The sequence below is a fragment of the Pristiophorus japonicus genome, chromosome 1, assembly GCF_044704955.1.
Source record: "Pristiophorus japonicus isolate sPriJap1 chromosome 1, sPriJap1.hap1, whole genome shotgun sequence".
Classification (NCBI taxonomy): Eukaryota; Metazoa; Chordata; class Chondrichthyes; family Pristiophoridae; genus Pristiophorus; species Pristiophorus japonicus.
In genome coordinates this window covers 449,610,110-449,754,288 of record NC_091977.1, presented here as the reverse complement: position 1 = coordinate 449,754,288, position 144,179 = coordinate 449,610,110, and positions in this window count along the sequence as shown.

The window sequence follows — 144,179 nt, the reverse complement described above, 5'->3', positions numbered from 1 at the left end:
TGGCAAGGGTTATCCAAGACAACTGGAGTGCACACGGACCTAGTGCGCACGCGTATCGCAGTGTGGGCTGGCCCGTGCTGCCCCTGGGCCCTCGCCTCTTCTGGCCACCGAACTCATGCCTCTTCTTGACCCGATCACGTCCCTCTACAATCTCTCGCCACTCCTTCGCCCAGACCGCTCCGCTCCTGCAGTACCTGCCCGCGCTCCAATCAGCGACTTGGATCTTGGTGACCCTTTTCGCTGCCATTGCTTTCCTGCTCCCTGGAGTGGTGTACTGCCACGCTGCTTCTTCTGCTCTCTGGCCTGCTCTGATGGTGCTCGCAGGCTGGAGGCCACGCAGACTGCTGGGCCAGGCCACCACGCTTCTACTTCCACTCCCCGGCAGCTATAGCTCTGGTCCGCAAATGTGAATGCGAATTTGTACTGGTCTTCTCTTTTAACATAGAAACATAGAAACATAGAAACTAGGTGCAGGAGTAGGCCATTCGGCCCTTCTAGCCTGCACCGCCATTCAATGAGTTCATGGCTGAACATGCAACTTCAGTACCCCATTCCTGCTTTCTCACCATACCCCTTGATTCCCCTAGTAATAGGGATACTCCAGAATCCATTGGTGATGTCGAGGGTCGCGAAGTACTTAGAACCAGCAGGAATTTGAGATAATATGGTGGGAGTTCTCTTACTACTGGTGAGCAGGCTGGTATTACAGAATTTAACTTTCTGTAATCAATAGTCAGTCGCCAGCTGCTATCAAGCATTTTAACCAGCCATGTGGGTGAATTGATCATGAAAGTGCCTGTCCTAACCACACCCTTCTCAACTAGGGATTTTATGGTGTCTCGGATGTAATGGTGACTCTCCCTTGGGATGGGGTACTGTTTAGTGAATGAGTCGGGGTAGGGTCCCTCAATGGACTCTTCGCTTGCCATTTTTCCACAGTCATGCTTGCATGTGGCAAACACCACTAGGTGTTCCTGAATTAGTTTTGCTACAGCTTCATTTTCACTCCCCGGCGGGTCATACTCAGATGGCTTTTTAATAGCAAAAACCAAGTGAGCATCTGAAATTTTTATCACTCTTGCATTATCTTTTAATCCCATCCAAACACAATCCCAATTGTAATCTATTACTGCGCCATACTGATCCAACACAGCAGTCCCTACAATTCCCCTTCCATCAGGGATGGTCATCAGCATCGGCGCAGGGATCTTACAAGTGAGGCCTCCCAACTGAGGTTTAGTGGCCTTCCCTGTATACGCGGTGGTTGTATCACCATTAAACCCTTTAAGGGCCATACAACTCTTGCCTGCCGCTGCATGGCATTCAGGGAATGGGGTGTGGATGATGGTAATGGCTGAGCCAGTATCGCTAAGCATAATCTGCTGCCGGCCCCCTTTTAAGACAACAAGGACTACTGGTCTCCTGCTAATATCACGTCGGAACCCCGCCTCCGACTAATCTTTGGGGCCAGACCCCGTCATAGGGTGCATCCTTGAAGGGGTCTCTCTAATAAGTGTACATCGGCGATTGCGTGCACCGGTAAATGATTTTGCATCCCCCGTGGAAATTTGGGTTTGTATGAAGGTTACCAACTGGTCCAATCATTGATCCATCCCAGAGGGCTTTGATTCATCCCACGGGAGCTGTCTATGCATTGCAATGTGGTCCGGTGCCTGTCTGGGTCTGCAGTCTTTTGCTAGGTGGCCTACCTTTTTACAATTAAAACACTGTCCCTAAAAGGGGTAACACCTAGATCCCACCACCTTTGACACTGGTTTATTTGTGACTTCACCTTTAACTGGTCTTTTACCATCTCCCAGGCTATTTGAGCGCTGGTCTCTGTATCTGTCCGCTGATTGATGGGCCTCATGGCTATGCCCAGAGTGGTTTTAACTAAAGAGTGGAGTTGGGTCAGGAGCATCGATTTAAATTGTTCCTGATTCTTTCCTACTGCAGCATTTGTGGGTGTCTGTTCTGCGTATGTTCATAGAAATTTTACAGCCGATTACTGAAGGCTGTAGGGGTCTCTTCTGGGTGCTGCTTGGTCTGATTAAACAGAGCCACTAAGTTTAAGTTTTGGATCCCTAAATGGTTTAGGATTTCGGTCATGACTGCATCGGCCGCTGTGCCATGCTGGAGGACTGTGGCTGGCAGATTATCTTTTCGTGTTAAGTCTCTCTCTTTTAACTCGGGGTGACTTCTCTTGAAATTTGCCTATCTCCTGTTAACTCCCAGTGAGTTGCCCCATCATTAATGGGCCCCAACTTGTGGCTGCCCACCTTGGCATCAGCACCAAGTACAGGCCGTGAGTCGGTATGGTTACTGGTGATGTGACCATGCACATTACGTTGTAAAAAAGTGGTTACTACTCTTTCAGGCAAACCATTCGGATATCAGTTCCTGACGTAAGAGTCTTGCAGCTATGTAGCCACCATGGGCCCTTTCCTGAGGTCTGGAGTGGGTCCTGGGCATGGTTGCATAGCCAGCCTGATTGTCTGGCCCTAGGTCAGCGTCCAGCCCCTCGTCATCCTCTTCCTCTCTCTCCTGAGGTGGAACATCAGTGCCTTCTGGCAATTCTTGGCCCCTCATGATAGCCAGGTTGTGCAGCATCGAGCACACAACCACAAATTGAGCTACTTGCTCAGGGTTGTATTGTAGCTCCCCTCCTGAGTGGTCAAGACATCTGAAGCGCTGCTTAAGCACAATTATTCTTTGGTGGCCCCATTGCATTGAAAGTATAATAGCAATTGATCAGAAGCAATGATTTCCTCACTAAAATACACCTAGAGTAAAGTCCCAATAGTCCAGAGTCTGAAAATATGTCTGCTGAGATGTTCACTTCACCAGATAAGAACTCCTGAGTCAATGCAAACTCCCCCGAAGTTGAGGCAGCCTTTTGAATGAAGCGACCTGCGATTTTAAAAATGGCAGACACACCGCTGGCGTTCGTTCAGAACAGTTCCACTTTTTATGGGCGTTTTTTTGAGTGAGTGATATTGTGGGTGAGATGTGTGCGAGGTGATGAAAATGACAGCGGGCGATCTCCTGGGCATTAGTTTCGCCAAATGTGCTCTTTACGACAAAAAAAAGTGGGCGGGCGGTAATATATTTTCCTGGCGTTAAGCACATGGGGAAAGTAACGCTCGGCAATAAGTTTCCTAAAAATGCCCGTCAGTTTCCATTTTGTGCCAAAATGGGCAATATATGGGCATTATACATCATTTCAGCAGCAAAATGGGCATTAAGTGGGTGTTAAGCATGCAAAAAAAGTGGAAGTTCTAGCCCATAAAATCTCAAGTGAAAAGATTGGGCACTTTCTCTTCCTTAGCACATAGCAAAGCAGGAACCTCCCTCCACAGCAGAAGCAAGGACAAATGCCATGTGCTTGTGCTTTGCTAGAGAGAAGTGAAGTATACCATTTTATACCTTTTTATAAACGGAGTAACTATTTGTACTAAATCTCCCTAAGGTGGGACAAATATTACCGATTCCGCCCAACACCCCCCAGCCCAGCGCAATTCCTGCTAACCCTTTTCTGCGCATGCGTCCAACACCACGTTGCCTAAAATGAGCAGCCGAATGCATCCGCCGAGCCTCCCACAGGACCGAGCCCCGAGCGGGCAGCGGGCCCTGAGCCTCCCACAGCGCCGAGTAGGTCATGGGCACCGAGCCTCCCACATTACCGGAGAGAGCAGGCGACAGGCAGGGAGAGCAAGAAGCAGGGAGAGAAAGCTTGGGGGGTGGGGTGGGGGGGAGAGAGCTTTGGGCGGGGAGAGAGAGAGCTTGGGGCGGGGGGGAGAGCTGGGGGGGGGGCAGGAGAGCTTGGGCGGGGAGAGAGCTTGGGGGGGGGGGAAGGGAGCTTGGGGGGTGGGCAGAGAGACAGCCTGGGGGTGGGGGGGCGGGGGGGAAGAGAGCTTGCGGGTGTGGAGAGAGAGCTTGGGGGAGGGGGGATGGAGAGAGAGCTTGGTGGGGGGGAGAAAGAGCTTGTGGGGGAGAGAGAGCTTGGGAGGAAGAGAGAAACAGGTGGGGAGGGGATCGGAGGGGAGAGAGGGAACTCAGAGAAGACGGATCACGTTTTTCCTACCTCCTGGTGCGTGCAAGCTCGGTGCGTGTGTTACAAGGGACATTGTTAGGGTGGATGAAATCCAGAAATCACGACACTCTCACTATTTACTTCATACCAATAAACATGTTAACAAATGGAAACTATGGGCTAGAACCTCCACCTTTGTGCTTATCATCCAAAAATGGGCGTTATTTCCGGCGTGGGCAGTAAAAAAGGGTTTTCTGATCGACGGCTTCTTGCCCATTCTCAAAACACCTAGTTTCCATTTTGGAAAATGTAAGGTTCGAAAATCCACAGCCTCATTTGAAACACCGTAAGGACAAGAAAACTAACATGGGATTGTTCCATACACTAAATGAACATTTTTGGCCAAGTAAAAGCAGGCTTGGAAACGTGTGGGCGGATACAGACAATGTGGAGTCTGGCTCACAAGCGAGACAGAGGCACTGGCCAATGGGGGAAAAGTGCATTCTGGCAGGCCAATCAGGGGTCAAGTCGGGCCTGAAGTAGGGAAATCTTCAACCAATAAGGACTCCTCGGCCCAGTTTGAAAATGACTTCCCTCCTCCAAATCAAACTACGAATGTGGGTCATTATCTACCTAATTAATATGGACAATAGCTCTGAATCAAAACTATGAATCACTGCAGGAATGGCCCACTGACTCCCAGACTATAATAAAGTACCCACAGACTTTCAGGCACCCGTAACAATACCCTGGTCCTCACATCTGCGTGTACCTGTGACATCTTCAGATTAAATATTCAAAGCTATCTCCCCGCCCAAACTTACACAATGGACCACCCACTGGGTTTGAGCGTGAAAAGACCAGAACTGAATTGAATACAAGTATAGGACACAGAACCACCAGAAAAAAACAGTTGTGGACCAAAAAGGAATTGTGGGCAGAGTTCACAGGGGAGGAAAGGTGTGGGGAGGAAAAGACTTGCAGGAGTTGTGGAGAAAAACAGTTTGGAGTCAGTTCTTGAAAGGGCTGCTGGCTGCTGGGGGGAAAGAAGCGGAGAGAGTTTTGCAAACTTTGATTTTGGTTGAGACTAAAAACCCACGAGCTAACTTCCTGGTTAGTAAGTGGCAGCAGGTGCTGCTGTTAGCCCTGAACACACTGGACAGGGTGAGAATAGCCGAAGCATCAGGCTGGGGCACGCAGAGCTGTGCAGACCTGGACACCTGGTTCAATAACGTGGATTCACAGCTGTAGTCTGACGATAACCGAGAGGCAGATAGAAGAATCCGACGCAACATCGAAGAGGAAAACCGAACAACAACATAAGACCCATCCCAGAGGGACCCCGAGCTGAAATAAGTGACTCCAGAACCCCGGAGTTGATAGGATTGTGAGTATAGCCCAAACCCCCTCACAGACTCAATTTAGGATAGGAATTGGTAGGAAGGGTGGGAGTGGGAGGTGTGGTTGTGTGTGAGTGGAATGTTTTAACCTCTTGTTTTCCCCTTCCCTGTTGCGAGATTTTTCGGGTTGTTGAATGAGATTTTGCCATTACTGCTATTTATGACCTCTTCCTATGCCCTCTATCCTTATGTTTGCTATTCTAAATAAACAACATTAGCCATTTTGTACTCTTACCCATTGTGTCTGGTGCCTCATTACTCACCCACCCTTATAAATCGCATGTACAGAACCCAAGGGGAGTGTGGATTCGAACCCACACCCCAAGTTCCCCTTACAAAAATGGGCGTTACCGCCAGCGATATGAAATGGGCGGTCATGTAAAATTTTTTTGACCTTCTGCCGTAAAGTGTGGCTGTCCTTAGCAACGGCATGGCAATGCTCGATTCCTGTGATTCAGGAATTCAGGACGTCAAGGGTCATCATGACATGCGCAGAAAAGGAGACAGAGAGAGAGGGAGCTCACAGGCACTGAAAGCATGTGTGGCTGTGGTGTGTGCTTGTCTGGCTGTTGTGGGAGGCACGATGGAGATTCACCAGCAGCAAAAAGCCTACTAAGCACCAAGAACAGAGTTGGCACAGTGTTTTTGTCCAACAAATAAGATATAACATGGAAGGGATGGAGGAAATCCTGGAGCTGGTAGCCAGGAACACTGGTGGCAGTGGGCTCCCAGTTGTCCCGGAGCGCTGCACTGCAGCCCAATGTGACACATCCCCATTGCCAACCACACATGTGAACCAGCAGCAATATCTTGCTTCTGGCTCAGAGCATGATCCCACCTCAGGACCATCCTCTCCCGTATCCGTCCAAGCAGCGCTTCGACCATCACTGACCCCCCCTCCCCATTGAAGAATCGCCTGAGGACCTCCTCAGCCAGGCGGCTTGGAGTCAGGAGGGGAAGGGGAAGGGGTAGAGGTGGGACAGAGAAGCGGGGGCGGAGAGGGGTGGGAGGGGGAAGAAAGGGTTGGTTTGTAGAGAAATACTGATGATTTCAGACCAATGTTCGGTTTAAATGTTTTTTATTTAACAAAACCTTGTAGCACATTGGTTCAGATAGCTGCACCATTACACGCTGGTGATTCCTTAACATCAAAGGGTATAATCACACTTAACTTCAATCAACTTAAAATTTAACTGTCACCAAGGTGATGCCCATCATTGATGTATGTCCTGCACACCCAGCAGTGTGTCAGCCTTGTAAATAACACCAATGTTCTTTCAGGCAAAGCAATCATTGATGAGCTCCTGACGTAATGCTCTTGCAGCTATCATGCCATCACGGACCCTTTCATGCAGTCTACAGGGGGGAAGGTTGAAGGGTTCCCAAAAATCCCCATGAGTCCCTCTCCCTGAAAATTAAAGAAAAGCTCCTCTTGGACTGTTAAAAATGAGCTTTGGCTTTTTCAAGTGGTGATTTAAGTTTTAAAAGGAAAAAGGTAAAAGGGGGCCAACCTCATGGAAACTCTCCCGTCAGTGTTTGGACTTTTTGAAAAGAGAATTCAAAATGGACCTAAATTACAGAAGCCTGAGATCCCCTAAACATCTATGGGAAGGAACATATCAATTTTAAGATTCTACAACATTTTGGCTGCGAAAAAGAGTTACCGAATACAGGAGGTGGGGCTAACCTCTGTGAAGCAAATTTGTGTATTAAGGATCCCAGACTGTCTGGGGGAACTATGTAGCACCAATTCACCCCCTAAGAGATAATCAAATTACCAGCCATTACCTAGACTGCAGAACTCATCCAAAATATGCAAGAAGCCAATTACCCAATCAACCACTATGAAAATCATGGGCCCAACTAGATGGCCAGGAAACTGGACAATCCTAAAACAATGCAAAACCAGTGATAGCACATCATCACACCCTAATCGAGTTACTGCTGACTAGCCCACCAAAAACACTGACAAAGGAGACATTTGAAAATCAATGGGCAGAACAGTTTAAACAAAGCCCAAGAACTGATTTGGCGTGAAGATAAGGAAGCCTGTTTTAGTATAATTAAAGGCCTCTTCTGGCAGTTGGGGGTGCTTCTACAGACACTATTGAGGTAGCAGTCTCGTTGCATAAGGTAAACACCAGCCTCGAAAAGTGGGACCCCGAAACATCGGCAAAAGGAATCTCTAAAACCCAGAAGGACAGCAGCACGACAGCAAACAGGCTTTCAAAACGACTATCGGAAAGTTTCGGACCATCGCCACCAATCAAACAATCAACTGGAACCAACCCGACAAAACCAAAGAAAAACTGAAGATTTTTCCACTCTACAAACTGGTCCTACACTACAAAGGGGTAAAACATTACCTAACGGAATTTTTAAGACTACCCTGACCAAGGAAAAGTGAATACTCACCCCACAAGTCCAATACGCACCTTACCGCATCAGCGATCTTAGCCCAACTGAAAATGTGACGCGAGTTAAAGTCCCCAACGAGGTCTGGGGAACAGACTACAGAACCCGGACAACTAAGGCGAACCCCAGAGTTTGGAACAGGACCAAGACAACTAAGGCGAACCCCGGAGTTGGAACTGTCAAAAGGGAATTGGTGAGCAAGGTCCCTGAAACCCCAGAATTCTAACCTAGCTCGATAGTTCGTCTGGGAGGTTGGGTTTTTCTTACTGTTCCTACCTGTTGATGTTCTTGTGTGTTTTCCCCTTCCAGGTTTAGTGCATAAGTATTTTGGGAGGTGGGAGGACTGTGTTCTTTTAATCTGTTATATGTGTTATGTGTTCTTCCCAAATATAGAGCATTTGAGTTGCCATTTCTCCCTATTTGTACCTGATTACTGTGATTATTAAAAACGTGCCCCTTTTACTCTGTTTGAACACAATAAAACCAGTTTTGCATCCTACCCAACTGACTCTGTCTCAGTTTCTCACAACCCCCAAATCAGTCCACAGTCTAGAATCCAGGTTGTGGGGCGCCTCGAAAACGCCAAGGAGTCAGAGAAACCTGACCAAAACACCACCCCCTACAGGGGGCATGGCTTCATCATCAACCTGATTGTCTGGGCTGATGTCAGCATCCGCCTCCTCGTCCTCCTCTTCCTCTCTCTTGTGAGGTAGACTGTCAGACTCATCAGGCAATTCTTGTCCCCTCCTGATAGCCAAGTTGTGTAGCATGGAGCACACCACCACAAATTGAGCTACTTGCTCAGGGTGGTATTGGAGATGGCCTCCTGAATGATCCAGGCATCTAAAGTGCTGCTTCAGCACTCCAATGGTTTTCTCAGCGATGTTGCGAGTTGCTCCGTGGCTCTCATTGTATCTCCTCTCGGCCTCGGTGTAGGTGTCACGCAGGGGGGTCATCAGCCAGGTGGCGAGGCCATATCCTTTATCACCAAGCATCCAGCATTGACCTTGTGGCTCATTGTTAAACAAGTGAGATAGAGTGCTCTCACGCAGGATGTGAGCATCATGGATGCTGCCTGGAAATTGAGCATTCACTGCCAGTATAATTTGCTGGTGGTCGACAACCAGTTGGACATTCAGGGAGTGGGATCCCTGAAAACCTCAGCATCCTGAAAAGGTGCCTGCATCGCGATGTGTGTACAGTCTATTGCTCCCTGCACCTTGGGGAAGTTTGCAATTCTGGTGAATCCTAGAGCCCTCTCACTCTGTGCCTCCCTGACCATAGGGAAGCTGATCATGTCCCTCCTGCGTGTGCACAGGGCTTCAGTGACCTGTCTAATACAGCGATGTGTGGCATGCTGAGAAAGTCCTCAAATGTCGCCAGCTGTGGCCTGAAAAGAACCCAAGATGTAGAATGACAGTGCCACGGTGATTTTGACCTCGTCGGACAGTGCAGTACTGATGGCTGCAGATCTGCTGGCATACCTGAGTGATAACCTCTTTGTGGAAGCGCAGCCTCTGAAGGCAGGTGACGTTGGGCAAGTCGAGGTAAGAATGCTTCTCCTTAGACTTGCGAGGGTGTAATGTCTGGTCCTCTTCATCTGTCTGTCATGTCTTATGTTGGGCACACAATGCAGTGGAGCATTCCTTCGGCGATGTCGAGTCTGCTGCATGTATTTGGTCACCAAGAGAGGGTGAGAAAGGACAGGCCCCATTGCAGTAGCTCTCTGTTTTCCACCAATTGGTCACAAACAAGGAATGTCCCGATGAACACACCTCTTCAATTCCAATCGGTCACAGTGTGGTCAAGATGTTCTTACAGATGTTCACATCAACTCCAACGACCGACCTGCAGAGTACATCTGAACTCTGCCGAGGTTGAAACACAGCAGCCTTTTAAAGGGCGCTACATCAGGCGTCCATAACGCTGTGATTCGTTCCGGTTAGTTCCACTTTTTGTGGGTGTTTTTTGGGGGCGAGCGATATTGTAGGCGATATGTGTGCGAAGTGGTGAAATTGACGATGGGCGATCTCATGGCCGCTAGTTTCGGTAAATATGCTCTTTACGACAAAAAAAAGTGGGCAGGCGTTAATATTGAATCTCGGCTTTAAATCTAAGTGGAAAGTAATGCTGGGCTATATTATGGGAGTTGAATTCGCCCATTCTGCTGATTTCGCCCCCAAAAAGTGGTCGGGCGGTAATATTTTTTCTCGGCATTAAACACTTGGGGAAAGTAACGCTTGCCGATAAGTTTCCGAAAAATGCCCGCCAGTTTCCATTTTGTGCCAAAATGGGCGATATCTGGGTGTTATACATTATTTCAGCGGTAAAATGGGTGTCAAGTGGGTGCTAAGCATGCAAAAAAAGTGGAGGTTCTAGCCCTAGGTGCTTTGAGAATGGGCGAGAAACCGGCGATCCGAAAACCCTTTTTCACCACCCATGCCGGAAATAACGGCCATTTTTGGGCAATACGCACAAAAGTGGTGGTTCAAGCCCCAGATCCCTTATCCATTGTTTCTCAGAAAGCCCCAGAATTGGGTATTGTTTGCAGGGCCATTCTTGATTGACTTCTCCTCATACATGTGTCTGTCTGGAGGACCGGTGCCATTCCTTGATTAGGTTAACGGCTTTCCAATTAACACATTTTCTAGTTTGGTGAGTTTCAAAGCCATGCTTCCCTTGTTCCTTGGGCTCTGCCTAGCCAGAGAATACATGGGCTTGGGGAAGGTATCCACTTTGTCTCTTTCGAAACTGCAGCCTTTCCGTATAATCTGCACTTATACATTTATATATATATATATATATATACAGCATCAATTTTATCATTACTAAACACTTTTATTCTTATATTTATAATCCAATGCCCCTGAAATATTTTCTTATGTTATACTGCCTTTAGAATACTACTAATCATTTTTAGGACTGTTATGTTTTGATGCATTAAAATCTTACATGGGCATGATTTTGCTTTCAAATCTTTCACTTACAAATTGAATGGCCCGTAATTTGTGGCCCCTATGGATGCGTATGAGATGCGCATGTACCCGTAAGATTCGCGCAAGTTCCAGGTTTTTGCGCACGAAGCGAATGCACGGACACTCGGAACTTGCAATTTGTCAAGAATCTTCTTGACAGATCATCTGCATCCCCAGGAAATGGACATTCGTGGCGGAGAGTTGGGCTATTTGACCAACTTTTGCTCAGCGAATGCCCGTGAAATTCCTATGCCTGGTTAAAGTAGGCGTAAGGCCTGCTTTTACCAGCGTAAAAGTTTAAATGAACAAAAAAATATTTTTTTCAATCATTTAAACATTGACAAACATGTGCAATAAGGTAAGGTTATTTTTAGCCCATTTAAAACATTTAAATTTCTTTTTCAATAAATTTCATTCTTGTTTTAAATATTTAATTAAATGGCATTTTAATTCATTTTAAGTATGAAATGTTTTAAAAATGTATTTGATGTGAACATGTAATTTTGTGTTATTCCCATTCATGTTTATGGGGATTCCGAATCCCCATAAGCATGAATCCCCTTCTTTCATTCATTGGGCCAGCCAGCCCATGTAATCCCATGGGTGTTTGCGAACCGCATACCTGGGATACATGAGTTTCCGTACCTCCTGGACCGCCAGCTACGCGGGCATTTTATTTGTGGATCGAAGCCTCTGACCGCAAATTCGGGGCCAATATTTCTAAGTTTGTTCCAGGTTTTTTAAAGTATTAAAAGCCTGTTCTGACGAAGGGTCATCGACCTGAAGCGTTAACTCTGTTTCTCTCCACAGATGCTACCTAACCTGCTGAGATTGCCAGCATTTTCTGTTTTTATTTCAGAATCCAGCATCCGCAGTATTTTTTAAAAGTATTGTTTTGTTTTAAAAGTATTGATTTAGTTTCACTTTGACTTTCTTTATGACCACTTGGTGTCAGTAAAGAACCATAGTAATATGCTACCCATTGGCTCTCTCTGCAATCAGTGGTGACCATTTTCTCTTGTAGTATTTGTACAGAAACCTTTAAGAACATATATATTGCCATTTTCAATCAGTTTTTAACTACTATTTTAGATTTTACTCTCTGATAACGGGTTTGGACAGACAATCTACAGTTAGGCTTCTGCCTGTAACAACATTGTAACAATAACTTTACATCTTTTAACGTAGTGGAATTTCTGAAGTGGAGAATTGGTCACTGAGAAGAAGTCTGGAGGAAGCTTAAGAGAGGTGACCAAAGGAATGGTTGAATAGATAGGCTTTGAGGAGGCTTTTGAAAATTAGGAGAAATGTGAAGGATGAATGACTTTAGGAAGAGAATTCCAGAATGTTAGGTGTGATGACTGAAGATTTTGTCACCAACGGTGAATTAATGGAGGAAGGAAAGGAATGTACAGACGGTCAGAGAGGAAGATGTAAGCTAGAACATAGGGGTTAGAGGACGTTGCAGAGATAGGGTAAGACAAGGTCATGGAGGCATTTATAATCCAGATTCAAAAGAATTTTGAAATCAATACACTGGGGTACAGAGACCCAGTTTGGGATAGTTGATAGGTGAGCAGCACTTAGTGCAGGATAGGCTGCAGGTGGTGGAGTTCTGAATTAGTTAGAGTTTGGATAGGATGGAGGTGGTAGCCAGTCAGAAGGAATGAGAGAAGTCACATTTGTATTTGGCAAAAGGTGGCATAAGGAGTTTGAGGAGTGGAGGGGGTGAAGTGGCGATATTGTGGAGCTGAAAGCAGGTGGTTTTAGTGATGTGTTCCTATTGTGTTCCTAACACAGATGAGACTGCACACAGGGAGGTTAAAATAACAGTGACTTCAGTCTTTAATAAGACACTCCAGAGTGAGGAACAGGCCTTAGAGGCCGGCTTATATACAGTGCTCCCAAGGGATGCTGGGATACTTTGGGACTTCAGGGGATGCGCTCCCTGGTGGTGGAACATGGGAGTGTATGCTTTACAGATACACAACATCATTCCACCCGCAATGTCAAAATGAAAACTATTTACAAGGTGAGGCGGTCGGGAGCCTTTGTTTCCCTGGTGGACCGCCTCGGTACAAATGTATGTTCTGGTGTGTTGGCTGTGCCCTCGCTGGGCTTGCGCGTTGTTGGCCCTGCAGGGCTGCTGGGTGAGCCTGGCCTTGCTGGGCTGTTGGGCGTGATGGGTTCAATTTCCTGGTCCGGGGTGGTGTCGTTGATCCTTTGGGTGTGTGTTGTGGGCTCGAAAAAGGTGGTGTCTGCTGTGGGTTGTTCAGGGCAGTCTGTGAACTGCAGCCTTGTTTGGTCCAGGTGCTTTCTGAAAATTTGTCCATTGTCAAGTTTGACAACAAACACCCTACTCCCTTCTTTAGTTATCACCGTGCCCGCGATCCACTTGGGACCATGTCCATAGTTTAGCACATACACAGGGTCATTCAGATCAATTTCCCGTGACACAGTGGCATGACCATCGTTTACATTTTGTTGCTGCCACCTGCTCTCTAGCTGATCACGCAGGTTGGGATGAACCAGCGAGTGTCTGGTTTTAAGTGTTCTTTTCATGAGTAGCTCAGCCGGGGGCACCACTGTGAGCGAGTGGGGTCTCGTGTGGTAGCTGAGCAGTACTCGGGACAGGCGGGTTTGGAGTGAGCCTCCTGTGACTTGTTTAAGGCTCTGTTTGATTGTTTGTACTGTCCGCTCTGCCTGCCCATTGGAGGCTGGTTTAAACGGGGCCGAGGTGACATGTTTGATCCCATTGCGGGTCATGAATTCTTTAAATTCGGCAATGGTGAAACATGGCCCGTTGTCAATGACCAGTGTGTCAGGCAGGCCGTGGGTGGCAAACATGGCCCTCAGGCTTTCAATGGTGGTGGTGGTGGATGCTTTTTCAAAATGGATTGAATGTGAAATAATTTCGGGAAGCACCGCCACCACCAGGAACATTTTACCGAAAAACGGGCCCGCATAGTCGACATGGATCCTCGACCATGGTCTGGAGGGCCAGGACCACAAAGTTAGTGGTGCCTCTCTGGGCGCGTTGCTCAACTGAGCACACACGCTGCATTGCCGTACACAGGACTCTAAGTCAGAGTCAATACCGGGCCACCACACGTGTGATCTGGCTATCGCTTTCATCATTACTATACCCGGGTGTGTGCTGTGGAGATCTGAGATGAATGTCTCCCTGCCCTTTTTGGGTAACACTACGCGGTTACCCCACAACAGGCAATCTACCTGAATGGACAGCTCGTCCTTTCGTCGCTGGAACGGCTTGATTAGCTCTTGCATTTCAACGGGGTTGCTGGCCCAGCTCCCATGCAGTACACAGTTTTTTACTAGGGACAGCAGAGGATCTTGGCTGGTCCAAGTCCTAATCTGGCGGGCCGTGACAGGTGATTTATTATTTTAAATGCTTCCATGACCATCAACAAGTCTGCGGGCTGCACCACCATCAACAAGTTTGCAGGCTGCGCCATTTCCACCCCCGTGGTGGGCAATTGTAGCCGACTGAGAGCATCCGCACAGTTCTCGGTGCCTGGCCTGTGGCGGATGGTATAGTTATATGCTGATAGCTCGAGTGCCCACCTTTGTATGCGGGCTGAGGCATTAGAATTTATCGCCTTGTTTTCAGCGAACAGGGATATGAGGGGCTTGTGATCGGTTTCTAGCTCAAATTTGAGGCCAAACAGGTACTGATGCATTTTCTTTACCCCGAACACACACGCTAATGCCTCTTTCTCAATCATGCTGTGGCTCTCTCGGCCTTAGACAAGCTCCTGGCGAAAGGTTGCAACTTCCCCGCAACGTTAGCTTGTTGTAATACACATCCGACTCCGTACGACGACGCATCACATGCAGCACAAGTCTTTTACACGGGTTGTACAATACAAACAGCTTGTTGGAGCATAAAATGTTTCTGGCTTTCTCAAAAGCAATTACTTGTTTTTTTCCCCATACCCAGTTCTCACTCTAACGCAATAACACATGTAAGGACTCTAAGAGGGTGCTTAACCCCAGTAGGAAGTTACCAAAATAGTTGAGGAGTCCCAGGAACAACCGCAGCTCCGTGACGTTCCGTGGCCTGGGCGCGTTTCTGATAGCCTCTATCTTGGCGTCTGTGGGCCGAATGCTGTCCGCCGCGATCTTTCTCCCCAAAAACTCCACTTCTGGTGCCATGAAGACGCATTTCGACCTCTTCAGCCGCAGCCCTATGCGATCCAGTCGCTGGAGGATCTCCAGGTTTTATAGGTGCTCGACGGTGTCCCGACCCATGACCAATATGTCGTCCTGAAAAACCATCGTGCGAGGTACCGATTTGAATAGGCTCTCCATGTTTCTCTGCAAGATTGCTGCAGCCGACTGAATTCCAAACGGGCATCTGCTGTAGATGAACAGGCCCTTGTGCGTGTTGATGCAGGTGAGGCCCTTCGAATACTCCTCCAGCTTCTGCGTCATATAGGCCGAAGTCAGGTCGAGCTTGGTGAACGTCTGGCCTCCTGCCAGCGTCGCAAATAGGTCGTCTGCCTTAGGTAGCGGGTATTGGTCCTGTAGTGAGAAACGATTAATAGTTACTTTATAATTGCCGCAAATCCTGACCGTGCCATCACTTTTGAGTACTGGAACAATCAGGCTGGCCCACTCGCTGAATTCCACTGGGGAGATGATGCCCTCACATTGCGGACTGTCCAGCTCAATTTCCACTCTCTCCCTCATCATGTGAGGTACTGCTCGCGCCTTGTGATGAATGGGTCGTGCCTCTGGGACCAAGTGGATCCGCAGCTTCGCCCTGGAAAAGTTTCCAATGCTTGGCTCAAAAAGGGAAGGAACCTGGGTACATGAGGCCTCATCGACATGTGATAGCGCTCAGATGTCATCCCAGTTTCAATGGATTTTGCCCAGCCAGCTCCTTCCAAGCAGTGTGGGGCCATCACCCGGGAAAATCCAAGGTGGCAGTTTGTGCACCGTGCCCTCGTAGGTGACCTTGACCATGGCGCTGCCCAGGACAGTGATGAGCTCTTTGGTGTACGTTCCCAGTTTCGTGTAGATGGGGTTCAGGGCTGGTCTGAGTGCCTTGTTGCACCACAGTCTCTCAAACATCTTTTTACTCATGATGGATTGGCTAGCGCCAGTGTCCAGTTCCATGGCTACGGGTAAGCCATTCAATTTTACGTTTAGCATTATAGCTGGACATTTCGTCGAAAATGTGTGCACCCTGTGTATTTCAGCATCTGCCTCCTCTCTCTGAGGCTCAAAATTGCTTTGATCCACCATGGACCGATCTTCCTCTGCCACCTGGTGGTTAACAGGTTTTGCAGAGCTTGCAGCTCGTCTGCAAGCTCGTTGGAGGTGCCCCATTGTTCCACAGCTCTTGCAAACATACCCTTTGAAGCGGCATGAATAGGCTGAATGGAAGCCTCCACAATGCCAACAAGTTGTGAACTGCCTTGCATTCATCCTTTGTTGTGGACTCTGAGTCATCTGGGTCACCTGAGGCCTGCTGGCAGTTGCAGACTAGTGGTTTCTGCCTTGTGCATTTCTGCTCGCAAACACAGTTCCAGTTAATTTATGAACATTGCTAGCACTTGTGTGCTGAGAGATTTGTTTGGTGTTATCACTGGTGGACATAAATGCCTATGCTATCGCAATGGCCTTACTGATGGTCGGTGTCTCTATGGTCAAAAGTTTTCATAGGATGGTCTCGTGGCCAATGCCCAGTACAAAAAAGTCTCTCAGCATTTGCTCCAGGTAGCCATCAAACTCACATTGTCCTGCAAGTCGCCTTAGCTCGGCGACGTAACTTACCACTTCCTGACCTTCAGATCGCTGGCACATGTAGAACCGATACCTCGCCATCAGCACACTCTCCCTCGGGTTAAGATGCTCCAGAACCAGTGTACACAGCTCCTCATACGACTTATTTGTGGGTTTCACCAGAGCCAGAAGATTCTTCATGAGGCTGTAGGTCGGTGCCCCGCAGACCGTGAGGAGGACCGCTCTCCTTTTTGCAGCGCTTCCTTCACTGTCCAGCTCGTTGGCTACAAAGTACTGGTCTAGCCGTTCGACATAGGCTTCCCAGTCCTCACCCTCCGAGAACTTCTCCAGGATGCCCACAGTTTGCTGCATCTTTGCGTTGGATTCGTATACTCGTCGCCAGTTATTGTGTTCCTAACACAGATGAGACTGCACACAGGGAGGTTAAAATAACAGTGACTTCAGTCTTTAATAAGACACCCCAGAGTGAGGAACAGGCCTTAGGGGCCGGCTTATATACAGTGCTCCCAAGGGATGCTGGGATCCCTTGGGACTTCAGGGGATGCGCTCCTTGGTGGCGGAACATGGGAGTGCATGCCCTACAGATGCTCAACAGACTAGATATGAAGTTCAAAGCTCAGCTCAGTTAAAATAGACACTGAGATTGCACAATATAAGGTTTAGATTGAGCAAACAGTCATGAATGGAGATGGAGTGGGAGTGGGTGAGCTGGGATGCTAAAGTGTGTAGTTTCTGCTGGGAGCTGAAAGAGATTTGTTCAGACTTGCAAATATTCCAGCTCATCCATGATTTGAGGGTGGCAGGGAGGTGAAGCTTCATGTCATTAGCATAGAAATGGAAGCTGAACTCATACTTGCAGTTAATGTTGCTGACAGATAGACTGTAAATGAGATATAGGAGACTATGAAGATGGAATCTTAGGACATGCTGCTGGTGAATGTACAGGTATGTGAGGAGTAACCATTGCAGAGTGTGTTGCCTATAATAGAATGAAAACGTGACTGGACAATGCTACAGAGGTAGACCATAGAGAGGAGCTGGCGAAGGACAATTAAATTATCCACCATATCCAAAGTTGCAGACAGATTGTGGAGGACAGGGATAGATAAGATGTCACAGTTATAGTTGCACTGAATGTCATTGGTTGTAGCTTTGACTAGAGCAGTGGTGGGTTGGAAAGTGGACAGAAGGGATAGGAGCTTATATCAGTAGCACCAAGTGACCTCTCAGCCAACTTTCCTCTCCCCTCCTCTCTCTCTCTTTGTAAAGGCAGATAGACAATTTGTTTGCGGAGCAGGCAGGGAAGTGGACTTGAATCTATGATTGGATCAGCCATGATTGAATTAAATGGCGGAGCAGGATCGAGGGATGAGAAAGCAGGAAAGGGGTACTGAGGGAATGATCAGCCATGATCTTATTGAATGGTGGTGCAGGCTCGAAGGGCCGAATGGCCTACTCCTGCACCTATTTTCTATGTTTCTATATTTCTATGTTTCTACTCCTGCTCCTATTTCTTATGTTCTCAAAAATACCACTTTTGAATTGGCTATAATCAGGTACAATGTTGGGCCCCATTGTGACTTGCCCTCCTTTTCAACCTCTCATTTCCCGTGGGAAAGTACCATGCTGTGTGTCTCCTTCATGTTACAGCCATAATTAAAAAGCTGTTGCATGGGGCTGCATAGGGTAAGTCTGTTTCTTGTAGCAGAGTATGCAACAAAGCAGATGCTGCAGACAATTAATAAGCTATTTTACACAGAAAATGGTGGCAGAAATGTTTTTCAGTGAATAAAGAATTTTGTTTTTACTCACAGAATATGAAATATTAATATAATTAATTTCTTTGCATCATGTTTAAGGTCACAGATTTGTGGTCTTCATGCTAAAATGAACAAAATTTCAGAATACATTCCCCAAAACATGAGTTAAAACCCTTGAATATCCCATAATCTCATGCAGAGTTCTTTCAGGGTTCCAGCCCCAGTGGGGCCTAATTTGATTTATTGGGACCCATAATTGGTTATCGTACAGCGATACCAACGCCACAGTGCATTGGGCACTGGAAATGCCGGTGCCAAGGTGAACTTCCCTTACAAAAGGGAAAGTCTTGCTTGACAAACCTCCTTAAATTCTTTGCGGAGGTAACAGAGAGAGTAGATAAGGGGAATGTAGTCGATGTAATATATCTAGATTTCCAAAAGGTCTTTGATAAGGTAATACCTAATAGATAAATGAATCAGGTCAGAGCATGTGGAGTCAGGGGACAAGTAGAAGAATGGATAGCTAGTTGGCTGCAAGACAGAAAGCAGAGAGTAGGGCTAAAGGGTAGCTATTTAGAGTGGCAGAAGGTGGGACATGAGATCCCACAAGGATTAGTGCTGTGACGACTGTTGTTCACAATTTAGATTAAAGATTTAGACTTGGACACAGAAACACAATTTATAAATTTAGAACGACAAAAATTGGAAGGAATAGTCAACACTGAAGAGGATTGCAACAAATTACAAGAAGACTTCAATAAACTTGCAGAATGGGTATACAATTGGCAAATTAATTTCAACATAGTGTGCTGACGTGGATTGAGAACTGGTTGGCAGACAGGAAGCAAAGAGTAGGAGTAAATGGATACTTTTCAGAATGGCAGGCAGTGACTACTGGGGTACCACAAGGTTCTGTGCTGGGGCCCCAGCTGTTTACATTGTACATTAATGATTTAGACAAGGGGATTAAATGTAGTATCTCCAAATTTGCGGATACACTAAGTTGGGTGGCACTGTGAGCTGCGAGGAGGATGCTATGAGGCTGCAGAGTGACTTGGATAGGTTAGGTGAGTGGGCAAATGCATGGCAGATGAAGTATAATGTGGATAAATGTGAGGTTATCCACTTTGGTGGTAAAAACAGAGAGACAGACTATTATCTGAATGGTGACAGATTAGGAAAAGGGGAGGTGCAACGAATCAGTCATTGAAGGTTGGCATGCAGGTACAGCAGGCGGTTAAGAAAGCAAATGGCATGTTGGCCTTCATAGCGAGGTGATTTGAGTACAGGGGCAGGGAGGTGTTACTACAGTTGAACAGGGCCTTGGTGAGGCCACAACTGGAGTATTGTGTACAGTTTTGGTCTCCTAACTTGAGGAAGGACATTCTTGCTATTGAGGGAGTGCAGCGAAGGTTCACCAGACTGATTCCCGGGATGGCGGGACTGACATATCAAGAAAGACTGGATCAACTGGGCTTGTATTCACTGGAGTTCAGAAGAATGAGAGGGGATTTCATAGAAACGTTTAAAATTCTGATGGGTTTAGACAGGTTCGATGCAGGAAGAATGTTCCCAATGTTGGGGAAGTTCAGATCCAGGGGTCACAGTCTAAGGATAAGGGGTAAGCCGTTTAGGACCGAGATGAGGAGAAACTTCTTCACCCAGACAGTGGTGAACCTGTGGAATTCTCTACCACAGAAAGTTGTTGAGGTCAATTCACTATATATATTCAAAAAGGAGTTAGATATAGTCTTTACTACTAGGGGGATCAAGGGGTATGGCGAGAAAGCAGGAATGGGGTACTGAAGTTGCATGTTCAGCCATGACCTCATTGAATGGCGGTGCAGGCTCGAAGGGCCGAATGGCCTACTCCTGCACCTAGTTTCTATGTTTCTATGTTTCTATAGATAAGTATGAGATATTACACTTTGATAAAAAAAAACAAGGAGGTCACATATCGCTTGGAAAATAAGAAATCTAAATGGGGTAGCAGAGCAAAAGGAACTCTGAGTACAAATACACAAATCACTAAAAGTTGCAATGCAGGTTAATAAGGCCATAAAAAAGCAAACCAAGCACTGGGGTTTATTTCTCAAAGGATAAAATTGAAAAGTAGAGAAGTTATGTTAAACTTGAATCGAACCTTGGTTAAACAACACTTGGAGGAAATAGAGACACTGGAGAGGGTGCAATAAATATTTACAAAGATGCCAAAAGAACTGTGAGGTTATAAAAAGAAACATAGAAATTTACAGTGCAGAAGGAGGCCATTTCGGTCCATCGTGTCTACATTGTACACACGACCGTCATTGACCCTCCTGGTTACCTCCTCGAAAAATTCAATCAGGTTTGTCAAACACGATCTTCCCTTAACAAATGTGTGCTGACAATCCCTGATTAATCCTTGCCTTTCTAAATGTAGATTTATCCTGTCCTTTAGGATTTTTTCCAATAATTTTCCCACCACTGAGGTTAGGCTGACAGCCTATAATTACTCGGCCTATCACTTTCTCCCTTCTTAAACTTGGGGCAATGGAAGTACTGGATTTTTTTGTTTCCATGTGCTAAAACCCATTGGATAATTAGCCATTCGATGCCTGATGTCTGTGGGGGGTGGGGCTGGCATTAAGAAAGGCATGTCGATACCAAGAAAGGGTCAGCCTGGAGCAAATTTTAAATATTTTATTCAGGCCTCTCCTTTAGCAGACAAATGTATTGCCATTCAGGCAGCTCATTATGGGAAGGACTCCCACTAACTTAAAATCCTTCGGGGGTTTAATGGAGGTGAAATTGCTTTGGACCTATTTTCGGGCCTGAAATGGGCACTGCAACGAGATAATGTATAGTGTCCTATAGCTAGGAGGTAATGATATAATGTATAACACCCTCTAGCTAAGAGGTATAGGGAGCTATATTGAGAGAGAGGTTCTGTGAAAGAACTCCATTTTAAGGTCCACATGGCTATCTGAGATCTCCCAAATAAATAGAGTTAAGTTGCACTAAGAGTGTTTAAGAGTGTTCAAGAGACTATAAAATGCATGGTGTCAGAAGCGGAGACTTCTGATCTTTTGTTGAACACATCTACAATTGACATATTGGAACTGTAAGAATTGTCAAGCTGATTGAAATCAACGTTAAGCAGTGCAGTACAGAGCATGCTTCCTACACGTCGTGTGTGGATCCATGAAGGGCAATAAATAGACATAAGCTTGTAAAATAATCTGGAGGCATTAGTAAAGTAAACTTAAAGGGGCATAAGCTACTGCAGAGCCTCGATTGAAAAAGTATTTCTACAAATACATGGCCACGATAGTTTACTATTAGACTTGTTCTAGTCCTCTGGGTATTTGAACTGTTTACGTGTCTGTGGCAAACTCAAAGTCCTAAACTGTAGCGAGCTATCACGACCACCACGGTGCCAATTCCCACGCACATTCCTCTTCCATCTCCATTGCAGGTGTCTGACGATTTGAAAACCAACTGGAAAAATTCAAACTGTTGTGGGACAGCTATGAAATTATCACGAATATTGTGGAAAAAGCAGATAGAATTAGGGTTGCAACATTTATCACTGCCATTGGCAGTGATGCCCTAGATATCGACAATAATCTTCCCTAAAAATCAGAGGAAGACAAGCAGGAAGTTGAGATAATTTTGAAGTTCTGGGAAGAGGACTGTAAAGGTAAAACCAACATCATCTATGAACGGTACCATTTTAACAACTGTACACAAGGGGACAAGCAGTTTGACAGATATCTCGTGAAAGTGAGAGAGCTAGCTAGCATCGTCATGTGATTTCGGCAATTTGAGGGATGATTTTATCAGAGACCGCATAGTGTGCGAAATATCTGATAACACTCTGTGTAAGAGGCTTTTGCAAGAATCAATAATAATAATAACTTTTATTTATAGAGCACCTTTAACATTGTAAAATGTCCCAAGGCACTTCACAACAGTGTTACAGACAAACTGATAAATTGGACGCCGAGCCACAGAAGAAATTAAGGCAGAAGATCAAAAGCTTGTTTAAAGAGGTAGGTTTTAACGAGCGACTTAAAGGAGGAAAGAGAAGTAGAGAGGCGCAGAGGTTTAAGGAGGGAGTTCCAGAGCTTAGGGCCCAGGCAGCTGAAGGCATGTCCACCGATGGTTGAGCAGTTATAATGAGGGATGTTCAAGAGGCCAGAATTTGAGGAGTGCAGGCATCTTGTGGGATTATAAGAGCATAAGAATTAGGAATGGAGTAGGCCATCGAGCCCCTCGAGCCTGCTCCACCATTCAATAAGATCATGGCTGATCTGGCCGTGGACTCAGCTCCACTTACCCGCCCTCTCCCCGTAACCCTTAATTCCCTTATTGGTTAAAAATCTATCTATCTTTGACTTGAAAACATTCAATGAGCTAGCCTCAACTGCTTCCTTGGGCAGAGAATTCCACAGATTCACAATCCTCTGGGAGAATAAATTCTTTCTCAACTCGGTTTTAAATTGGCTCCTCCCTATTTTGAGGCTGTGCCCCCTAGTTCTAGTCTCCCCTACCAGTGGAAACAACCTCTCTGCCTCTATCTTGTCTATCCCTTTCATGATTTTAAATGTTTCTATAAGATCACCACTCATCCTTCTGAACTCCAACGAGTAAAGACCCAGTCTACTCAATCTATCATCATAAGGTCACCCCCTCATTTCTGGAATCAGCCTAGTGAATCGTCTCTGTACCCCTTCCAAAGCCAGTATATCCTTCCTTAAGTAAGGTGACCAAAACTGCACGCAGTACTCCAGATGCGGCCTTACCAATGCCTTATACAGTTGCAGCAGGACCTCCCTGCTTTTGTACTCCATCCCTCCCGCTATGAAGGCCAACATTCCATTCGCTGAATTGTGAGGCTGAAAAAGATTACAGAGATAGGGAAGGGCAAGTCCATGGAGTGATTTGTAAAGAAGGATGGAAATTGTGAAATCGAGGCATTGTTAAACTGGGAACCAGTGTAGGTCAGAAAGCATAGGGGTGATGGGTGATTGTGACTCGATGCGGGTTAGTACTTGGGTTGCTGAGTTTTGGATGACTTCAAGTTTACATAGTGTGGAATGTGGGAGGCCGGCCAGGAGTGAGATGGAGTAGTCAAGTCTAGAGGTAACAAAGGCATGAATGAAGGTTTCAGCAGCAGAAGAGCTGAGGCAGGGGCGGAGGCGGGCAATGTTAGGGAGGTGGAAAAAGGTGGTTTTAGTTATGCCACAGATATGTAGCTGGAAACTCATTTCAGGGCCAAATATGACGCCTAGGTTGCTAACAGTCTTGTTCACCCTCAGATTGATGCTAGGGAGAATGATGGAGTCAGTGGCTAAGGAACGCAGTTTGTGATGGGGACCAAAGATAATGGCTTTGGTCTTTCCAATATTGGAGAAAATTTCTGCTCATCCAGTACTGGGTGGCGGGCAAACAATCTGACAATTTAGCTACCAAGCAGGGGTCGACAGAAGTGGTGGAGAGGTAGAGCTGGGTGTCGCCTGCGTACATGTGGAAACTGACTCCGTGTTTTCACATGATATCACCAAGGGGCAGCATATAGAGGGAAATAAGAGGGGACCAAGGACAGATCCTTGGGGGACACCAGAGGTAATGATACAAGGGTGGGAAGAGAAGATTGCTGGAGATTTTCTGGCTACAATTAGATAGATAAGAATGGAACAGTGCAATCCCACCTAGCTGGACATTGGTGGAGAGGCGTTAGAGGAGGATGGAGTGGTCGACTGTGTCAAAGGCTGAATCAAACCTAACACTCGATAAAAGTGTGATACTCTGTAAAGCTACAGAGGCCACAGTTGTGCAAATGAAATCCATGAATCTCACTAAAACAGACTCTGAAGATGTCAAAGCTGTCAGACAAAAACCCTGACCTACAAAGAAAGAATTCACAGACAAAGAGTTCATGAACAATTGCAGATGTTGTGGCAAAAGACATGAGCTGTCAAGAACTAAATGCCCAGCATATGGGAAGACCTGCGCAAGTTGCGGCAAACAAAATCACTTTTCTCAAAAGTGTAGGCAAAGTGGATCGAGGCCGAAGTCTACACATAACCCTAAATATAAAGGCAAGTCAAAAGTTCATGCACTATATGAAGAGAGTTTTGATTCTGATTTTGAAGTCTTGACTGTAAAGATGCTTGGTAAAGTTGATCGCACAATCAAGGACAAAGCTGACAGAAAGTATCCTATCAAGATTATGGCTACCTTCTCCATTAAAGATCAAATGGTAAAAATGCAAATAAATTGTGGGGTCACATGCAATGTGCTACCCCTTAGATACTTACCAAAAGATAAAAGAATCTAAGACAATACTATCACTTTATGACAACTGTTATGTCTCAAATAAAGCAATGTAACTGAGTCCTATAGACTTGAGTAAGTGTGACCTTAGTCTCTTTGGGGCCAAGTTTCGGCCTGAGTTGCTCCTGTTTTTTTGGAGCAACTGGTTTAGAATGGAGTATCTTAGAAATTGCAATTCTCAGCATTTAGTTTGCTCCAGTTCCAGTCAGTTAGAACAGTTTCACTTTGGAACAGAATTTTTTTTTCAAAAGGGGGCGTGTCAGGCCACTTACGCCTGTTTTGCAAGTTTAGGCAGTGAAAACTTACTCCAAACTAACTTAGAATGGAAAAAGTGAAGATTTTTGTACGCTCGAAAAAACCTTGCCGACACTTTACAAATCAGGCGTAGGTTACAAATTAGGCGTAGGGAATGGGGGCGGGGGGAGAGGGGGGGGGGAAGGGAAGTAATTAAATTCTACAATCATTCAGCAGTCATACTTATACAAATAAAGATCCAACCGGAAGAAAAATTTATAAACAAAGAAAAGATTAAATAATCCATGTTCCTACCTGTGTGAAACAGCAGCAGCCTTCGAGCTGCTGTGCTTCAGGCAGGCCTTCCATGTTGGAGACAGGGGTGGCATTAGTGTTTCGACGGCAGCCCAATAGCGGCAGCAAGCAGCCTTCGAGCTGCGGTGCTTCAGGCAGGCCTTCCTTCCATCAGTGGCTGGACGACAGCCGAAGAAACAACAAGCAACCTTCGAGCTGCGAAGGGGGCTGAGGCCATTCGGCCATGCGATAGGGTGGTGTCAGTGGCTCGACGGCAGCCGAAGATACAGCAGCAGCCTTCGAGCTGTGAGGGGGACTGAGGCCATTTGTCCACGGGATAGGGGCATCGTCAGTGACTGGACGGCAGGCAAAGACACAGCAATCAAGCAGCCTTCGAGCTGTGAGGGGGACTGAGGCCATTGGGACAGGGAAAGGCAGCCACATAGACACTTTTAAACTTAAATTTGCAGAATGGGTGCTGCATTGTCAACACCACGTATTATGCAATGGTTCGCCATCAATTCACTGCATAGGAGAGAATTGATTAGAGCTCACCGCACCAGGAACATCATAGCCCGTAGGTTGATGGGCAGGAGACCTTACCCACGTCGACAATATCGAGCCAGGCGCTCGTGCCTGGACATGAGCGAGGCTGATTGTGTCAAAAGGCTGTGTTTCCGCAGAGAAGTTGTCGCTGAGATCTGTGATATGCTGAGAGCAGATTTGCAGCCCAGAAGCAGAACGCCAACTGCCCTGTCTGTTGCAGTGAAAGTAACAGCTGCACTTTCTTTCTATGCCTCGGGATCATTTCAGGCTACAACTGGAGACATGTGTGCCATCTCTCAACGCGCTGGACCAGCTCCCATGGTGGACACAATTTTTTACAAGGGACAATAAAGGATCCTGGCTGGTCCAGGTCCTGATCTGGCGGGCCGTAACGGGTGACTTTTTGTTTTCAAATGCATCCGTCACCAAGAGCAAGTCTGCAAGCTGTGCCATTTCCACCCGGTGCTGGGCAATGGTAGCCAACTGAGAGCATCAGCGCTGTTCTCTGTGCCTGGCCTGTGGCGAATGACAAAGTTATATGCAGATAGCATAAGCGCCCAACTTTGGATGCAAGCGGAGGCATTGGTATTAATACCTTTGCTCTCTGAGAATAGCGATATGAGCGGCTATGGTCAGTTTCTAACTCGAACTTAAGTCCAAACAGATACTGGTGCATTTTTTTTCACCCGTAAATGCATGCCAGAGCTTCTTTTTCAATCATGCTCCAGGCCCTTTCAGCCTTGGATAAACTCCTGGACGTATAAGCGACCGGTTGCAATGTTCCCGATTTGTTTGCTTGTTGTAACACACACCCGACCCCGTCCGAAGATGCATCGCAAGCTAGCACTAAGCGTTTACATGGGTCATACAGAACAAGCAGTTTGTTGGAACATAACAGATTTCTGGCTTTCTCAAAAGCGGTCTCTTGTGATTTCCCCCATACCCAGGCATCTCCCTTGCGTAGCAACACATGTAGAGGTTCGAGCAAGGTGCTTAACCCGGGTAGGAAATTACCAAAATAATTGAGGAGTCCCAGGAATGACCGCAGCTCCGTCACCTTCTGTGGTCTCGGCACGTTCTTGATGGCCTCCGTCTTGGCGTTGGTGGGTCTGATGCCATCTGCCGCGATTCTTCTCCCTAAGAACACGACCTCTAGCGCCAGGAAAACACACTTTGAGCGTTTCACCCTGAGTCCCACACGATCTAGCCGACTCAGAACCTCTTCCAGGTTCTGCAAGTGTTCGATGGTGTCCCGACCTGTGATCAATATGTCATCCTGGAAAACCATGGTGCGCGGAACCGACTTTAGCAGACTCTCCATGTTCCTTTGAAAAATAGCTGTGGCCGATCAAATCCCAAACGGGCATCTATTGCAGGAGATCAGACCTTTGTGCGTGCTGATGCAGGTGAGGTCTTTCGAAGATTCCGCCAGCTCCTGCATCATGTAGGCCGAGGTCAGGCCCAACTTGATGAATGTCTTCCCTCCTGCCAGCGTGGCAAATAGATCGTCTGCCTTGGGTGGTGAGTACTGGTCCTGCAGCAAAAAACAGTTAATCGTTACTTTATAGTCCCCACAAATTCTGACTGTGCCATCGCCCTTGAGAACCGGAACAATCTGACTCTACCACTCGTTGAACTCAATCGGTGCGATGATGTCCTCTCATTGCAGCCTGTCCTGCTCGATCTCCACTTTCTCTTGCATTATGTATGGCACCGCACGTGCCTTGTGGTGGATGGGTCGTGTACCGGGAACCAAGTGGATCTGCACCTTCGCCGCAGAGAAATTTCCGATGCCTGGCTCAAACAATGACGGGAACTTGCTCAAAACCTGGGCACATGAGGCGTTGTCAACGGACGAGAGTGCTCGGATATCGTCACAGTTCTAGTGGATTTTTCCAAGCCAGCTTCTGCCAAACAGTGTGGGGCCATCTCCTGGTACAATCCATAGTGGTAACTCGTGCACTGCTCCATCATAGGAGACTTTTACTGCTGCGCTGTCAATTACAAGGATCAGCTCTTTAGTGTAAGTTCTCAGCTTGGTATGAATATGTCTCAGCTTGGGCCTTTGTGCCTTGTTGCACCACAGTCTCTCGAAGGCCTTTTTGCTCTTGATAGACTGACTCGCACCCGTGTCAAATTCCATGGATACTGGAATTCCATTCAGTTCAACTTTTAACATGATCGGTGGACATTTCGTAGTGAAGGTGTGTACCCTGTACACTTCTGCCTCCTCGGTTCGAGTCTCTAGTTCAGTTTGATCCGCCATGGATCGGTCTTCCATTGCAACATGGTGGTTTGCAGGGTTTGCAGCTCATCTGCACATTCGCTGGAGGTGTCCCATTGTTCCACAGTTTTTGCACACATGGTGTTTGAAGCGGCATTGATGGGCTTGATGATCACCTCCGCAGCACCAAAAAGGTGTTAATTGCCTCACATTCACACTTGATGCCGGACTCTGAGTCATCTGAGGTCGTGAACTGCAGGCGTGTGCATTCTGCCATATGCATTCCTGCCTGAAAACGATGTTACTTTGCGTACAGTACTTGCCGATGCATCTTTATGCTGCAAAATTAGTTTGGTGTTATCGCTGGTGGACATAAATGCCTGGGCTATCGTGCTTTGCTCAGGTTCGGTGTTTCAACAGTCAATAGTTTGTGAAGGATAACCTCATGGCCAATGCCAAGCACAAAAAAGTCTCTTGGCATTTTCTCCAGGAATCCACTTAATTTGCAATGTCCTGCAAGGCACCTTAGTTCGGCGACGTAGCTCGCTACTTCCTGACCTTCAGACCGTTGACATGTATAAAATCGATACCTTGCCATCAGAACGCTCTCCTTCAGAGATGGATGCTCCTGGACCAGCGTACACAGTTCTTCATACGATTTGGTTGTTGGTTTCACCAGAGCAAGAAGATTCTTCATGAGGCCATAGGTTGTTACCCTGCAGACGGAGAGGAGGATCATCATTCGTTTGGCACTGTTCTCATTCCCTTCCAGCTCGTTGACCATGAAGTATTGGTCGAGTCGCTCCACGAAGGTGTCCCAATTGTCACCTTCTGAGAATTTCTCCAGGATACCAACAGTTCTCTACATTTTGGCGTGATGGTTCATTATCTATTACTTGTCGCCAGTTGTTATGTCTCAAATAAAGCAATGTAGACTTGAGTAAGTGACCTTTGTCTCTTTACTCTGACTCCAGAGTGCTGGCACAGCATGGGAGGCCTGCTTATATGCAGTGCTCAAAAGAGATGCTGGGATTCCTTGGAACTCCAACAGATGCATCTTCTGGTGGCGGTAGAATACTGGTCACAAGGTGTTGCATACATAACAACAATCATGCAACCATTCCAGTGGTAGGGATTTGTAATGTGCCACTGGAAAATACAAAGAACAAGCAAAACTATGTTGTGCCCTTTGTGATCATTGAGGGCCAAAGTGCACCACTGATTGGCTCACACACTGCTCAGCAGCTACAACTGATAAAAACGCAGCATCAGAATATCGCAGTGATAAGTGTACCATGCAAATCGCAAACTACAAACAAAGCAAACGTTTCGCTAATGCCAAAAACTGATGTCAACAATGCGTATCCGGATGTGTTTAAGGGACTTGGACACACGCCAGGGACAATTCACCTTGAATTTAATGAATCAGCGACACCAGCGGTAATGCCACCCAGATAAGAACATAAGAACATAAGAACATAAGAAATAGGCCATACTGCCCCTCGAGCCTGCTCTGCCATTCAATAAGATCATGGCTGATCTGATCATGGACTCATCTCCACTTCCCTGCCCACTCCCCATAACCCCTTATCCCCTGATTGTTAAAGAAACTGTTTATTTCTGTCTTAAATTTATTCAATATCCCGGCTTCCACAGCTCTCTGAGGCAACGAATTTGTCATGTATCTGGATAGGTTACTTCCTGTTCTATTACATATGATGTGCCATCAGAGGGCACTACTATGGGAAACTTGTACATCAGCTGTACGGTCACTAAGGTGTGCCACTAGAGGGCGCTGCAGTGAGAGACTTGTAGGTTACCTGTACATATGGGCCAGGCCGAATATAAAAGGCAGGCCACCATGTGTGATCCTCACTCTGGAGTTGTATTAAATGGACTAAGGTCACTACAGTTCAAGTGCAATACATTGCCTCGTGCAATCATTATCAGAGTATCCACAGACATAACAATTGGCAACAAGACTACGGACTTTCACGCGAAAATGGCTAACCTTGGTATGTTGCAGCAGTTCGCCGATGATGATGATTGGGACGCCTTTGTGGAGAGGCTCGAGCATCTCTTCACAGCAAACGACCTGGCAGGCGACAGTCCGGCCACACTGGCTGATAAGTGCAGAGCTATCCTGATAACCAGTTCTGGGCCCACTGTCTATGGCCTCGTCATGGACTTGCTGGCACCAGCGAAGACAACGACCAAGATGTACGAGGAGCTATTAATGCTTGTAACAACTCAAGCCCAAAGAGAGCATCTTCACAGCGGTTTTATACCCACCTCACACCCTCACATCGGTTTTATACACACTGATGGCCCGAAGGCCAGGAAATCGCGAAATATGCTGCAGACCTCAGGAGGCTGGTGGCACCGTGTGATTTCAGCGAACACCTCACCGAAGCGTTGCGGGATATCTTTGTCATCAGAATCAGCCATGAGGGCCTTCTTCAGAGGTTACTATCTGCGGATACTGCAGTCACACTGTAGAAGGCCATCACTGTGAGCCAGGCATTCATGACCTCGACCTGCGGCTCTAGGCTGATGACTCATCCTCAGGACTCAAACCCGGCAAGTACTGTACACAGAATGGTGCCTTTTAGAGGCTGGACTGTAGAACGTGAATCTCCTCAGGGGAGAGAGAACAGGCCCCCGAATCCCTTAACTCACAGTCTGCCGAGGGGGGCTAATCGAGTAGCCCCCGTGTCCCTTCCCATGAAGACTGGAACGCTGTTTATCTCGACTTCCATCCTCGACGGTGAACATTCTGTGGTGCAGGTAAACATACTATACACTTCATCGTGGGGCTGAGCGGCCTCTCTGCCTATCGCTTCATAATCCACACTGGATTCATGGCCATCTGCATACTCTTCATCAACACAATGAGTCATATTTCTTTTACACATTCGCTGGAGGTGGCCCTTTGTGCTGCAGCTTTTACACACATAGTCTTTAAAATGGCACTGGTGAGCCCTGTGATTCTCTCCGCAGCACCAGCATGGTGGTACTCGATTAGCCCCCCTCGGCGGACTCTGAGTTAAGGGACTCGGGGGCCTGTTCTCTCTTCCCTGAGGAGATTCACGTTCTACAGTCCAGCCTCTAAAATGCACCATTCTGTGTACAGTACTTGCCAGGTTTGAGTCCTGAGGATGAGTCATCCACCTAGAGCCGCAGGTCGAGGCCATGAATGCCTGGCTCACGGTGATGGCCTTCTGCAGTGTGACTGTGGTACCCACAGATAGTAACCTGTGAAGAAGGCCCTTATGGCCGATTCTGATGACAAAGATATCCCGCAGCGCCTCGGTGAGGTGGTCGCCGAAATCACACGGTGCTACCAGCCTCCTGAGGTCTGCAGCATATTTCGCGATTTCCTGGTCTTCGGGCCGTCAGTGTGTATAAAACCGGTGTCTGGCTGTGAGGATGCTCTCTTTGGGCTTAAGTTGTTCTTGGATCAGCGTTAATAGTTCCTTGTACGTCTTGGTCGTTGTCTTCGCTGGTGCCAGCAAGTCCCTGACGAGGCCATAGACGGTGGGCCCACAACTGGTTAGTAGGATAGCTCTGCGCTTGTCAGCCAGTGTGGCCGGATTGTCGCCTGCCAGGTAGCTCTCCACAAAGGCATCCCAATCATCACCATCGGTGAACTGCTGCAACGTACCAAAGTTAGCCATTTTCGTGTGATCACAGCAGTTGACATCGTGGAGGGAAGAAAGATGGTGCCCAAACCACGAGGTGAAGCGCTGGAGAAAAAGATGGCGGCGGCCAGACCACGAGTTGCAGCGCTGATGGAGCAACACATGGCACCAAGCGAAGAAGAGGATTGGGGTAAAGATAGCAAGGCCCTCTTAAAGGAGGCCAGCAACCTGCCACACTTAAAGGGTCAGTTCCACATTCTCAATCAATGTAATAGCCACAGTGAGTTAAATGTAAAGCTTGTAATTGATGATCAGAGTTTTATACACGTAATAAGCAAAGAAAAGTCATTCAATTGCGATCGGAGCTACAGTTTATCTACAATGAGTAATGAAACATTGTGCGATATAGGATTTCAATTGTAGTCTGATTATGTAGCGGGCAAACACCCATCGGAAGCACGCAGGTCCAACGGGCTGCCCAACGCTGTAGCCGGCGTCCCTGGGACCAGAGTGATGCACCATGGAGTGTGGCCACAAGCAGCCAATATAGACGAGCTGCAGAGCAAGCGATCTCAGGAGGGCAACGGCACCGATATTGATACCCTGCCCCTGATCGGCTCCACCTCTCAGGCACCTGATGGCACCAACAGGCATGAGCCTGAAAGAGCAGCCCCCAGACCCTATCGCCACTAAGGCTACACCCGGGAACGAAGGGTCACCTGCAACGGACCTCCTAAATGGGACTGAGACCAGCCAGGATCCCAACCCAAATAACGTCCAGTCAAGTGAGTCAGCAGTTCCCTATGCACTGCTAGATGACTGAATGTCATGGAGCAGCAGCGACCCGGGGCGCAAAGAAAGGACAGGGAGGTCACAGGCATCTGTGAACTTGCCCGATGCTAGGAGCAACGGCAAAGGCCCCGAGAGCAGGTAATTTGAGCCAACTGGGTTCCCACTGCCAGCACTGGGCACCGCGCCGCGACCAGACTACCTGGACACCACCCAGCAGTTCTGGAACTAGTTTGTCCTCATGCACCGGTGCTGACACCAGCACTGACTCCAAGTATGTAACAAGAAGGTACCTCACCAGTCAAATGTACTTGCCTCACAACTGTACCACAAATGTAATGATGTAAATGCAACCTTTTTTTTTCTGAACTTGAATGTATATGAATGTAACTAGCCACTGGCATAATCTATATGTGGGCAGGGGATGGCAGGGGGGGATGGGGGCGGGAGGGGAGGGGAGAGAATGGAGTGGTCATGGACTCACAAACAGAATCCACCAGCACCTCTACTGCCAACGAAACACCACCTACTCACCCAAGATGGAAACGACCCTCCAAGGGTCAACCAGATAGAGCTAAGCCCAGAGCACAGTCAACGCATGAAGGCGATTTGCACTAAGGACTTGGGGGAAAGTGATGTATCCAGACATGTTGCTGCCTGTACTATTACATATGATGTGCCACCAGAGAGCACTACGATGGGAAACGTGTACACCAGCTGTATGGTCACTAAGGTGTGCCACTAGAGGGCACTGCAGTGGGAGACTTACAGGTTACCTGTATATGTGGGCCATGTCTAGTATAAAAGACAGGCCACCATGTGTGATCCTCACTCTGGAGTTATATTAAATGGACTAAGGTCACTATAGTTCAAGTGCAAAACATTGCCTCGTGGAGTCATTATCAGAGCATCCACAGACATAACAGAATTCCACAGATTTACAACCCTCTGAGAGAAGAAATTTCTCCTCATCTCAGTTTTAAATGGGTGGCCCCTTATTCTAAGATCATGCCCTCTAGTTCTAGTCTCCCCCATCTGTGGAAATATCCTCTCTGCATCCACCTTGTCAAGCCCCCTCATAATCTTATATGTTTCGATAAGATCACCTCTCATTCTTCTGAATTCCAATGAGCAGAAGCCCAATCTACTCAACCTTTCCTCATAAGTCAACCCCCTCACTTCCAGAATCAACCTAGTGAACTTTCTCTGAACTGCCTCCAAAGCAAGTATATCCTTTCATAAATATGGAAAACAAAACTGCACGCAGGATTCCAGGTGTGGCCTCACCAATACCCTGCATAGCTGTAGTAAGACTGCCCTGCTTTTATACACCATCCTTTTTTGCAATAAAGGCCAAGATTCTATTGGCCTTCCTGATCACTTGTTGTACCTGCATACTATCCTTTTGTGTTTCATGCACAAGTACCCCCAGGTCCTGCTGTCCTGCAGCACTTTGCAATCTTTCTCCTTTTAAATAATAATTTGCTCTTTGATTTTTTTCTGACATTATACTTCATCTGCCAAATTTTTGCCCACTCACTTAGCCTGTCTGTATCCTTTTGCAGATTTTTTGTGTCCTCCTCACACATTGCTTTTCCTCCCATCTTTGTATCGTCAAACTTGGCTACGTTATACACAGTCCCTTCTTCCAAGTCGTTAATAGACGGGTGCCAATAGCGATCAAACAAATGCTGAAAGAGGAACTCGATCGTTTGGAAGAACGACAAATCATCACAGAAGTTGTTGAACCGACGGACTGGGTATCCAGTCTAGTAACTGTACAAAAAAACAAATGGAAAGATGCGAGAAAGATAGACCCTCAACATCTGAAATATCCCCTGAAACGTGGCCCCTATCCACTTCCTGTGATCGATGACATCTTTCCACAGATGTCAAATGCAAAGGTCTTCACTAAAACAGTCTGCAAGGAAGGCTTCTTGCAATGTGAACTGGCCTTCCAGACACCATGGGGACGATATCGATATAATAGAATGCCATTTAGCATCAGTCCCGCCCCAGAAATCTTCCAGCAGAAGCGAGACCAGAACCTCGAGGGTTTAGATGAAGTCTACAAGATTGCAGATGATATCTTGATGTGAGACACTTAAAGAGACACTTAAAGAGATCAATCACGATCATGATGCAAACTTATACAAATTCATGCAGAGGTGCAGAAAGCGAAACATCAAACTAAACTTCAATAAGTTCGAATACAAGAGCTCCCAAGTGAAATATATGGGACACATTCTGTCTAGTGATGGATTCAAAGCCGACCCAAGCAAAGTGGTCACAATCAACGAAATGCATAATCAGCAGGATGTTGCAGGTGTACAACGATTTGTCAGCATGACAAAGTACCTCACAAAATTCTTGCCAGATCTATCAGACCTCAGCGAGCCTCTGCGATGGCTTACTCATAAAGACACGGTCTGGAAATGGATTGAAGAACAAGACAAAGCATTTGAAGCTATAAAACAACGTGTGACAGATTCTTTGGTGCTCAGGTACTTTGACCACAAACTTGCAACCGAAGGTCAAGGAGATGCTTCGAGCAAGGATCTTGGGTTTGTCCTTCCGCAACAGGGACAACCAATTGCATACGCGAGCCGAGCGCTCACTCCAGCAGAAACGCGATACTCTCAAATCGAAAAGGAGCTGCTCGCTCATGTCTTCGGAATGGAACAAAACCATCAATATGTATACGGTTGTAAGACCACGCTATGGATGGACCATAAGCCTTTGGTTGCTATATGACGCAAGCCATTATCTACAATACCCAAGTGACTACAATGTCTGCTCATTCGGCTCAACCAATATGACGTCGAAATAAAATATGAACCAGGAAAAGAAATGTACCTAGCAGACACGCTCTCACATGCATACCACGAAAATGTGGAGAGATCACCAACAGAAATTGCAGTGGACTTTCTCCCACTCTCCAAACAAAGACTGACTACCATACAATGCACAATTGCAAGCGACTCCGAACTACAGCTGGTCATCCAACAAATCACAATGGGATGGTCAGAAATGACACATGCATGCCCGCCTGAAATGCATGCATATTTCAAAGTTCGTGACAAACTCACAACACAGGATGGCATAGTCTTCAAAGGCTATCGCTGTGTCATACCAAAAACTCTGAGATCCGACATTCGTCAGTGACTTCATGCCGCTCACACTGGCGTCGAGAGCATTCTTCGACGTGTCAGAGAATCTGTTTACTGGCCAGGTCTGCACAGTGGCATAAAATACTATGGGTTAGATTTTACACTTTTGAGCAGATTGTCCAAAAATGGGTGTTATTTCCGGCGGTAAAAGTGGGTTTTCAGATCGCTGGCTTGTCGCCCATTCTCAAAGTCTCCATTTCTGAAATTGGGCATTACCGCGAGCGATATGAAATGGGCAGTTGTGTTAAATCTCTCTGACCTTCTGCTGTAAAGTGTCACTGTCCTTAGCAACGGCATGGCAACGCTCAATTCCTGCGATTCAGGAGGTCAAGGGTCATCATGACATGTGCAGAAGAGGAGACAGAGAGAGAGGGAGCTGAGAGGGAGTGAAGGCATGTGTGGGTGTGGTGTAGCTGCTTTGGGAAGAAGGAGGGAGAGTTTCGAGCTTTAAGCAAATTGGGAAAAAAAATGAGTTGTTACCAGCCAGATATTTGCCCAAATTTAGTGCCAAAAAGGGAGAGAAGGAGACGACACAGCACGCTGTGGAGACTGACGCTGGCGAGAGCAGTGAGTTGGGAGAGGAGCACACTTTAGGGCGCAAAAGAGCGAGGAGGTTCTCGGACGAGGCAAATACCTCCCTCCTGCAGGAGGTCGAGTTACGCCGGGTGACTTGACCCAGGGAGGATATGGGAAGCTCACCCCAAAGGCCAACCAGAAGATATGGACTGAGATAGCAGAGGTGGTCTCGTCGGCAACCAACAAGGTGCGTGAGGGCAACCAATGCCGCAAACGATGGAACAACCTTGTGGGATCTGCAAGAGTAAGAATTACATTTATTTACATGTACTTATGTATTTATATAATTTGATTTGTAAGAGTCATGAGTGACTATCATCAGATGTGAGGTCTTCGAATTTTACCGGGAATGTTGTACTCAGAGCCTGCGGTCACGGTGTACGTCTTTAGGTAAAGAATGATAATTATCATAATAATCATGATTACATCTGTCGGTTATGTGTTGTATCAGTCTCTGTGACAGTACTGAGCAATGATATCACGCAATGATCTCATGCCATGTCATCCTGTCATCTTTTACAGAAGAAGCTGTCGACGATAAGGTCCATGCAGAGGCGAACAGGTGGGGGGCTTCCAGTCCCCAGCGACATCACTGAGATGGAGGAGCGGGTGCTCACACTCGTGGGGAAGCACTCCCGGATGGCCATGCAAGCATCTGCAGACCCTGAAGTGATGCGACGTCAGTAAAGTTTACAGTATTGCGTAATGTAAAGTCAATAGAAACATAGAAACATAGAAAATAGGTGCAGGAGTAGGCCATTCGGCCCTTCTAGCCTGCACCGCCATTCAATGAGTTCATGGCTGAACATTCAACTTCAGTACCCCATTCCTGCTTTCTCGCCATACCCCTTGATCCCCCTAGCAGTAAGGACCTCATCTAACTCCTTTTTGAATATATTTAGTGAATTGGCCTCAACAACTTTCTGTGGTAGAGAATTCCACAGGTTCACCACTCTCTGGGTGAAGAAGTTCCTCCGCATCTCGGTCCTAAATGGCTTACCCCTTATCCTTAGACTGTGACCCCTGGTTCTGGACTTCCCCAACATTGGGAACATTCTTCCTGCATCTAACCTGTCTAACCCCGTCAGAATTTTATATGTTTCTATGAGGTCCCCTCTCATTCTTCTGAACTCCAGTGAATACAAGCCCAGTTGATCCAGTCTTTCTTGATAGGTCAGTCCCGCCATCCCGGGAATCAGTCTGGTGAACCTTCGCTGCACTCCCTCAATAGCAAGAATGTCCTTCCTCAGGTTAGGAGACCAAAACTGTACACAATACTCCAGGTGTGGCCTCACCAATGCCCTGTACAACTGTAGCAACACCTCCCTGCCCCTGTACTCAAATCCCCTTGCTATGAAGGCCAACATGCCATTTGCTTTCTTAACCGCCTGCTGCACTTGCATGCCAACCTTCAATGACTGATGTACCATGACACCCAGGTCTCTTTGCACCTCCCCTTTTCCTAATCTAAATTTCACGTAGCGAGCTAAGTTGACCGCGGCACACCCACTCATATCTGAACAATCATATATCATAGATGATTTTTAAATTGTCCTATAAATAATGCTGGCCTAATGAAAATCATTGCAATGCAGAATGTGTTGATGGTCATGAAATGTGATGTCTGTGATGATTTTGATAGCGGTGTTGCTTTTGTCGTGTATATGCTGTGTGTAGCACTGGAATCACCTTGTGACCTTAGCACCCCCTTCTCCTCTAATAACTTAATTTGTGTTTTGCAACTCAGTCAGCAGCGTGGCCCCAGACAAGACCACAGAGGCCAGAAGGTGGGGGCGCAGGGCCGGACTCACCGGGCGATCCAACATCTGGTGCTGAAGAGCTCCGATTCTCGCCCGTCAACCCACTGGGTCTGTTCTCTATGGATGAGAGCGCGGACTTCGACAAACCTGCATCGCCACGCTCCAGAAGCTATTCCACGCCAAGGCCATCTAGTGCTCCTCCGGTCATTCCCACCTCCACTCTGGAGGTATCGGGCCCAAGCATCTCGCCACAGGGCACCCCATTTGTCCCCAGGATGGTGCCGACCCTGCGGAGGTTTCGTGGACGCGGCAGGTCTGGTCCACGAGCGCCACACGAGAGCGGAGAGATGGTACAGTTGTCCAGGAGGACTGTAGACACTGGTGACCAGATCCTCGATGCACTGGGGGGCATATCCCGACAGCTGGCCATCATGACTGAGTATGTTCTGCGGATAGCGGAGGCCCTAGAGGCGATAGCCAGGAACATTGCTGGCATAGGCCTCGCAGTGATCCCGGAGCGTGGCACTCCACCCCAAGGTTCTGCACCACCACTACAAATGACAAATGAGAGGCAGGACCAAGATCCTGCTTCTGGATCCGAGAATGTTTCCTCTTGTCACCCCCCGCTCCCGTACCCATCCAACCACTGCCTCTGCCTTCATCCCCCCCAATGAGGCACCGCCTGAGGAGCTCTTCGGCCAGTCAGCATGGAGCAAGGAGGGGAAGGGGTAGAGGTGGGGAGAAATATAGACACATAGAAAATAGGTGCAGGTGTAGGCCATTCGGCCCTTCAAGCCTGCACCACCATTCACTAAGATCATGGCTGATCATTCACCTCAGTACCCCTTTCCTGCTTTCTCTCCATACCCCTTAATCCCTTTAGCCATAAGGGCCACATCTAACTCCCTCTTGAATATATCCAACGAACTGGCATCAACAACTCTCTGCGGTAGGGAATTCCACAGGTTAATAAGTCTCTGAGTGAAGAAGTTTCTCCTCATCTCAGTCCTAAATGGCTTACCCCTTATCCTTAGACTGTGTCCCCTGGTTCTGGACTTCCCCAACATCGGGAACATTCTTCAAGCATCTAACTTGTCCAGTTCCGTCAAAATTTTATATGTTTCTATGAAATCCCCTCTCATCCTTCCAAACTCCAGTGAATAAAGGCCCAGTTGATCCAGTTTCTCCTCATATGTCAGTCCTGCCATCCCGGGAATCAGTCTGGTGAACCTTTGCTGCAATCCCTCAATAGCAAGAACGTTCTTCCTCAGATTAGGAGACCAAAACTGAACACAATATTCCAGGTGAGGCCTCACCAAGGCCCTGTACAACTGCAGTAAGACTTCCCTGCTCCTATACTCAAAACCAATAGCTATGAAGGCCAACATACCATTTGCCTTCTTCACCGCCTGCTGTACCTGCATGCCAACTTTCAAGACTGATGTACCATGACACCCAGGTCTCGTTGCACCTCCCCTTTTCCTAATCTGCCGCCATTCAGATGATATTTTGCCTTCGTGTTTTTGCCCCCAAAATGGATAACCTCACATTTATCCACATTATACTGCATCTGCCATGCATTTGCCCACTCACCTAACCTGTCCAGGTCACACTGCAGCCTCTTAGCGTCTTCCTCACAGCTCACACCGCCACCCAGTTTAGTGTCATCTGCAAACTTGGAGATATTACACTCAATTCCTTCATCTAAATCATTAATGTTTATTGTAAATAGCTGGGGTCCCAGCACTGAGCCCTGCGGCACCCCACTAGTCACTGCTTGCCATTCTGAAAAGGACCTGTTTATCCCGACTCTCTGCTTCCTGTCTGCCAACCAGTTCTTTATCCATGTCAGTACATTACCCCCAATACCATGTGCTTTAATTTTGCACACCAATCTCTTGTGTGGGACCTTGTCAAAAGCCTTTTGAAAGTCCAAATACACTGCATCCACTGGTTCTCCCTTGTCCGCTCTACTAGTTACATCCTCAAAAAATTCCAGAAGATTTGTCAAGCATGATTTCCCGTTCATAAATCCATGTTGACTTGGAACGATCCTGTCACTGCTTTCCAAATGTGCTATTATTTCATCTTTAATAATTGATTCCAACATTTTCCCCACTACTGATGTCAGGCTAACTGGTCTATAATTATCCATTTTCTCTCTCCCTCCTTTTTTAAAAAGTGGTGTTACATTAGCTACCCTCCAGTCCATAGGAACTGATCCCGAGTCGATAGACTGTTGGAAAATGATCACCAATGCTTCCACTATTTCTAGGGCCACTTTCTTAAGTACTCTGGGATGCAGACTATCAGGTCCTGGGGATTTATTGGCCTTCAATCCCATCAATTTTCTTAATACAATTTCCTGACTAATAAGGATTTCCTTCAGTTCCTCCTTCTCACTAGACCCTTGGTCCCCTAGTACTTCCGGAAGGTTATTTGTATCTTCCTTCGTGAAGACAGAACCAAAGTATTTGTTCAACTGGTCTGCCATTTCTTTGTTCCCCATTATAAATTCACCTCAATCTGACTGCAAGGGACCTATATTTGTCTTCACTAATCTTTTTCTCTTCACATATCTATAGAAGCTTTTGCAGTCAGTTTTTATGTTCCCGGCAAGCTTGCTCTCATACTCTATTTTCCCCCTCCTAATTAAACTCTTTGTCCTCCTCTGCTGAATTCTAAATTTCTCCCAGTCCTCTGGTTTGCTGCTTTTTCTGGCCAATTTATATGTCTCTTCCTTGGATTTAACACTATCCTTAATTTCCCTTGTTAGCCACGGTTGAGCCACCTTCTCCATTTTATTTTTACTCCAGACAGGGATGTTCAATTGTTGAAGTTCATCCATGTGATCTTTAAATGTTTGCCATTGCCTATGCATCATCAACCCTCTAAGTATCATTTGCCAGTCTATTCTAGCCAATTCATGTCTCATACCATCGAAGTTACCTTTCCTTAAGTTCAGGACACTTGTCTCTGAATTAACTGTGTCACTCTCCATCTTATACGGAATTCTACCATATTATGGTCACTCTTCCTCAAGGGGCCTCACACAACAAGATTGTTAATTAGTCCCTTCTCATTACACATCACCCAGTCTAGGGTGGCCAACCCTCTAGTTGGTTTCTCGACATATTGGTCCAGTAAACCATCCCTAATACATAGAAACATAGAAAATAGGTGCAGGAGCAGGCCATTGAGCCCTTCTAGCCTGCACCGCCATTCAATGAGTTCATGGCTGAACATGAAACTTCAGTACCCACTTCCTGCTTTCACGCCATACCCCTTGATCCCCCGAGTAGTAAGGACTTCATCTAACTCCCTTTTGAATATATTTAGTGAATTGGCCTCAACTACTTTCTGTGGTAGAGAATTCCACAGGTTCACCACTCTCTGGGTGAAGAAGTTTCTCCTTATCTCGGTCCTAAATGGCTTACCCCTTATCCTTAGACTGTGACCCCTGGTTCTGGACTTCCCCAACATTGGGAACATTCTTGCTGCATCCAACCTGTCCAAACCCGTCAGAATTTTAAACGTTTCTATGAGGTCCCCTCTCACTCTTCTGAACTCCAGTGAATACAAGCCCAGTTGATCCAGTCTTTCTTGATATGTCAGTCCCGCCATCCCGGGAATCAGTCTGGTGAACCTTCGCTGCACTCCCTCAATAGCAAGAATGTCCTTCCTCAAGTTAGGAGACCAAAACTGTACACAATACTCCAGGTGTGGCCTCACCAAGGCCCTGTACAACTGTAGCAACACCTCCCTGCCCCTGTACTCAAATCCCCTCGCTATGAAGGCCAACATGCCATTTGCTTTCTTAACCGCCTGCTGTACCTGCATGCCAACCTTCAATGACTGATGTACCATGACACCCAGGTCTCGTTGCACCTTCCCTTTTCCTAATCTGTCACCATTCAGATAATAGTCTGTCTCTCTGTTTTTACCACCAAAGTGGATAACCTCACATTTATCCACATTATACTTCATCTGCCACGCATTTTCCCACTCACCTAACCTATCCAAGTCACTCTGTAGCCTCATAGCATCCTCCTCGCAGCTCACACTGCCACCCAACTTAGTGTCATCCGCAAATTTGGAGATACTACATTTAATCCCCTCGTCTAAATCATTAATGTACAATGTAAACAGCTGGGGCCCCAGCACAGAACCCTGCGGTACCCCACTAGTCACTGCCTGCCATTCTGAAAAGTACCCATTTACTCCTACTCTTTGCTTCCTGTCTGACAACCAGTTCTCAATCCACGTCAGCACACTACCCCCAATACCATGTGCTTTAACTTTGCACATTAATCTCCTGTGTGGGACCTTGTCGAAAGCCTTCTGAAAGTCCAAATATACCACATCAACTGGTACTCCTTTGTCCACTTTATTGGAAACATCCTCAAAAAATTCCAGAAGATTTGTCAAGCATGATCTCCCTTTCACAAATCCATGCTCACTTGGACCTATCATGTCACCATTTTCCAAATGCGCTGCTATGACATCCTTAATAATTGATTCCATCATTTTACCCACTACTGAGGTCAGGCTGACCGGTCTATAATTCCCTGCTTTCTCTCTCCCTCCTTTTTTAAAAAGTGGGGTTACATTGGCTACCCTCCACTCGATAGGAACTGATCCAGAGTCAATGGAATGTTGGAAAATGACTGTCAATGCATCCGCTATTTCCAAGGCCACCTCCTTAAGTACTCTGGGATGCAGTCCATCAGGCCCTGGGGATTTATCGGCCTTCAATCCCATCAATTTCCCCAACACAATTTCCCGACTAATAAAGATTTCCCTCAGTTCCTCCTCCTTAATAGACCCTCTGACCACTTTTATATCCGGAAGGTTGTTTGTGTCCTCCTTAGTGAATACTGAACCAAAGTACTTGTTCAATTGGTCTGCCATTTCTTTGTTCCCCATTATGACTTCCCCTGATTCTGACTGCAGGGGACCTACGTTTGTCTTTACTAACCTTTTTCTCTTTACATACCTATAGAAACTTTTGCAATCCGCCTTAATGTTCCCTGCAAGCTTCTTCTCGTACTCCATTTTCCCTGCCCTAATCAAACCCTTTGTACTCCTCTGCTGAGTTCTAAATTTCTCCCAGTCCCCAGGTTCGCTGCTATTTCTGGCCAATTTGTATGCCATTTCCTTGGCTTTAATACTATCCCTGATTTCCCTAGATAGCCATGGTTGAGCCACCTTCCCTTTTTTATTTTTACGCCAGACAGGAATGTACAATTGTTGTAATTCATCCATGCGGTCTCTAAATGTCTGCCATTGCCCATCCACAGTCAACCCCTTAAGTATCATTAGCCAATCTATCTTAGCCAATTCATGCCTCATACCTTCAAAGTTACCCTTCTTTAAGTTCTGGACCATGGTCTCTGAATTAACTGTTTCATTCTCCATCCTAATGCAGAATTCCACCATATTATGGTCACTCTTCCCCAAGGGGCCTCGCACAATGAGATTGCTAATTAATCCTCTCTCATTACACAACACCCAGTCTAAGATGGCCTCCCCCCTAGTTGGTTCCTCGACATATTGGTCTAGAAAACCATCCCTTATGCATTCCAGGAAATCCTCCTCCACCGTATTGCTTCCAGTTTGGCTAGCCCAATCTATGTGCATATTAAAGTCACCCATTATAACTGCTGCACCTTTATTGCATGCACTCCTAATTTCCTGTTTGATGCCCTCCCCAACATCACTACTACTGTTTGGAGGTCTGTACACAACTCCCACTAACGATTTTTGCCCTTTAGTGTTCTGCAGCTCTACCCATATAGATTCCACATCATCCAAGCTAATGTCTTTCCTAACTATTGCATTAATCTCCTCTTTAACCAGCAATGCTACCCCACCTCCTTTTCCTTTTATTCTATCCTTCCTGAATGTTGAATACCCCTGGATGTTGAGTTCCCAGCCCTGATCATCCTGGAGCCACGTCTCCGTAATCCCAATCACATCATATTTGTTAACATCTATTTGCACAGTTAATTCATCCACCTTATTGCGGATACTCCTTGCATTATGACACAAAGCCTTCAGGCTTGCTTTTTTAACACCCTTTGTCCTTCTAGAATTTTGCTGTACAGTGGCCCTTTTTGTTCTTTGCCTTGGGTTTCTCTGCCCTCCACTTTTCTTCATCTCCTTTCTGTCTTTTGCTTTTGCCTCATTTTTGTCTCCCTCTGTCTCCCTGTATAGGTTCCCATCCCCCTGCAATATTAGTTTAACTCCTCCCCAACAGCACTAGCAAACACTCCCCCTAGGACATTGGTTCCGGACCTGCCCAGGTGCAGACCGTCCGGTTTGTACTGGTCCCACCTCCCCCAGAACCGGTTCCAATGCCCCAAGAATTTGAATCCCTCCCTGCTGCACCACTGCTCAAGCCATGTATTCATCTGCGCTATCCTGCGATTCCTACTCTGACTAGCACGTGGCACTGGTAGCAATCCCGAGATTACTACTTTTGAGGTCCTACTTTTTAATTTAGCTCCTAGCTCCTTAAATTCTTTTCGTAGGACCTCATCCCTTTTTTTACCCATGTCGTTGGTACCAATGTGCACCACGACAACTGGCTGTTCTCCCTCCCATTTCAGAATGTCCTGCACCCGCTCCGAGACATCCTTGACCCTTGCACCAGGGAGGCAACATACCATCCTAGAGTCTCGGTTGCGTCCGCAGAAACGCCTATCTATTCCCCTCACCATCGAATCCCCTATCACTATCGCGCTCCCACTCTTTTTCCTGCCCTCCTTTGCAGCAGAGCCACCTACGGTGCCATGAACTTGGCTGCTGCTGCCCTCCCCTGATGAGTCATCCTCCCCAACAGTACTCAAAGCAGTGTATCTGTTTTGCAGGGGGATGACCACAGGGGACCCCTGCACTATCTTTCTTGCACTGCTCTTCCTGCTGGTCTTCCATTCCCTATCTGGCTGTGGACCCTTCTCCTGCGGTAAGACCAACTCACTACACGTGATACTCACGTCATTCTCAGCATCGTGGATGCTCCAGAGTGAATCCACCCTCAGCTCCAATTCCGCAACACTCCAGGAAATCCTCTTCCATCGTATTGCTACCAGTTTGGTTAGCCCAATCTATACGTAGATTAAAGTCGTGCATGATAACTGCTGTACCTTTATTGCACACATCCCTAAATTCTTGTTTGATGCTATCCCCAACCTCACTGCAAGAGGAGGGCGGAGGGAAAGAGAGATGCATGTCCGCAAGTGATGGTTGTGTTATTTCACCGTTTGGATGTATGCAATTTGTTGTAATGTATGGGGGCAGGGGCCCACCCTCCTGCTTTGCATTTGTATTCTGTTTTGCTGCACATGTTGACCATTTGATTGATGTCAATGGTCGAAAAAGTGGGGTGTGGACGGGGGTTGGGTGTTTTTGCCCGTGATACTTATGATTTCAGACCAATGGTTGTATAAATTTTTTTTTATTCAACTTAACTTTGTTGCGCATTGTCTCAGATAGCTGGACCGTTACACGCTGGTGATTCCTTAGCATGAAAGGTTTAAATCAAACTTAACTTCAATCAACTTAAACTTTAACTGGCATCATCCTCATCCATCATCATCATCATAGGCAGTCCCTCGGAATCGAGGAAGACTTGCTTCCACTCCCAAAGTGAGTTCTTTGATGGCTGAACCGTCCGATACGAGAGCCACAGAACCTGTTACAGGTGGGACAGACATTCAGCGAGGGAAGGGATCGGTAGGGCTGGTTTGCCATGTGCTCCTTCCGCTGCCTGCGCTTGGCCTCTTCATGCTCCTTGCGCTGAGACTCAAAGAGCTCAACGCCCTCCCGGATGGACTTTCTCCATCTCGGGCGGTCTGCGACCAGGGTCTCCCAGGTGTCAGTGGTGATGTCGCACATTACCAGGGAGGCTTTGAGGGTGTCCTTATAACGTTTCCGTTGTCCTCCTTTGGCTCGTTTACCATGAAGGAGCTCTGCATAAAGCATTTGCTTAGGGAGTCTCGTGTCTGGCATGCGTACTATGTGGCCTGCCTAGCGAAGCTGATCGAGTGTGGTCAGTGCTTCAATACTGGGGATGTTAGCCTGGTCGAGGACACTGATGTTGGTGCGTCTGTCCTCCCAGGAGATTTGCAGGATCTTGCGGAGACATCAAGTTGGCGACTTGAGGTGCCTTCTCTACATCGTCATGCCTCTGATCCATACAGGAGGGCGGGTATTACTACAGCCCTGTAGACCATGAGATTGGTGGTAGATTTGAGGGCCTGGTCTTCAAACACTCTTTTCCTCAGGTGGCTGAAGGCTGCACTGGCACATTGGAGGCGATGCTGAATCTCCGCATCAATGTCTGTCTTTGTTGATAAGAGGCTCCCGAGATATGGGAATGGTCCACGTTGTCCAGGGCCGCGCCATGGATCTTGATGATTGGAGGGCAGTGCTGTGCGGTGATGACAGGCTGGTGAAGGACCTTTGTCTTATGGATGTTAAGTGTAAGGCCTATGCTTTCATATGCCTCAGTGAATACATTGACTATATCCTGGAGTTCAGCCTCTGAATGTGCACAGACGCAGGCGTCGTCCGCATACTGCAGCTCAATGAAAGAGGTTGTGGTGATCTTGGACCTGGCCTGGAGGCGGCATAGGTTTAACAGCTTCCCAATGGTTCTGTACTTTAATTCCATTCCAGCGGGGAGCTTGTTGATTGTGAGGTGGAGCATGGCGGCGAGGAAGATTGAGAAGAGGGTTGGAGCGATAACGCAGCCCTGTTTGTCCCCGGTCCGGATGTGGAGTGGGTCTGTAATGGATCTGTTGGTAAGGATCACGGCCTGCATGTCATCGTGAAGCAGGCGAAGGATGTTGACAAACTTTTGGGGGCATCCGAAATGGAGGAGGACGCTCCATAGACCCTCACGGTTGACAATGTCAAAGGCCTTTGTAAGATCGAAAAAAGCCATGTATAAGGGCTGGCCTTACATTTTTCCTGCAATTGGCGCGCTGCAAAGATCATGTCTGTTGTGCCCCGTAGGGGACAAAATCCGCGTTGTGATTCCGGGAGGAGCTCCTTGGCCACAGGGAGAAGACAATTGGGGAGAACTCGAGCGACAACTTTCCCAGTGGCTGAAAGCAGGGAGATTCCCCTGAAGTTGCTGCAGTCGGACTTGTCCCCCTTTTTAAAAATGGTCACAATCACTACATCTCTGAGATCTCCCGGCATGCTCTCCTCCCTCCAGATGAGAGAGATGAGGTTATGTATCTGCGTTAACAGCGCCTCTCCGCCATATTTTAGCGCCTCAGCAGGGATTCCATCCGCACCCGTAGCCTTGTTATTCTTAAGCTCTTTTATGGCTTTGCCAAACTCGTGCTGCGGGATGGAATCAAGAACACTCGAGTCAAAGGCAGAGTCTTGATTGAGGAGATCTTCCAAGTGCTCCTTCCATCGGGCCCTGACAGCCTTGGTGTCCTTGATGAGTGTTTCCCCGTTGTTGGCCAGGAGTGGGGTGGGGCCTTGGGAGTTTGGACCATAGGTGGCCTTGACTGCAGTGAAGAATCCTCGTATATCGTGGCTGTCGGCCAGTTGGTATCTCCTGTGCTTTCTCCATCCATCACCTGTTCTTTAGGTTCCGAGTTTTTTGTTGGACCTGAGCCTTAAGCCGTCTGTAATGTTGTTTTGCAGCTCCCGAGTTGGGCTGTTGCTTGAGGCTCAGAAATTCTTTGTGTTGCGATCTATTAGTTCTTCGATCTCCTGATCATTTTCATCAAACCAGTCCTGATGTTTTCTGGTTGAGTGACCAAGTGTCTCTTCACAGGCACTGGTTATAAAGGCCTGGAGGGAAGACCAAGTGCTATGGCGATTCAAAATCTCAGCGTCATCAAGGCACGCCAGATTGACTGAGAGGCGCTGGCTGTATAGGGCTCTCTTAGCTGGGTCTTTAAGTGCCCCAGCATTAACTTTTTTGCGGAACTGCTTCTGCTGTCCTTTCTGCTTTGGGGCTATGATAATGTTGATGATGGATCGGATTCGGTGGTGATCCGTCCAGCAGTCGTCAGCTCCTGTCATGGCGCGGGTGATGCGCACATCCTTGCGATCCCTGGCTCGGACGATGACATAATTAAACAGGTGCCAGTGCTTGGAGCGAGGGTGTTGCCACGATGCCTTGTAGTTGTCCCTCTGGCGGAACAGGGTGTCGGTAATGAGGAGTTCATGTTCTCGACATTTTGTCAGGAGTAGGGTACCGCTGGAATTGGCTTTCCCTACCCCCTCTCTGTCAATCACGCCTCCCCAGAGGGCTGTGTCTTTGCCAACCCTGGCATTAAAATCACCCAGGAGGATCAATTTGTCGCCTGTGGGGACACGGGACAAGGATGTCTTGAGGTTGGAATAAAAACCCTCTTTAGCCTCATCCGTTGCATCGAGTGTGGGGACGTACGCACTGATGACTGTGGCACATTGGTTCTGAGATAGGGTGATATGGAGAGTCATGAGGCATTCGTTGACCCCACAGGGGGAGTCTTTGAGGCGGTCGACAGCTCATTCTTGATGGCAAAGTCGACTCCATGAAGGCGGCATTCTGCCTCTGGTTTCCCTTTCCAGAAGAAGGTGTAACCCCCACCATGTTCCTTCAACTGGCCTTCTCCTGCCCGCTGGGTCTCGCTTAGGGCGGCGATGTCAATGTCAAAACGTCTGAGTTCCCGGGCAACTATGGCGGTGTGGCATTCCGGCCTGTTGCTGTTGGGATTGTCCATGAGGGTCCTGACGTTCCAGGTCCCGAACTTCATACTGACGGAGTGGAAGATACCTGTGCGTGAGTTCTTTTAACGTGGGGTGGCCGCTGCACACCGGCAACCACACGGGCTTAGCTGAGCAAGGTCTTGGTCCAGTGGCAAGGGGTCCAAAACAACTGGAGACCAGGCACAGCTCGATAAGCCGAATTGCCTACGGTGAAGTGTTGGCCGCAAGCTCGGCGCCGGGTAGTGCCATTGATGGTAGATGGCCTGAGGCTAGGTTGGGGGGTAGGCATTAGGAAGGTGACTTCCAAAGTTATTTTAAAAGATTAAAAGTTGATAAAGGTTCCCAATTTATTTCAAATGTTTCTAAGAGTTGTTAAAACGTTTTAAGAAGTTTCTAAGAGTTGTTAAAAATCTAAGATGTAAATCAATAACAGATTATAAAAGATTCCCCAATTTAAAAAGTTTCTAAAGGGGACTCCAGGACGACCAACTGGCACCAAGGTGATGGGCGGGGTGTGTGTGGTCTGGACCTCCTCCTCATTCTGGCATATCTTAGATTGGGCACATAATGATGTGCATCAGACATTGAGCCATCTGCACTCTGCAGCATCTGCGTATTAATTGATGCAGGCTAAGAAATGGCTGGCTCCATTGCAATGAAAGTATAATAGCGATTGATCAGAAGCAATAATTTCTTCACTAAAATACACTTTGAGTAAACCCCCAATAGTCCAGATTCTAAAAACATGTCTGTTGAGATGGTCACTTCAACTGAGAAGAACTCCAGAGTCAATCCAAGCTCCCCTGAAGTTGAAGCAGCCTTTTGAATGAAGTGACCTGCGATTTAAAAAATGGCGCCCACACCGCTGTGATTCGTTCAGAACAGTTCCACTGCACACACACAGCAGGGTGTCAGCGTTGTCAATCACAGCAACATTCTTTCAGGCAAATCGTTCAGTTATCAACTCCTGATGTAAGAGTCTTGCAACTATGTAGCCACCACGGGCCCTTTCCTGCGGTCTGGAGGGGGCGTGGATATGGTTGCATAGCCAGCCTGATTATCTGGCCCTTGGTCAGCATCCAGACACTTGTCCTCCTCTTCCTCTCTCTTCTGAGGTGGACCATCAGTCCCTTTTGGCAATTCTTGTCCCCTCCTGATAGCCAGGTTGTGGAGCATGGAGCACACGACCACGAATTTACCTACTTGCTCAGGGTTGTATTGTAGCTCCCCTCCTGAGTGGTCCAGGCATCTAAAGCGCTGCTTAAGCACAGTTATTGTTTTCTGGACCACATTGCATGTGTCTCTGTGACTCTGGTTGTATCGCTTCTCGGCCTCGGTGTGGGTGTCACGCAGGGGGGTCATCAGCCAGTTGGCTAGGCCATATCGATTGTCACCAAGCATCCAACATTGTCCCTGTGGCTTACTCTTAAACATGTCAGAGACTGCGTTCTCATGCAGGATGTGAGCCTCATTGAAGCTGTCCGGACATTTGGCATTCACTACCATTAGGATCTGCTTGTGGTCGAAAACTCGTTGGACCTTCAGGGAGTGAAATCCTTTTCTGTTACGAAAAAGTTCTGGGTCCTCAGAAGGTGCCCGCAACGTGATGTGAGTGCACTGTATTGCTCCCTGCAGCCTGGGGAACTTAGCAATGCAGTAGAATGCACCAGCCCTGTCAATCTGAGCTTCCTTGGTCATGGAGAAGCTGATAAAGTCCATCCTATGTGCATACAGGGCCGCGGTAACCTATCGAATGCAGCGATGCGTGGCATGGTGAGACAGAGGGGAAATCTCGACTCCGGAGGCCTGAAAGGAACCGGACACGTAGAAAGACAGTGCCTCGGTGATCTTGACCTCGACTGACACTGATGACCTGATGGCAGGCTGCATATGTGACGTGATGAGCTCAAATATTTCATTGATCACCACCTTGTGGAAGCGCAGTCTCCGAAGGCAGGTATGCTTGGACTCGTCGAGATAAGACCTCTTTTCCCTGTAATTGCGGGGTGTGTATGGTCTGGACCTCCTCCTCATTCTGGCATATCTTAGGTTGGGCACATAATGATGTGCATCAGACATTGAGCCATTTGCACTCTGCAGCATCTGCGTATTAATTGATGCAGACTGAGAAATGGCTGGCTCCATTGCAATGAAAGTATAATAGCGATTGATCAGAAGCAATAATTTCTTCACTAAAACACACTTTGAGTAAACCCCCAATAGTCCAGATTCTAAAAACATGTCTGTTGAGATGGTCACTTCAACTGAGAAGAACTCCAGAGTCAATCCAAGCTCCCCTGAAGTTGAAGCAGCCTTTTGAATGAAGTGACCTGCGATTTAAAAAATGGCGCCCACACCGCTGTGATTCGTTCAGAACAGTTCCACTTTTTCTGAGTGGTGTTTTGGGCGAGCGATATTGTGGGCGAGATGTGTGCGAGGTGGTGAAAGTGACGCTGGGCGATCTCCTGGGTGTTAGTTTCGGCAAATGTGATCTTTACGACAAAATAAAGTGGGCGGTCGGTATTATTGAATCTTGGCATTAATTACGTGCAGAAAGTAACGCTGGCCGATATTATGGCCATTGGTTTCACCCATTCTGATGATTCCACCCCAAAAAAGTGGCGGGCGGTATTATTTTTTCCCAGCGTTACGCACAAGGGGAAAGTAACGCTCGGCAATAAGTATCCGAAAAATGGGCATCAGTTTCCATTTTGTGGCTAAATGGGCGATATCTTGGCGTTATACTCAATTTCAGCAGTAAAATGGACATTAAGTGGGTGTTATGCATGCAAAAAAAGTGTAAAATCTAGCCCTATATTTGAAAGTGTGAAACGTGTAACACCTATCAATCGAGCCAACCAAAAGAACCATTGATAAGTCACAACCTCTCTCAGACTGTGGGAAAAGATTAGTTGTGACATATTCATACTTGATGGTAAAGACTACTTATGCACAGTGGAATACTACTCGGACTATTTCGAGATAGACAATCTGCATGGAAAGAAAAATGCCACGGTCATCATCAAACACCTCAAAAAACACTTCTCTAACCACGATATTCCAGACAAGGTTCAATCCGACAATGGACCTCCCTTCAACTCACAGCAGTTCACAAATTTTGCCACAAAATATGGATTTGATCACGCAACAAGCTCACCAGAATATTGACAAAGCAACGGAAAGGTTGAGAATGCAGTTAAGCTCGCAAAGTGGTTAATCAAGAAGACAAAGAAAGACTGTGGTGACTTCTACATGAACCATTTCATCTGGTGAAACACACCAACTGAAGCCCTTGATATTTCACCAGCACAACGCTTACTCAGTTGCCGTAGAAAGACAAACATCCCAATCGCAAATGAACTACTCAAACCAAGAATTATACACAACATCATCGTCAACAAAGAAAGGAACCATGCCAAACAAGCACACTGCTACAACAGAGGTGCTAGAGCACTTCCTACACTGCAGGAAGGAGAAACAGTGAGACTCAAACAAATGTGCAAAAGCAAAGAGTGGCAAAAAGCTCAGGTTCAGAAACAAGTTGGCATTCGATCATATCAGATCATTCCAGAAGATGGCCGTGAGTATCTCAGAAACAGGAAACATCTGAGAAAGAGCGCTGAGACATTCATCGAAACTCCAAAGATCTCAGTGACGCCCACAGATGATCTGCTGCCAACACAACCAACTAACACGTGAAACAGCACTTCAACGACAACACGGAAAAACAGGGATATGTTGTCTGATATTTCCACTTGTAAGAATTCAGCGAAAACACTTTTTGAACCTTCTGGACTTTGCTTGGACATATTTTCTGTTACTGCAGAAGAGCAGACAGCTGAAGTGGGACAGGTCCAAACATGTCTCACAGGAATACACATCAGCTGGGCGGGAATGAGAATGGCTGAAAGCAGGAACATCATGGTTGATGGGCGCCTTTTGTCATGGAATGGGAAGCAATCAGTGAGACATTAAGTAAAGTGGCCAGGGTTTCAGGTCACAAAAAAGACAAAGGAAAGCTATTTCGACCACAGACTCATTGGAGCCACACATCGAGGTACAGCCCAGTTGACAAAGGAACAAGCCACAGACTTAAGTTTGCTTTTCAGTTGCACAGCCTCAGGCAAAGGGACAGTTGGACTTTTGGCACGGAAGACACAAGTATAAGAGAGGTAGTCTTGGCTGCCATCTCTCTCTCTCTCTCTCTCCTCTTCTATGCCTGCTTGCAACGCACAAGGACTGGGCACTCAATCTGGGATGGAGAGAAGAAACCACTATCGATGAGCCAAGAGAACCTTGCTACTTTGACTGGGAGGCTGACCTTGAGACTGGACTTGAATACCACAGTTTGGTACGGACCCAGAAGATACGCCTCATCGGGAGAAGCAGCAAGTAAGCCAGAGAGGTAATTGGTAAGCATTTATCCCAGCCCACGCACCTTTAAGATCATCGCATAGTGTGAAAGGGTGTTGTGTTTCCCAACCAAGCCTGAGGGGTTTTAGTGGGGAGGTTTTTGCAAGGATCATAAGCGTACGCACATTCTGTTGGACAGATTTCAGTGGTGCAATTTTGAATCCGAGCAGGGGTGGCTTAGACATGGGTACTTCGTGTTAGTGGCCTGTTTAGCCAGGCCAGACTGTGTGTTGTACTGTGCTTGTTTGTATTACACTACCAGGGTGTGGTTTTACTGGGTGCAAGTGTGTGATTTAACTTGAATAAAAGCATTGTGACAGTGGAGACCGAAAAGATCTGTCTATGACTATATTACTGTTTACGACTGTAATTCCGGTGTCTAGAACTATTGTAAGAGGGATGATTCGAAACTACCAGGGGCAAAACCACTTACACCCTTAGAGCACTGATAAAGGGACGAAAGCGATCAGTGCACAGAACACCACTGAAACCACCAGTTTGAGGCGAAGCAACAGAATCCGCACAACACTAAAATATCTGGAACACTATGTACAGAATTAAGAAATCATGGACACTGGACACTTGTTTAAAAAATAGTAAGACAAGAGTTTGTTGTTGTTTGATAAACTTGTAGTTGTTTAATACATGTATTCATAAGAAGTTAACTACCTGTTTATATTGAAGCTAACTTTAACTCATTTTTGTTTCTTATGAAAGGAAAGGTGTAACGAGATAATGTATAGCACCCTCTAGCTAGGAGGTAATGATACAATGTATAGCGTCCTCTAGCTAGTTGGTATAGGGAGCTGTATTGAGAGAGAGGATCTGTGAAGGAACACCGTCTTAAGCTTCACATGGCTGTCTGAGATCTCCCAAATAAATAGAGTTAAAATGAACTAGGAGTGTTCAAGAGACTATAAAATACAGGCACCATGGAAAGAGCAGGCACCCTAACCGTGAGGCCCAGAGCCATCCTACAATTGGGTCTCGGTCCTCATCAATATTATTTGATGAGCTGCTGTGGAGGAATAGATGCATTTGTGGCTACTTGCCTTGCCGGCAGCAGCCCAAAGAGAAGACCCAGGAGGTGGGGCTGGTGTGGTGGGTGGAGAGGTAACGGGAGGGGACGGGTCGATTGGGATACTGTGGGGGTGTAGACCTGCTCCTCCTGGCTCCACAGTCTTTCTTTAAAATTACCCTTTGATGGCAGCCACTGCTTAGGCCACAGCCACAACTGAAGAAGTCTCAGTGGAGCAGGCCCGGTGCCTGCTCTGCGAAGTGCTGTCCAATTTGGCAGAGCGGTCTTAAAACAGGCATTAGGCTCCAACTTTACATATGCAAGATACCTAATGCCTGTATTCGGGTTGGGTGTCCTTGGGTCGAAGGACATCGGTCCCCAAAAATGCCCTTGTTGCGCGGTTTATGCTGTAAAATGGGTGAAACAAAGTCCGACTTCTATCCCAATGAGCCTTGCACAAACAGTATGACAGATGTCAGGTTGCAAATACATCTGAGAATCCGGTTATATATAGAAAGGTCAGCGAAGTAAAAAAGAATGCAAGGAGACAAAGAGAGGGTATGAGAATAGAATAGCAGTCAATATAAAAGGTAACCCAAAAATCTGCAATAGGCATTTAAATAGTAAAAGGTTCGTAAGAGGAGGGGCAGGGCCGATTAGGCACCATAAAGGAGACCTATGCATAGAAGTAGTGGGTATGGCTGAGGTATTAAATGAGTACTTTGCATTTGTCTTCACCAGGGAAGAGGATGCTGCCATAGACATAGTGAAGGAGGAGGGAGTGTAGATATTTGATAGGATAAAAATTAATAAACTGGAGGTACTAGAAAGGCTGAGTGTATTTAAAGTAGATAAATCACTAGGAGCGGACCAGGACAACCTTCCGGATATAAAAGGGGTCAGAGGGTCTAGTAAGAAGGAGGAACTGAGGGAAATCCTTATTAGTCGGGAAATTGTGTTGGGGAAATTGATGGGATTGAAGGCTGATCAATCCCCAGGGCCTGATGGACTGCATCCCAGAGTACTTAAGGAGGTGGCCTTGGAAATAGCGGATGCATTGACAGTCATTTTCCAACATTCCATAGACTCTGGATCAGTTCCTATCGAGTGGAGGGTAGCCAATGTAACCCCACTTTTTAAAAAAAGGAGGGAGAGAGAAAACAGGGAATTATAGACCGGTCAGCCTGACATCAGTCGTGGATAAAATAATGGAATCAATTATTAAGGATGTCATAGCAGCGCATTTGGAAAGAGGTGACATGCTAGGTCCAAGTCAGCATGGATTTGTGAATGGGAAATCATGCTTGACAAATCTTCTGGAATTGTTTGAGGATGTTTCCAGTAGAGTGGACAAGGGAGAACCAGTTGATGTGGTATATTTGGACTTTCAGAAGGCTTTCGACAAGGTCCCACACAAGAGATTAATGTGCAAAGTTAAAGCACATGGGATTGGGGGTAGTGTGCTGACATGGATTGAGAACTGGTTGTCAGACAGGAAGCAAAGAGTAGGAGTAAATGGGTACTTTTCAGAATGGCAGGCAGTGACTAGTGGGGTACCGCAAGGTTCTGTGCTGGGGCCCCAGCTGTTTACATTGTACATTAATGATTTGGACGAGGGGATTAAATGTAGTATCTCCAAATTTGCGGATGACACTAAGTTGGGTGGCAGTGTGAGCTGCGAGGAGGATGCTATGAGGCTGCAGAGTGACTTGGATAGGTTAGGTGAGTGGGCAAATGCATGGCAGATGAAGTATAATGTGGATAAATGTGAGGTTATCCACTTTGGTGGTAAAAACAGAGAGACAGACTATTATCTGAATGGTGACAGATTAGGAAAAGGGGAGGTGCAACGAGACCTGGGTGTCATGGTACGTCAATCATTGAAGGTTGGCATGCAGGTACAGCAGGCGGTTAAGAAAGCAAATGGCACGTTGGCCTTCATAGCGAGGGGATTTGAGTACAGGGGCAGGGAGGTATTGCTACAGTTGTACAGGGCCTTGGTGAGGCCACACCTGGAGCATTGTGTACAGTTTTAGTCTCCTAACTTGAGGAAGGACATTCTTGCTATTGAGGGATGCAGCGAAGGTTCACCAGACTGATTCCCGGGATGGCGGGACTGACCTATCAAGAAAGACTGGATCAACTGGGCTTGTATTCACTGGAGTTCAGAAGAATGAGAGGGGATCTCATAGAAACGTTTAAAATTCTGACGGGTTTAGACAGGTTAGATGCAGGATGAATGTTCCTAATGTTGGGGAAGTCCAGAACCAGGGGTCACAGTCTAAGGATAAGGGGTAAGCCATTTAGGACCGAGATGAGGAGAAATTTCTTCACCCAGAGACTGGTGAACCTGTAGAATTCTCTACCACAGAAAGTTGTTGAGGCCAATTCACTAAATATATTCAAAAAGGAGTTAGATGTAGTCTTTACTACTAGGGGGATCAAGGGGTATGGAGAGAAAGCAGGAATGGGGTACTGAGGTTGCATGTTCAGCCATGAACTCATTGAATGGCGGTGCAGGCTCGAAGGGCAGAATGGCCTACTCCTGCACCTATTTTCTATGTTTCTATGTTTCTATGACACCAGGGGTATGTGTGCACAAATTGTTGAACGTGGCAGGGCAGGTTGAGAAAGCTGTTAAAAAGACTTACGTGATCGTGGGCATCATAAATAGAGGTATAGGCCCAAGTTTGAACTGTTGGGTAGAATGGCGCACCTTCGAGCCTTGTGCCGAGTTTGTAGAATTAAAAGTGCGCCTAAAAAGTACCTCGGTATTCTGAACGATCTGCAGGCCTCCATTCCAGTCAGCATGGCGCAGCAGGAGCAGCTGGGGGCGGAGCTACAGCCATGCGCCGAAAAGACTGCCGGCAGCTGCACGCGTGCGCAATGGAGTCTGCGCGTGTGCATAGTAGCTCCTGGCCCTCCCAGCGCGTCCTGTCTCCGGGCAATCCTACCCCTGGTCAATGAGATGATACAATGTTCGCTGCCCCTAGCCCGGGCCGAGTGGCCTGCCTGCCTCACCGTCCCTCGCCTCGTCGCCACTGCTCTTACCTCGAGGCTGCCTCGTCGGCCTGCCTGAACTCCTCTCCAGCGGCAGTGCCTCGCCTGAACTCCTCTCCGGCGACGGGGCCCACCCGAACACTTCACCGGCAGTGGGGCCTCGCCCAAACTCCTCTCCGGCGACGGGGCCCACCGAACTCCTCACTGGCGACGGGGCCCCTAATCAGGCAGGCAGGCAGGGCTGCTGTGCGCTGCTGGAGGGCTCCCAGTGATCCTGAATGGATAGGTGCTGCAGTAGGTGAGGTAGGAACTTTCAATTTTTTATTTATTGATTCATTGATTGATTTTTTTATTTTTCATTTTTTTTGTTTTATTTTTTATTTATTATTTTTTATTTATTGATTTATTGATTGATTGATTGATTTATCATGTATTATTGATGATGGTTCTCTATTTTTAAAAGTGAAAGTGTTCAGTGCTCTCTCTTCCCTTCTCCCACCCCCATCTCTGGCTAACTGCGCTGATTTCTTAACTCTACACAAGGTTTTTCTGAGCATACAAAAGTGGACACTTACTCCGTTCTATGTTAGTTTGGAGTAACTTTTCACAATTCAATCTTGCAAAACAGGCGTAAGTGGCTGGACACGCTACCTTTTGAAAAAAAGACTGAACTAAAATGAAACTAAACTAACTCACTGAAACTGGAGCAAATTAAATGTGAAAAATTGCAATTTCTAGGATATTCCAAAAAAAACTAGGTGCTCCAAAAAAATAGGAGCAAATCCAGTTGAAACTTGGGGCCATAGAGTACAAAAATGTGGAAATTATGATGAACCCGTATAAAACACTGGTTCGGCCCGAACTGGAGTGCTGTGTCCAATTTCTGGACACCACACTTTAGGAAGGATGTGAAGGCCTTTGAGAAGATGCAGAAAAGATTTACGAAAATGATTCTAGGGATGAGGAATTTCAGTTACATTGATAGACTAGAGAAGCTGAAGTTGTTCTCCTTAGAGCAGAGAAGATTGAGAGGAGATTTGATAGAGGTGTTCAAAATCATGAGGGGTCTAGACAGAGCAGATAGAGAGAAACTGTTCCCATTGGCAGAAGGGTCGAGAACCAAAGGACACAGACTTAAGATGATTGGCAAAAGAGCGAAAAGCGATGCAAGAAAAAACAATTTTACGCAGTAAGTGGTTGGGATCCGGAATGCACTGTCTGAAAGGGTGGTGGAGGCAAACTCAATCTTATCATTCAAAAGGGAGTTGGATAAGTATCTGAAGAAAATAAAAATTGCAGGGCTATGGGGAAAGGGCAAAGCAGTGGGACTAGCTGAAGTGCTCTTGCAGAGAGTCTGCATGGGCTCGAGAGGCCGAATGGCCTTCTTCCGTGTTGTAACCATTCTATAATTCTATGATTCTAGTGCACTAGGAGCTGTCTACCCATGCTGAGCTATCAGAGCTATCGATCGCAAGCCTGAAGACAAATAATATGGATCCCCAGTGCCCAACACACTACAGAGCTTCAGGTGTCACAGTAATCACATTTTATTCTCGACCAAAATATGCAACGGGCTTCAACATCTTGATTGATTTTCGGAAACTGAAGCCTACTGTAAAAAAAACTGTAATACTTTCTGTAGATATGCTCACATGAAATGTATTTTCACAAAATTGGTATTATGTTTATTTGGGAAACAACTGCAGTGGAGATCACGTCATGGTTGCTGTTATTTTGGTTCCCAGCCAGTCCTCTTTATGTTGGCACTTGAAATTGTTGATCAGGATATAGTTGCACCAATGATCAGGTGATTAATTTATGCTGGTGGCGTCTGATAAGTGGGTGAAAATAGAATCATCAGCAGATGGTGAATGGAAAACTGTAATGGGAAACTGGCGGGAGCACAGGGCTCTCCCTTTCTGTTAAAGGGGAGGGCATGCTGCAGAGTCTGCATCAGCGAGAAGGGGCCACCAGTACACCACTAGGGAGTGGGGTAGCGTGGCAACAGCTCGGCACAGAAGTGGAGTGCCGGCTGCAACATCGCGGCACGGACCCCGCCATTTCAAGAGGGCAAGGCCGCGACTGGTAAGTCGGCTATTTAAAAAAATGTCGGCTGCGCACCGCCCCTTTAATTTTCGCTCCATGGCATCACCCACAGCAGCCTCACAGGAAGCTACCAAATTTTCGCCCTGGGGTGAAAACAGGTCGCTGTGCATGATGATGACATCATCGTTGCCGACGCAGCGGCCAAGGATGCTACTGGCAGGAGCGGGACGCTACCGGTTTGCGCCTCCACGAACTCCCGCAGAATTTTGCGGGAGTCAGTAGCGGCCCCGCACCCCGGGTAAGAAGTTGTTTGCGGCCCATAACGGGATGCGCAAACGAGGCAAATTTCTCCCGTAATGCCTCTAAAAGACAATACGCGGTTTGGATCGGGAATCAAGTTCAGATCCACCCTTTGTTAGAGTCTGTCACTGAATCACCGAGGCACAGGTGATGCTGTTAAATCTAGCCCAGGGACTCCTTCATGAGTAGTGAGGAGGCTGTATAAATGGTGGGGGATGCTCTTGGTAATACAATACTTTTGTGTCAGACGAATGGGTTTCATCCCAACCCCACCTTCGATCCCGCCCCCAGTTAAAAATGGCCCCCTTCAGTGGAACTTGTGGTGATGGAATGGAGAAGTACTGAGGAAATTCACCTCCAGAGAGTGCAACTGTGATGAACCAGCTCCCTGTCCTTTCATTACAATAATGGGCAGCTTCGACCCGACGCAATTTGTGAATCTTTGATGTCATTGATTTTGGATGAGTTGGGTTACTTTCAGTAAGTAATGCAGCCAACTGAGATTCCCAACAATTGTATCCCTGACATGTAAAGTGCCTTTAACGAGCTAGTGGTAATGTAATATATGACCTTTACCCTATTCCTCCTGCTGAATCAGTTGGCATCTCTTCATCACACAGCAGCCAACACATTGCTTTGTGTCGATACCCAGAATGTATTTACACTGTGACCTACTTATCACCATGAAAGAAAAATTACTTCAGTCACATGAACTCTTACCAGCAAAGCACTCTCTAATCCGTTTTTAACTAAACGTGAAGATCATGAAATCTGTGGATATTAGATTTTGTTTTAAAGAACCTATGGAGTTGCAGAGCACTCATCGTGGATGGCTGTGTAAAACAGTACAATAATAGAGGTAACTACAGTGCAGTGAAGGCAGCACAAAGGAAACGGTAGATGTAAGGCAAATCTTTGAAACCGCAAATAGTAGAGATTCAGAGATCAGCAAATTGTAGATGGGGGAGGGCTGAGCTGTTTAAGATTTTGGCTGGATCCACTGCTTGAATAGCTCAAATCCCATTTTTATTAATTGGGATTAGAAGAATTTCTGGATTATTACTGGCGTTCTGGAGCTTACATTTCTATGAAAACTACTAATTAATAGTGTTGCTTTTAATGTCCAGTATTTAGTGACAAATTTTGAATAATGTTTTCAGTTTAATGTTCATGTAACCTTTGAAATACCACTAGAAATATTAATTAAAATCAAAGCTATGAATTTGACATCTCTTAAATCTCTCAGCTGCATCGTATTTTTATTCATTCATGGGATGTGGGTGTCGCTGGCAAGGCCAGCATTTATTGCCCATCCCTAATTGACCTTGAGATGGTGGTGGTGAGCCGCCTTCTTTAACTGTTGCAGACTTGGTGGTGAAGGCACTCCCACGATGCTGTTAGGGAGGGTGTTCCAGAATTTTGACCCAGCGACAATGAAGGAACTTGGAAGTGATGGTGTTCCCATGCGCCTGCTGCCCTTGTCCTTCTAGGTGGTAGAGGTCGCAGGTTTGGGAGGTGCTGCTGAAGAAGCCTTGGCGAGTTGCTGCAGTACATCTTGTAGATGGTAAATACTGCAGCTTCGGTGTGCTGGTGGTGGAGGGAGTGAATATTTAAGGTGGTGGATGTGGTGACAATTAAACGAGCTGCTTTGTCCTGGATGGTGCATGTTGTGTAGGCATGCCTGTTCACTGTGTGATGTCTGTAACACTGGCATGCAACAAACATTGAATGTATTGAATGTACCCTTGTACTGTACACACCTTACCGGTACACCAGAGGGTGCTGTTGCTGGAGACCCAGGGGTTGCCTGCACACGGCAGGTAACCCAGTATAAAAAGGAACACACAGCTTGTTGTCAGCACTTAGGAGCTGCTAGTAAAGGACTGCAGGTCTGCACATTTAAAGCACCATACCCTGCCTTGTGGAGTCTTACTAAAGGTGCCTACATACACCACAACTGGCGACGGGAATACGGGATCACGAACTACACGCTCAACATGTCTAACCTCAGCAACTTTCAGCAATTTATGGAGAGGGAGGATTGGGACGCTTTTGTGGAAAGATTAGAACACTTCTTTATAGCCAACGACCTGGACGGGGACACACCGGCCACACTACCGAACAAATGCAGGGCCATCCTGGTTAGCAGTTGTGGGCCCACCATCTACGGTCTCGTCAGGGACTTACTAGCCCCGGAGAAGACAACCACCAAGAGCTATGAGGAACTTGTAACGATCATACAGGAACAACTAAAACCGAAAGAAAGCATCCTCACAGTCGGGCACCGGTTCTACACTTACCGGCGACCTGAGGGCCAAGAAATTGGCAAGTATGCTGCACACTTAAGAAGACTAACTGCACCGTGTGAGTTTGGCGATCACCTTAATGAAGCATCAAGGGGCATATTTGTCATCGGAATCGGCCACGAAAGCCTCCTACACAAATTGCTCTCGGCTGACATCACGGTCACCCTGCAGAAAGCAATTCAAGTGAGCCAGACCTACATGGTTTCGGCCAGCGACTCCAGGCGAATACTGACCCAGGACTCTAAACCGGCGAGAGCAGTGCACCGCATGGATACTTCTAAAGGCAGAAATGCTGTCCCAAGTCCCGCAACCCTGAGTCCGCCACATGGGGCAAACCGGATGGCCCCGTGCTGGCGCTGTGGAGGAAACCACAGGGCCTACCAGTGCCGCTACAAAGACTATGCATGCAAAGGCTGCAAAGAAAACGGGCACCTTCAGAGAATGTGCAGATATGGCTGTACTCACTGTGTCTCTGATGAGTTGGTTAATCACTGGGGCTCCGAGACAGATGAAGCTGCTCTAACCCTGGGAGAAGAGTATGGAATCTTTATCTGCTCCAACTGAAGTTCTCCGTGGATGATGGAAGTGGACATCGACGGGGTCCCAGTCTCCATGGAGATCGACACAGGGGCGAGCCAATCTGTGATGAGCCAAAAGACCTTTGAAAAAATTTGGAGGAATCCTGCCACTCGACCAAAACTGTCTCCTGTCCAGGCAAAGCTACTCACCTATGCCAAAGGTAAAATCCAAATCGTTGGCAATGTAGAGGACCAGGTCTCCCAGGGCGGCGTGTTGCACAAATTCCCCCTGTGGATTGTAGCCGGCGACGGTCCCACGCTGCTGGGCAGGAATTGGATGAACCAGGTCCACATCAGGCGAAGTGGTGCTGTGGAAGAAAAGAGCACCTCTGCCTGCCTGCAGCAAGACCACAGAATGACTGTAGCACCACAAGCATGTGAAAGAAAAGAGCACCACAGCCTGCCTGCAACAAGACCACAAAATGGCTGCAGCACCACAAGCATGTGGAAGAAAAGAGCACCACAAAATGGCTGCAGCACACCAAGCAGCAGACCTGCATTCAAAATGCGAGTCAACATGGAGGAGCATCATGTGACATCGAGTGGCCAATCGGATTTGAAAGCTCCCTTAAAGGAGGCCAGTAACCAAAAATATTTAAAGGGAAAGTTCCAACTATTTGAGTACACGGACTTTAAAGCTAAAGATGCAATTAAAGGATGCAAGTATGAAGATGTATGCAATGTGACCATGGATTGTGATGCTGGTTTAACTAATGTGACTAATGAGATGAATGCAGGTGTCAGTAAGGTTAAGAACAAGTTTATTATGCTGAACAATAATGATAGAGGTTGTGAAATGCCTAATGTAACCATGTCTGTTGAAACCAGGACACCCAAAAGTGATGCAAGTGCTAGAATGTATAATGCAGGCTCGACTCTGTGTGATCAGAGCCAAGGTGTCATGTCGTAGGACACTGCCAAAGGACATTGGGTCCTACAGGGCCCATGCTAATGCCAATGGAATCCCCCTGTGGGAGACCCCCAGATCCAGCAGGCGACCTGACCATGTAATCTGGACCTTTGGAACGAATGTGATGCCCCTTGCAGAACACACACACATGCAGTGGGAGCAGACTCACTACAGGGACAGTGGTCAATGGGCAGCCCAGCCACCACCAATGGCAACTGGCACCAGACCAGCCCTACAACCCCTGGCCACCAGGGCCAACACCAGAAGCATGAGGCCAATACCCTCCAGCTTCCCTGGCAAACCCTGGGATGACCTGACCCTCATCCCCATTGGTGGACAAGGAGCCCACCCAGTCTTGTGGCCCTGCCCACCACCCCACAACTACCCACATCACAGTGCATACACACCACCCACTGCTGCTGTGGCTACCTCCCCGAGGGATCCCACAACAGTGACACCCACTTGGTTTGTGTGTGAGGGACGGGAAACGTACAAGGCTGGCCTCAAGCACAGGGGTCACACCTGGCAACCACACAACCCTCACCACAACCTCCCATAGCCCACCACTGATCACCTCCCTTGGTCATGACAACTAGGATATGAAAAATGCTCAAGGGGGAGTATTGTTGTGTAGGCATGCCTGTTCATTGTGTGATGTCTGTAACACTGTCATGCAACATTGAATGTATTGAATGTACCCTTGTACTGTACACACCTTACCGGTACACCAGAGGGTGCTGTTGCTGGAGACCCAGGGGTTGCCTGCACACGGCATGTAACCCAGTATAAAAAGGAACACACAGCTTGTTGTCAGCACTCAGGAGCTGCTAGTAAAGGACTGCAGGTCTGCACAGTTAAAGCACCATACCCTGCCTCGTGGAGTCATTACTAAAGGTGCCTACATACACCATAGTGTGGAGCTTCTTGAGCGTTGCTGGAGCTGCACTCATCCAGGCAAGTGGAGAGTATTCCATCACATTCCTGACTTATGCCTTGTAGTTGGTGGAATGGCTATGTGAAGTCAGGAGGTGAGTCACTTGCCGCAGGATACCCAGACTCTGACTTGCTCTTGTAGCCACAGTATTTTTGTGGCAGGTCCAGTTAAGTTTCTGGTCAATGGTGACCCCAGGATATTGATGCTGCAGGATTTGACGATGATAATGTCATTGAATGTCAAGGGGCAGTGTTTAGACTCTCTCTTATTGGAGGTAGTCATTGCCTGGCACTTGTGTGTACCAACTGTTACTTATCAGCCCAAGCCTGCATGTTGTCCAGGTCTTGCTGCATGCGGGCTCAGGATGCTTCATTATCTGAGGACTTATGAATGGACTGAACACTGTGTAATCATCAGCGAACATTCCCACTTCTGACCCTATGATGGAGGGAAGGTCAATGGTAAAGCAGTTGCAGATGGTTGGGCCTAGGATACTGAGGAACTCCTGTAGCGATGTCCTGGGGCTGAGATAATTGGCCTCCAACAACCAACACCATTTTTATTTGTGTTAGGTATGACTCCAACCAGTGGAGAGTTTTCCCTTGATTCCCATTGACTTCAATTTTACTCCTTGATGCCACACTCAGTCAAACGTTTGATGTCAAGGGTAGTTATTTTCACCTCACCTCTGGAATTCAGCTCTTTTGTCAGTCTTTGGACCAAAACTGTAATGAGGTCTGGAGTTGAGTATTCCTGGCGGATCCCAAACTGAGTATCGGTGAGAAGGTCATTGATGAGTAAGTGCTGCTTGATAGCACTGTCGATGACACCTTCCATCACTTTGCTGATGATTGAGAGTAGACTGATGGGACGTTAATTGGCTGGATTGTATTTGTCCTGCTTTTTGTGGACAGGACATACCTAGGCAATTTTCCACATTGTCGGTTTGATGCCAGTTTTGTAGCTGTACTGGAACAGTTTGGCTAGAGGCGCAGCTAGTTCTGGAGCACAAGGCTTCAGCACAACAGCTGGGATGTTGTCGGGGCTCATAGCCTTTGCTGTATCCAGTGAGCTCAGCCATTTATTGACACCACGTGGAGTGAATCGAATTGCCTGAAGACTGGCTTCTGTGATAGTGGGGAACTCAGGAGAAGGCCAAGATGGATCATCCATTCATCACTTCTGGCTGAAGATTGTTGCGAACGCTTCAGCCTTGTCTTTTGCACTCATGTGCTGGACTCCTCCATCATAGAGGATGGGGATGTTCGTGGAGCCTCCTCCTCCATTAATTGTTCAGTTGTCAACCACCATTCATGACTGGATGTGGCGGGACTGCAGAGCTTTGATTTGATCCATGGTTGTGGGATCCCTTAGCTCTCTCTATTGCATGCTGTTTTTGCTGCTTAGCATGCATGTAGCCCTGCCTTGTAGCTTCACCAGGTTGGCACTACATTTTTAGGTACACCTGGTCCTGCTCCTGGCATGCTCTTCTGCACTCCTCATTGAACCAGGGTTGGTCCCCTGGCTTGATGGTAGAGTGAGGGATATGCCGGTGTAATACAACTCTGCTGCTGCTGATGGCCCACAACGCCTTATGGATGCCCAGTTTTGAGCTGCCAGATCTGTTCTGAATCTATCCCATTTAGCACAGTGATAGTACCACACAACATGATGGAGACGTGACTTTGTCTCCACCAGGACTGTTCAATACTGTCATAGACAGATGCATCTGCGACAGGTAGATTGGTGAGGACGTGGTCAAGTAGGTTTTTCCCTTGTGTTGGTTCCCTCACCACCTGCCACAGGCCTAGTCTGGCAGCTATGTCCTTCAGGACTCGGCCAGCTTGGTCAGTATGTTGTCAGTATGGTCTTGAAGTCCCCCGCTCAGAGTACATTCTGTGCCCTTGTCAGGGAGGAGTGGCGAGGTCTATAAATGGCCCAGCGGCAGCGAGGAGCAGCGGTAGTTGGGGAGGAGCAGCTAGCTGCAGCAGGGTCAAAAGTAAGAAAGAAGTAAAAAGTAATCGAAGTGTGATGTCACAGCCAAGAGGGCAAGCGATTGACTGGTTGATTGGTGAGTAGTTTTCTTTTTCCTTATCTTTTTTCTTTTTCTTAGCAGTAAGAAACCTTGTCACTGTTGCCAAATTAAGTAATTTAAGGGTTAAGTCATGGCAGGAGAGCCCAGACCCGTGTCATGCTCCTCCTGTGCTATGTGGGAAATCAGGGATGCTTCCAGTGTCCCTGACTACTATGTGTGCCCAGCTGTAGCTCCTGACAGAGCACATTGTGGCACTGGAGCAGCGCATGGATTCACTCTGGAGCATCTGCGATGCTGAGGATGTCATGAACAGCACGTTTAGTGAGTTGATCACACCTCAGGTAAAGGTTACACAGGCAGATAGGGAATGTGTGACCATCAGGAAGAGCAGAAGAAGGAAGGTAATGCAGGGGTCCCCTGCGGCCACCTCCCTCCAAAACAGATATACCACCTTGGGTACTGTTGGGGGAGATAGCCAATCAGGGGAAGGCAGCAGCAGCCAAGTTCATGGCACCATGGGTGGCTCTGCTACACAGGAGGGCAGGAAAAAGAGTGGGAAAGCTATAGTGGTCGGGATTCTATTGTAAGGGGAATAGATAGGCATTTCTGCGGCTGCAGATGAGACTCCAGGATGGTATGTTGCCTCCCTGGTTCAAGGGTCAAGGATGTCTCGGAGTGGCTGCAGGGCATTCTAGAGGGAGAGGGTGAACAGACAGTTGTCGTGGTCCATATAGGTACCAACGATATAGGTAAAAAGCGGGATGAGGTTCTACAAGCTGAATTTAGGGAGCTAGGAGTTAAATTAAAAAGTAGGACCTCAAAGGTAGTAATCTCAAGATTGCGACCAGTGCCACATGCTAGTCAGAGTAGAAATAGCAGGATAGTTAAGATGAATTGTGCAAGAGGGAGGGATTCAAATTCCTGGGGCATAGGAATGGGTTCTGGGGGAGGTGGGACCATTACAAACCGGACGGTCTGCACCTGGGCAGGACTGGAACCAATGTCCTAGGGGGAGTGTTTGCTAGTGCTGTTGGGGAGGATTTAAACTAATAGGGCAGGGGGATGGGAACCTATGCAGGGAGACAGAGGGAAGTAAAATGGGGTCAGAAGCAAAACATATAAAGGAGAAAACTAAAAGAGGAGGGCAGAAAACTCAAAGGCAAAAATCAAAAAGGGCCACATTACAACATAATTCTAAAAGGACAAAGAGTTAAAAAAACAAGCCTGAAGGTTCTGTGTCCCAATGCAAGGAGCATTTGTAATAAGGTGGATGAATTGACTGCGCAGAAAGCTGTTAACGAATATGATAGAATTGGGATTACGGAGACATGGCACAAAGGTGACCAAAGCTGGGAACTCAACATCCAAGGGTATTCAATACTCAGGAAAGATAGACTGAAAGGAAAAGGAGGTAGGGTAGCATTGCTGGTTAAAGAGATGATTAACGCAATAGTAAGGAAGGACATTAGCTTGGATGAGGTGGAATCTGTATGGGTAGAGCTGCGGAACACCAAAGGGCAGAAAAGGCTAGTGGGAGTTGTGTACAGACCACCAAACAGTCATAGTGAGGTTGGGGATGGCATCAAACAGGAAATTAGGGATGCATGCAATAAAGGTACAGCAGTTATCATGGGTGACTTTAATCTACATATTGATTGGGCTAAACAATCTGGTAGCAATACGGTGGAGGAGGATTTCCTGGAGTGTATAAGGGATGGTTTTCTCGACAAGTATGTCGAGGAACCAACTAGAAAGCTAGCCATCCTAGACTGGGTGTTGTGTAATGAGAGAGAATTAATTTACAATCTTGTTTTGCGAGGCCCCTGGGGAAGAGTGACCATAATATGGTAGAATTCTTCATTAAGATGGAGAGTGACACACTTAATTCAGATTCTAGAGCCTGAAATTAAAGAAAGGTAACTTCGACGGTATGAGACGTGATTTGGCTAGGATAGACTGGCGAATGTTACTTAAAGGGTTGATGGTGGATAGGCAATGGTAGACATTTAAACATCACATGGATGAGCTTCAACAATTGTACATCCCTGTCTGGCGTAAGAATAAAACGGGGAAGATGGCTCAACCGTGGCTTACAAGGGAAATTAGGGATAGTGTTAAATCCAAAGAAGAGGCATCTAAGTTGGCCAAAAAAAGCAGCAAACCTGAGGACTGGGAGAAATTCAGCAGAGGCGGACAAAGGGTTTAATTAGGAGGAGGAAAATAGAATATGAGAGTAAGCTTGCAGAGAACATAAAAACTGACTGCAAAAGTTTCTACAGATATGTGAGGTGAAAAAGATTAGTGAAGATAAATATAGGTCCCTTACAGTCAGAATCAGGTGAATTTATAATGGGGAACAAAGAAATGGCAGACCAATTGAACAAATACTTTGGTTCTGTCTTCACTAAGGAAGACACAAATAACCTTCCGGAAATACTCGGGGACCGAGGGTCTAGCGAGAAGGAGGAACTAAAGGAAATTCTTATTAGTCAGCAAATTGTGTTAGGAAAATTGATGGGATTGCAGATTGATAAATCCCCAGGGCCTGATAGTCTGCTTCACAGAGTACTTAAGGAAGTGGTCCTAGAAATAGTAGATGCATTGGTGGTCATTTTCCAACATTCTATAGACTCTGGATCAGTTCCTATGGACTGGAGGGTAGCTAATGTAACCCCACTTTTTAAAAAAGGAGGGAGAGAGAAAACTGGGAATTATAGACCGGTCAGACTGATATCGGTGATGGGGAAAATGTTGGAATCAATTATTAAAGATGTAATAGCAGCGCATATGGAAAGCAGTGACAGGATCGGTCCAAGTCAGCATGGATTTATGAAAGGGAACTCATGCTTGACAAATCTTCCAGAATTTTTTGAGGACCCCAACTATTTACAATATACATTAATGATTTAGATAAAGGAATTGAATGTAATATCTCCAAGGTTGCAGATGACACTAAGCTGGGTGGCAGTGTGAGCAGTGAGGAGGATGCTAAGAGGCTGCAGGGTGACTTGGACAGGTTAGGTGAGTGGGCAAATACATGGCAGATGCGATATAATGTAGATAAATGTGAGGTTATCCATGCTTGACAAAGTAGATTGGACAAGGGAGAGCCAGTGGATGTGGTGTATTTAGACTTTCAAAAGGCTTTTCACAAGGTCCCACACAAGAGATTAGTGTGCAAAATTAAAGCACATGGTATTGGGGGTAATGTACTGACATGGATAGAGAATTGGTTGGCAGACAAGAAGCAAAGAGTAGGAATAAACGGGTCCTTTTCAGAACGGCAGGCAGTGACTAGTGGGGTGCCGTAGGCTTCAGTGCTGGGACCCCAGCTATTTACAATATACATTAATGATTTAGACGAAGGAATTGAATATAATATCTTCAAGTTTGCAGATGATACTAAGCTGGGTGGCAGTGTGAGCTGTGAGGAGGATGCTGAGAGGTTGCAGGGTGACTTGGACAGGTTAGGTGAGTGAGCAAATACATGGCAGATGCGATATAATGTAGATAAATGTGAGTTTATCCACTTTGGTGGTAAAAACAGGAGGGTAGATTATTATCTGAATGGTGACAGATTAGTAAAAGGGGAGGTGCAATGAGATCTGGGTGTCATGGTACATCAGTCATTGAAAGTTGGCATACAGGTACAGCAGGCGGTGAAGAAGGCAAATGGCATGTTGGTCTTCATAGCGAGAGGATTTGAGTACAGGAGCAGGGAGGTCTTCCTACAGTTGTACAGGGCCTTGGTGAGGCCACACCTTGAATATTGTGTACAGTTTTGGTCTCCTAATCTGAGGAAGGACATTCTTGCTATTGAGGGAGTGCAGCGAAGGTTCACCAGACTGATTCCCGCGATGACAGGACTGACATATGTAGAAAGATTGGATCGACTAGGCTTTTATTCGATGGAATTTAGAAGAATGAGAGGGGATCTCATAGAAACATATAAAATTCTGACGGGATTGGACAGGTTAGATGCAGGAAGAATGTTCCCGATGTTGGGGAAGTCCAGAACCAGGGATCACAGTCTAAAGATAAGGGTTAAGCCATTTAGGACCGAGATGAGGAGAAACTTTTTCACTCAGAGTTATGAACATGCAGAATTCTCTACCACAGAAAGTTGTTGAGGCCGGTTCATTAGATATATTTAAAAGGGAGTTAGATGTGGCCCTAACGGCTAAAGGGATCAAGGGGTATGGAGAGAAAGCAGGAATGGGGTACTGAAGTTGCATGATCAGCCATGATCATAGTGAATGGTGGTGCAGGCTTGAAGGGCCGAATGGCCTACTCCTGCACCTATTATCTATGTTTCTATGTTACCCTCAGTACTTCTTCGAAGTGGTGTTCAACAAAAAGGAGTACTGATTTATCAGCTGAGGAAGGGCGGTCGGTGGTAATCAGCGGGAGATTTCCCTGTCTATGTTTGACCTGAAGCCATGTGACTTCATGGGGTCCGGAATCAATGTTGAGGATCCCCAGGGTCACTCCCTCCCGACCTTAAACCACTGTGCTGCCACCTCTGGTGGGTCTGTCCTGCTGGTGGGAGAGGATTTACCCAGGGATGGTGAAGGCTGAGTCTGGGTCATTGGCTGAAAGGCATGATTCTGTGACTATGACTATGTCAGGCTATACCACATTAGAGCCTGATGCACAATTTCTCACACTATGGGCCCAAGTTTCCACATGATAAAAAAACGGGCGCCCCTCCGAGCTAGGCGCCCGTTCTTCGCACCTAAAACAGCGCCGGAAAAAAAACGAGCGATTCTGGAGTGCTTTGCAGCTCCTTGTCTCCTTGGCGCGGCGCCCAGGGGGGAGGAGCTTACACTCGCGCCGATTTTGTAAGTGGGAGGGGGCGGGTACTATTTAAATTAGTTTTTTTCCTGCCGGCAACGCTGCACGTGCGCGTTGGAGCGTTCGCGCATGTTCAGTGTGAAAAAAACATTGGCACTCGGCCATTTTTGTAGTTCTTTGTAGTTCTTTGTAGCTGTTTAGTTTTTGAACATTTTTTAATAAAAGTACATTGCCATCAGCACAGAGGCTTCTTGTAGCAGTGAGAAGGGTGCAGGAAGCCTCAGAAAGTTGAGGCAGCCATTTCCCGACGACCTCCCCCTTTTGCCGTCGGGAAATGGCTCCTCAATTTCTGAGGCTTCCTGCAGCCTTCTCTTTCCCGCCAGCCGTCTGGAACGGCTCCATTCCCTTCCCCCCCCCCCCCGCGTTCGGTTGGCTCCCTCCCTCCCCCCCCCCCCCCCCCCCCCACCGCGTTCGGTCGGCTCCCCCCCCCCCCCCGGCCCGCGTTCGGTCGGCTCTCTCCTCCCCCCCCCGCCCGCGTTCGGTCGGCTCCCTTGTTTTGTGAGGCTTGCTGCACCATTCTTCCTGGCTGAAGCACTTTCACACAGGTAGGAAGATGGTTTATTTAATATTTTCTTTGCTTATAAATGTTTATTCAGATTGGATTTATTTGTATAATATTTGTATAAGTATAAATAAGGATTGATTGTAGAATTTAATGAGTTCCCTTCCCCCCCACCTCGTTCTGGACGCCTGATTTGTAACCTGCGCCTGATTTTTTAATATGTTGAACAGGTTTTTTCAGTTCTACAAAAATCTTCACTTGCTCCATTCTACTTTAGTTTGGAGTACATTTTCACTGTGGAAACTTTCAAATCATACATCAGTGGCCGGACACGCCCCCTTTTGAAGAAAAAATTCTGTTCCAAAGTAGAACTGTCCTACCAGACTAGAACTGCAGAAAAAAAAATGTGGAGAATTGCGAATTCTAAGATAGTCCACCAGTTGCTCCTAAAAATCAGGTGCAATTCATGTGGAAACTTTGACTTCCTCATCTCAGTCACACTATAAAGTAGCCAGTGAGGAAAAGAGGAAGCGTGAGTCATACCAGGGCACTTTGCTATATACTGTCAGCTGTGGCTCAGTGTGTAGCACGTTCGCATCTGAGTCAGAAGGTTGTGGGTTCAAGTCCCACTGCAGGAACTTGAGCTCATAAATCTAGGCTGATACTCCAGTGCAGTGCTCAGGGAGTGCTGCACTGTCGAAGGTGCCATCTTTTGGATGAGATGTTAAAACTGAAGCCCCGTCTGCCCTCTCAGGTGGATGTAAAAGATCCCATGGCACTATTTCGAAGAAGAGCAGCTGAGTTATCCTTGCTGTCCGGGCCATTATTTATCCTTCAATCAACATAACAAAAACAGATTATCTGGTCATTATCACTATCATCATCATTATAGGCAGTCCCTCAAAATTGAGGAAGACTTGCTTCTACTCTAAAGGTGACTGAACAGTCCAATACGGAAATTCCGGTCTCTGTCACAGGTGGGACAGGCAGTTGTTGGAGGAAAGAGTGGGTGGAACCGGTTTGCTGCCTGCGCTTGCTTTCTGCATGCTCTCGGCGACGAGACTCGAGGTGCTCAGTGCCCTCCCGGATGCTCTTCCTCCACTTCGGGTGATCTTTGGTCAGTGATTCCAGGTGTCAGTGGGATGTTGCATTTTATCAAGGAGGCTTTGAGCGTATCCTTGAAATGTTTCCTCTGCCCACCTGGGGCTTGCATTGCTGTGTAAAAGTTCCAAGTAGAGCACATGCTTTGGGAGTCTTGTGTCAGGCATGCGAACAATGTGGCCCGCCCAACGGAGCTGGTTGAGTATGGTCAGTGCTTCGATGCTGCCGATGTTGGCCTGATCGAGGGCACTAACGTTGGTGCGTCTGTCCTCCAAGGGGATTTGCAGGATCTTGCAGAGATATCGTTGGTGGTATTTCTCCAGTGATTAGAGCTGTCTGCTGTGTATAAGAACATAAGTACATAAGAAATAGGAACAGGAGTAGGTCATACGGCCCCTCGAGCCTGCTCCGCCATTCAATAAGATCATGGCTGATCTAATCATGGACTCAGCTCCACTTCCCCGCCCGCTCGCCATAACCCCTTATCTCCTTATCGTTTAAGAAACTGTCTATTTCTGTCTTAAATTTATTCAATGTCCCAGCTTCCACAGCTCTCTGAGGCAGCGAATTCCACAGATTTACAACCCTCTGAGAGAAGAAATTTCTCTTCATCTTTGTTTTATTCTAAGATCTCCAAATTTGCGGATGACACTAAGTTGGGTGGCAGTGTGAGCTGCGAGGAGGATGCTATGAGGCTACAGAGTGACTTGGATAGGTTAGGTGAGTGGGCAAATGCGTGGCAGATGAAGTATAATGTGGATAAATGTGAGGTTATCCACTTTGGTGGTAAAAACAGAGAGACAGACTATTATCTGAATGGTGACAGATTAGGAAAAGGGAAGGTGCAACGAGACCTGGGTGTCATGGTACATCAGTCATTGAAGGTTGGCATGCAGGTACAGCAGGCGGTTAAGAAAGCAAATGGCATGTTGGCCTTCATAGCGAGGGGATTTGAGTACAGGGGCAGGGAGGTGTTGCTACAGTTGTACAGGGCCTTGGTGAGGCCACACCTGGAGTATTGTGTACAGTTTTGGTCTCCTAACTTGAGGAAGGACATACTTGCTGTTGAGGGAGTGCAGCGAAGATTCACCAGACTGATTCCCGGGATGGTGGGACTGACCTATCAAGAAAGACTGAATCAACTGGGCTTGTATTCACTGGAGTTCAGAAGAGTGAGAGGGGACCTCATAGAAACGTTTAAAATTCTGACGGGTTTGGACAGGTTGGATGCAGGAAGAATGTTCCCAATGTTGGGGAAGTCCAGAACCAGGGGTCACAGTCTAAGGATAAGGGGTAAGCCATTTAGGACCGAGATAAGGAGAAACTTCTTCACCCAGAGAGTGGTGAACCTGTGGAATTCTCTACCACGGGAAGTAGTTGAGGCCAATTCACTAAATATATTCAAAAGGGAGTTAGATGAAGTCCTTACTACTCGGGGGATCAAGGGGTATGGCGTGAAAGCAGGAAGTGGGTACTGAAGTTTCATGTTCAGCCATGAACTCGTTGAATGGCGGTGCAGGCTAGAAGGGCTGAATGGCCTGCTCCTGCACCTATTTTCTATGTTTCTATGTTTCTATCATGCCCTCTAGTTCTAGTCTCCCCTATCAGTGGAAACATCCTCTCTGCATCCACCTTGTCAAGCCCCCTCATAATCTTATACATTTCGATAAGATCACCTCTCATTCTGCTGAATTCCAATGAATAGAGGCCCAACCTATTCAACCTTTCCTCATAAGTCAACCCCCTCATCGCCAGAATCAATCTAGTGAACCTTCTCTGAACTGCCTCCAAAGCAAGTATATCCTTTCCTAAATATGGAAACCAAAACTACACGCAGTATTCCAGGTGTGGCCTCACCAATACCTGATATAGCTGTAGCAAGACTTCCCTGCTTTTATACTCCATCCCCTTTGCAACAAAGGCCAAGATTCCATTGGTCTTCCTGATCACTTGCTGTACCTGCATACTATCCTTTTGTGTTTCATGCACAAGTACCCCCAGGTCCCGCTATACTGCGGCACTTTGCAATCTTTCTCCATTTAAATAATAACTTGCTCTTTGATTTTTTTTCTGCCAAAGTGCATGACCTCACACTTTCCAACATTATACCCCATCTGTCAAATTTTTGCCCACTCACTTAGCCTGTCTATGTCCTTTTGCAGAATTTTTGTGTCCTCCTCACACATTGCTTTTCCTTTCATCTTTATATCATCAGCGAACTTGGCTACGTTACACTCAGTCCCTTCTTCCAAGTCGTTAATATACATTGTAAATAGTTGGGGTTCCAGCACTGCTCCCTGCGGCACTGATTACTGATTGCCAACCAGAGAATGACCCATTTATCCTGACTCTCTGTTCTCTGTTAATTAGCCAATCCTCTATCCATGCTAATATATTTCACCCAACCCCGTGAACTTTTATTTTGTGCAGTAACCTTTTATGTGGCGGTGTTGAACCTCGTTGTTGGTTTCCGCCCTTGCTGATAATAGACTCCCTAGGTGTGGAAAATGGTCCACGTTGACGAGGGCTGCACCGTGGATCTTGATGGCAGTGCTGTGTGGCAGGGACAGGCTAGTGAAGGACCTTTGTCTTACTTATGTTTAGTGTAAGGCCCATGCTTTCGTACACCTCAGTGAAGATGTTGACTATGACTTGGAGTTCAGTCTCTGAATGTGCGCAGATGTAAGCGTTGTCCGCTTACTGTAGTTTGACGACAGAGCATAGGACGGTCTTGGACCTGGCCTGGAGATGACGAAGGTTGAACAGGTTCCCACTGGTTCTGTAGTTTAATTCCACTCCAGCGGGGAGCTTGTTGAATGTGAGGTGGAGCATTGCAGCGAAGAAAATTGAGAAGAGGGTTAGCGCGATATCGCAGCTTTGCTTGACCCCGGTCCGAACATAGATTGGGTCTGTGGTGGATCCGTTGGTCAGGATCACGGTTTGCATGTCATCGTGGAACAGGTGGAGGATGGCAACAAACTTTTGGGGGCAGCCAAAATGGAGGATGGCGCTCCATAGTCCCTCATGGTTGACAGTTTCAAAGACCTTTGTAAGGTCAAAGAAGGCCATGTACAAGGGTCGGTGCTGTTCGCTGCATTTCTCTTGCAGTTGTTGCGCCATAAAGATCATGTCCGTTGCCCCTCGTAGTGGACTCCGCGGGGAGCTCCTCAGTCACAGGGAGAAGATGGTTGAGGAGGATTCTAGTGATGACCTTCCCAGTGGCTGATAACAGGGAGATTCCTCTGTGAGTGCGCAGTCGGACTTGTCCCCTTTTTTAAAGATGGTCACGATTACTGCATCTCTGAGATCTCCCGGCATGCTCTCCTCCTTCCAGATGAGAGAGATGAGGTCATGCATTCGTGCCACTAGTACCTCTCCGCCATACTTTAGTGCCTCAGTGGGGATTCCATCTGCTCCCATTTCCTTGTTGTTCTTGAGCTGTTGGATGGCTTTTTCTACCTCGTGCAGAGCTGGGGTTTTGCTGAGATGGTGGCGGGTAGCATGCTGTGGGATGGAGTTGAGGACACTCGAGTCAAATGCAGAGTCTCGGTTAAGGTCCTGACTGCCTCAGTAGCCTTGATGAGTATCTCCCCATTCTTGGCCAGCAGTGGGGTGGGGCCTTGGGGCTTGGGTCATAGATGGACTTGACTGCAGTGAAGAATTCTCGCATATCATGGCTGTTACCAGTTGCTGAACCTCCTTTGCTTTCTCCACCTATCATCTATTCTTTAGGTCCTGGGTTTTTTGTTAAACCTTTGCCTTAAGCCGTCTGTAAAGCTGCTTTGCTGCTCCCAAGTTGGGTTGTTGTTTTAGGTTCAGAAATGCCCTGTGCTTGCGATTTATTAGCTCTTGGATCTCCTGGTTATTCTCATCAAACCAGTCCTGCTGTTTCCTGGTTGAGTGACCGAGCATCTCTTTGCAGGCACTGATTATGGTGACCTGGAGGGCAGACCAAGCGCTATGGATATTCTGCGTCTCGGGGTTATCAAGGGTCGCCAGGTTAGCAGTGAGGTGCTGGCTGTATAGGGCTATCTTAGCTGGGTCTTTGAGTGCCCGGCATTGATTTTTTTGTGGCACTGCTCCTGCTGCCGTTGCCGCTTTGGGGCTATGTTGATGTTGATGATGGAACGGATTAGGCGGTGATCTGACCAGCAGTCGTCAGGTCCTGTCATGCGCACATCCTTGCGATCCCTGGCTCGAACGATGACATTGTCGAGCAGGTGCCAGTATTTAGAGCAAGGGTGTTGCCACGATGCCTTGTACTTGTCCCTCTGGCGGAACAAGGTGTTAGAGATGACAAGGTTGTGTTCTAGGCAGTTTTTTAGGAGCAGGGTAATGCTGGAGTTGGTTTATCCTACCCCCTCTCTACCGATCACGCCTCCCCAGAGGTCTGTGTCCTTATCGACTGGCGTTGAAGTCGCCGAGAAGGCTCAGTTTGTTGTCTGTAGGGATGCGGGACAGGAATTGTTTGAGGCTGGAGTAAAATCCCTCTTTGGTCTCACTGTTGAGTGCTGGGGCATACGCACTGATGACTGTGGCGCACTGGTTCTGGGATTGGGTGAGTCGGAGAGGCATGAGACATTCGCTAATCCCACAGGGGGAGTCTCTGAGGCGGATGACCAGCTCGTTCTTGATGATGAAATTGACTCCGTGGAGGTGGCGTTCTTCCTCTGGTTTGCCTTTCCAGAAGAAGGTGTAACCTCCACCTTGTTCTTTGAGCTGGCCTTCCTCTGTCCGCCGGGTCTCGCTTTGGGTGGCGATGTTGACATCGAAGTGTCTAAATTCCCGTGCAACGATGGCGGTGCGGCGTTCCGGTATGTCGCTGTTGGAGTTGTTCATGAGGGTCCTGATGTTCCAGGTCCCGAACTTCATTTTGAAGGGTGGAAGATGCCTATGTGTGAGTTCTTTTAACGTGGGGTGGAATTTGCACACCGGTTACCACACGGGTTTAGCAGAACAAGGTCTTGGTCCAGTGGCAAGGGAGTCCAAGGCGACTGGAGACCAGGTACTGCTGTATGAGCCGAGTTGCCTACGGCGGGATGCGAGCCGTAAGCTCGCCGCTGAGCAGCGCCCTTCAGGTGGTGAGAAAACCGAGGCTGGCTGAGGGCAGGCATTGCTGTTATTGCCATCATTATCACGTTGCTGTTGTTTGGGAGTTTGCTGTGCGCAAGTTGGCTGTTGCGTTTCCCACATTACAACAGTGACTACACTCCAAAAGTATTTCATTGGCAGTAAAGTGCTTTGAGATGTCCGGTGATCGTGAAAGGTGGTATGTAAATGCAAGTCTTTCTTTCTTTCTTGCTTTCCTAGTTGCCAATTACACAACAGCTTTGGCAGGGCTTTAGAAGCATATCAACCGCCATCTTCTGTGCTATACTATTGCATGTGACACAGAAACCCTGATTTTTCGATCAAGGCATGGCTGACATGGGCATGGATGATAGTGCTATTATTCAGAATAGAGAAACATCTGTGCCATCCCGCCTTCATGCCATAGGTGCCAGAAAGCAAGCAGGGTCAGGCCAACAATCCAATGCAGAACTGGTAGAGCTGGCAACTGACCTATCTCAGCGTCCAGCCACCGGAGGTGGAGGATTACTCCATTCTCAAGAGTCTCTGTGGATACACAGCAGCCTGCCCCTAAAGTTACATTAAGGTGAAACATTACATTAGGTTTAAGAGAAAGCATTGGAGAACAGTTGTTAGTGGCACACATCACATGTAAGGTATTAAAAACTTTGGTTGCACTACAATTAGACTCTTTGCAGGCTGTGTTTTTTTCCAATGGTTTTGATTGACATTTCAGCAGCTGACAGAATGGAAGTTTTAGGAATTCAGTGGGAGGGATAAGGTGAAGACCATTTTTTATTCATTGGATGTGGGCGTCACTGGCAAGGCCAGCAATTATTGCCCATCTTGATATGCCCTTCAGAAGATGGTGATGAGCCACCCTCTTGAACTGCAGAGAGCAGTTAAGAGTCAATCACATTGCTGTGGGGCTGGAGTCACATATAGGCCTGATTTCCATTCCTAAAGTGAACCAGATGTGTTTTTACAACAACCCAGTAGCTTCATGGTAACCAATACTGATACAAGCTTTTTAATTCCAGATTTATTTAATTAACTGAATTTAAATTCCCCAGCTGCCGTGGTGGGATTTGAACTAATTTATCCAGGCCTCTGGATTACTAGTCCAGTAACATAATCACTATGCTATCATATTATTTTCCGAAGGTTGATTTGTGAAGAACGTGGGCAAGATGTAGACAGGACTATTGATGCAGTGCACATTAGGAGAACATCTTCTGTATGAAATTGTAATAAATGACTCTTTAGGCCAGAAAAAGATTATCTTCTGTAGTCCTTTCAACAACAACAACAACAACTTGCATTTTACATAGAAACACTGAATCAGATAAAAATGGACACTGGGCCAAAAATGAAATATTAGGAAGGGCGACTAAAAGCTTGATTAGAGAGATGGGTTTTAAAATAGGTCTTAAAGTAGGAAAGAGAAGTGCTGCAATTATATAAGACCTTGGTGAGACTACATCTGGAGTACTGTGTGCAGTTTTGGTCTCCTTACCTAAGGAAGGATGTACTTGTCTTAGAGGGAGTGCAACAAATGTTCACTAGATTGTTTCCTGGGATGTGGGCTGTTCTATGAGAGATTGAGCAGAATGGGTCCATACTCTTTGGCGTTTAGAAGAATGAGAGATGACCTCATTGAAATGTAAAATTCTTAGATGGCTTGACAGGGTAGATGCTAAGAAGCTATTTTCCCCGACTGAAGAGTCTAGAGCTAGCGGTCATAGTCTTGGGATTATGGATCGACCATTTCGGACTGAGATGAGGAGAAATGTCTTCACTCAGAGGGTTGTGAATCTTTGGAATTCTCTAACCCAGAAGGCCGTGGATGCTTAGTCGATGAGTATATTCAAGACTGAGATCGATTGATTTTTGGACACTAAGGGAATCAAGGGAAATGGGATACGGTGAGAAAGTGGAATTGATATAGAAGTTCAGCCATGATCTTATTAAATGGCGGAGCAGGCAGTATGGCCTACTCCTGCTCCTATTTCTTGTGTTCTTATGAGAGCCATTGTGGTTTGAATGGGAATTCCAGACAGTGAGGCCTAGATGGCTGAAGATATGGTGGGGTAAAGCGACTGGAAAATACAAGAGGCCAAAGTCAAATGAATGCAGAATTCTCAGAGGATTGTACGGGTGGAGGAGGTTACAGAGATGGGAAGGGGTAATGCCATGAAGAGATTAAAACACAAGGATCAGAATTTAAATTTGAAGCATTGGAGTCCAGGAGCCAACATAGGTCAGCAAGCACAAGGGTGATGAGTCAATGGGACTTGAGGTGGCATGGGACATGACGTTTGGTTGAGCTGATGTTTATGGAGGGTGGAGGAGGAAGGCTGGCCAGGAGAGCATTGGAAAAGTCAATTCTGGATGCGACAAATGGTTGAGGGTTTCAACGGCAGATGAGGTGGAGGCAGGCAATGTTATGGAGGTGGAAATAGGTGATCTTTGTGATGGAGAGGACATGATTTTAAGACTGTGGTTCAGTTTAGGGTTACATTGGAGGCCGATGATGTGATGAGTCTGGTTCAACCTGATGTAGTGGCTAGGGAGAAGAATGGAATCAGTGGTGAGGATACAAAATTTATGGTGGGGGCTGAAGACAATTGCTTCGGTTTTTTCAATGTTTAACTTAAGGAAATTTGGGTCATTCAGGACTGAATGTCGGATAACACAAAGACAGTGGAAGGGTCGAGAGAAGTGGTGGAGAGGTAGAGCTAGATATCATCAGCATATATATGGACCTGGATGATATCACCAAGAGGTAGCATGTAGATGAGGAAGAGGAGGGGGACCAAGGATAGATTATTGATGGATACTAGTAGTAACATTGCAGGACCAGGAAGAGAAGCTATTGTTAGAGATGCTCTGGTTACAATTGGATACTTATAAGTGGAACCAAGTGAGGGCAGTCTTACTGAGCTGGATAATAGAGGAGAGGCATTGGAGGAGGATGGTATGGTTGACTGTGTCAAAAGCTGCAGATAGGTCGAGGAGGGATAATGAACCATGTCTCAAGTCACAGAGGATGTCGTTTGTGACTTTGATTAGGGCTGTTTCAATGTGGCAGGAGCAGAAACCTGATTGGAAAGTTTCAAACATGGAGGTGCGAGAAAGATGGGTATGGATTTGGGAGCGGACAACACATTCAAGGACATTCAAGGAAATAGATGGAAGGTTGGAGATGGGGCAGTAGTTTGCAAGGACAGAGGGATTGAGGGTAGGATTTTGGAGCAGGGGGTGATGACAGTGGTTTTGAAAAGGTGGGGAAGAGTACCTCAGGAGAGGGAACCATTTACAATGACAGCTCGCGTGCGGGCCAGGAAGGGACCTTGGTTTCAGGGTCCTTCTGCTTGTCATGCTACTTCGCTTCCTGCAGAGGAGTTTCTTCCTCCTCTAGGATCCCGCAGAATACAGTGATGCCAGGATTCCCCAGGTCTGTCCAGGCACATTAAACACTGTTCCAACATACAAATGATTTGCTCAATGATTACACAGGTGGATGCCAAGTGTTCAGCTGGTGTCCTGGGATAATGCAGAGATTTAATGATCACCTAGGAACTATCTTGCAATGTTCACTTGTGGGTTAAATATTGATTTGACCATGTTCTTAAGATGAAAGCATGGAGTCAGCTTACATCAAAATGCCTAGTCCAGTGCATGTGGTTGTAAATGAACCTAAAATTCAGAGACTGAAATCCTTTCTGATACATATAGGTAGTGTCAATGTGCAATGGAGCAGGTAGGGCCATATGGGCGCAAGCAATAACTCCATTCAAAAAGTAGATAAAGTTCTTTGCTCAAGTAAACAAAGTCCCATCACTTGCTTTATAGATCTCTGTACAGCAGATTGACTAATGTGGGTGGTGCTGTCAGTGGTACCTTAGAATGATCTGGAGACATAGAAATTAAGGATAGTTGTTATCTTCAGCCTGGTAGTTTCATGCCTGTGGAAGAATTTGGCTCCAGGTCACTTTGTAGCATGTGGCACAACTCAACCAGAGCCTCCTTTACGAATGATGGGTATGTACATGCTGGTCTGTAAATTTGGATGCAAGGGTACTAGCAGGTAGGTGCAAAATGCCTCGGGTGCAGTCTAACATACCTGCCATTCCTCCCTTGTTCTCCCACTTTTTCCTTGTACAAGCACAAATATATTAGGGAGATTCCCATGGGGAAGCACTTAGTTATACTATTGCAGCTGTTGGAAAAACAATAGCTGTATTACTATAGCCACAAAATCTTCTGAACATCTAATTGACAGGAGCAACAGCAAAAATGGTTGGAAATGGTGCAAAGGGCTCTTTAAAAGAACTTCCACACACATCTCAGTTACTGGTAACCATAGATGCCCATCTTATATGCCAGCTAGATGAATTAGTGTTAGACACGCATGAACATTGGAAAAGTGGGTGGTATTTTCCTGCGCCCATCAGTGCGCACCCCACTCCCCCACCAGAAATACACCTGACGGGCCATGTCCAAAAATCAAGATCTAAAAGGAAGACAATTTATATAAAGAAAACCATTGACATGTATAGAGGACACAATATGGGGCATTTATCAACAAATATAAACTTTTGTTACTGGTAATACCATAGGGCTAGATTTTTCACTTTTGTGCAGATCGCCCAAAATTGGGCATTATTTCTGGCGTAGGTGGTAAAAATGGGGTTTCAGATTGCTGGCTTGTTGCCCATTTTCAAAGCCCCTAGTCTCCATTTTAAAAATTGGGCGTTACCGCGAGAGATCTGAAATGGGCGTTAGCGTTAAATCTCTCTGACCTTCTGCCGTAGCGTGTCGCCGTCCCTAGCAACGGCATGGCAACGCTCGTTTCCCGTGAGTCAGGAAGTCAGGGGTCATCATTACATGCACAGAAGAGGAGACAGAGAGAGAGAGGGAGCAGAGAGGGACTGAAAGCATGTGTGGGTGTGGTGTGTGCTTGTTTGGCTGTTGTGGGAGGCACAAGGGAGATTCACCAGCAGCAAAAAGCCTACTAAGCACCAAGAACATAGTTGGCATCGAGTTTTTGTCCAACAAATAACAGATAACATGGAAGGGATGGAGGAGGCCCTGGAGCAGTTTGCCAGGAACACTGGGGGCAGAGGGCTCCCAGTGGCCCTGAGCGCGGCACTGCACTCCTAGGTGCCACACCCCCATTGTCAACAACACATGAGAGTCAGGAGGAACATCTTGCTTCTGGCTCGGAGCATGTTCTCACCTCGGGACTGTCCTCTCCTGTATCCGTCCAAGCAGCAGTTCGGCCGTCATCCCCCCCCCCCCCCAATGAAGCATCGCCTGAGGAGCTCCTCGGCCAGGTGGCTTGGAGTCAGGAGGGGAAGGGGAAGGGGTAGAGATGGGGAGGAGAAGCGGGGAGCGGGGTGGGGGGGGAGCGAAGAAAAGTGAGGTGCATGGCCGCAGGTGTTCCCTGGGGCATATTTTTAGGTTGCTGCTGCTATTTTGGTGGGAGGGTCGGGGCAAGGGGCGAGAGGGCTACCTTGTTGGTTTGCATTTGTCTTTTGTTTTGCGGGAAATGGGGACCATTGTAATAATGAAAATGTGATAAATTTGTTGTGGGGTGGGGCGGGGCTGGGGTGGGCTGTTTTTTTACATATATACTTATGATTTCCATCAAATGGTCGGATTAAATGTTCTTTATTTAACATAACCTTGTTGCGCATTGGCTCAGATAGCTGCACCGTTACACACTGGTGATTTGTTAACATGAAAGGGTATAATTACACTTAACTTGAATCAACTTAAACTTTAACCGTCACCAAGGTGATGCACACCATTGATGTATGACCTGCACACCCAGCAGTGTTGCAGCTTCGTAAATACCACCAACGTTCTTTCAAGCAAAACATAGAAACATAGAAACATAGAAAATAGGTGCAGGAGTAGGCCATTCGGCCCTTCTAGCCTGCACTGCCATTCAATGAGTTCATGGCTGAACATGCAAATTCTGTACCCCCTTCCTGCTTTCTCGCCATACCCCTTGATCCCCCGAGTAGCAAAGACTTCATCTAACTCCCTTTTGAATATATTTAGTGAATTGGCCTCAACTACTTTCTGTGGTAGAGAATTCCACAGGTTCACCACTCTCTGGGTGAAGAAGTTTCTCCTCATCTCGGTCCTAAATGGCTTACCCCTTATCCTTAGACTGTGACCCCTGGTTCTGGACTTCCCCAACATTGGGAACATTCTTCCTGCATCCAACCTGTCTAAACCCGTCAGAATTTTAAATGTTTCTATGAGGTCCCCTCTCATTCTTCTGAACTCCAGTGAATACAAGCCCAGTTGATCCAGTCTTTCTTGATAGGTCAGTCCCACCATCCCGGGAATCAGTCTGGTGAACCTTCGCTGCACCCCCTCAATAGCAAGAATGTCCTTCCTCAAGTTAGGAGACCAAAACTGTACACAATACTCCAGGTATTTATGAGCTGCTGAATTAAGAGTCTTGCAGCTATGATGCCACTACGGGCCCTCTCTTGCGGTATCGAGGTGGGGTGGGGGCATGGCTTCAGTGTCAGCCTGATTGTCTGGCCCGAGGTCAGCATCCACCTCCTCATCCTCCTTTTCCTCTCTCTCCTGAGGGGGACCGTCACACCCTCCTGGCAATTCTTGTCCCCTCCTAATAGCCAAGTTGTGCAGCATGCAGCACACCACCACGAATTGAGCTACCTGCTCAGGGTGGTATTGGAGCTCGCCTCGAGTGGTCCAGGCATCTATAGTGCTGCTTAAGCACTCCAATGGTTTTCTCGACGATATTGTGAGTGGATCTGTGGCTCACGTTGCATCGCTTCTTGGCTTCGGTGTGGGTGTCACGCAGGGGGTTCATCAGCCAGGTGGCGAGGCCATATCCTTTGTCACCAAGCATCCGGCATTGACCTTGTGGCTGCTTGGTAAACATGTCAGATACAGCGCTCTCACACAGGATGTGAGCATCATGGATGCTGCCTGGAAATTTAGCATTCACTGACATAATAATTTGCTGGTGGTTGACAACGAGTTGCACATTCAGGGAGTGGAATCCCTTGCGGTTCCTGAAAACCTCTGCATCCTGAAAAGGTGCCCGCATCGTGGTGTGCGTACAGTCTATTGCTCCCTGCACCTTGGGGAAGTTAGCAATTCGGTAGAATCCTAAAGCCCTCTCAGTCTGAGCCTCCCTGGTCATAGGGAAGCTGATAAAGTCCATCCTGCATGTGTCCTGTCTAATGCAGCAATGTGTGGCATGCTGAGATATACAGCAAATGTCGCCAGCTGAGGCCTGAAAGGAACCCAACGTGTACAACAAAAGTGCCGCAGTGACTTTGACCTCGACGGACAGTGCAGTCCTGATGGTGCTGGCAGGCTGCAGATCTCCCCTAATGAGCTGGCATATCTCACTGATAACCTCGTCGTGGAAGCGCAGTCTCCGAAGGCAGGTGGTGTCGCACAAGTTGAGATAAAACCGCTTCTCTCTGTAAGTGCCGGGCGTGTCCTCCTCATCAGACTGGCACTTCTTACATTGGGCACATGATGCTGCCGAATGTACCTTCTGCCATTTCTAGTCTACAGCATGTGCGTGGTCATCAAGAGAGGGTGAGAAAAACAGGCCCCATTCCAATAGCTATCGGTTTTACATCGATTGTTCCCAAAGAATGATTGTCCTCACTAAGACAGCTAGTAAATTCCAATCCTCCACAGTCTGATAAGATGTTTGTTCAGATGTTCACATCAACTCAAAACACCTGCAGAGTACATCCAAACTCCCCCGAGGTTGAAGCAGAGCAGCCTTTTAAATGATGCCTCCTATGATTTAAAACATGGCGTCCATACCGCTGTGAGCAGTTCCGGTCAGCTCAACTTTTTCACAGTGGTTTTTTTCGGCGAGCGTTATTGTCGGCGAGATGTGTGCGAGGTGCCGAAAGTAAAGATGGCCGATATTCTGGGCGTTAGTTTCGGCAAATGTGATCTTTACGACAAAAAAAGTGGGCGGTCAGTATTATTGAATCACTGCATTAATTACGTGCCAAAAGTAACGTTGGCTGATATTATGGGCTTTGGGTTCACCCATTCTGATGATTCTGCCCAAAAAAAGTGGGCGGGCGCTATTATTTTTTCTCGCTGTTACGTACATGTCGAAAGTAACGCTCGCCGATAAGTGACCAAGAAATGGGTGTCAGTTTCTATTTTGTGCCCAAGTGGGCGATATATGGGCTTTATACCTCATTTCAGCGTCAAAATGGACATTAAGTGGGCAGTATGCATGCAAAAATAATGGAAAATCTAGCCCATAGAAACTTCAAATGGTGATTACAAAGGTCATTTGCTTGTTCATATTCCTGAAGTAAAATGCATGTGCGTACACTTGTTCTGTTTTATATACATTGCAATACAGTATCTTAAATACATTTTTCAATCTCCAGAATGATTTTGGAAAGGTATTTAAAGATATATGTCTTGTGCACTTTCACTGAACTCCTATTAACAGCACAAATTGATTGATAAATAACCCTGAACTGTACTAGAGACAATGAGAACCACAGCAGAGCGATCAGCTGTATTTTACATTATACTAACACTGCTGTTTAGTAGTATTGCACGGCACTTTATACAAGTGCACAAAGACTACAATTTACTTTAGTTTAACCTTGTGTTTACACTTTTGCCACTGTTGTTATGTTGATGTGGTTTGGTTTGGTTTGATTACAGTTATACAGGGTCTTGGTGAGACCGCACCTGGAGTATTGTGTGCAGTTTTGGTCTCCTTACCTAAGAAAGGATATACTTGCCATAGAGGGAGTGCAGCGAAGGTTCACCAGATTAATTCCTGGAATGGCAGGACTGTCATATGAGGAGAGGTTGGGTCGACTAGGCCTGTATTCACTAGGGTTTAGAAGAATTAGAGGGGATCTTATTGAAACCTATAAAATTCTGACTGGGTTGGATAGACTAGTTGTGGGGAGGATGTTTCCCCTGGCTGGGAAGTCTAGAACAAGGATCACAGTCTCAGGATATGGGATAGGAAATTTAGGACCGAGATGAACCGAATTTTTTCACTCAGAATGTGGTGAACCTGTGGAATTCTCTACCACAGAAGGCTGTGGAGGCCAAGTCACTGAATATATTTAAGAGGGAGATATATAGATTTCTAGAAACAAAAGACATCAAGGGGTATGGGGAAAAAGCAGGAATATGGTGTTGAGATAGAGGATCAGCCAGATCATATTGAATGGTGGTGCAAATTCGAAGGGACGAATGGCCACTGCTGCTCCTATTTTCTATGTTTCTATGATTTGTTTATTCAGTGCATTTCTCTATATGCTGACGTTAATCAGTTTGTGAACAAATATGTATCTGGTGAAGTTCTAACACAGTGAGCCTGGTCACAGATTAATTGATTCAAATATAAATCACGAAGAATACAGTTAGCAGAGTTTATTATCTCTATAATCTAAATAGCGTTCATCCATCACCAATCAGCCCTTGTATTGAAAATGATTCTTTTTCATTGATAATGCATAGTTCTGAAGTTTGCTAAAGAATAGAGAGAGACAATAAAAGTTTAATGGATAAATGCTCCACTCAGTGTGGTACTGAGCCACACAGACCATGAATCTCAGTTGGAGTAGCGGTAATTGTCTACACTCCCCCTGCTGAGGGGGGAGAAACTGTTTGGGCTTCCATTGCAGCACTTTTTCATTCCATGGAAGCAGTTTGGCATTCCATGAAAGCTGCTATGACTGCAGTGGAAGCTGCAACCTTAGTCATGAATTGCATGCGCAAATTCAACTTAGGGGCAGCCATTACTGAGACATGGCTACAAGACAGTCAGGACTGGGAACTGAATACACCAGATTACAAAATCTACAGGAAGTATAAGGAATCTGGTAGAGGGGGAGGAGTAGTATTAGTGATTAAGGATTAAATTACTTCCTTGTTAAGAGATGAAATAACAAGAGGTAAGGAAGCAGTGGAGACTTTATGAATAGAATTAAGAAATAGAAAAAGATTTAAGACTAGTGAAAGTTGTGTATAGGCCTCTGGTAGCAGCTGTGAAGTGGCAGAATGTATTAATGCAGAGATTAGACAAGCATGTAGTAAAGGCAGAGTGGTTTTAATGGGGGACTTGTATATAGATTGGGATAAGCAGATGAGTTCATATCAGAAAGGTAGCAAATGTATTCATAATAGTTTTCTGCAACAATATGTCCTCGAACCAACAAGGGGGAAAGCCATATTAGATTCCATAATGCGCAATGAGCCAGATTTAATTAACAGCCTAACGTGTGTGAACATTTATTTAATAGTGAGCATAATATGATTGAATTCAATGTTGTATTTGAAAGGGAGAATGCAAAATAGCTACTAGATTTAGGAAAGGCCGACTTCAACGGGATGAGACAGAGACTGTCCACAGTAAACTGAGGAAATCTGTTAATGGGTAAAATGATGGAGGTGTTCAAAAAATAATTAAACGTGATACAGAACCAGTTTATATCCCTAAGGGGCAAGAGCTCCACTTGCCAAAAAAAAATCAGCCATGAATGACTAAAGAAGAAAGGGACAACATAAAATTAATAGTGAAAAGCATACAAGAATGCAAAAAAAAAGTGCAGATCCTGGCAAATGAGATACAAAGAATAGCAAAGTGTGACAAAACAGATAGTAAGCCTACGAAAAGGGAATATGAAAATAAACTTGCAATGGATATCAAAATCAACACAAAAAACTTTTACAATTTACAGGCTCGAGGGGCTAATGCCTATTCCTGTTCCTATGTTCATCAGGTGCTGCATGACGTTGGGGTCCATAGGTCGCTGGATGGAATTGGCCAGCCTCTCCATGCTGGAGAGGATGGATTTCAGACTCTGTGTCAAGCCACGGGCCAAGCTGAAGACGGACTCCTCCATCCCCCGAGCCATGAACTGTTAGCTTTCAGGCAGGCTGTCCATTGCACTAAACTTTTGGTTTGTCAAACCCATCAGCCTTCTTCTGAAGCTTAGTCCTGCAAGGTCCTCATCTGACTCCTCTACAGCAGAACTAGGATGCGACCTTGCCCCCCCCCCCATCCCCCCACTCCCCTGGCAAGGTGGCACCTATGGGGTCCCTTCCAACTGGCGTGGCTTCTGCCCACTAATGCCTGGTGTGTCCCACTCTGAGGATCCATCTTCTACTCTAGCCTCTAAGTTACACATGGTGCTGGTCTCTGAGCTGGTGACTGCAACAGTAGTAGCGATTGACGCGGTTCCTTCTTCCTTGCTCTCCTCCTCCTCTACCTCTTCCTCCTATTCCAGGTCTTCTGGGGGAAATGAGGTGGATCTTGCTGTTGGGAGCCTGCAATGATAAAGCTAGAAGGGCTAGGTGCAGCATGTGTGGCCACTATAGGAGGATGTGTGTGATGAGACCATATTACGTTTGAATGAAGATAGATTTGGGAGATTAGTGATCAGGAATAGTGTGAATCTGAAAGCAAGCCAGAGTGACCTCATATCCCTGGGTGATATGTCCCCTGCTCTGCCTGTGGCCACGGCGTCTGCCATTCACCTCGCAATTACCGCCAGTGCTGCCTCCTCAAGGGGCGTGATCTCATGGAGTTGTGCTTCCCCCTTCCGGTCCGGTCCTGCTGGTGCCTGTCATGTGTTATCTAGTCCTGGAAGAGAAATAGTAGTGATTGTGAATGAGTATATTGGCAGGTGTATTTGTGTGTTTGTGTGTGGGTGATGCCTCACATGGCTGAAGAACTGTGAGATGTGTCTGAGGTGTGAGTAATGCCTGTGAAGAATATAATAGTGTGGATTGTGTTAATGTCAGTGTATAGTTAGATGGTGGATACAGAGTGTTAAGATTGTGATGCTGGTGGTGGTACAGTTATTGAGTAATTTTTGTGAGATGGGATCTTACCTTCACCACTCGTGTCAAATCATTAATTTTTTTGCAGCACTGGAGTCATATCCTGGGGCAGTGCTCCTGGCTATGACCTCCATTGTGACCTCCTCCCACATCTGCCGCATTATTTGTCTCTGTGGCCTCCTTCCTCGTGGAGGACATTCCTCCTCCACTGTACCTCCTCCACCAGGACCTCCAGTGCTGCCTCTGAAAACCTGTAAGCCCGCTCCTTCAGCCCCTGAGCCATTCTGATATGTGCCGTTGTCTTTTAGCCAGCGCACTCCTTACCTTCATTGGAAGGAAGGCTATGTATACCGCTCCACAAAAATTGCTCCTAATCAGCGTTTGAGTGCTAAACGTGCAAGTGTCTGTATTAAGGCCTCCAGGCACATTTAAATCATGATAATCATGAATTAGCTACAAATTTGCACACTAAAACCAGATTTTTAAACGGCTACGTCTTATTCACACTGTACCCACTTAGTGCCTGCTTTCACCCTTTCCACAAAATAACTCTCTAATTTTTTTAACTCAAATTTGAAAAATAAATACAAAATGTGTATGCCTTGTAAATGAATACTGTGGAGATATACAATTCAAATAATAAACATAATGGGCTAGATTTTCCGCTTTTTGGATTTCGGGGCGTTAATCGCGGCGGGGAGTAAAAGTTTGCGCCTGAAAATAGTTTGCGCCTTCGACTTAAAGTTTCGACAAAAAAGTCATCTGGAGGAGCGTTGGAGTTAAGTCAGGTGTTACATGACTGACTTTGTGCACCCGAGCTGAAACCTTCGGCATTAAAGGAGACGATCATTTCGCACATGCGCTGTGAATTTTCTTTTCTTTTCCAGTAGCAAACGCTAATGCGGGGCGCGGCAGCTTCCTGCGCGCATCCGCATATAAACCGCCACACTTCAGCCACTTCTGCGAGATGGAGGAGCAGGAGGGAAGGCAGCATGCCAGGCGCTTCAGCCATGAGGCGAGTGAGGCCTTCGTCCACGCAGTGGAAAGGAGGTGGGCCTCACTCCATCTTGTTGGGGGAGCCAGACCATTTCCTCCTGTGTTTGAGCGAGTATGGAGGGAGATAGCGCAGGAAGTGTTGGCTGCAGACACTGTGCCCAGGACTGGCACACAGTGTCGAAAAAAGTTCAACGATCTTACGTGGCTCATCAGGGTGAGTATCATTTACTTTTATGTACGCCTCCATGACTTCTAACATTAATCTCACACACTATGTGAAGTTTGTCATGTATATAGTCCCTCTCAACACTGTGTGGGGTGGCTATCACAATGCATAATAAAGATGAAGGCTTACTTCAGCACACATTTGCTTTTAATGATCAATGTACATTAACTCGATCGTTCAAATCATCCCTCCCAATACACTCCAACTGCTGCTATGCCTTTCTGAAAGATCACTTACAGCCCTCATGTTGGATGCCTCAAACCTGCGAACAAATACTGATGAAGCACATGCAACATTCAAACAGGTTGAACGGAAGCAACAATAACATTCACACAGTATCACCTATTGTACTCTGGTAGGCATATGTGCCACAACTGCAGAGATGTAATCTCCGCCCCTCCCTCATTGTCTCCACGTCAGGCCATGGTGGAGACAAGGAGATTACTTCTGTGGAGCATCGCAGCCCATCAGTTGCCCCACTGGGGCTAAGTTCATCTGGGTAAGACTCTGACTTCTGGGGATTTGAGGAGTCGGAGGCTCCTGGTGCCAGTGGCGCACAGCAACACAGTGCCGGGGTGGAATCTCGCAGGCCAGCTCTCCGGAGGGTGAGTCGACAAAGCGGCTTTGCTCAAAGACAGGCAGATGTGGAACTGGACCTGGTGCAAATGTCCAAGGAAACTACAGTTATGCACCATGAGCTTATGCATGCATTGGGGCGGATCCCAGCGAGCATTGTTAAGCTCACTGTGACTGTTGCGGAGGCAGCGTCGCAGATTGTCGTTGTGAGTCGTGAGTCCAGCGAGGCCATCAATGCCCACACACAGAGGCTGGTGGTCTTGAGCAGCGACAGTGGAGTTCGAGTGTGTGGCGCGTGCCCTTGATCATGCCGCAGACTCGGGTGCATCACAGGCACAAGCTTTGCTTCAGCTTGGGCAGGTGGTGCAGTCCATGTCTGCTTCCATACTCTCTGTGTTCCCCACAGTCCAATGGGGAAGTGACGATGCCGCAGCAGGCCAGCAAGGTGTGAGGAGACATCGTGCTCCGGTTGTTAAGGCCCAGCCCCATCGGGGAATCAGTGGCTCCATGTAAATGGAATGTGCTGTCATTCCTCAGGATGACAACATTCCGGATCCCACCACTCACTCGCCAACCATGCTCCATACACAGTTGACACCCCAGTCACCTGTGACCGGTGACGCCAATGATGAGGCGCCCCAGTTCAAAGCCGGGCCTTCCAGGCCAAGGGCTGGTCCAGGGCGGCCGCAGAAGCTGTCTGCATTGTCTGGCCCCCCAACATAGCAGCCCTCTAGCAGCCTTGCTGTATGCACTGAGGGCTCATTGAGCAGGAGCAGCAGGCATGGGAGAGGGTTGAAGGGAAGGGGTGGAGGGGAAATGTCTTGCAAAGACCCATTAAGGGCTGGCAACACTTCATTGCCAGGAATGTCTGCACCATTGTTGACATTATATATAGTTGTGTGATAACAATGCACTCCTCTTCAATGGTGCTGCTGCATGAAGTCGTTTTGTGTTAATTTACATTTTGTTCACTGCAGGGAGCAGTTTTGTGTAGGGCTAGATTTTACATGTTTTTTTGCATGCATAATGCCCACTTAACATACATTTTACCGCTGAAATGACGTATAACGTCCAGATATCACCCATTTAGCCACAAAATCTTCAACTTCAACTTCAACAATTGTACATCCCTGTCTGGCGTAAAAATAAAATGGGGAAGGTGGCTCAATCATGGCTAAAAAGGGAAATTAGGGATAGTGTTAAATCCAAGGAAGAAGCATATAAATTGGCCAGAAAAAGCAGCAAACCTGAGGACTGTGAGAAATTTAGAATTCAGCAGAGGAGGACAAAGGATTTAATTAGGAGGGGAAAATATAATATGAGAGTAAGCTTGCAGGGAACATAAAAACTGACTGCAAAAGCTTCTATAGATATGTGAAGAGAAAAAGATTACTGAAGACAAACGTAGGTCCCTTGCAGTCGGAATCAGGTGAATTTATAATGGGGAACAAAGAAATCGTAGACCAGTTGAACAAATACTTTGGTTCTGTCTTCACTAAGGAATACACAAATAACCTTCCGGAAATACTAGGGGACCGAGAGTCTAGCGAGAAGGAGGAATTCAAGGAAATCCTTATTAGTCAGGAAATTGTGTTAGGGAAATTGATGGGATTAAAGGCTGATAAATCCCCAGGGTCTGATAGTCTGCATCCCAGAGTACTTAAGGAAGTGGCCCTAGAAATAGTGGATGCATTGGTAGTCATTTTCCAACATTCTATGGATCAGTTCCTATGGATTGGAGTGTAGCTAATGTAACAGCATTTTTTAAAAAAGGAGGGAGAGAGAAAACAGGGAATTATAGACCGGTTAGCCTGACATCGGTGGTGGGGAAAATGCTGGAATCAATTATTAAAGATGTAATAGCAGCGCATTTGGAAAGCAGTGACAGGATCGGTGCAAGTCAGCATGGATTTATGAAAGGGAAATCATGCTTGAGAAATCTTCTAGAATTTTTTGAGGATGTAATTAGTAGAGTGGACAAGGGAGAACCAGTGGATGTGGTGTATTTGGACTTTAAAAAGGCTTTTGACAAGAGCCCACACAAGAGATTAGTGTGCAAAATTAAAGCACATGGTATTGGAGGTAATGTATTGACGTGGATAGAGAACTGGTTGGCAGACAGGAAGCAAAGAGTAGGAATAAATGGGTCCTTTTCAGAATGGCAGGCAGTGACTAGTGGGGTACCGCAAGGTTCAGTGTTGGGACCCCAGCTATTTACAATATACATTAATGATTTAGACGAAGGAATTGAATGTTATATCTCCAAGTTTGCAGATGACACTAAGCTGTGAGTTGTGAGGAGGATGCTAAGAGGCTGCAGGGTGACTTGGACAGGTTAAGTGAGTGGGCAAATGCATGGCAGATGCAGTATAATGTAGATAAATGTGAGGTTATCCACTTTGATGGCAAAAACACAAAGGCAGAATATTATCTCAATGGTGACAGATTAGGAAAAAGGGAGGTGCAACGAGACCTCGGTATCATGGTACATCAGTCATTGAAAGTTGGCATGCAGGTACAGCAGGCGGTGAAGAAGGCAAATGGCATGTTGGACTTCATAGTGAGAGGAATTGAGTATAGGAGCAGGGAGGTCTTAATGCAGTTGTACAGGGCCTTGGTGAGGCCACACCTGGAATATTGTGTACAGTTTTGGTCTCCTAATCTGAGGAAGGCCAGTCTTGCTATTGAGGGAGTGCAGCGAAGGTTCACCAGACTGATTCCCGGGATGGCAGGACTGACATATGAAGTAAGATTGGATCGACTTGGCTTATATTCACTGGAATTTAGAAGAATGAGAGGGGATTTCATAGAAACAGATAAAATTCTGATGGGATTGGACAGGTTAGATGCAGGAAGAATGTTCCCGATGTTGGGGAAGTCTAGAATCAGGGGTCACCGTCTAAGGATAAAGGGTGCACCATTTAGGACCAAGATGAGGAGAATCTTCTTCACTCAGAGAATTGTGAACCTGTGGAACAGTTAGTTGTTGAGGCCAGTTTGTTATATATATTCAAAAGGGAGTTAGATGTGGCCCTTCCAGCTAAAGGGATCAAGGGGTATGGAGAGAAAGCAGGAATGAGGTACTGAAGTTGCATGATCAGCAATGATCATATTGAATGGTGGTGCAGGCTCGAAGGGCCAAATAGCCTACTCCTGCATCTATTTTCTATGTTTCTATGTTTCTATGCAAAGAAGTCAATGCCAGGGCACTTAAAGACCCAGGTAAGAGAGCCCTATACAGCCAGTGCCTCACAGCTAACCTGGCGTGCCTTGATGACCTTGAGATGCAGAATACCCACAGCGCTTGATCTGCCCTCCAGGCCTCCATAACCAGTGCCTGTGAAGAGACACTTTGTTACTCAACCAGAAAACACCAGGACTGGTTTGATGAGAATGATCAGGAGATCCAAGAACTAATAGATCGCAAGCGCAGAGCATTTCTGAGCCTTAAGCAACCACCCAACTCGGGAGCAGCAAAGCAACATTACAGGCAGCTCAAGGCTGAGGTCCAACAAAAAACCCAGGACCTAAAGAACAGGTGGTGGATGGAGAAAGCTCAGGAGATACAGCAACTGGCCGACAGCCATGATGTGCGAGGATTCTTCATCACAGTCAAGGCCACCTATGGCCCAAACTCCCAAGGCCCCACCCCATTGCTGGCCAAGAACAAGGAAACACGAATCAGTCAGGTCCCGCTGGAAGGAGCACTTTGAAGATTTCCTCAATTGAGACTCTGCCTTTGACTCGAGTGTTCTCGACTCCATCCCGCAACATGTGACCCGCTGCCACCTCAGTGAAACCCCAATGTTGCACGAGGTAGGAAAAGCCATAAGACAGCTCAAGTACAATAAGGCTGCGGGAGCAGATGAAACCCCTGCTGAGGTGCTAAAGTATGGAGGAGAGGCGCTGTTGGCACGGATGCATGACCTCGTCTCTCTCATCTGGAGGGAGGAGAGTATGCCAGGAGATCTCAGAGATGCAGTGATTGTGACCATCTTTAAAAAAGGGGACGAGTCCGACTGCGTCATCTACAGAGGAATCTCCCTGCTATCAGCCACTGGGAATGTTGTCGCTAGAGTCCTCCCCAACCGTCTTCTCCCTGTGGCCGAGGAGCTCCTCTCAGAGTCAAAGTGCGGATTTTGTCCCCTACAGGGCATAATGGACATGATCTTTGCAGCGCGACAGCTGCAGGAAAAATGCAGGGAGCAGCACCAGCCCATATACATGGCCTTCCTCGACCTGAAAAGGCCTTTGACACTGTCAACTGCGAGGTTTGATGGAGCGTCCTCCTCCGTTTCGGATGCCCCCAAAAGTTTGTCAACATCCTTCGCCTGCTCCATGACAACATGCAGGCCGTGATCCTTAGCAACAGATCTATTACAGACCCAATCCACATCTGGGGTCAAACAGGACTGAGTCATCGCTCCAACCCTCTTCTTAATCTTCCTCGCTGACATGCTCCACCTCACAGTCGACAAGCTCCCCTCTGGAGTGGAACTAAACTACAGAACTAGTTGAAAGCTGTTTAACCTTCGCCGCCTCCAGGCCAGGTCCAAGACCACCCCAACCTCTGTTGTCGAGCTACAGTACGCAGACATGCCTGTGTCTGCGCACATTCAGAGGCTGAACTCCAGGATATAGTCAACGTATTTACTGAGGTATACGAAAGCATGGGCTTTACGCTAAACAGCCGTAAGACAAAGGTCCTCCACCAGCCTGTCCTCACCACACAGCACTGCCCCCCAGTCATCAAGATCCATGGCGTGGTACTGGACAACGTGGATCATTTCCCATAACTCGGGAGCCTTTTATCAACAAAAGCAGACATTGATGAGGAGATTCAACACCGCCTCCAGTGCACCAGCGCTACCTTCGGCCGCCTGAGGAAAATGGTGCTCGAAGACCAGGCCCTCAAATCTATCACCAAGCTCATGGTTTACAGGGCTGTAGTAATAACCCCCCTCCTATATGGCTCAGAGGCATGGACCATGTACAGTAGACACCTCAAGTCGCTGGAGAAATACCACCAACAATGTCTCCGCAAGATCCTACAAATCCCCTGGGAGGACAGACAGACCAACATTAGCATCCTCGAACAGGCCAACATCCCCAGCATTGAAGCACTGACCACATTTGATCAGCTCCGCTGGGCAGGCCACATTGTCCGAATATCAGACACAAGACTACCAAAGCAAGCCCTCTACTCGGAACTCCTTCATTGCAAATTAGCTAAGGGTGGACAGAGGAAACGTTACAAGGTGACCCTCAAAGTCTCTCTGATAAAGTGCGGCATCCCCACCGACACCTGGGAGTTCCTGGTCAAAGACTGCCCTAAGTGGAGGAACTGCATCTGGGAGGGTGCTGAGCCCCTCGAGTCTCATCGCTGCGTGCATGCCAAAAACAAGCGCAGGCAGCGGAATTAACCCGCGGCAAACCTGTCCCACCCTCCCTTACCCTCAATGACTGTCTGTCCCACCTGCGGCAGGGACTGTGGCTCTCATATTGGACTGTTCAGCCACCTAAGGACTCATTCTAAAATCGGAAGCAAGTCTTCCTCAATCCCGAGGGACTGCCTATGAGCATGAGAATGCTGTGAGGACTTCTGTTCAATTGTCACTGAGGCTGTTGACTTGAGGGAGAAGCCACGCCAATCAATTTAAATAAAATGATACTGTAGAATTTGATCAATATGTGCATAACTTTCCACTCCAATTTAACTGATAGTTACGCAAATCTATAAGCCACTGTAACTATTTGGGGAGTATTTACAGTATGGAACATATTTTTAGACATCAGGTCAGGTCAGTTAGTACCTCCAGTTGATAGGAATGTAAGAGGAAAATAATAACTCTGTATGTAAAGTTAATTCTAAAATATATATTTTAGTACAGAGATGTTGAACAATTCATTATATTTCATGCTCAAGGAGATTTCCATAATCTAACATCTACTATACATATATACATTTTATTACTCTTATTTATTCATCTGTTCTTCCATTGTTTACTAAATTTGTTAGGCAGTTAAAACCGAAAACAAGGGCCGGAATTTTCCCGTTGCTGCGTGTGCGGTTTGGGGACGGGTCGGCAGTAAAAATGCTGGAAATAGCGAGCGTGCCAGGAACCTGCCATCATCCCGCTGCCTCGCTCATTAAACTAGAGCGGCTTTGAAGTCGCGACACGGACCCGGTCTGCAGCGGCAGGCAATCTCATTGAAATGATTAAATGCTTGTTTACGACGCTTAAGAGTGATTTTAATGCCAGCTTCTGAATTTTACTGTAAGAGCATGAGATTCACTGAGGTCGGGTACCTCGCCTGTGAAGGGGAGGCGGAAACTCAGTGGCCATTGGCGAGTCCATTCATTGATTGCTGGGAAAAGCACAAATACTGCTACATCACACCTCATAACTCGCCTCATGGAAAGGCTCTTGCTCACTCCATTTTGTCCACAGGTTTAGGGGTCAGCAGTTTGCTGGTGATTTTTGAAACCTCGGAAGCTACTCTCACCACACTGCTGCTCACTATATTGAGGGATTGGCCCTCTGATCTCCACTTTACCTGCCATCTACTACATCAGCAAGGGTGCCGCTTATACTGGCTTACCTTGGTCCTCAGAATCGGACCAAAATGAGGTCCACCAGCAACAACACCGGCCACATGAGCAGCAGCAGCAATTGCAGCAACAGCCTTCTCCTCAACACAGGGGTGCACCACACCGGAAGTGATATCCCCAACATAGGGTATACAGGCAGAGCAATAGCTTCTTGCACATGACTGAGCATCCGTGCTTCAGGAGGCTCAGGCTATCTCTCCAGGTCGTTGCAAACATTTGTAACTTCTTTGCCTCAGGCTCCTTCCAGGGACCTGCAGCAGACATTTGTGGGATCTCGCATTCGGCTGCCCAAAGATGAATCATCCAGGTGACCAATGCCATGTTTCACAAATCAGCCAGTTATATCAACTTTGCCACTGATGAAGCCAGTGTTACTGAGTGTACGGTCGGTTTTGCAGCTCTGGCTTACTTCCCAGATGTGCAGGGCATCATCGATTGCACACTGTCACACCCAGGAGTGGTTGTGAACCACATGTACTTCCACTTCCTCAATGTGCAACTCATCTGCAACCATAAAAAGATGATTATGCATTTGTGCACCAGATTCCCTGGCAGCTGTCATGATTCTTTTGTGCTGCAGTAGTCTACCCTCACTCAGCCCTTCGCATCTCCAAACAGACTTACCGGTTGGCTGCTTGGAGACAAGGGCTATCCACTGAAGACCATGGCTCAAGGCACCCCTGAGGAGACAAAGTAATGAGGCCGAGGAGCGCTACAATGAGAGCTACTTCTCCACCAGACGTGTCATAGAACAAGAAATAGGCATGCTGAAGATGTGCTTTAGACGTCTTGACAGATCTGGAGCAGTCCTTCAGTATGCACCAGCCAGGGTCTCCAGATCGTCATTGCCTGCTGCGCACTGCACAAGATAGAGCAGCAGTGAGGATTGGAGCTGCAGGCGCACAACACACAGCAACGTCAGAGGAGGAGGATGAAGATGATGATGAGGAGGAATCTGAGGTGTAGATGGCACCAGCAGCAGTGCAGATTACTGCCCAGGGTGGCTTCATCATGGTCAGAGTTACTTAACTTGCTCCAATACAACTACATTGGTGCCACATGCTGTACTAAGTTCCCCTCCCTCCCCCCACCCCTCCCCCCGCAACAACACCATAAAGCACCCCGACAATGACCAAGCCATTCTTCTCAACCAAAGCCCCAGTGGTCGAGGTTAAGTAATGTCTCACCATTCACTCCAACTGACCTCTTTCAAGGTTTCAAGCAAAAATGGTCAAAACCCAGAAGTGGTGCAAAGAAAAACATTTATGTGTGTCATTAAAAAAAGCTAAAACTTAGCACTAACGTTTTTGATACGCCCATGTACAAACCCTTGTGCATCTACCTTTGTGTGATTTTGATTTGGTGAGTGCTTCTACGAGGTGTAACGCCAGTGGCTTCAGCAGAGGTAGTTGTAGGCTGCTCACTTCCCTGCTGCGACTCATCAGACACTTTTGGCGGATGTCCTCTGGGTTTTGGAGCCTGTGATGGCCTCGCCAAAGTCTGCTCCTCCTGTGACTGTGCAGGGGCTGACTCGGCCATCGGGATCCAAGGAAACATGTGGGGCTCTGACTGAGGGTGAGGCAACGGGGGAGAATTGGGAGCACTTTGAGAAGAGTCTTCACCTCCATATCCCCTCTCAGCATTATCCCTCTCATGGGCCACCTGTACTTCCTTGCTAGCAAGGAACTGGCGAACACCTTGCTACATATCATTGGGGCGATGAAAGCCCAAGTCTACATTTATATTCCTCCTTGAGAGGAGGTCTATGAGCGCCTGCCATCTGTTGTCCACAGCTAGCACATGATCATGTGAATGGCGCATTTGCTGCTCTATGCAGGTGGCCATCCTTTCCATGGAAGAGCACATCGTCGCCATCATCTGCAACTTGGTGGTGTAGCCGGGTGTAGCCCTCTGCCTTTGGGTATTCATAGTTCTCACTTTCCACAATTACTCCAACCTTTCCAATGCTCCTTTCGCACTCCTTTACCAACCTTCAAATGAGTTGTGTGCAAGGCTGCTTTAAATATGGGCACTGGAAATGAGTCATCGATTATGTCATCAGACCCGCACCCTTTAATAGTACTGAGAGAAGCACATGCCTGCTTTAATAGGGGCCATTACGCGAAAGTCGCTGTGAAGAGCGGGCTGATCAAGACTTTGCGGTACCGACCTGCTACGCATCTCGCACGCACCCGACCTGACTCAGAAGGGAAAATTCTAGCCAAGGTGTTTCTGATGGTTTGCCATTTCTCGAATATGTGAGGAAGATTCTGAAATTAGTTTTTTCTTCTCTCTCAATCCATGCTTCTACTCTCCACTCAGTTCACACTAACATTTTCTCCCCTCCTTCTCACAGTTCACCCACACCACGCTCAATTTACACTGTCACTCTTCTACTCCTCCCTCGACTTAAAGTGCACACTTTCCCCTCCACCCTCATTTCCTGCAGACAGTCTTCTCTCTCTTGCCCTTAATTCAAGATGGCACCCTTCACTCCCTCCCCCGTTTGAAGCTGCCACAATCTCCCATCTCCCACATTCCTGCTGGCATTCTCCTTCCCTTAGTTTATGCTAGCACACACCCCCACCTCCCCCACCCATTTCCTCCTTAACACTACCGTCAGTTCAAATAGGCAATCTCTTTCCCCTCAGTTTATGCTGGCACTCTCTTCCCCCCCTCCCCACCCCTAGTTCATACTGGAACCCTCCTCCATCCTCTCCTTCCCATTGTTTATGGCCCCTATCTCCTGATGCTATTGTCCACAGGATTGAACATGGCTGCACATTGTGAACAGGATCTCTCAAGATCAGGAATTCCCATCCACATTCAGGATTAATTAGGCAGAAGGGACAGAGACCAGCCCTGAAGGATGGAACGATAGTGATGCTGAAGGGGTGGAGTTAGCAATGGCACTGAGGGGAGGAGCTAGGAATGGTGAATGTGGACAAGCACTACCCAAATGTTTGCAATTTTTGTTCGACTGAAAATATTTGTTCAACTAACAACTTGTCTTGATAACATGTAACTTTTGAGAACATTTTTAGTTATGTTTAACAGCTGTGAGCTGTGAGTAGTGACAGCAAGTGATAAGAGTGTGGGAGTTCTGACCGTTATTTGTGGGAAATCTATTCAAAAAGACAACTGCAATAATTCAGATTGCAGAATGGAGCAACAACCTTGAGGAAGGAAGCTGTGACATGGCGATTGGGCAAGATATGATTGAGATACTGGGAAGATACAGTTACTATATATCACTGACATTTCCCTCCTCAGCTCTGAACTGCATTTTCCACAGTTACTGCTCTACTATAATGAACGCAACCATTATCAAAACTTAAACACTTGCTGCAGAGGTATCCACATATACAGTAGCTAGACTACATGAAACTACTTCAGTCCTACTTGAACACCTGAAAACTTATCACTTGAAAATTCTGAACCTTTTCGATAATCAAATCTCCTTCACCTGCACATCTGGGAGATTCTAAAGAATTGCTGGTGTCATTTAAAAATATATCTATTCCCTGACACGGGGAGTCACTTCATAACATGGTGTAATATTTAGCAGCAGCAAACCGGAAGATTCCAGGTTCAGTCTTTAGTCAGTGCTGAGTTACATAGGATAGGCTGGCTGAGGTTTGGGCGGGAAAGCCTGCGGCACAATGCCGAAGCTGAGCTGAGAGCAGATAGGTCTAGTGGGATCTGATCGTGGAGGTGCTGTGGTCAGATAGTGGTCGGGGGTGTCCGATCGTGGTGGTCGGGGGGACCAGATGATGAGGATCTGATCGCGGGGGTGGGGGAGCAGATAGATCGTGGGGTGGGTACAGATTTAAGTATGTTGGATTTTGAGGAAACACTCCTGCTCCTCCTGGCACACAAGCAGTGCTGTAAAGGCACTTGCCTCATGCATTCAACCCTTCTTTCCTCCTTTCACCTGCCAGTTTCCCCGCGGTCAGGGATACCTGGCCGACAGTGGTTAAAATTAGACGCAGACTTGTTGAAGGTCATGGAAGCATTTGAAAATGATAAATCACCTGTCACGGCCCGCCAGATTAGGACTTGGATCAGCCAAAATCCTCTGCTGTCCCTAGTAAAAAACTGTGTACTACGTGGGAGCTGGGCCAGCATATCCGTTGAAATGCAAGAATCAATCAAGCCGTTCCAGCAGCGAAAGTTCGAGCTGTCCATTCAGGCAGATTGCCCGTTGTGGAGTAACCACGTAGTGCTACCAAAAAAGGGCAGGGAGATGTTCATCTCGGATCTCCACAGCACACACCTGGGTATAGTAATGATGAAAGCGATAGCCAGATCCCACGTGTGGTGGCCCGGTATCGACTCTGACTTAGCGTCCTGTGTACGGCAATGCAGCATATGTGCTCAGTTGAGCAACACGCCCAGAGAGGCACGACTAAGTGTGTGGTTCTGACCCTCCAGACCATGGTCGAGGATCCATGTCGACTATGCGGGCCCGTTTCTCGGTAAAATATTCCTGGTGGTGGTGGATGCTTTTTCAAAATGGATTGAATGTGAAATAATGTCGGGAAGCACCGCCACCGCCATCATTGAAAGCCTGAGGGCCATGTTTGCCACCCACGGCCTGCCTGACATACTGGTCAGTGACAATGGGCCTTGTTTCACCAGTGCCAAATTTAAAGAATTCATGACCAGCAATGGGATCAAACATGTCACCTCGGCCCCGTTTAAACCAGCCTCCAATGGGCAGGCAGAGTGGGCAGTACAAACCATCAAACAGAGCCTTAAATGAGCCACAGAAGGCTCATTCCAAACCTGCCTGTCCGAGTAGAAACATAGAAACATAGAAAATAGGTGCAGGAGCAGGCCATTCAGCCCTTCTAGCCTGCACCGCCATTCAATGAGTTCATGGCTGAACATGAAACTTCAGTACCCCCTTCCTGCTTTCTCGCCATAACCCTTGATCCCCCGAGTAGTAAGGACTTCATCTAACTCCCTTTTGAATATATTTAGTGAATTGGCCTCAACTACTTTCTGTGGTAGAGAATTCCACAGGTTCACCACTCTCTGGGTGAAGAAGTTTCTCCTCATCTCGGTCCTAAATGGCTTACCCCTTATCCTCAGACTGTGACCCCTGGTTCTGGACTTCCCCAACATTGGGAACATTCTTTCTGCATCTAACCTGTCTAAACCCGTCAGAATTTTAAACGTTTCTATGAGGTCCCCTCTCATTCTTCTGAACTCCAGTGAATACAAGCCCAATTGATCCAATCTTTCTTGATAGGTCAGTCCCGCCATCCCGGGAATCAGTCTGGTGAACCTTCGCTGCACTCCCTCAATAGCAAGAATGTCCTTCCTCAAGTTAGGAGACCAAAACTGTACACAATACTCCAGGTGTGGCCTCACCAAGGCCCTGTACAACTGTAGCAACACCTCCCTGCCCCTGTATTCAAATCCCCTCGCTATGAAGGCCAACATGCCATTTGCTTTCTTAACCGCCTGCTGTACCTGCATGCCAACCTTCAATGACTGATGTACCATGACACCCAGGTCTCGTTGCACCTTCCCTTTTCCTAATCTGTCACCATTCAGATAATAGTCTGTCTCTCTGTTTTTACCACCAAAGTGGATAACCTCACATTTATCCACATTATACTTCATCTGCCATGCATTTGCCCACTCACCTAACCTATCCAAGTCACTCTGCAGCCTAATAGCATCCTCCTCGCAGCTCACACTGCCACCCAACTTAGTATCATCCGCAAATTTGGAGATACTGCATTTAATCCCCTCGTCTAAATCATTAATGTACAATGTAAACAGCTGAGGCCCCAGCACAGAACCTTGCGGCACTCCACTAGTCACTGCCTGCCATTCTGAAAAGTACCCGTTTACTCCTACTCTTTGCTTCCTGTCTGACAACCAGTTCTCAATCCACGTCAGCACACTACCCCCAATCCCATGTGCTTTAACTTTGCACATTAATCTCTTGTGTGGGACCTTGTCGAAAGCCTTCTGAAAGTCCAAATATACCACATCAACTGGTTCTCCTTTGTCCACTTTACTGGAAACATCCTCAAAAAATTCCAGAAGATTTGTCAAGCATGATTTCCCTTTCACAAATCCATGCTGACTTGGACCTATCATGTCACCATTTTCCAGATGCACTGCTATGACATCCTTAATAATTGATTCCATCATTTTACCCACTACTGAGGTCAGGCTGACCGGTCTATAATTCCCTGTTTTCTCTCTCCCTCCTTTTTTAAAAAGTGGGGTTACATTGGCTACCCTCCACTCCATAGGAACTGATCCAGAGTCAATGGAATGTTGGAAAATGACTGTCAATGCATCCGCTATTTCCAAGGCCACCTCCTTAAGTACTCTAGGATGCAGGCCATCAGGCCCTGGGGATTTATCTGCCTTCAATCCCATCAATTTCCCCAACACAATTTCCCGACTAATAAAGATTTCCCTCAGTTCCTCTTCCTTACTAGACCCTCTGACCCCTTTTATATCCGGAAGGTTGTTTGTATCCTCCTTAGTGAATACCGAACCAAAGTACTTGTTCAATTGATCCGCCATTTCTTTGTTCCCCGTTATGACTTCCCCTGATTCTGACTGCAGGGGACCTACGTTTGTCTTCACCAACCTTTTTCTCTTTACATACCTATAGAAACTTTTGCAATCCGCCTTAATGTTCCCTGCAAGCTTCTTCTCGTACTCCATTTTCCCTGTCCTAATCAAACCCTTTGTCCTCCTCTGCTGAGTTCTAAATTTCTCCCAGTCCCCAGGTTCGCTGCTATTTCTGGCCAATTTGTATGCCACTTCCTTGGCTTTAATACTGCTCAGCTACCGCACAAGACCCCACTCACTCACAGGGGTGCCTCCGGCTGAGCTACTCATGAAAAGGACACTTCAAACCAGACTCTCATTGGTTCACCCCAACCTGCATGATCAGGTAGAGAGCAGGCGGCAGCAACAAAATGTAATGATGGTCGCACCACTGTGTCACGTGAAATTGATCTGAATGACCCTGTGTATGTGCTAAACTATGGACATGGTCCCAAGTGGATCGTGGGCACGGTGATAGCTAAAGAAGGGAGTAGGGTGTTTGTAGTCAAACTAGACAATAGACAAATTTGCAGAAAGCACCTGGACCAAGCGAGGCTGCGGTTCACAGACTGCCCTGAACAACCCACAGCAGACATCACTTTTTTCGAGCCCACAACACACAACCAAAGGATCAACGACACCACGCCGGACCAGGAAATCGAACCCATCACGCCCAACAGCCCAGCAAGGCCAGACTCACCTAGCAGCCCTGCAGGGCCAACAACACGTCAGCCCAGTGAGGGCACAGCCAACACACCAGAACAGACATTTGTACCGAGACGATCCACCAGGGAAAGAAAGGCTCCCGACTGCCTCACCTTGTAAATAGTTTTCACTTTGACTTTGGGGGGGGGGAGTGATGTTGTGTATCTGTAAAGCATGCACTCCCATGTTCCGCCACCAGGGAGCTCATCCCCTGAAGTCCCAAGGGATCCCAGCATCCCTTGGGAGCACTGTATATAAACCGGCCCCTTAGGCCTGTTCCTGACACTGGAGTGTCCTATTAAAGACTGAGGTCACTGTTACTTTAACCTCCCTGTGTGCAGCCTCATCTGTATTAGGAATACAATACTTTGTACCTTATCTGACTTCAAGGCTTCGATTTTTACTGGGTGAGCTCGTACCTTTCGGGCGACGTATACAAACAAGTCGGGGTCGTGGAGCCCTGCCAATCTGAAGGGCAGGGCCCAGAGTCCTATTCAACATCTGTCTACAATGACTACCTGGCTGGCTGGCAGGAGGGAGTGGGAATCTAGCGGTAGGAGGCTGCAACCGGGGACCCTTGGGATGGGTCCCCGGCAGCCAATGTGGGGTGGGGAATTTTGCCATGATCGGAGGGTGGAGGGAGGAGGAAGGCTCTAGTTGCGATCGGGTGGCACTGGTTGTGATGTGGGGTTGTGGGTGGGGAGGAAGGCTCTGCCACGATTCGGAGGGAGGCTCTAGCCATGATCAGGAGGAGGAATAAGACTCTGGCTGTGATTTGGGGGGGGAGGGAGCCTCTGGCCAGGATTGGGTGGAGGATACGGCCACGATCCGGGGTAGGAGTGAGGTTCTGGCCGCTATTGGGGAGGCTCTGATCGTGATTGGAGGGGGAAGGTGGGGGCAAGGGAGGTCCAAGGCTTCCTCGTGAGGCCTGCAAGTGAACTCTGGCCTGACCTGGAAGCTGTTGCTTCTCCTCCTGCTTAGATCTTCAGCTGAGGAGTTTCTCAGGGCAGTGTCCTAGGCCAAACCATCTTTAGCTGCTTCATCATTGACCTTCCCTATATCATAAGGTCAGAAGTGGGGATGTTCGCTGATGATTGCACAGTGTTAAGTTGCATTCGCAACTCCTCAAAAATGCCAGTTCATGCCCGCATGCAGCAAGACCTGGATCACATTCAGGCTTGGGCTGATAACTGAGCGGCCCCTGGCCTGCAGGCACCATCGGAGCAGGCCGGGGAGAAGAAGGGTCAGCGTGGCAGCATACCACTCCAGGGAGCAGCACGTGCTGGAGCAAGAGAGCAACGGCAGTGAAGAGGGAGGTCACCAAGATCCAGGTCGGTGATTGGAGTGTGGGCAGGTACAGCAGGAGCGGCGAGGTCGGGGCGAAGGAGCGGCGAGAGATTGTAGAGGGATGTGATCGGGGCCCAGGAGAGGCGTGAGTTCAGGACCCAGAAGAGCCGAGGGCCCAGGGGCAGCACGGGCCAGCCCACACTGCAATATGTGTGCGCACTAGGTCCGTGCAGCAGAGCTGCTTTCCAGTCGTCTTGGTTAATCCTTGCCACTGGACTAAGACCTAGCTCTATCAAGCCCGTGTGGTGACTGGTGTGCAATGGCCACCACACTTTAAAAAAATCCACGCACAGGTATCTTCCAACCTTCAAGACTTAGTTTGGGATCTGGAATTTTAGGTCCTTCATTGAAACACCTGTGAACTTTTTGACATAGAATCAAGTCATCCTCGATTCGAGGGACTGCCTATATCTTTAAATGATTGAAAAGTACACATCAGTCTTCAAACATGAAGACATATTAGCTATTGGTGGATGTATCAGATTTAAAACTGGGGGCAGTTTTCTTCACACAAAAAATTATGAGGCTGTGTTGTTCACTTCTAGTGGTGGTGGTTGAGGCAGAAAATATGCCCACATTCAAGATTAGATTAGGTAGATGGATGAAGGAAAAGGGGTTGAAGCGATATGGGAACAGAGCGGGTAAATGTGATTGCGAGATTACAACAGTGGCTACACTTCAAAAGTGCTTCATTGGCTGTAAAGTGCTTTGGGATGCCCTGAAGTTGTAAAAGGTGCTATATAAATGCAAGTCTATTGTTTTTTCTAGTACTATTTGCTCGGGCAGATGGCAAATGCCAACATGGACCAGTTGAGCCAAATGGCCTGTTTCCATGTTGTAACTTCTATGTATTACTTCCCCATAACAAATTTCTCTGAAAATGTCATTACTTTGATTTAGTAGCATAGATTTTCCAGTCGGGGATACGTTGGACAATCATCATCATAGGCAGTCCCTTGAAATTGAGGAAGACTTGCTTCTACTCTAAAACTGAGTTCTCAGGTGACTGTACAATCCAATACGGGAATTACAGCCTCTGTCACAGGTGGGACAGACAATGGTTGAAGGAAAGGGTGGTGTAATGTCTGAAGCTCCACACTGTGGACTCCTGTGGCACTGTTTATAAAAAAGGGACCAGGTCACCTGACTGGTGGCTTCTGGAAGATTCTGCCATCTTATGACTGTGTGTGCTGTGAGCTCCCTTAAAATATCTTAATGGTGGTGAAGATGGGATTAACCAAGTAAAACAAAGCTGCAATTTTTGTTGGTGGAGGATTCAGCCAGCTGACAGAATGATGTTGAGAGCTTCCCTGTTTTGATTAATAGCTATAAATCCAAGGTAATTTACAAGCACACTTGTCTGAACTGCCAGAGTCCAGATGGCCACACCTATGGGAATAATAGGACGTTTGGGGGAATTTCAACATGACCGTGAAAGTTTCAGAGCATATGTAGAGCGGCTAGAAATGTTTTTCACCGCAAATAATATCATCAAAGTCCCCAGTGCTGGAAACCATAACCGCGTGGTGTTGGAACGACAAAGGGCTATTTTCTTAACAGGGCCCGAGGTGTATGAAACCTTGAAAAATTTACTTGTGCCTGATAAGCCAAAGGACACAACTCTTAAGCAGAGTTAGAACAGCACTACAGCCCTGTGTCCTTGGAAATTGCTGAAAGTTATCGTTTCAGAATACGAGATCAGTTTACCGAAGAAAATATCAGTGAGTACATTGTATTATTAAAAAAGCTATCTAGTCACTGTAATTTCAGAAACTTTCAGGACCAAGCATTGTGTGACCGCTTTGTTTGTGGGATGAAAAATGATGCGATCAGAAGAAAGTTATTGACAATGCCGAACTTGACTTTTGATTTAGTTTGTCAGACAGCTATGTCAATGAACATGGCCGACCAATATTCCCAAGAATTTCATACTATTTCCAGTCGTCAGATAACCGAGGTGAATCACCTGTAGGTTAAAAGTAAAAGGCGGTTGGGCCCCAAAGTCTCAGAAATTGGCAATGGTAACAGAGCATTGAAGTCCTGCTATCGGTGCCTGGGACAACACATTGCTCAAAGTTGTCCATATGTGAAGGCAGAGTGTTTCTGCTGCAGGAAAACTGGGCATCTTGTGAAGGCATGCCGACTTGAAGGGTAAGCCGACTTTCAAAGCTATGAGTAGAAATCCCCAGAGACTAAATAGCATGGAAGAAAAACAACAGGACGAGGAGATGTTAGAACTAAACATCATCAGGAGCACGAGGTTAACTAACAGCGATTCGAAAAGTATCATAATCCACATAGATATTGCAGGAATCAAGATACCCATGACAATCGACATGGGTGCATCCGTGAGTGTAGTACCGGAGTCGCTATACCTCGATAAATTGCGTGATTTCCCATTGGCGAAATCCAAAATAGAGCTGCGAGGCTATTTGGGAGAGAACATTCTTGTGGTAGATCGTATCACCGTACTGGTGAAATACAAGGCTCAATTTCAGAGCTTGCCTCTAATAGTAGTGGCAGGAGACAAGCCTGCCTTACTTGGAAGAAATTGGTTGGGATCACTGAAGCTGGATTGGAGAAAGATTTTTCGTGTTGAAATTAGATTTGCATCAAAGGATGATGTAATCAAGAATTATCTGAAGGTGTTCTGCGAAACAGGCAGTCCGATCCAAGGCTTCAAGGCGAGTGTCAGGTTACAGATGAACGCTAGATCGGTTTACTGCAAGCCACGTTCCGTACCATATACACTCAAGAAGAAAGTTGAGCAAGAACTCAAAAGACTAGAGACTGAGAACATTATTTCTAAGATAGATCGATGTAATTGGGCTACACCCATTGTTGTTGTACCTAAGTCCGATTCTAAGGTAAGATTGTGTGGTGATTATAAAATAACCGTAAACTAGGTTCTAGAGGGTAATATCCCCAATACATTGCCAAATGTAGAAAATTTGTTCACGACACTGACAGGTGGTCAGATCTTCTCAAAGTTGGATCTTACAAATGCTTACTTACAGCTTGAACTAGATGAGGAGACCAAGTCATGCTTGACGATAAATACTCATCGAGGCCTATATCAATTTAATAGGCTACCATTTGGAGTTTATTCCGCCCCTGCCATATTCCAAGGGGTGATGAACCAGATTTTGCAAGGTATTGAAGGAATAGTATGTTATTTAGATGACATACTCATTTCAGCAGCAAATAGGCAAATCCATAATAACATATTGAATGAAGTCCTCAAACGGTTAGAGAAGCACAGAGTACGAGTGTTTGCTCACAAGCGTGAGTTATTTCAAAACTCAGTGGAGTATTTAGGGTTCAGAGTAGACAAAGATGGTTTACATCCAACCAAGGGAAAGCTGGATGCAATCAGAAATGCACCCACTTCCAAGAATGTCACTGAACGTCAATCATTTTTGGGTCTTGTGAACTATTATGGGAAGTTCCTACCAGATTTGGCTACAGTATTACATCCACTGAATTAACTATTGAAAAAGCAGGTCCATTGGAAGTGGTCAGAAGAATGCGATACAGCATTCAAGGAGTGTAAAAGCAAATTGGTAGAGAGCACCATGTTAGTTCACTATAATATATCTAAGGAGATCAAGCTAGCATGTGATGCCTCTCCGTGTGGAGTTGGGGCAGTAATCTCTCATGTATTACGTAGTGGGGAGGAGAGACAAATTGCTTTTGCTTCACACACTCTTAGTGCCAGTGAGCACCTGTGGAATTCTCTACCACAGAAAGTTGTTGAGGCCAATTCACTAAATATATTCAAAAAGGAGTTAGATGAGGTCCTTACTACTAGGGGGATCAAGGGGTATGGCGAGAAAGCAGGAATGGGGTACTGAAGTTGAATGTTCAGCCATGAACTCATTGAATGGCGGTGCAGGCTAGAAGGGCCGAATGGCCTACTCCTGCACCTATTTTCTATGTTTCTATGCGCAAATCGAAAGGGAAGTTTTGGCATTAATTTTTGGGGTCAAGATGTTCCACAAATAGTTGTATGGTCATAAGTTTACCATCGTTACGGGCCATAAGCCCCTGACAGCAATCCCCCATTCAAAGTCCCCAGTTCCAACATTAGCTGCAGCCCGAATGCAGAAATAAGCTTTGATTTTGTCAGCATATACATATGATATTGAATACAGATGATCAGCTGATCACAGTAATGCTGATGTGATGTCTAGATTGCCTTCCCCATCATAAGTTACACCCGATAGGGATGAGGTGTTCTATTTTTCATACATTGATGAACTGCCAATCACAGCTGAAGAGATTAGTAGAGCAACCAAACGTGACCCAGTTATGTCAAAGGTGTATGATTATATTGCAAATGGATGGCCAAAACAGGTAATAGACAAAGATATTCATCCATTCTTCATTAGTAGGAATGAATTATCAGTCAATAAAGATTGGATCATGTGGGGTGCAAGAGTGGTTATACCAAATAAATTCAGGTCCAAATTATTAGGAGACCTCCATGACCAGCACCTGGGAATGTGCTTGACCAGGAGTTTTGCATGCAGTTACTTATGGTGGCCAGGTCTTGATAAGGATATAGACTACATCGTGAGTCAGTGTAGGACATGTCAATCGGTAAGCAAGCAACCACCATCAGTACCATTACAGCCATGGAAATGGCCTCCCAGCGTGTGGCAAAGGCTACATATCGATTTTGCTGAGTTGAAGGACAACAATTATTCATTGTGATTGATAGCCATTCGAAGTGGATCGAGGTGTTTCCAATGGGGAAAATAACAACAAATAAAACATTGGACATTTTACGAAGATTATTTTCTTTATTTGGCCTCCCAGAAGAAATTGTTTTGGATAATGGACCACAATTTCATTGCGAAGAATTTGCACAGTTCACGAGCAAAAATGGTGTGAAACATACCAAGGTTCCACCATACCACCCTGCTTCAAATGTTGCAGCAGAGCGCACTGTACAAATTGTAAAACGTGTCCTCATCAAACAGATGTTGGATCCAAATCCGAAGAAATGACAGTTGTCATTGGACCACAAATTGGCTAATTTTCTAATTATGTATCGTAATACTCTCACACAACTACTGGTAAAACACCAGCAGAGTTGTTGCTCAAACGGCAGCCACGAACCAGATTCTCGTTGTTAAAACCAAGTTTGGCACAGTCCATAGAAGAGACACAATTAAGACAGAAAGAGAATCATTTTAGAGGTAGAGTGAAATTAAATCAGAAGGTGAGAGTGAAGAACCATCACCATGGGCCCAAGTTTCGGGCCGCGCCTAGAACGGCGCAGCCCCGACCTGGATGCCCATTTTTTGCGCCACATAGTGCGCCTAAAAAAAACTTACCTATTCTCTGGCTCCCTGCAGGTCCTCTGGAGCTGGGAGCGGCGCAGCATGAGCTGTGGGGGACGGAGCCAGGTCCCTGCTCTAAAAACAGTGCCGGGACCTCTGCACAGGCATGCTACAGTGGGTGCACATGTGCAGTAGCTCCAGGCGCCCAAAACTGTGTGGGAGGGGCCCGAAGCACGCAGCCCCTAGCCCTGGCCAAATAGTCTCACTGGGGCTGCGTCGATAAGGCTCCTCCCACGCCAAGCTCCTGCTTCTTCCGGACCGGACCCGACCCGACTTGACTCCCGCTCCCACCCCCCCCCCACCGGACTGTTCCCCCCCCCCGCCCCCGCCCCCGACCCGACCTCCGCTTCCCCTTCTCCCGACCTTCCCCCCCCTCCGCTCCCGACCGCCCCCCACCACGACCTTCGCTCCCGACCTTCCCCCTGACCGACCTCCGTTCCCGACCTCCCCCCCCCCTACCGAATTCCGCACCCCCCCAGACCGATCTCCGCCCCCCCGGACCAATTTCCGCTCCCCCCCGACCGATCTCCGCCCCCCCCCCTCCCCCCGACCGATCTCCGCATCCCCCCCCCGGACCGATCTCCGCCCCCCCGACCGATCTCCGACCCCCCCACCAACTGATCTCCGATTCCCCCCCCCCGACCGATCTCCACCCCCTCCCGACCGATCTCCGAGCCCCCCCCGACCGATCTCCGCCCCCCCGACCGATCTCCGACCCCCCCACCAACTGATCTCCGATTCCCCCCCCCGACCGATCTCCACCCCCTCCCGACCGATCTCCGAGCCCCCCCCGACCGATCTCCGACCCCCCCACCGACCGATCTCCGACCCCCCCGACTGATCTCCGACCCCCCCCGACCGATCTCCACCCCCCCTCCCCTTCTACTCTCCTCTCGCCCTCCCCTCCCTCCTTTCTGAACCCCCTCCCCTCCCTCCCTTCTCACTCCCCCTCCCTTCCTTCTCAACCCCCTCCCCTCCCTCCCTTCTCTCTCCTCTCCCCCCCTCTCCCCCACTCCACCCCCTCCCCCCACTCCACCACCCCTCCTCCCACTCCCCTCCACCCCTCCACCCCCCTCCCCATCGTCCCCCTCCCCTCCACCTCTTGCTGTCAGAAACACAGAAAGAGAGTGAGAGAGACACACACAGACAGACAGAGAGATAGAGACACTAACAGAGACACACGGGGGGTGGGGGGGGGGGGGGGCATCCCAGCACGCTGTTGGAGGACTCCCGGTGCTGCAGTCAGTCAGTAGAAAATGTTTTATTTATTGATTTAAAAAAAAATGTTTTATTAATTTTTTTTGATTGATTTATTGGTTGATTTATTGATGTATTTATCATTTATTATTGATGATGACTCTTTTTGTAAATTTGATGTGTTTAATGTTTGTAAACTTCCCTTTAACCCCCCCCTCCCTCCATTCCCTACGCCTGATTTGTAACCTACGCCTGATTTTCTAAGTGTAGACAAGGTTTTTCTGAGCGTACAAAAATCTTCACTTACTCCATTCTAAGTTAGTTTGGAGTAAGTTTTCACTGCCTAAACTTTCAAAATGGGTGTAAGTGGCTGGATACGCCCCCTTTTGAAAAAAAATCTGTCCAAACTGAAACTGTTCTAACTGATTAGAACTGGAGCAAACTAAATGCCGAGAATTGCAATTTCTAAGATACTCCATTCTAAACCAGTTGCTCCAAAAAAACAGGAGCAACTCAGACCGAAACTTGGCCCCCATAAATGGTTAAAGTGGTTACCAGGAAGAGTGGTGAAGATATGTGGTCCTCGCACATATTTGGTCAAGCTGTTTGATCATGGACAGGTTAGGTTTGTTCACATTGATCATATTTTACCTACAGACGTGGAAGTAGTTGAGGTGGGAATGATTCAATTATTTCTGAATCACCAGATAGTTTCGATACACCAGTAGCATATCCTACATCCAATGTACTTGAAACAAATCCAAGAAAAGTCAGAGTTTAATCTGAGTCCAAGTCAGGCAGACAAACAGTCTGAAGTTAGAGAGAGTTCAAATAGTAATCAAGGGCATCGCTTGGAGGAATACTTTCCTCAGGATCAGCCTCGAATGAGTTTAAATTCAACACTGTGTTTGGAAGGTTCTGTTCGAGAGTGAAGGTATCCTCTTTGAAACAGAAAACAAGTGGTGAAGCTTGATTTGTAAATATGGCAAAATAAGTCCATATCTTTTGTTATGTATAACCATGCAAGTTATGTATGATGATTGTTTGTTATAATTACTTCTTCATTAAAGAGGGAGAAGTTGTAATGTCTGTAGCTCCACACTGTGGACTCCTGTGACACTGCAGCCAGTGCTGTTTATAATAAAGGGATGAGGTCACTTGACTGGTGGCTTCTGGAAGATTCTGCAATCTTAAGGCTGTGTGTGTTGTGAGCTCCCTGAAAATATCACTGTTGGGTGGGGTTTCCGGTTTTTATGCCGCTCCTTCCGCTGTCTGCGCTTGGTTTCTGCATGTTCTTGGCGATGAGACTTGAGGTGCACAGTGCCCTCCCGGATGATCTTCCTCCATTTAGGGCGGTCTTGCATCAGAGATTCCCAGGTGCCGGTGGAGATGTTGCATTTTATCAAGGAAACTTTGAGGGTGTCCTTGAAACATTTCCTCTGCTCACCTGGGGCTTGCTTGCCATGTAGGAGTTCTGAGTAGAGCACTTGCTTTGGAAGTCTCGTGTTGGGCATGCGGACAATGTGGCCCGTCCAGCAGAGCTGGTCGAGTGTGGTCAGTGCTTCGATGCTGGGGTTGTTGGCCTGAGCGAGAACACTGACGTTGTTGCGTCTATCCTCCCAGTGGATTTGCAGGATCTTGTGGAGACATCGCTGGTGGTACTTCTCCAGCATTTGAAGTGTCTACTGTATATGGTTCACGTCTCTGAGCCATATAGGAGGGCGAGTATCACTACTGCCCTGTAGACCATAAGCTTGGTGCCAGATTTGAGGTCCTGGTCTTCAAAAACTCTCTTCCTCAGGCGACCGAAGGCTGCGCTGGCACACTGGAGGCGGTGTTGGGCCTTGTCGTTGATGTTTGCCCTTGGTGGTAGCAGGCTTCTGAGATATGGAAAATGGTCCACGTTGTCCAAGGCCGCGCCGTGGATTTTGATGACTAGGTGTGCGTGCTGTGTGGGGGGTCAGGTTGGTGGAGGACATTTGTTTTTCGAATGTTTAGTGTAAGGCCCATGCTTTCATATGCCTTGGTGAAGATGTTGATGATGGCTTGGAGTTCAGCCTCTGTATCTGCGCAGATGCAAGCGTCGTCCGCTTACTGTAGTTCGATGACAGAGGATGGGATGATCTTGGATCTAGCCTGGAGGCGACAAAGGTTGAACAGGTTCCCATTGGTCTATAGTCTAGTTCCACCCGAGAATGTAGCTTGTTGAGAGTGAGTTGGAGCATTGCAGTAAGAAAGATCGAGAAGAGCGTTGGCGCGAAGACGCAGCCCTGCTTGACCCTGGTCCGGTCGTGGATTGGGTCTGTGGTGGATCCGTTGGTCAAGTCACGGCTTGCATGTCATCATGGAGTAGGCAGAGGATGGTGTCAAACTTTTTGGGGCCGTCGAAACGGAGGAGGACGCTCCATAGTCCCTCATGCTTGACAGTGTCAAAGGCCTTGTAGTTGTCGCGTGGTGAAGATCATGTCTGTTGTACCCCTTAGTGGGTGGAATCCACATTGTGATTCTGGGAGGAGCACTTCAGCCACAGGAAGAAGACGGTTGAAGAGGATTTTTGCGATGACTTTCCCAGGACCGACAGCAGAGAGATTCCTCTGTAGTTGCCATAGTTGGACGTCCCCTTTTTTGAAGATGGTCATGATTACGGCAACTCTGAGATCTTCCAGGTAAGAGAGAGGATGTCATGCATTCGTGCCAATAGTGCTTCTCCACCATACTTTAGTGCCTCAGCGGGGATTCCACTGCTCCTGATGCCTTGTTGTTCTTGAGCAGACAAATTGCCTTTTGCTCCGAAGCATGTCTCGCGCCTTGAGTTTCATTTCGGCGCTGCTGCTGAGGACAGTGAGCCAGGGCTAGGCCGCCGAGCTCTGCCAGTAGGAGATGTTGGACAATATAGGAAGAGCATTCATATGATCTTTAGTCTGCTGACCCCACAAGCAATTCCAGGGTCAGCCGCATTAATATAATTAGGAGAAGCTCCAACAATGAAGATGACCATGATTGGGAGCTTGCCTATAATCTCTTCCCATTTAAATAATAATTTGCTTTTTTAATTTTCCTACCAAAGTGGATAACCTCACATTTTCCCACATTATAGTCCATCTTCCAAATTATTGCCCACTCATTTAGCCTATCTATATCCCTTTGCAGATTCTTTGCAGCCTCCTCAAAACTTGCTTTCCCACCTATTTTTGTATCATCAGGTCCCTTCATCCAAGTCATTAATATAGATTGCAAAAAGTTGAGGCCCCAGTACTGATCCCTGTGGCATCTCACTACTTAAAGTTTGCCAACCTGAAAATGACCCATTTATCCCGACTCTCTGTTTTCTGTTAGATAGCCAATCCTCTATCCATGCTAATATATTACCCCCAACCCTGTGACCTCTTATCTTATGCAGTTACCTTTTATGCTTTCTGGAAATCCAAATACATGACATCTACTGGTCCCCCTTTATCCAACCTGCTTATTATATCCTCACAGAACTCCAGAAAATTTGTCAAACATGATTTCCCTTTCATAAAACCATGCTGACTCTGCTTGATTGCATTATGATTTTCTAAATATCTTGCTACTATTTCCATGATGATGGACTCCAGCATTTTCCCAAACATGGATGTTAGGCTAACTGGTTTATAGATTCCTGCTTTCTCTCTCCCTCCTTTCTTAAATAGGGGTGTTACATTTGCGGTTTTCTAATCCGCTGGGACCTTTCCAGAATCCAAGGAATTTTGGTAGATTACTATCAATGCATCCATTATCTCTGCAGCCACTTCTTTTAAGATCCTAGGATGCAGGCCCATCCTTTAGTCCCATTAGTTTGCCTAGTACTTTTTCTCCATTGACAGTGATTGTTTTAAGTTCCCCCTCCCAATAGCCCCTTAATTATCAATTATTGGTTTACTTTTAGTGTCTTCTACCGTGAAGACTGATACAAAATATTTGCTCAAAATCTCCGTCATTTGCCTGTTTCCCATTATTAATTACCCTGTCTCATCCTCTAAGGGACCAACGTTTGCTTTAGCTACTCTTCTCCTTTTTATATACCTGTAGAAGCTGTTACTGTCTGTTTTTATATTTCTTGCTAGTTTACTCTCATAAGCTATCTTCTCTCTCCATTTTTTTAGTCGTCCTTTGCTGGTTTCTAAAAATTTCCCAATCCTCTGGCCTTCCACCTTTCTTCTCAACATTGTAAGACTTTGTTTTCAATTTGATACCATCACTTACTTCCTTAGTTAGTCATGGATGGTTCATCCATCTCTTTGAATCTTTCTTTCTCATTTGAATATATCTTTGCTGAGAATTATGAAAATCTCCTTAAATGTTTGCTGCTGCTTTTCCATAGTCTTACCCTTTAATCTATCTTTCCAGTCCACTTTAACCAACTCTGCCTTCATACCTGTGTAATTGCCTTTATTTAAATTCAAGACATTAGTTTGAGACCTAGCTTTCTCACCCTCAAATTAAATTTGAAATTCTACCATGCTATGATGATTCTTCCCAAGAGGATCCTTCACTATGAGATCGTTAATTAATCCAGACTCATTACACATTACCAGATCTAAAATAGTTTGCTCCCTGGTTGGTTCCACAACGTCCTGTTCCAAGAAACCATCGTGAATACACTCTATGAACTCTTCCTCAAGGCTACCTTTGCCAATTTAATTTGTCCAATCAATATGAAGATTAAAATTGCCTGTGATTATTGGTGTATCTTTATTACAAGCCCCTATTATTTCTTGATTTATACTCTGTCCTACAATGTGGCTACTGATTGGGAGCCTGTAAACCACTCCCATCAGTGACTTATTTCCCTTATTATTTCTTATCTTCACCCAAACTGATTTTACATCTTGATCTTCTGAGCCAATATCACTTCTCACTACTGCACTGATCCCATCCTTTATTGACAGAGCCATCCCACCTCCTTTTCCTTTCTGCCTGTCCTTCCGAAATGCCAAATACCTCTGAATATTCAGTTCCCAGCCTTGGGCACCTTGCAACCACGTCTGTGTAATGGCTATCAGATCATACCCATTTAGTTCTATTTGTGCCATCAACTCATCAATTTTGTTACGAATGCTGCGTGCATTCAGATATAGAGCTTTTAATTTTGTCTTTTTACCATTTTTCCCGACTCTGACCCCTCTTTCTGATGCACTCTTATGTGCATATGCTCTGTCCCTTCCTGTCACACTCTGGTTATCATTACCCCTATCGCTACCCTCCACTTTTACCTTCTCCTTTCTCTTTTTAAATTTCCACTCACCAGAGCCCTCCCCCCACTATTTAGTTTAAAACCCTATCGAGGTGCCCTATTTAGGTGCCCGAGCACACCTGGATAAAGCACTAGAATATTTTAAGAGGAGATGGGTCACACACTGTCACCAAGGTGAAACAATGTGGAAGCAAACATTATGCAATCATTACGGTTGTAGTTATAATACGTCCAGATAGTTAAGGTTTTGTTGTATGTTTTTTTAGATGCCAGAAATGGAAGACTTGGTCATTAATATAAGGTACTGTAAGTGAATGTATATTAGTGGAGGGCATGGGTAAAGTGAAGACAGGACTGTTAATGCAATGTGCACATTTCTAAGTTAGGAGGTCTCTTCTGTGAGAGCTTACCGAATGGCCCTTGTAGCTCGCAACAGGTTCACCTCTGCATGCCTCTCTAAGCTCTGCCTCCTGCTCTTGGTGGTCCCTTTGCAGGCCTTTCTGCTCCAGGGCCTCTAAGGTGATGTCTTTTTGCAGGACAAAATTGTGCACCAAGCAGCAGATTAACATTGTTGTGTAGGCATGCCTGTTCACTGTGTGATGTCTGTAACACTGGCATGCAACATTGAATGTATTGAATGTACCCTTGTACTGTACACACCTTACCGGTACACCAGAGGGTGCTGTTGCTGGAGACCCAGGGATTGCCTGCACACGGCAGGTAACCCAGTATAAAAAGGAACACACAGCTTGTTGTCAGCACTTAGGAGCTGCTAGTAAAAGACTGCAGGTCTGCACATTTAAACCACCATACCCTGTCTCGTGGAGTCATTACTAAAGGTGCCTACATACACCACAACTGGCGACGGGAATACGGGATCACGAACTACAAGCTCAGCATGTCTAACCTCAGCAACTTTCAGCAATTGGAATGAATGTGATGCTCCTTGCAGGACACACACACATGCAGTGGGAGACCCACTACAGGGACAGTGATCAATGGGCAGCCCAGCCACCACCAATGGCAACTGGCATCAGACCAGCCCTACAGCCCCTGGCCACCAGGGCCAACACCAGCAGCATGAGGTCAATACCCTCCAGCTTCCCTGGCAAAGCCTGGGATGACTTGACCCTCATCCCCATTGGTGGACAAGGAGCCCACCCAGTCTTGAGGCCCTGCCCACCACCCCACAACTACCCACATCACAGTGTATACACACCACCCACTGCTGCCGTGGCTACCTCCCCGAGGGATCCCACAACAGTGACACCCACTTGGTTTGTGTGTGAGGCGGGGGAAACGTACAAGGCCAGCCTCAAGCACAGGGGTCACACCTGGCAACCACACAACCCTCACCACAACCTCCCATAGCCCACCACTGATCACCTCCCCTGGTCATGACAACTAGGATACAAAAAATGCTCAGGGGGTAGTATTGTTGTGTAGGCATGCCTGTTTACTGTGTGATGTTTGTAACACTGTCGCGCAACATTGAATGTACCCTTGTACTGTACACACCTTAACGGTACACTAGAGGGTGCTGTTGCTGGAGACCCAGGGGTTGCCTGCACACGGCAGGTAACCCAGTATAAAAAGGAACACACAGCTTGTTGTCAGCACACAGGAGCTACTAATAAAGGACTGCAGGTCTGCACAGTTTAAGTACGATTCCTGACTCGTGGAGTCATTACTAAAGGTGCCTACAAACTCCACAAACATGATACTTGATATTTTATTCTTGTCCCATTCTTCCTCTAAATTTTGCAAGTAGAGGACGATTCTCTCGAAGAAACTTATTGTGCTATTGCAGCAAATGTTTTTAAAAAAGGCAGTGCCATAACACTTGACATAAAGCTTCCTGACCATCTAAATAGAAACAGGGAAAAGAAAACATGAAAAAACAGAAAAGTTCAGAAATAGCATTAAAATGCTTCTACCAATTTTCTTATGGGACTGTTTAAATTCACTTCAGTAAATGTTCAATCCCTAGTCATGCTGGACACCCATTTTATAAGCATGGGTAGATGAATCAGTTCTATGCTGGTGTGAACAGAAAATTGTGTGACTGATGTAATTATTTAATTGCGGCCTCGTTCACATACAGCTGCTGATGTGTGCTTCCTGGGGTACTGAAAATCAGACTATTAAATTAAATGGGGCACTAAATGTGCAGAGAACCGGCATAATTCATCTGTGCCCATTTGTCCAATTGGTTGCAGCAATGTTAAGTCCAACTGTTGGGCATAATTAATCAGATGATCTTGGCTAGTGTATTTTGATAGTTTTGATACATGGTGCAGAAATTAGAATTGAACAAAATAATGTATTTTGTGATTGCAAATATCCTATAAACTGAGACAATTTACCTAAATTAATCACCTTAAGTCAGAGTTATTCCACAGAGCTGATGTACAGGGTTTTGAGTTTGTAAAAACTTAAAACGAGAGCAGAAAACTACATGGTATTCTGAATTGCAAAGGGCCATTTCATGAAGATTAATTTTAACTCGATGGTGAGTGAGGTTTTTATGTTCTATGACTGTTCTATTTTGTTCCCTTTTCTTTCTGTGCAGGATTCACTGGCCCATGTAGTCCATTTATTGTCAACCAGTCTTCAACTGAACACTAACAGGTAGATAGCAGTGGCTTTCCATTCCTTCTGTGGATTGGGTCTTGGCCTCCACTCAATAATTGCCAACAACAGCATTAATAAGTTTAGCAATTTTGGGAAACAACATTTCAGTTGCTTTCATCATGATATCTGGGTGTTCCCTTTCAATGCTGTGCACAATGCCCCATGCCTTCCATTCCCTGGAACTTAACTTTCTATGTGTTATTTGCAACAACATTAAACAATGATTTTTACAGGGCAAATAGAAGATTTGAATTTTCATTGGTGTTGAATGGACTGAAATCTATATAAATTCCAATGGATTAAATTGGGAATGTAATGGTCAAACAATTGGAGAGATTGTTAAGATGTGATGCTATGGTGAGCGAGATATTTATAAAGAAACATTCTCAATTCATTTATTCAATCCCTCATTCACAGGTGAATCTTGCCAAAAAATACCATGGACTAGAAATTCGGCAGGTTTGTGTCCATTTACCGCCGTTTTGCTGCCGTTTTTGGGCAGAAAAAGTAATTTTTTGGGTGGTAAATATGGCACACAAAATTTAGCACTGGGGCGGAAAATTCGCCAGCGGTTATGCGCCGGTGGTAAAAAATAACTCCCACCTTTTTTCCCCATCGTTTTTATGATGTAAATCGGTGTGCAATGCTCCGCTATCGCCATGGCTGGGAAATTCTCTGATATCGCCATTTTTACCACTCACCAAAACAATTACCGTGAAAACTCAAGTCTTTCCTGCTCAGACCCACAATGCAGCCAGCACTAACCACAGCATTTTGAAAAATGGAGCAGAAGTTCAATGCATAAAAGGATTTTGAGAGATGGCTGCGTTTTATAGAGTCAGCTTTATGTGAGTTCATAGTTCGTTTTTAAGACTATTTGAGGCTATTTAAGGCTATTTGAGTCTATGTGAGGCTATTGCAGGACATTTTGAGGATATTTGACGGCATTTAAAAGAATGGGGACTATAATATCTCTGCCAATAATGCTGGCTGCTTTTTCTATGCAGCATAGAGCTGGAAGAAGACTTATTCAAGAACATTATGAGCGTAATCAAAGAGTTCGCTGATGTATGGGGAGGAGGCCTTACCCCCCACGAGGCGACAGCGCTCATACCTGCAGCTGCCTGAGGCACAGTGCGTTTGAAGGCTGCACTTTCGAAAAGAGGTGTGTCAGCTCATAAAAGCAGACCTACAGCGGGAACAGGACTGCACTGCCTGTCGAGGTGACGGTGACTTCGGCACTTGCCCTCTGTGCCTCCGCGCCTTTCAGGCAACAGCAGGAGTATCTGCTGCATCTCACAGTTTGCTACACATAGTTGCATTCGCCAGGTGATCACTGCACTGTACAGACGCAAGATGGACTTTATAAAGTTCCCAATGACCAGGGAGGCACAGAGTGAGAGGGCTGTGGGTTTTTCACGAATTGCTGGCTTCCCTAGTCTTCAAGACGCACATCGCCCTGTGAGCACCTTTAGAGGAGACAGAGGTTTACCGAAACCATATGCAGCGTATCGTGGCAGCCAATGCCCAGTTTCCAGAGGGCATCCATGATGCTTTCATCTTGCATGAGACCACTGTCTCTGACCTGTTTGAGCGTCAACCACAAGGCCAGAGCTGGATGCTGGGGGATAAAGGTTACTGCCTCGCCACCTGGCTTATGATCCCCCTCCGGAACCCTCAGGCAGAAGCCAAACAATGCTACAATAACAACCATATAGGCACACGCAATATCGTCGAAAAGACAGTGCTCAAGCATCGCTTCCGATGCCTGGACCACTCTGGAGGCAGCCTGCCATACTCCCCTCAGCAGGTCGCTGAGTTCATTATGGTGTGCTGCATGCTACACAACTTCGCATCATGAGGGGACAAGAATTGCCGTTGAGGACTGCAGGACCACCTGAGGAGAGAGGGGAGGAAGAGGAGAAGGAGGAGGAGGATGATGATGAGGAGGAGGAGGACAAGGAGCCTGGCGATGAACCCATGCCACTGCCCCAATCACCACCACAGGGGAGGCCTTGTGGAGGTTTCGCTATGCATAAATCAACGCTTTGCTTGAACAATGAAAGGCACGTTTCACCTATGCCTGCCCACTCTTCCCACCATGTTGACTTTTACCCCTCTTATTCTACAAATAAGAAACTGCACAAGAATGATTAAGGTGAACAAAAGATTTTATAAAACATTGTTACAATTTTGAAACATTTTTACATTGTAGAAACTTGGTAATCTTTAATTTTGAAAGTTAAATACATTATTTGCTTGAAACAATGAGTAAAAATGTTATAAAATAACCAAATCAAACAGGAACAAAACAACAACAACCCCCCCTGCACCAAACTTCTATTTAACTGCAGCCACCTTCCCCCCCCTGATCTTTACAATATATATTAATGATTTGGATGATGGAATTGAGTATAATATCTCCAAGTTTGCAGATGACACTAAACTGGGTGGCAGTGTGAGCTGTGAGGAGGACGCTAAGAGGTTGCAGGGTGATTTGGACAGGTTAGGCGAGTGGGCAAATACCTGGCAGATGCAGTATAATGTGGATAAATGTGAGGTTATCCACTTTGGGGACAAAAACACGAAGGCAGAATATTATCTGAATGGCGGCAGATTAGGAAAAGGGGAGGTGCAGCGAGACCTGGGTGTCATGATTCATCAGTCATTGAAGGTTGGCATCCAGGCACAGCAGGCGGTGAAGAAGGCAAATGGTATGTTGGCCTTCATAGCAAGGGGATTTGAGTATAGGAGCAGGGAAATCTTGCTGCAGTTGTACAGGGCCTTGGTGAGGCCCCACCTAGAATATTGTGTTCAGTTTTGGTCTCCTAATCTGAGGAAGGACGTTCTTGCTATTGAGGGAGTGCAGCGGAGGTTCACCAGACTGATTCCTGGGATGGCAGGACTGTCATATGAGGAGAGACTGGATCGACTGGGCCTGTATTCACTGGAGTTTAGAAGGATGAGAGGGGATCTCATAGAAACATATAAAATTCTGACGGGACTGGACAGGTTAGATGCAGGAAGAATGTTCCCGATGTTGGGGAAGTCCAGAACCAGGGGACATAGTCTTAGGATAAGGGGTAAGGCATTTAGGACTGAGATGAGGAGGAACTTCCTCACTCAGAGAGTTGTTAACCTATGGAATTCCCTACTGCAGAGAGTTGTTGATGCCAGTTCATTAGATATATTCAAGAGGGAGTTAGATATGGCCCTTACGGCAAAAGGGATCAAGGGGTATGAAGAGAAAGTAGGAATGGGGTACTGAAGGAATGATCAGCCATGATCTTATTGAATGGTGGTGCAGGCTCGAAGGGCCGAATGGCCTGCTCCTGCACCTATTTTCTATGTTTCTATGTTTAACCCCTCCGCCCACCCGCTCGCTTCTTGCCCCTACCCCTACCCGTGTGGGCACCAAGACAGTGTGCAGCAAGGCGCGCAGGGCGCTGCTGTTGTTAGGGGAGAGACAATGGAGATGCCATTGGACCCTCGGGAGAAGCTCGGGCTATAGAAGGCCCGGCATCTGAGTCGGAAGACACTTGTTCGGCCTTCCCACTCACAGGTGCTGTCGGTCTGGGTGGTATGACACTGGGGACTGCAGTGCCGAAAGTCGAGACCATCAATTGCCGCAGAGCATTTTCAGCCTCGGTGTTCTCCCAGATCGCAGCAGCAATCTGTGACATGTCCGCAGATTGTGTCGCAGATTGTGCTGCGATGGTGCCGGAAATGCCACCCAGGGCCAGGAGGAGTTCTCGACCGAGTTCGATGCTCTCCCTTGTCAGTCCCACCATGTCCATATGTGCATCTGCCTGTCTTTCAGCAGACCGGCTTTGCCGACTCAACCTCTGCAGAGATGGCATACGGGGTTCTAGCCACTTGGACCTGCTGCCTCGGATGGGACAAAGCGTGTAAAAGTGGCATCCTCCGAAGAGCTTGTGGCCGCAGCTAAAACACTTGCTGACTGTACTGCCCCCTCCACCCCCTTCACCCCCTCCACCCCCAGCACCTCCAGCACCCACTCCAACCCCGATAACAACACCCTCCCGCAACAGCTTGAGCATGTTGTTCCTCCCATAGAGGGTCCTCAGTGCGCCCCTCATCTTCGTCTTCAACCCACACACGATGGGCTGACGTGGAGGCTTGCATCAGATGATGTGGCACCTCAAAATCCTCATCTGCAAAATAGAAAACAACAGACAAGTGGTTAGCAGCAGGGGAGGGGGCTGGGTGACATGAGTAAGGTCAGATAGCGCAGGCTTATTTGAAGGATCAACACTACTGCATTATATGTTGTCGAGAGACACTGCATCACATTACCTGAACCTGAGTCCACAGACACTGCATCACATTATCCGGACCCGAGTCGACAGACACTGCATCACATTACCCGAATCCAAGTCCACAGACACTGCATTACATGACCCCAACCCAGCAGGACTTGCCCTCAGTTCCGACCATGGGGTCAGCATCCGCATGGATAGTTGATTTCCTGTGGCCACCGATTAAGCCTGCCACGCACTCCTCCACGTCTGTCAAAGGATGTGTAGTGGGTGGAGCACCGTCTGTCCATCGCTGCTTGCGCTGATTGTGTGACAGTTTTTCCTGCAAAAATGACAATAGGAATGGTTACCAGAGTGCCATTCTGCGCTTGTGGCACAAACAGATAGTCATCAAAGCACTTATGCCATACTGTGTGCATTTAATACTGTGTGCTGTCTGTTTAATAGCCCTGGTAATTCCACGTGGTTCATGAGGAAGACATCAACATGCAGAAACATCTTTAAGATGTCAAAAAGCAGTCTTAGTAATGTATAATGATCATAGCAAATAAGGTGCAACACTAAGCCTACCTACAGAACATGTCAGATTTACAATTTAAGTAATGAAGGAGTGCATGAATAAAAATATTATTTACTCTCACCACCCTGCAAGGGTCATTTCACCTCTTCCAACATTGCTGGTAGGCCCATGGAATATCATCCACTGAGGATACCTCCTCAGCAACAGCGTTCCAAAATCTTGTTACAATGGGTGGGGGGGGGCGGAGGGGTTTACCTCGACCCCTCCTGTTAAACTCCCCCCATCTGCTCTCTATTGCTGTAATAAGAGCCTCATTGGCGTCAAAACTAAATTTTCGGGCCCTCTGCCTGCTTTGATGAACATGCTGCATGTTGTCTGTGTCTGAAAAATGTCTGATTGAGAGTTGGGTGTACTACGCAAGCGCGGGCGCACCCTGACACCTGACCAGAATTGCCGGAAAAAAAATCAGAAAAAATATTCGGTGAAAAAAAAAATGTGTGCATGAGCAGAAGGTCCATTTTTTTTTCAGATCACTGAATTCGACTCCGGCGCACAAATCCCGTCGTGCAAGACCAGATTTTACTGCTACTGCTACCGCCGATCACCATTTGGCGAATTTTGCGGCCTTCCGTCACAGTGGTATTCCGGCGGTAAAAAAAAATAGAAATCCTCAAATACCGCCCTAATTTCTAGCCCCATAGATCTTTTAGTGTGAGGCATTTTTTCTTCCTTTGAAGTTGCAAGTTCAACTTGTTAAGGTGTTTGAAATTGGCAAGTAAATAGTCCGGCTATGCAAGGAATTCCTTTTCATTGATTTTTCCATATTCAGACAGCAATTTTCTGTCAAAACTCTTCCAGCTCATCTCATTGTTTGAAGGCAAAAGTAAAGTTTTTACTGCCTAATAATTGACACACTTCCATTTGCAAAAGGAGCTGTGCTCAATCAGAGCCAATTTCTTTGCATTTTGACAGCTACCTACTCAGTGCCACTGGATTTCAGGTAATAAAATCTTTTCACTGTATCAAACAGGACTTCATACAGCTTCTCTCCAAGGTCTTTTAATGCTGAGTGTTCTTGTGGGATCACACATTACCTAAAATACTACAAAACCATAATATAAACTCAAGTAAAGTGAAAGAGTTCACCTTCCTAATCATGTTGCTGTTTGTGGTTTATCCATGTAATGCACCAATGAAGCAATTAGGATTATAACATTAATTAACGACGGGCAGTATGCTCAAACACTTCCATTCATATTACAATAGAAGTTTTGAGTCCTTGTCCACTGCTACTCCCAAATTTTGGGTAACAACTTGTGATTTTCCAATATGTACTGAAGGAGTGTGAGGAGTTGGAAAATGTAATCTATTATGTCTGAGATATTTTACTCACCTTGCCAACGCAATTTTCTTGAGGTATAGAGATACAGCCAATGTCCAGATCATTTACGTACAGTCTAAATAAAAATGGCCTCAACAGAGACCCCTATGGAACACAACTGACCATATCACTGAAATTTCCTCAGGGATTCTCCTGATCGATTGCTGTAACTCCAGTTGACGATCAGTGGAAACCCAGGATAGACACATAAACGAGCATAAAGAGTATAAAACAGGCTGCCGATTTGCTATCACCCACTTTGCTCTACCATCCAAGATGTATTTCAGCCCCCTGGTGTTAAAGGGATTGTGACAGCATGGATCAGAAGTTGGTTGAAGGAAAGAAAACTGTTATGGTTAATGGATGTTTTTTGGATTGGAGAGTTAGAAACAGTGGTGTCCCCCAGGAGACAGTGTCGATATAATGAACACTTGGCCACACCTGCTGCCTCATTCTATCAGAATGCACATTATTCTAGGTTGCCTCAAATATCTTCAAAAGCATTCAACAGCGCACACACTAATCCACTTCCACTTTTCTTGCAGGAGAAGCTGGCACACAACAGAACAGGAGGAAGTCCAGCTGCTATATGCATCCTGTCACCAATGGAGGACATTAACATCACTGGCAGAGAGAGAGAATCTTGGCCTTTATTGCAAAGGGGATGGAATAGAAAAGCAGGGAAATCTTGCTACAGTTATACAGGGTATTGGTGAGGCCACACCTGGAATACTGCCTGCAGTTTTGGTTTCCATATTTACGAAAGGATATACTTGCTTTGGAGGCAGTTCAGAGAGGTTCACTAGGTTGATTCCGGGTATGAGGGTGTTGACTTATGAGGAAAGGTTGAGTAGGTTGGGCCTCTACTCATTGGAGTTCAGAAGAATGAGAGGTGATCTTATCGAAATGTATAAGATTATGAGGGGGCTTGACAAGGTGGATGCAGAGAGGATGTTTCCACTGATGGAGGAGACTAGAACTAGAGGGCAACATCTTAGAATAAGGGGACCGCTCATTTAAAACAGATGAGGAGGAATTTCTTCTCTCAGAGGGTTGTAAATCTTTGGAATTTGCTGCCTCAGAGAGCTGTGAAAGCTGGGACATTGAATAAATTTAAGGCAGAAATAGACAGTTTGTTGAGTGATAAGGGAATAAGGGGTTATGAGGAGCAGGTGGGGAAGTGGAGCTGAGTCCATGATCAGATCAGCCATGATCTTATTGAATGGTGGAGCAGGCTCAAGGGGCCGTATGGCCTACTCCTGTTCCTATGTTCTTATGTTCTTCCATTATATTTTCTACTTAACCTTCTCACTCACACACTCAGCATGATAATCCGTTGTTGCATTGTGTTGCCACCCATCCACTACTGCTTATCTTTTCCATTACATGCTAATCCTTGTCGCTCTCCCCATTTTCTAGATCCATTAGATGTTCTGGGTCTTGCAGGATCACCCACTGAGGGGAACGAACCCTGCTGAACATGCACCATGGCTCGTTCTCACCCTTGCAAGGACCAGCACAAAATCTCACCCCATGTGTTATAGATACTCAGTTAGATGGGTCTGCACTGAGCACAACTGAACAGCTGCAAGTGAAAGGTCACCCCAGGAAACAGCTGAGCAAACTCGTGTTCTACCTCTGCTGAAGAGGACAGAGATGCAGACTTCAAGGACTCAGCCTTCAAATGATGTTTTTTGTGCACCAGCAATTGCTGAACAGATTGGATTGCCTGCCAGGGAGCTTCTAAAACATTTTGGAGAATATGGAGGAGTCTTACGTGGGGTCGGGTGAATGGCATCGATACTCTGAATTCAATCATAGAACATGTGGTCATCTCAGTGGATGCTATAGCTAGGCCTCCCTGCAGGCATTTCACATTCCAGTAATAGCATCTCCCAGGGATGTTCATACTGAGGCCATAGAGGCCCTGGACTCAACTATCTCCTCTGCCATGGACAGCCTGGGAGACCGAATGGATAAAGGCTTAATTTGGATCATGGAAGTCTGCTCTCCCATAAATCAGTGGGAATGTTGACCTGCAGATTGATGGTAGGGGCAGTTGTGTAATGGGAAGGGAACAAGTTACCATGTCTTATGATGACCCAGAAAACTAGTTGGGCTAGACTGCCTTGGCAGTCGTGAAGCTGTAACAGTCTGAAGCCAGGCTCTATAAGTCTGAGCTCTCAGTGGTGTAAGCATCGGCTCCCCAAGGATTGTTGGATATCTGGGCAATTCCTTTTTAATATTTCTCACTGCAGAAAAAATCTGGCAGCTTGTTGTGCGAAGGGCCCAGGTACTTTTCCATGTTGTACTCAAAATCCACATCTGATGGGCGGGGGTGGTCTGGGAAGTTACAATGGCCAGGAGAAGGCAACGCATCACAGGTAATGGGCAAAGATGGAGGGTCCATTGTTAAGCAATGTGAACTGGTCAGTGATCAAGCCGTTATCTGGAATGAGATAACCGCGAGGCAGGAATCCAGAACAATAGAAAGCCATTAAGCTCCAGACCGGTTGGAAGCGAAACCCCATCACCAGCCATCACTGGAATACACATGGGCCACTCAGATAGAAGCCTCGAAACAAGGAAAACTTTATTTGGCCAGAAAAGGCAAACAGACTTTGGATATAAAAGGTGGCTGCATGGCCATAGCTCTCTCTTTTTCTCTCTCGCTTGCTTCACCTCTACAAGGACTGAGCACTCTGTCTGGGATGGAGAGAAGAAACCATAGACAGTACGGAACCAGAAGAGACACGTTTTCACCCGGAGAAGCCGCGAGTAAGCCAACGAACCGGTGAGCATTATCCCTGCTCACGCATCTTTTAGATCACAGCCACTGTGTGAGGAGGTGTCGTGTGTTCTCCCAACCAAGCCTTAGAAGGGTTTTAGTGGGGAGGTTTTGCTGCGAGGCCCATAGGGGTATGCCCAGCCAGCTGCTACAGATTCGGGGGTACACTGTGGATTCGAGCAGAGGGTTTAGATGTTGGGTACTTCGCGATAGGGGCGGTTTAGACATGCCAGGATATTGGATTGTACCACATCATCACTGTGTTTACTTTTAGTTTTGCTGTGTTGAGGTAGCTTTAATAAAGCATTGACAGTTAAGACCGAGGTATTTGTCCGTGACTCATTCATTTGTTCAGTACAGGAATCACTCCCAGGTCTAGAACTATTGTAACGTGGGGGTGCGTCAAAAACACCTAAGGGAAACCATTTACAGTGGTCAGTGACCCTCCAGACTCTTTGACTCAGCCACAGCAGCCTTCCACCTCCCATGTTGCAGAGAATGAGGAAGCATTGCGTATGAGAACGAGACTAGGTTTAGAGCACTTAACATAGAAACTAAGCAGTGGTCACACCAGAGTGGAAATTAGTATTATGGCACTTTGAAGCATGAAAATTATAATCCTTCTGGACTTTCTGCGCAGAGATAATTTCTGTAGTAGCTGTTGACCCTGCAGTTTTAGGTAACATGAATTTCAAAGTTAGTCTTTGGGTAAATGCAGTTCATACAAGGGTGGGAGGATGCTAAATGTTGGCCATGACTGTTAATGTGAGGGAGCGGGGACTGTTCAGTTGAAATGCTCTTCAGTAAGCTGCTGCTGAAGACTTCTGGCTAGAGGCATGTGTTGAAGCCCGAACACATCCTCACCATTCTCTGTCAGGAGTGCCGTCAACCTCATCATGCTGAAGGTCCTTGTCCAATGGTGACTCCATGTGTTGTTCCCGTTGCAGAGCAAAGTTATGCAGCATACAGCCAAGCACTATCATACGGGACACCGGGCTTACTGTGAATTAATTCATGCCAGCTGATAGTATTTCTTTTTGGAAAAAGAAGCATGGTCATTCAAAAACACTAAAATAATTTCACAACGGTTAATTTTCCTACAATATGCATATGTTGATGAATCGACAGTGAATGGATAATTGTAGTTCGTTTCTGTTGTGTATCTGTAAAGCATGCAGTCCCATGTTCCACCACCAGGAAGTGCATCCCCTGAAGTCCTAAGGGATCCCAGCATCTCTTGGGAGCACTGTATATAAGCTGGCCCCTAAGGCCTGTTCCTCACTCTGGAGTGTCTTAATAAAGACTGAGGTCACTGTTACTTTAACCTCCCTGTGTGCAGTCTCATCTGTGTTAGAAACACAATAGTTTCATTATCAATGTAGTGTATTCTTCTAACACAATAATATTTTACAACATAGCCCCGATTTTGCACTCTCTGCATAATCTGCACAAGGAATGGCTGTTTGCCAAAACCATGAGTGCACTGAGGTGACGGTGTCACATTTTGCAAGGTCAGGTCATTTGAATAATTAGCACGAGTTCTCAGAACAGATTTGACCTTGCACCAATAGTTAGCCTAATCGGAAGTGTGGCAAATTAATTTTAAAGGAATGAGTGCACTTCAATTAGCTGCATATTGGAGCAAATATTCTTTCAGCTTTGATAAGGCTTCAAGCTAGATTGTAAATATTTATACAGAAACGATTGCCTGGATAAATACATTTGGGTTCTGCCTAAGACAGGTATGTACATAAATTGTGAGACAATTGAAGAAGCCTTTCTTCTCAAGAAATAGTCTTCCTTCAACAAATCTAGGAAAGCCAGAAGAATTTCCATCCTGTCCACTTTGGTTGCTGCAAGCAAATGGAGATGAAAATTAATGCTACAATAAATATGCAGATAAAGCAATAGAACAGGCAAAACAAAATGTTAAAAGATGTGCTTACCTTTAAGAAGCCTCATACAAGTCAGACCATGAAGTGTCACCATGTCATTTCAAACAAGAGCAAAACGAAGCATGCAAGAAATTAGACGTGCTAGCCTATTTGTGTTCAACTTGCTTCTAGGGAGGCTCCGTGCTGCCAAAGAGCTTTGTCAAAATCAAACTCATATCTGTTACTAATAAAGTATGAAAATGTAATCTAACTGCAATTGCCAATAAACAACAACTATTGCTATTCATTTGATTTTTATTCAAGCTGGTTTGAAATGGTTGGAACTGGAAACAGTATACCAACCAACAGCGAGTGTAGGTGAGAATGGTTTGGGAGGTTCTGGTGAAGAAACCTTGGCAACTTACTTCAATCATCCTTTAGATAATACACACTGCAGCCACAGTTCACCGGTGATGGAGAGAGTGGGGGGCTGAAATTGGCTATCGCCTGGTTTGGGGGCGGTAACCTTTCCGAGGCCGGACATTCTGCGCCGGCCACAGAGGTCCCGCTCCGGAAGTGAAATTGGGGTTACCGCCCCTCACAGCAAGTAGAGCACAATGCCACACGCTCCACTTCCTCTCGTGGCAGGTTTGGGGGCTCTACGGGGCCTCTCTGCGTAGCGCTGACCCATTTCAACGTCCCTCCCCTTCCATTATAGGGGAGGGACGCTGTGAGTTCTGCAGGCCCTTTGATCGCCTCCACTGGAACACCATGAATGCAGGGTGCCATGGCCACAGCCCGGCACCGAAACAGTATGCTAGGCTATACGATTGCAGCCCGGAACCCACGAAAGCATCGGACAATGGCCCGACTGGTAAGTAGGTTAAAAAAATAAGATGGCGGCGCAGCACACCTCCCTTTTAATTTTCGCCCCGCGATCGATGTGTGGCCCGGTTCGTGACCTGTGAGGCTTGCGAGGGCATTGCCCATGGCAGCCTAACTGGATGCTGCCCAACTTCTGCCACGTGGTAAAAAGGGTTCGCCGTGCACTGCGATGATATCATTGCTGGAGACGCAGTGGTATTTGCGTCTCTGCTAACTCCCATGCAATTTTGCGGGGTCCGGTAGAGTCCCCCATCCTCCCTCCCACCCCCCTCGCCCCCACCCCCAGGTGAAAACACTTTCGCGGCCTGTTGGCTCCCCCCGGAGGCATTAATGGGAGGCGCATAATCAGGGAATTTTGCCTCCCCTGGATGTTTAAATCAAACGCGGCGTCTCCACAAGACCGTTCTTGTGCACTTCCTCATAGCTAGTCAAGGTTCTATGATTCCTCTTAGATTCATCATCATAGGCAGTCCCTCGAAATCAAAGAAGGCTTGCTTCCACTCTAAAAGTGAGTTCTCAGGTGTCCAGGGACTCCCAGGTGTCGGCGGGGATGTTGCACTTTATCAAGGAGGCTTTAAGGGTCTCCTTGAAATGTTTCCTTTGCCCACCTGAGGCTCGCTTGCCATGTAGGAGTTCTGAGTAGAGCGCTTGTTTTGGGAGTTTTGTGTCGGGCATGCAGACAATGTGGCTCACCCAACGGAGCTGGTCGAATGTGGTCAGTATTTCGATGCTGGGGATGTTGGTCTGATCGAGAACACTGATATTGGTGCGTCTATCCTCGCAGGGGATTTGCAGGATCTTGCGGTGACATCTTTGGTGGTATTTCTCCAACGATTTGAGGTGTCTGCTGTATATGGTACACATCTCTGAGCCATATCGGAGGGCGGGTAGACCATAAGTTTGGTGCCAGATTTGAGGGCCTCACAAAGGCCTTTGACACTGTTAACTGCGAGGGACTATGGAGCGTCCTCCTCTGTTTCGGCTGCCCCCAAAAGTTTGTCACCATCTTTCGCCTTCTCCACGATGACATGCAAGCCGTGATCCTGACCAATGGATCCACCACAGACCCAATTCTCGTCCGGACCGGGGTCAAGCAGGGTTGCGTCATCGCACCAACCCTTTTCTCGATCTTCCTCGCTGCAATGTTCCATCTCATGCTCAACATTCAGGAGGTATGTCACTTGAGGGAACCAACAAGGGAAGGTATGGGAGAGAAGAGGGTTTTTTTTGCCTTTATGGAGGGATACAGATTGTTTTCCCTCAAAATAAAAGGTTCAAACTAATGCATGGAAATATAAGGTAATAGACCAGGAATGTGCTATATTCCACTGTAGGGTAATGTTAGTGAAAGTTTCTGGTGGAGTTGAGAGAATTGAAACTGGAAATCTTGCAAATGCTTTGTAACTTAAACCTGATCCTGTAATATAGATCACGAGTCAGCATAAATCAGAAAACTCACTCTGCAGCACATTTGTCAATAAGTGCAGATTCATTATTTTTTTAAAGGTCAACAAAAAATGCTTCTTCCACAATTAAATGGGCTAAACTGAGCCTTCAATCCTAACTTCTAATACTATATAAAGCAGTTATCATTTAATAACTATGGTTATTTTGCATAAGAAGAGTAGGTGTGCACATTATATGCAAATAATCACTGTTCTTCAGGTGATTTACTAATGTCCTTTAGGGAAGGAAATCTGCTGGTCTTACCCAGTCTGGCCTATATGTGACTCCAGACCCACAGCAATGTGGTTGACTCTTAACTGACTACTAAAATGGCCGAGCAAGCCTGCCACTCAGTCGTACCAAACTGCTACAAAGAAGTATCACCACACGGATTGCAGCGGTTCAAGAAAGTGACTCACTACCACCTTCTCAAGGGCAAGTAGGGATGGGCAATGAATGCCAACCTTGCCAGTGACATCCACATCCTGTGAACGAATAAATACATTTTAAAAAATCACCAAGAGAGAACAGGGCAGAGCTAGCAAGTGTGTATTTCTTTGAAAGAGTGGGGATTAAGGAAGGTAGAAAGATGAGGTATGTAAAAATGAATGGAAGTGCTGACAGTTTGTGTTTATTTCAGATAGAAAGAAAAGAAATAACTTGCATTTATATAGCACCTTTCATGATCTCAGAACGTCCCAATGTGCTTTACAGCCAAAAAATTACTTATGAAGTGTAGGCACTGCCGTAATGTAGAAAACGCGGCAGCCAATTTGCGCACAGCAAGGTCCTACAAACAGCAATATGATAAATGACCAGATCATTTGTTTTATTTAGTGATGTTGGTTGAGGGATAAATATTGGCCAGGACACCAGGGAGAACTCCCCTCTCTTCATGAAAATTCAATCAGATAATGGGCCATGGCTGTAGTGAATCACAGCGGCCATCCATTTTTCATTTCTGGTTCTTGATTGCAATTAAATGAAAGAATCATGGCATGTAAGCATTAGGATGTATAATTTGGTCTCTCTAGCCACCGAGCAGCTGCCCATTCCTGGAGTGAAAGCCCTTTCTGTTCAGGAAGGATGTACCTTTCGGGATAGGTGTTCACATGACCATAGGTGCGCCATCAATAATGTTCTGCACTTTGGAGAATATAGCCAGACAATAAAGGTGCAGTTTTTTTCTTATCGCTCTCTATTTTCCATAGGTCTGGGTAAACAAAGCAGCAAACCTGAGGACTGGGAGAAATTTAAAATTCAGCAGAGGAGGACAAAGGGTTTAATTAGGAGGGGGAAAATAGAGTATGAGAGGAAGCTTGCTGGGAACATAAAAACTGACTGCAAAAGCTTCTATAGATATGTGAAGAGAAAAAGATTAGTGAAGACAAACGTAGGTCCCTTGCAGTCAGAATCAGGTGAATTTATAATGGGGAACAAGGAAATGGCAGACCAATTGAACAAATACTTTAGTTCTGTCTTCACGAAGGAAGACACATATAACCTTCCGGAAATACTCGGGGACCGAGGGTCTAGCGAGAAGGGGGAACTGAAGGAAATCCTTACTAGTCAGGAAATTGTGTTAGGGAATAAATCCTCAGGGCCTGATAGGCTGCATCCCAGAGTACTTAAGGAAGTGGCCCTAGAAATAGTGGATGCATTGGTGGCCATTTTCCAACATTCTATAGACTCTGGATCAGTTCCTATGGATTGGAGGTTGGATAATGTAACCAAACTTTTTAAAAAAGGAGGGAGTGAAAACAGCGAATTATAGACCAGTTAGCCTGACATCACATAGTGGGGAAAATGTTGGAATCAATTATTAAAGATGAAATAGCAGCGCATTTGGAAAGCAGTGACAGGATCGGTCCAATTCACCATGGATTTATGAAAGGGAAATCATGTTTGACAAATCTTCTAGAATTTTTTGAGGATGTAACTACTAGAGTGGACAAGGGAGAACCAGTGGATGTGGTGTATTTGGACTTTCAAAAGGCTTTTGACAAGTTCCCATAAAAGAGATAGGTGTGCAACATTAAAGCACATGGTATTGGGGCTAATGTATTGACGTGGATAGAGAACTAGCTGGCAGAAAGGAAGCAGAGAGTCGGGATAAACGGGTCCTTCTCAGAATGGCAGGCAGTGACTAGTGGGGTGCCATAGGGCTCAGTGCTGGGACCCCAGCTATTTACAATATACATCAATGATTTAGATAAAGGAATTGAGTGTAATATCTCCAAGTTTGCAGATGACACTAAGCTGGGAGATGGTGTGAGTTGTGAAGAGGATGCGAAGAGGCTGCAGGGTGACTTGGACAGGTTAGGTGAGGGGGAAAATGCAAAGCAGATGCAGTATAATGTGGATAAATGTGAGGTGGCAAAAACACGAAGGCAGAATATTATCTGAATGGCAGCAGATTAGGAAAAGGGGAGGTGCAACGAGACCTGGGTGTCATGGTACATCAGTCATTGAAAGCAGGTGCAGTAGGCGGTGAAGAAGGCAAATGGCTTCATAGCTAGGCGATTTGAGTATAGGAGCAGGGACGTCTCAATGCAGTTGTACAGGGCCTTGGTAAGGCCTCAACTGGAATATTGTGTTCAGTTTTGGTCTTCTAATCTGAGGAAGGACGTTCTCGCTATTGAGGGAGTGCAGCGAAGGTTCACCAGAGTGATTCCCGGGATGGCAGGGCTGACCTATGAGGAGAGACTGGATCAACTGGGCCTGTATTCACTGGAGTTTAGAAGAATGAGAGGGGATCTCATAGAAAGATATAAAATTCTGACGGGTTTAGACAGGTTAGATGCAGGAAGAATGTTCCCGATGTTGGGGAAGTCCAGAACCAGGGGTCACAGTCTAAGGATAAGGGGTAAGCCATTTAGGACCGAGATGAGGGGCAACTTCTTCACTCAGAGAGTTGTTAACCTGTCTACCGCAGAGAGTTGTTGATGCCAGTTCGTTAGATATATTCAAGAGGGAGTTAGATATGGCCATGACTGCTAAGGAGATCAAACGGTATGGAGAGAAAGCAGGAAAGGGGTACTGAGGTGAATGATCAGCCATGATCTTATTGAATGGTGGTGCAGGCTCGAAGGGCCGAATGGCCTACTCCTGCACCTATTTTCTCTGTTTCTATATTTCTATGTGATGTATATGATTCAACTGTGCACTTCAGGTTAGGGACTTACAGGGGAGGATAAAGAAAAAACGGGAAGCTTATGTCATATGCTGACGGCTAAAGATTGTAGAATCTTTGGAGTATAGAAAGTTCAGATGTAAAATTAAAAAGGATATTAGGAATGCTAAGAGAGCGCATGAAAAATTCTTGGCAAGTAAAATCAAGGAAAACCCAAAGATGTTCTACAAATATATTAAGAGCAAGAGGATAACTAAAGAAAGAGTAGGACCTATTAGAGACTATGAGGGTAATCTCTGTGTGGAGGCGGAAGATGTTGGTATGGTTCTTAATAAATACATTGCATCTGTTTTCACTAAGGAAAGGGGCAATGCAAATACTGCTATTGAGGAGGAGTGTGAAATTCTGGATGAAATAAACATAGTGAGAGAGGCGATATTAAGGGGGCTCAGTGGTTTTGAAAGTAGATACGTCCCCAGGCCCAGATGAACTGCATCCCAGGCTGTTGAGCGAAGTAAAAGACGAAATAGCAGAGGTCTTGACCATCATTTTCCAGTCCTCTTTGGATTTGGGCATGGTGCCAGAGGAGTGCTAATGTGGTACCCTTGTTTAAGAAGGGAGAAAGGGATAGGCTAAGTAATTACAGGCCTGTCAGCCTAACCTCAGTGGTGGGAAAATTATTGGAAGAAATCCTAAAGGACAGGATAAATCTACATTTAGAAAGGCAAGGATTAATTAGGGACAGTCAGCACGGATTTGTTATGGGAAGATTGTGCTTGACTAACCTGATTGAATTTTTCGAGGAGGTCACCAGGTGGGTCGATGAAGGTAGTGCGTATGATGTAGTGTATATGGACTTTAGTAAAGCTTTTGATAAAGTCCCACATGATAGACTGTACATGAAGGTCAAAACCCATGGGATCCAGGGCAACGTGTCAAGTTGGCTCCAAAATTGGCTTCGAGGTAGCAAGCAAAGGTTATTGGGTGATGTATGTTTTTGTGACTGGAAGGATGTTTCCAGTGGGGTTCCACAGGGCTCAGTACTGGGTCCCTTGCTTTTTGTGGTATGTATCAATGATCTAGATTTGAATACAGGGAGTATGATTAAGAAGTTTGCAGATGACACTAAAATTGGCTGTGTGGTTGATAATGAAGAGGAAAGTCATGGACTGTAGGAGGATATCAATCTACTGGTCAGGTGGACAGAACAGTGCCAAAAGGAATTTAATTCAGAGAAATGTGAGGTAATGCACTTGGGAAGGGCTAATAAGGAAAGGGTATACACATTAAGTGGTAGGCCACTTAGAAGTGTAGATAAACAAAGGGACCTTGGAGTGCTTGTCCACAGATCCCTGAAAGTAGCAGGCCAGGTGGATAAAGTGGTTAAGAAGGCATACGGAATGCTTGCCTTTATTGGCCGAGGCATAGAATACAAGAGCAGGGAGGTTATGCTTAAATTGTATAATACTCTGGTTTAGGCCACAGCTAGAATACTGCGAGCAGTTCTGGTCGCCGTATTATAGGAAGGACGTGATTACACTAGAGACGGTGCAAAGGAGATTTACTAGGATGCTGCCTGGAATGGAGAATCTTCGTTATGAGAATAGATTGAATAGGCTGGGTTTGTTCTCATTGGAACAGAGGAGGCTGAGAGGATACCTCATTGAGGTGTATAAAATTTTGAGGAGCCTGAATATAGTGACTAGCAAGGTGCTATTTCCCTGGGTGGAGGGGTCAATTATGAGGGAGCATAATTTTAAGGTGGTTGGTGGAAGGTTCAGAGGGGATTTGGGGGGAAGCTTCTTCACGCAGAGAGTTGTGGGGGTCTGGAACTCACTGCCTGGAAGTGTGGTGGATGCAGAAACCCTCACTACATTTAAAAGGTGCTTGGGTGGGCACTTGAAGTGCCGTAACCTGCAGGGTGTGGGACCTAGAGCTGGTAAAGTGCCGTAACCTGCAGGGTTAGGGACCTAGAGCTGGTAAGTGAGATAACCTCTTGTTGGCTGGTGCAGATACGATGGTAAGTACTGCAGGGAATCGAATACGGCCAGGGTGATCTCCTGGATTAGATTCAATTGCCTAGATGGGTCAGAGAGGAATTTTCCCAGATTTTTTTCCCCCAATTGCCCTGGGTTTTAACTGTTTTTTTGCCTCTCCCAGGAGATCGCATGGCTCCAGTTGGGGTGGAGTATAAAATATTGCTGTACAAGGGTTGTTGCAGTTGTGTGGGGCAGACTGGCTGGGCAGCATGCTCTTTACTTTTCCGCCATTGTTCATTGTTCATAGGTTTGTATGTAATCTTCAGGGCTGCTGACCGAGGGCCGTGTGGCTCTTTGTCGGCCAGCACGGGCATGATGGGCCGAAATGGCCTCCTTCTGCGCTGTAAATTCCTATGTGACCTTTGAAGATCCCAGGAGCATAAATATTTATGGCAGCAATTATCTTATGGAAGCAATTATGGAAGCACTGACAGAGCTTCCCCTATCATAGAACTGGTTTCTAGGTCTGGCTGGAGGACACTGCAAAATCCTGTCATGGCTTCCTTGAGGAATTATTGAGGTGATTTTTGTCTTCAGTGCACTAGCGGTAATCTAACAGAGCAGATCACTTACCCGTTATAGAACGCGTCCGCTTTTCATGGTATGCAATGAAGACAAAAATTTACCGCATTCTCTTCACACACAGGCTTCTTTTGATATATCCAGCAAAGATTGCTCGAGCCTGCATACATGAGTGGTACTATTGAAGACAGGTCCTACTTGATCAATGAGGGTGCATACACACCTGTCTTTGACGTTCATCCTCATTCAGAACATAATCACTATGTGATCATATCCTTGGGTAAGGTAGCATAGTGGTTATGTTACTGGACTAGTAATCAAGAGCACCTGGACTAATAATTTGGGGACATAAGTTCAAATCCCAGCATGGCAGCTGGGGAATTCGGTTAATTAAATGTAAAAAAAATCTGGAATAGAAAAGTAATATCAGTAATGGCCACGAAACTACCGGATTGTTGTAAAAACCCATCTGGTTCACTAATGTCCTTTCGGGAAGGAAATATGTTGCCCTTTCCTGATCTGGCCTATATGTGACTCTAGACCCACAGCAATGTGGTTGACTCTTAACAGCCCTGTGAAATGGCAAGCCACTCAGTTGTATAAAGTAGCTAACCACCACCTACTCAAGGGATGGGTAATAAATGCTGGCCTTGCCAGTGACACCCACACCTCATGAAATAATAAATCAAAAACAAAAGAGAGAATGGCCAGAGGGGATACCCATATGTCCTCTATAATCACAATGTAATCAAACCTCACACAATGACAGTTGCTGGGATAACAGGCACAGATAGTAGATAAGGTACTGTTTTAAGAATCTGAGAAAAATAGCAAAAAGGCTTTAAAATCAGAGCAATCAAATAGAGGAGCTGCAGGCAACAATAACAAAAAATATGAGTCCACTTTAAGAGAAAATACCCGACATGGTGACTGCCTGATTCATATGTTCAGGCACTCTGACTGCATTTTTGGCTATGACCACATTAGCATTTTCCTGGGTCTCACTGAGCTTAGTGCACAACTGGTTCACAGACTCGCAGCAACAACAGGTGTTTTCAAATCATAGTATAAAATGCTGCAGGCAAGTAAGCAGGCCTCACAGCCCAATAAAATAGGGTAACGCTTTCTGATTACAGCAGTGTTACAGGTGCCAAACATCGCATTATCAGCCTAATTAATAACGTTTAATGTGGAACCGTATGTGTGAATGACACAAATATGTGAATGGTGGATCATTAGTTCCGCTAGTTCAAAAATAGTCTGAACATTTGGTTTATACACAGCTGATGGTTATTAAGCAGAGTGCAAATGGTGGAATTTTTTATATTATTTTTTTGGACATGTTTCATGTAGTTCTATTGATGTTGCATCAGTTTGGATGGAGATTAGGAATAATAAGGGGAAGAAGTCAATGGTGGGTATAGTCAATAGGCCCCCTAACAGTAGCTACACTGTTGGACAGAGTATAAATTAAGAAATAATGGAGGCTTGTAAAAAAGGAATGGCAATAAGCATGGACAATTTTAATCTTCATATTGATTGGACAAATCAAATTGGCCAAGGTAGCCTTGAGGAAGAGTTCATAGAGTGTACCCGGGATAGTTTCCTTGAACAGTGCGTTGCGGAACCAACCAGGGAGCAGGCTATCTTAGATCTGATACTGTGTAATGGGACAGGATTAATAAATGATCTCCAAGTAAAGGATCCTCAAGGAAAAAGTGATCAGAGCATGGTTGAATTTCAAATTCAGTTGGAGGGTGAGAAAGTTAGACCACAAACCAGTGACCAAAGGTTAAATAAAGGAGACTACAAAAATATGAAGACAGAGTTGGCTAAAGTGGACTAGGAAAATAGATTAAAGTTTAAGACGGTTGATGAGCAGTGGTGGACATTTAAGGAGATATTTCATAACTCTCAACAAAAATTTATTCCAATGAGAAGGAAAGAATTTAAGAGAAGGGATAACCATCCATGGCTAACTAAGGAAATAAATGATGGCATCAAATTGAAAACAAGGGCATACAAAGTGGCCAAGATTAGTGGGAGGCCAGAGGATTGGGAAACTTTTAAAAACCAGCAAAGAATGACTAAAAAAATGATAAAGAGAGGGAAGATAGAAACATAGAAACATAGAAAATAGATGCAGGAGTAGGCCATTCAGCCCTTCGAGCCTGCACCACCATTCAATAAGATCATGGCTGATCATTCCCTCAGTATAGATTATGACAGTAAACTAGCAAGAAATATAAAAACAGATGGTAAGAGTTTCTACAGGTATATAAAAAGGAAGAGAGTGGCTAAAACAAATGTTGGTCCCTTAGAGGATGAGACTGGGGAATTAATAATGGGGAACAGGGAAATGGCACTTTGAACAAATATTTTGTATCAGTCTTCATGGTAGAAGACACTAAAAACATTCCAATAATGGATAATCAAGGGGCTATAGGGAGGGACGAACTTAAAACAATCACTGTCACTACAGAAGAAGTTCTCGGTAAAATAATGGGACTAAAGATGAACAAGTCCCCTGGACCTGATGGCTTGCATTCTTGGGTTGTAAAAGAAGTGGCTGCAGATAAATTGGATACATTGGTTGTAATCTAACAAAATTCCCTAGATTCTGGGGCGATCCCAGTGGATTGGAAAACCGCAAATGTAACGCCCTATTTAAAAAAGGAGACAGACAGAAAGCAGGAAACTATAGACCAGTTAGCTTAACATCTGTCATTGGGAAAATGCTGGAGTCCATTATTAAGGAAGCAGTAGCAGGACATTTGGAAAAGCATTATTCAATCAAGCAGAGTCAGCATGGTTTTATGAAAGGAAAATCATGTTTGACAAATTTGCTGGAGCTATTTGAGGATGTAACAAGCAGGGTGGATAAAGGGGAACCAGTGGATGTGGTGTATTTGGATTTCCAGAAGGCATTCGATAAGGTGTCACACAAAGGTTACTGCACAAGATGAAAGTTCATGGGATTGGGGTTAATATATTAGATATATTGGATAGAGGTTTGGCTAACTAACAGAAAACAGAGAGTCAGGATAAATGGGTCATTTTCCAGTTGGCAAACAGTAACTGGTGGGGTGCCGCAGGGATTGGTGCTGGGGCCTCAACTGTTTACAATCTATATTACTGAATAGGATGAAGAGAGCGAGTGTAATGTAGCCAAATTTGCTGATGATACAAAGATGGGTGGGAAAGCAAGTTGTGAGGAGGACACAAAAAATCTGCAAAAGGACATAGACAGGCGAAGTGAGTGGGCAAAAATTTGGCAGATGGAGTATAATGTGGGAAAGTGTGAGGTCATGCACTTTGGCAGAAAAATAAATCAAAGAGCAAGTTATTATTTAAATGGAGAAAGATTGCAAAATGCTGCAGTACAGAGGGACCTGGGGGTGCTTGTGCATGAAACATAAAAAGTTAGTATGTAGGCACAGCAAGTAATCAGGAAGGCAAATGGAATATTGGCCTTTATTGTAATGGGGATGGAGTATAAAAGCAGAGAGGTCCTACTACAACTGTACAGGGTATTGGTGAGGCCACACTTAAAACACTGTATACAGTTTTGGTCTTATTTAACGAAGGATATACTTGCATTGCAGGCAGTTCAGAGAAGGTTCACTTGGTTGATTCCTGAGATGAAGGGGTTGACTTATGAAGAAAGGTTAAGCAGGTTGGGCCTGTACTCATTGGAGTTCAGAAGAATGAGAGGTGATCTTATTGAAACATAAAAGATAATGAGGGGGCTCGACAAGGCAGATGCAGAGGATGTTTCCACTCATGGGGAATCTAGAACAAGGGAGCATTGTTTTAGAATAAAAGGGGCCGCCCATTTAAAACTGAGGTGGGGAGGAATTTCTTCTCCAAGAGGATTGTAAATCTGTGGAATTCTCTGCCCAGAGAGCTATAGAAGCAGAGTCATTGAATGTATTTAAGGTGGAGATAGACAGATTTTTGAGCGATAAGCGAGTAAAGGGTTATGGGGAGTGGGCAGGGAAGTGGAGCTGAGCCCATGATCAGATCAACCATGATCTTACAGAATGGTGGAGCAGACTCGAGGGGCCAAATGGCCTATTCCTGCTCCTATTTTTTATGTTCTTATGAATGGACTGTAATTAATTTCTTTACAGACTAGTGATAAAGTGGGCTAAGAAATATAAATCTTAGATTTTCCTGGTAATTCAAGCAAACACTAGCGTTTTTCATCAATTTATTGTTCAAGCAAAGAAGCAATAAAATCCACCTGCCATTTATATTAATTGGAGCAGAAAATGCTTAGACCATAATATCCAGGAGCAA